Source organism: Phocoena phocoena, chromosome 16 (genome assembly GCF_963924675.1).
Source record: "Phocoena phocoena chromosome 16, mPhoPho1.1, whole genome shotgun sequence".
Taxonomy (NCBI): Eukaryota; Metazoa; Chordata; class Mammalia; order Artiodactyla; family Phocoenidae; genus Phocoena; species Phocoena phocoena.
Window position 1 is genome coordinate 19,260,220 of NC_089234.1, and position 119,950 is coordinate 19,380,169.

The following is a 119,950-nucleotide window of genomic DNA, read 5'->3' on the forward strand; positions in this document are numbered from 1 at the left end:
ATTCCATATTTTACATTTTTTAAAAAGGTGCAAAAATTATACAAACAACTTTCTATCTTGGGAAAATAATCCTAAATTTCCACAGTTCTGTGTAAAAATGCTCAGTTTAAGGGGGTTTGTTTTTGGCATTGTAGCCAAAAGGAAACAATCTAAGCACCCAATAGGAGGAGGTATTTTAAGTAAATTAGGCTACTTCTATTTGACAGAATTTTGTGGCCATTAAAATTTTGTTTCTGAAGAGGTAAAACAGAGGAATATTTTATATTGTATTACTAAGTGAAACATTCAGGATATAAAATTATATACACACTTAAAATCTACTAATACTTGGTAACAATACTAACAAAATCTCAAAGTGGAAAAATCAGGACAGGACTATCCAGCCACAGAAAAGCACTTTTTCGATTTATGAATCACTGGCTAATTCCTTTGGTGAATTTCTTTCCTTCCTCTAAGTTTCTGGGTTAGCCAAGTATGTCCAGGATTGTCACATTTTTCTATTCATTTTCATTAAGAATTAATAATTTATAGGGAATTTCCTGGCAGTCCAGTGCTTAGGACTCTGCACATCCACTGCCGGGGGCCCAGGTTCAATCCCTGGTCGGGGAGCTAAGATCCCACAAGCTGTGCAGCATGGCGCAAAAATAAAAATAAAACAATAAATTTATGACTGCGATATAACAAGGAATATGGGTTTTATATTTATATTCTATGTTTCATTATCTAGGTGCTTACTGTTACACATCCACTGGAGTCTCATTTATACTGATATTCTTGGGGAGATGCTTAAGATTATTAGGAAGTTCTAGAATGATGGCATGCAGGTAACATCCCTTGCCAAATTCTTTATTATAGAGGGTGGGTCATATCAGGGCAAAGTTATAGATCATAAACTATATACCATTTCAATCTCCACAGGTAGTGACTCATATTGATTATTCTGGGGGAGATGCTTAAGAAACATTTTAGGAATATCAGAAAGATACTGTGCTTACATAACCCTTTGAATGGGGGCTTAGAATATTTCTTATACCAAATTCTCTGTTAGGGAAGATCAGTTATATTATGGCAAAACTAGAAACAATATACTGAACGTTTAAACTCTACAGAGATTCAGCTGGTCAAAATGAAAACTCAAAGTGAATGTACATTTTAAAGTCACAATACTTCTTCCTCATTTTAGAAGTGCCTCTTTAGGGATTTCTGGCTCCCACCAATGGAGACTCCTAATAAACCAAACCTCTTGTAGATAACAACTATAAACTCTGAGGGTAAAAAAAAGTCAGCAAGAAATAAGTGGTATATATATTAAGAAGGAAGAAATAAAATTGTCTCTATTTGCATATGACATGATTATGTAGAAAATCTCAAAGAATCTACAAAAAAGACCTAGTAGAATAAGGGAGATTTCCAAGGACACAAGAGTATTCAACCCAGTATAGACTGTACTGGTGACTTGCTTCCAAAGGAGTGTCAAAGGGGGAAAAAAGTACCTATAGTGAAGAAACCTGACAAACAACCTTGGGCAGGTGATCGAGGTAAACATCACCAGTGATAAAGCATGTTAACAACAGGCACTGCTGATGTGATGTGATGAGGACATTTCACCTCTATAGTATTATATATTTAACTCCAGTTTAACCATGAGAAAAATAGCAGACAAGGGCAAATTGAGGGACATTCTACAAAACATCTGAAAAGCAGTCCTCAAAACTGTCAAGGATGAAAAACAGACTAAGAAACTGTCACAGACCAGAGGAGACATGACAAGTAAAAGTAATGTAGTATCCTCTGTGGGATCTGAGAAAAAAAGGCATTAGTGGAAAAACTGGCAAAATCTGTAGTTGAAAAACGAAATGTACCCTCGTTGGGGGAAAAATGTACCACGGTAACTGTTATGGGCTGAATTGTACCCCCCCTCCAAATGTACATGTTTAAGTCCCAAACCCACTACCTCCAAATATCACTACTGTTTTGGAGATAGGACCTTTTAAAGAGGTGATCAAGTTACAATAAGGCTGGAGAGAGTGGGCCCTAATCCAATCTGACTGGTGTCCTTAGGAGGAAATCTGGACAAACGAGCTTATTTCTTTTAAATGTTATGCTTCAAAAGATACCATTAAGAAAGTAAAAAGACAATCCAAGGGCTGGGGTATTTACAAGTCACACACCTGACAAGGGTCTTTTGCATCCAGAATAAAGAACTCTAACTTCTGTTATTAGTATTCTATAATAATGCAAACTATGATTCTATAATAAAAACACGAGTAACAGAATTTAAATATGGGCAAAAGATATGAATAGACATCTCACTGAAGAAAATACATAAATGACCAGTAAGCACATAAAAAGATGCTTAACATCATTAGTCATTAGGAAAATGCAAATTTAAACCACAATGAGGTACTACTTCACATAAGAATGGCTATACTAAAAAGACAGAAAAATAAGTATTGGTGAGGATGTGGAAAAAACATAGCCCTCATATATTACTGGTGGAAATGTAAAACGGTGCAGCCTTTGGAAATGTCTGGCAGTTCCTCAAAATGTTAAACATACCATATGACCCAACAATTCCAATCCAGGGTAAATACCCAAGAAAAATGAAAACATATTCACACACAAAAAACTTGTTCATAAATAGCATTATTTATAATAGCCAAAAGGTAGAAACAACCCAAATGTCCAACTAATGAATGGATAAACAAACCATGGTATACAGTTGACCCTTGAACAACGTATAGGTTAGTGGTGCTGACTCCCCTTTGGGGTTGAAAATTCATGTACTGTTATCTCTGCCTCAAAATCAAAGGAATTGATAAATTACTCACCCAAGGGCAGGAAGCTAAAAGTTTGGATAGAATAAGGCCTCAAACCCTAGATCTTTTGATTCCTCATATTATGAACACAATCTTCATCCTCATACTTAAAGATCAATAAAATGACAATACAGGTGCTATACGGAAAAAAACCCAAGTATAAGTGAACCTGAGCAGTTCAAACCCATGTTGTTCAAGGGTCAAATTGTATATTCATACAATGGGGTATTATTCAGCAATAAAAAGGAATCAAGTCCCGGTATGTGCTACAACATAAATGAACCCTGAAAACATGCACAAAAGGTCCCATACTGTATGATTCCATTTATATAAAATGTCCAGAATAGGCAAATCCATAGTATGAGACACAAATTAGATTTGTGGTTGCCAGAGAAATGATAAGGGGAGAGGGAGATGTAGAGTGACTGCTAATGGGTACAGTGTTACTTCTGGGGTAACAGAATGTTCTGAAATTAGATTGTAGAGATAGCTGCACAATTCTGTGAATAAACTAAAAAGCACTGAATTGCACCATTCTGATGGGTGAATGTTATGGTATGAATTAACTCAATAAAGCAATTTTAAAACACAATAAGCAGCAAAGCTCTAATCTGGGAAAGGACCAATGTTTCAATAACAAGGTTTTCCAAACTATTTATCCAGAAAAACAAGGAAATGTTATAGCTCAATTTCTTGGATACTCTCCCCAACTTCTATTGAACACACTGCCGTTTTAAATTAAAAATACTTTTTAAAGGACTGTTACATTGAGTTAAAGCAGGGGTTCTAACCCTCACTGAGGGTCAGAATCACCTTGCAGAACTTTAGAATTAACAATGAACAAGACCCTATGCCTTAAAGATTTCGATTCAAGTGGTCTAGGGAAAGATTTCAGCAATGTTACTTTTTTTTTAAATTAATTGATTAATTATTGGCTGTGTTGGGTCTTCGTTTCTGTGCGAGGGCTTTCTCTAGTTGCAGCAAGCCCCTTCATCGCAGTGTGCAGGCCTCTCACTGTCGCGACCTCTCTTGTTGTGGAGCACACACTCCAGATGCGCAGGCTCAGTAGTTGTGGCTCATGGGCCTAGTTGCTCTGTGGCATGTGGGATCTTCCCAGACCAGGGCTCGAACCCATGTCCCCTGCAGTGGCAGGCAGATTCTCGACCACTGCGCCACCAGGGAAGCCCAGCAATGTTACATTTTTAAAAGCTCCCTTATGGATTTAGAAATGCAGCCAGGATTGGGAATCACTGCTGTAATTCAACAGAATATTAAACTGTGTTTTAAAAGTCTTCTTTTAGGGGCTTCCCTTGTGGCGCAGTGGTTGAGAGTCTGCCTGCCAATGCAGGGGACACGGGTTCGTGCCCTGGTCCGGGAAGATCCCACATGCCACGGAGTGGCTGGGCCCGTGAGCCATGGCCTCTGAGCCTGCGTGTCCGGAGCCTGTGCTCCGCAACGGGAGAGGCCACGACAGTGAGAGGCCTGCGTACCGCAAAAAAAAAAAAAAATTCTTCTTTTAGGTGAAGGCAGACCTTTTCTTAAGCAAAACAAAAGGTAGATATTTAAGAAAAATTTGTTTCTAATCATAGAACCATAAATAAAAAGCCACATAAAACACAAAGTTAGTCATAAAACCAATTATTTAATTGAAGCTATAAAAAAGAGGCAATATAACAGATAAAATAATTAGGAAAGACTATTTAGCACATTTTAAAAGATTTAAAATAGGAGGACACTTTACAAAAGGTTGTGTGGGAAAAATTCTTAAACTATAAGTAGAAATGTAACATTACAGAGCATGTTATAAAATACAATGACAGAAATATAAAAGGGCTATGTATGCTCTAAGTCTGAAAACTATTAATAATGACCAGATATTTAGGTTTAAATTTACAGTTCCTGGGTATGAGGATCATATTACTATTCACATCTTCCAAACCAATGGGAAGTATTTTCCAATTAACCATGAGTGGTATCATCTTCTACAAAGTCTTTGGCCATCTCTGCTGTGATCACATCAATATGACTAACCTGAAGAATAAATGTTAAAAACAAAATCTGTTAAATCTTAAAGAAATATATCAGTGTTCCCCTGTATAGGGTAATATTTTAAAAATACACCCAATCACCTAAATATTTTACATAACAAGTCAAATGACTCTAAAACACTGACTGATAAAACCTTTATTTACAATGCTGTTTGTTCAATGCATGAGTTTAAAAATATTTGAACCATATTTTTGTTCAGTTTTTATTACTTTGCTAATTTAAAGAATCTTACGGCTGAAAGCACCAGGAAGAGTTGTGTGGTCTAACCAAATATAAATGAACTTATGTAACTGTTTAAGACTGTGAATTAAATAAGCACTAAAGAGATAGATAGGAAGATAGTGTCTCTTAATGCCAATAAAAATAAAACCAATGCAATGAATGCTACAAAAAAAACTGATAACCTTCACAGGCATTTTAAGTTTTTTTCAATAACTTTCTAAATTTTCTTTCATACTTAAGTAACATGAAACAAGAATTCAACACTATAATGGATTGAATACTACATGAACTTAAACTTAATATAAAAAAATTACCTTATTTCTGAACTTTACACCATAGAATTTGTCAGCTGACTCAAGCAATTCAGGCCTAAAAGTAGTTGTAATAAATTGAGCATGTACAGCAAGTTCCATAATCATATCTGTAAAAAGAAATAGTAATCTAATAAAACCCTTTTTTCAGTTGAAATGAAAATTTAAAAAGCAACTATCTTTTTACTCTTACCTAAAACTTAAAACTGCCTGCATGCATACATCTACAAAAAATATCAACTTGTTTCTTAAACTAGGGATAAATCTTTAACACAAATAACTTAGTTACAGAATATAAAGAAGCAACACCTTCTAACACAGCATTAGGAATAATGTCAGAGCAAAGTAAATTTTCTCACACAAAAAACCAAAAGCAACCTTTTCCTGCTACCCACACCCCCAACCTGTATACTGGATTTGTTTGCATAAACTTACTAAAGATCACATATAGATTATTTAAACACATCAACATTGTTTATGACAGGGACTATTCAAGCATTGAGAAAAAGTGTTTAAAGGAGAGACATTTGTATAAAGGTTTAACTGGAGGAGGATTTTCAATTATTACATCTATTTCTCACAGCACTAAACTTTGCAGTCTAATACTAGATTTTTGAAAACTTGTTCAAAGAGAAATTATTTTATTTACTAATACCCTGTCCAGGCTCCCTGGATATCTCAGGCAACAAGAAATATACTATAAAAGAGGTAAGCTATTGGGGCTTCCCTGGTGGCACAGTGGTTAAGAATACGCCTGCCAACGCAGGGGACATGGATTTGAGCCCTGGTCTGGGAAGATCCTACATGCCACGGAGCAACTAAGCCCGCGAGCCACAACTACTGCTGCCTGCGAGCCGCAACTACTGCTGCCCACGTGCCACAACTACTGAAGCCTGCGGGCCTAGAGCTCATGCTCCGCAACAAACCCACCTCAATGATAAGCCCACGTACTGCAACGAAGAGTAGCCCCCGCTCGCCACAACTAAAGAAAGCCTGAGCGCAGCAACAAAGACCCAATGCAGCCAAAAATAAATAAATACATTTTAAAAAAAAGAAAGTGAGGGAATTTAGTGGAGTGGGGATGAACGGAAAAAAAAAGTTAAAAAAAAAAAAAAGAGGTAAGCTATCATTTCTAGCAAGTTACTATGAAACCAAAACTGTACCTGACACAGCCTTTCTGTGCTGAGCATCCAGAGCCTGGTCAATCTCATCAAACAAGTAAAAAGGAGCTGGGTCACATTTCTGAATGGCAAAAATCAGAGCAAGAGCTACCAAGGATTTCTGTCCACCTGAAAGCTGTTGCATTTCTCTCATTTCACCTTGTTTTCCTGTAAATGACACCTAAGAAAATATTTAATGAGTTATATCTCAAAGGGGTAAAAATGTACCAATTTAGATTCGCAAAATAGTCTACAAATTCTACTATGATAATGCTCTGGGGAAAATTGAATGTAAAGGTATTTTACCCTAATTCCAACTCCAGTGAACTGGTCAACTGATGGAACACTGCTTTGTGACCCAGAGCCCCTCTCACTTTCACCACTCCCTTCTCCTTCATCCTGAGACTGACTGCCTTCCACATCTCCTTTCTTCATCACCAAAGTAGCTTTGCCACCAGGTACCAACTTTTGGAATACTTCACTGAAGTTTTTGGATACCTTAAAATAAACAGATAGATAGATAGATAGGGTGTCAACTGGAATATGTATTTTTTTAAAAAAAGATAAAATTTAAAAGCAATCAAAAATAGTTTTATTTTTTTAATCTTAAGAACAAGAATAACAGATTGGATCCCCTTTAAGAGCTGTATAAAACATTCCAGTTACTATATTTGCAACCTATATACTGGATTTGTTTGCATGTTTCAGATCCAATTATCAGTGGAAAAAAAGTTTTAAAATCTTTACAAATTGAATAATAGACTGAATAATACCTGAAGACTTTAGCTTGTGTATTTACTACAAATAGAAACGTACCTGTTTGAAAGTCAACTGAATAGCTTCATATTTTCGAAGTTCAAGTACATTCATCAGTTCCATGATTGATTTGTACCCCCTATCCAACTCTTCTTGCCGCTTTATTAACTTTTCTTTCTGCTCAGAGAAATTTACAAACTGATCTAAAGCTTTTTTGTTAACATGGCTGTACTTCTTCAATTCTGTGTTGCATTGTTCAAGTTTTCGAAACAACTATAAAGAGGGAAAAAATGTATAAATAAATCCACATACAGGGAAATTTGCAATGAGATTTCAAATTTAAAACCAATTTGATTTACCTGTTTGAGGCTCAGCGTTTGGTATTTTTCAAATGCTTCCTGGGGAAGTGATCCAAGTTCTCGAATTTTCTTCATACACTCTTCTTTCTTCTTCAGTAGCATGCCTTGTCGATTTGTCATCTTTTCTAGTTCTTTAGTGTCATGATTTATAGCATCCATGTGTTCTTTTTCCATATTTTTCCAGCGCTCCATACTTTTCTGCAACTCCTTAATTCCAGCTTCTGTTTTATCAATGGAATTGTCCAAATCTAAAATGGGGGGAAAACCAAATTAGGCCATAACACCTATTTTATTATTGTTTTGACCAAGCTGCGTGGCTTGAGGAATCTTAGTTCCATGACCAGGGATTGAACCCAGGCCCTCAGCAGTGAAAGCATAGAGTCCTAACCACTGGACCGCCAGGGATTTCCCCAAAACACCTGTTTTAAAGCCAGAGTGTTAGCTGACCAAAGATTTTCAAGGTCAAATCTATCAAAATAAATAGGTTTAAATTTTTTTTCTTTTTTTGGTTTAAATTTTACTGTGAAAACTTATGAAAAACTTCAGAACAAAATTGGGAGTGTACATGAGTCAAGGTATACAGTTTACATTTAATGTTTATTAAAAACCTAAAATAGTTTTCTTCTCAGCAACTAGTGATAAGAAACTTGATTCAGCTGTTTCGTACTTTTGTCAATGAAACTAGTAATGTTATGGTCTCTCATAAAATTGTCACAAACATTTCAACAAAACAAAGGTTATTATTTATAATCAACACCCTAAACTCTGTTCACTATAAACTGTTTATGATGATGGAAAACACATAAAAATATTGGTACATGCTTTTGCCTATTTGGATATTTCATTTTGTAGTAAACAATCCTATAAAACCAATAAGCTAAATTTAACTAAATACCAAAAATATTTTTACTAAATAAAAATTCACCTTCTGATCGTGCCATGGTATCTTTTACTCTTTTATTGATGGCTTCAAGTTCTGAGGTTGTAGCAGTGAGAACAGTACCCCCTTCTGTCTCTCTCAGTTCATTGAGTTCCTATAACACAAAAGGAACTTAAGAACATTAAACCACAAAAATATGAATTTTGTTAGTTTTAAAATGTTATAACTGCTGTTTATATAGCTGTTGATATGTCTGAATAAACACTTAAGAAAACCAAAAAACATATTTAAAATAATTGTAAATACTTAATGTATCCATTAAAGGGGAAAAAATTACTAGAAAACTTCTTAGCATCTGACTACTGATGAGAAAATATTCATAACTAATATTTACTACCTAGAATGTGCTAGATAATCATACAAAACGGGTACTACTGCTATGCTTATTTTACACAAGAGGAAACTGGAGCTTAGAAATATTAAATGACTTGCCCAGTACTGTACACTAGGTGGCAGTGCTAGAACTCCAAGCCAGGGCAGGTGGTCAGACTGCTAGGCTTTCTGTCCCCAGAGCCCATACTCTAAATCAGAGTCTCTCATATAAGCATTATCAAAAGGTTATGCTTGTCAAGGAACCCTAGAAAAAGAACATACCTGTTCTACTTGGTCCAAGCGCTTTCTTAAATTCTCGTTGAGGTAAGTCTCTACTCGAGTAATAATACCTTCTAACTTAATTCTTTCATTTAGCAACTGTCTGTTTTCCTAGAAGAAAAAACAAAATTCTTTGTCTACACAGCCATGCACATTTCACATACAGGAATGCTATCAATCTGTTGTTTTCTCCATTATTTTTGTTCAAATGAGCTGAAATAATTTTACACCTTTCCAAAAAGCCCTAAATTAAAAAAAAAAAAAAAGCCCTATATTTTCTTCATTTTCCCTCTTATCTATTCAGAATGCTGTTTCTGTGCCTGGTTCTTTTTATAAGACATGCTACCAAAAATATTTTTCTTTTCCTGCTTTTCGTTTTTTGAACTTAGTATTAATTGCTTACATCTCTGTATTTAAAAATCAAATGTTGTTAAAATGTTTAATCAAGACAATATTATTAAATATGTAAAGGTGGTCAGGTCAATAAATACAGCAAAGCTAACAAGCTCCATCTTACCAATGACAAATGGGCATTAAGTAAGATGAAAGAAAATAAAGATTTCTTACACAATCCTAACATATGGTTTGGAAAAACTTATTAAAACCTCATTTACTTTAATGGATATTAGAAGTCTAATAAGTCTTATATTTTCTCAATAATCTCTTTCACATTCCTTTATTGGCCAGAAAGACACTTTTCACAACAGCCAATTGTCAACAAAAAATTTTTTTCCTGTCAACTCTACTTGCCTGCTGAAGTTGACGAATTTCATCATTCAGTGCATCTACTCTCTTCTGATCTTCCAGACTAAGTTGAGAAAGCAAATCAGTTCCAAGTTCTGCTTTCAGCGATTCTCTGGTGGACTCCATAGCATGCAAACTTGCCTCCAAACTTTGTAAGCTACGTTGCTATACGACAGATTATCCATTTATTAATAAACGTACCAGTCAGTGTATCACTTACGATAGTGAAAAATTGGCAACTATCTAAATTTGATATTAAAGTGAGCTAAGTAATCATATTAACTCAATTAAATATTAGATATCCATTATATTTGATAATTAGAATTATGTAGCAAAAAGAAAAATATTTATGATGCAGTATTTGCAGGGTGTAACACATATTCCATGGTCAAACTATAAAAAGAAGTTGCTAGAATGTTAGGGTGGTATAATTGTGGGTGTATATATATATATTCTAAACTTTGTTGTTTTAGTACTATTGATGTACAAAATGAATAGTTTTTTGTCAAAACTACTTCATGTTTATGACACCAATGTGTATTATCATTTGTAATAGCAGTAATAGTTTACTTTCTACTCATTTTAGCACAATCTGGACAGAATGCAATCAAATAAATCCATAAATAGTACTTTATAGACAAAAATGGATACTGGCTGACTACTATCAGGCAGTGCTATTATGCCACAGCTCAAAATGCCTATTTGTTTAATGAAGCTGGAAAGTCTGAATGAGGCCTACAAAAGGAGACTCTGGGTACTCATGGGTAAAAGTGTGATAAAGATACATGTAGATTCCCAAAAGTATGGGCCTAAATGAAAATGAAACAGAATGTATATGTTATATAACTTGTATAATATATGGTCCACCCCAAATCTTTATAATTAAAACAAATCTATTAAAAAAAGCATACTTAACGAACCTTGGGCATAAAGGTTTTCTCTGACTGCTGCCTCTTCTCTTTTAACATCTTCATTTCTGATAATATGCTATCTCGAGATGCTTTAAATTTCCTTTGCTGAGTCTCTATCTGCTGCATTTGGTTCATCAGCTGATCAATTTCATTATTAATCCATATACAAGGCTAAGGAAAATTCTCTTTGGTGCCTGTTAACAAGACATTGTGTATCCCCCTTCCTTTTCTTTATCCGTAAATAAAGCTATTTCCACAAATTTATGGACCATAACAACGCTGAATTAAATACTACACTGTGTTCAGTCATAAAAGAAGCTTAAAACATTTCACCCCACTTCTCTCTCAAAATAACACACATACTGTTTTACTAATTGCTATACAAAAAAATAACTAATAAATACAATCCTGGGAAGCCCTAAAGGAAGCTAAATGAAATATAATACATATATATATTTTCATTTAACAAATATTTACTATATAATCTATTATGCTTACAGCACTATATAAGGGAGTCAGATATGAAGAGGAGGCCTTGCCTGATGTAAAAGAATAACTCCATCTAGCTGGATTATCAAATACAGGAAAGTAGTTGGTGCCTACTGTAAACCTTTTTTATTAGTATTTCCCCATGCTTCGTGCTCACGTCTTGCCAAATTTGGGCAGTTCTCAAAAGTATGCTATGCAGACCCCTGCAAAGTTAAAACTAAGATGTTTGTTTACCTTTTTCTTTGTGCTTTTGCTTGCAACTGATGACAGAAAAGCTATAAACTCACATTTTAAAAAATGCCAGTTCCAATAAAGGATATCCTAATGAAGCAGTAAAAATAATTATTTTTGCTGCTTGAGTACCTGTATTTAATATTGTGTGACACAATGCAAAATACACGTAAAGCACTTCTACCTTATACCATGGGTGCTTTAAGAAGATGCACGTGCACAAGTGTCTCACGGTTGTGAATCGAACTAGTCACCCTTCACAGAACACCATTTTTATTTGAAAGAACTAAGAGAACTATGGTTACTAAGACTTGCATTTTGATGGCCATTTCCTCCACTAATACTAAATCTGAGCCTCAAGATAATAACCTCTAATGGACATTTTTCAACCTTTATGTATTTAACTTCTATGTAGTATGTGGCATTCCTGATACTGTCCACCCTTCTTCCACTGAAATACTATCCTGGTTTTCCTCCTATAAAACTGTCTGACAAATACTCCTCAGTTCCCTCCATAACCTTAAATTTTTGTATTCCTCAGGTTCTTTTCTCTCAGAAGTAGATTTATTGCTACTAGCTATTTAACAGCTAAGCAAAGGATGTTAAAATAGTTTTTAGTTTTCCCTGTCTTCAGAATTTAAAGACATACTACATAAGCTCCTGTGCTTAAATAAAAGTCAAACACATGAGATACTTTTCCCCACGGCATATGAGAAAATACATCTAACATGCAAAAGATTCTATATTCCCAACCAAAACAGTTATTTCTCTACAGCAACACAAGACAAAAAGATATTTTCAATATTTCTGCGCAGATTTTCATTGAGCTTTGCTTCAAGCTCACCTAGTTCTTCTTCTGCTTTTCTAACATCTTTTTGTAATTCAAGTCTAGACTTCCTTGTATCATAATAGCCTCCAGTTAAAGCACCCCGATGACTAACTTGGTCACCTATAAACAAAATATAAGAAAATTAGTAATTCTGTATAACAACTTCTTTATTCAATAATAAATTGATTAATAATCAAATGACTAATCTAAAGGCTTTACTCATTTAATAAGAATGTAAAAGTTAAGAGTTTAAGTCACTCTGGAAAAAATTTTGCTTTACAATATTAACATTTGCATTTAAAAAAATATACCTTCTAGGTGAGCCTGAACATCCGCCAGAAAGGAAAGAAGTGTTAAAGACTAATAGGAACATGTCAACAGGACACAGAACCTAGCTTGAAATTCCCACTAGCCACAACTGGGAAAATCTGAAAATCAAAAATGATGATGGCAATGTGATAATACACTGAATTAAAAAAAGAAGTCCATGAATCATAGCAATACATAAAAAAGAAAAAAGGATGGGGCTCTTTACAGAAGAGTGACAGCTAATAAATATAGAAGCAATCACAGAATTTTAGAACCACCATTTAGAAACCCCCAATGTATTAACTTGAGTCAAGCAAGGGTCACCAAAGGATGCTAAACCACTGGTGAAGAAGTTTGGGGGAACCTGATATTCATGTATTCTTAAAGGATAATCCCACATATCACTTATTAATTACAAAGGGGATAAGGCATCTTTACAACCAAGATTTGTTAGTGGTCAAATCTGGCATCAGTAACAGTGGGACACATTGTGTAGTGCAATAAGAAGTACACATCACTCATGCCAAGAATGCTTAACCTAAACCTAATGAAGAGAAAGCAGTAAGATAATCCAGAACACAAGACTTTCTTTGAGAAAGTGAATTTCTTGGGGTGGGAGGAAAACGGGAGACCTGTCCTATACTGAAACTGAAAGAATCTAAAGAAAAGGCATCGAATGCATCCTTGATTGGATCCTGGATAGAAAAATATTTTTGGACAACTAAGAAAATTTGAGGACTCCCTTGAGGTGCAGTTGTTAAGAATCTGCCTGCCAATGCAGGGGACACGGCTTTGAGCCCTGGTCCAGGAAGATCCCACATGCCACGGAGCAACTAAGCCCGCGAGCCACAACTACTGAAGCCTGTGGGCCTAGAGCCCGTGCTCCACAACACGAGAAGCCACCACAATGAGAAGCACGTGCACTGCAACGCAGAGTAGCCCCCGCTCACAGCAACTACAGAAAGCCTGTGCGCAGCAACGAAGACCCAAATGAGGCCAAAAATAAATGAATAAAATATAAAAATATAACATTTTGAGAACAGGTCCAGAGGCTTCACCAAAGAACCAAAGGAAGTCCATGGTGCAAAAAAGGTTAAGAAACTCTACTATACATCAAATGATTATACTTAAGAGACATCAACTAAATATAAAGAGGTTGGCCCTTTTTACATTCTGACTTGAATAAACCAACTATTTTAAAAATGAGAATGGACATGAATTTTCAAACACTCTTAAAACTAAAATGGAATTTATGTGTTCAAAGCTAAAAATTATTATTACAAACCTTCCAGGGTAATGCAGTCCATAGTGAAAGCACGGGCCAACTGGGTTGAAACTTCCATACTACGACAAATAAGTGTTTTTCCAAACACATGTTTGAAAGCTTTGTCAAATCTGGGATTGTACCTCAATTTACTTATCATAGGAATAGCATCCTAAAAATGAATATTTTGCAAGCAAGCAAAGAGATCAAAACACAGTTAATTAAAATGTGTTAGCAGAATCATGAATTACATCTTCCTGAAATACAAACAAAATACCTTTATATTTCAAAAATGTTGGTTTTTATAATGAAAAAGGTAGAAAAATCATTCTACTGAAATATACTGGAAATTGTGCTCATGTAAATCATCCAGGTTTTCAGACTGCTCAAGTTCAAATCCCAGTTCTGCTGTTCAGATGTGTGCTCTGGACAAGTTGCTTAACTTCTCTATGTAATAGTCACTTCATCTATAAAACTGCAATAACAACAGTACCTTCCTGACAAAGTTGTTAAGTCTAGGCAAGTTATATATGTGAAACACTTAGGATAGCCTCTGTCACATAGAATGGCCAAATGTAAACTAGTAGTATTTCCTCAAAATATTTTCATTTTATTTTATCTCTCTCTATCTACAGATATATAACCTAAGTTAGATATTCAGAAAAAACATTTTTCAGATAAAATTTATTCTCCCTTTTTTCTCTCGACTGGCAACAGAATTTTTAGAATTTTTAAATTAAGAAATACGGGCTTCCCTGGTGGCGCAGTGGTTGAGAGTCCGCCTGCCGATGCAGGGGACACGGGTTCGTGCCCTGGTCTGGGAAGATCCCACATGCCGCGGAGCGGCTAGGCCCGTGAGCCATGGCCGCTGAGCCTGCGTGTCCAGAGCCTATGCTCCGCAACGGGAGAGGCCACAGCAGTGGAGGCCCGCATACCGCAAAGAAAAAAAAAAAAGAAATACATCCTACATACAGAAAAATGCAATAATATGTTAAGCTTAAATTAAAAATTATGAAGCAAACACCAATATAACCACCATGCAGGACATGAAACAAAACACTACTGACACCCAGAAGCCATGAGTGTAACCCTTTCCTAATCATAGTGGTTACCTTCAATGGTTACCTGCTGGGGATGACACTATTAAAAGTTCATTCGGGTTTTTCCATAACCTGTTAGGAAAAACCCAAACGAACTTCTTGGCCAACCCAATATAACTTTTGTGGTCACTACTTCCTTGCACTTCTAGTTATATCATCTAAGCTTATTTTGTTCAGGTAGTGTAAAGGGAACCATACTTACATGCATTCTTTTGTGTCTTGCTTCATTCACACATCACATTTATGACTCAATTTCTCCTCCCCAAAACTTCACAGATAATTCGTAGATTTAAAAGAAGAAAAAGCTAACCACTAAAATGGCTTATAAGATTCTCACTGTTCCTCTAAAATTGTAGATCATTCTCATAGGGTTTTAGCTTTAACCTTAAAAAATAGTGAAATAGTTGCTACTACCATCAATATTCTGAAGCCAAACACCTCAAAGCAATTACATTTTTTTCAAGAATGATGTCTAGGGAACATTTTTAATGTTTAAAAATATACCAGCTAATAACAAAAGCAACAGTATGCTTTCAGAGCCTGTCATCTTGCTAGGTATTTTTACTCTAATTTATAAGCCATTTAAAAAAAGTACATTCAGAAAACTTTAAAATATTTACTTTAAATGATAGTTCCTCAGGGAATTCTTCTCCAGCTACTTAATCTTAATTTTGTCTCCCTGAGATACACTCTCAAAGTATCCTGTGCTTATGTATGGTTTGGCCAAAAAGTTCGTTGGGGTTCTTCCGTAATATCTTAAGGAAAAACCCAAATGAACTTTTTGGCCAACCCAATATTTTAACACTTTGCACATTTTGCAATGGTTTGTTTTATGTCTTGGCTGTGACCTCTGTCTCCCTTCCTTTCCTCATCCAGCACTATGCTCTTCGGTAAGACAGGAATGTTTATCTCACAGACCACGTGAATCCCAATGTACAGTGCCTGTGCACTAGGATGTGCTAAACACAAGAAAAAACGTATTGAAAGGAAGACAGACCTTAACACACATCAACTCACATTGGTTTCAGGATAGGCAGTATCCCTTACATCTAATTTGTTAAGAGGCAGAAAAGTAACCTCTCCAGGTAGGTTCATTTTATTAAACTCCATCAAAATCTTCGTGCTGACTTCATCTGAATCAACAATGTGATAAAACAACCTACATGTAAAGAGAACAGATACATCTGAAGTGCTATAAACATTTAAGCAAACAATTCACTTTTTTTCTATGCAATCCAGTTTGTATGGGGAGGGCTACTTAGAAAATTTCAACGAAGGGAGAGGAAGTACAAAAAAGGGAAATTTCTAGCTTCTACAATTAGGAACAAACACTTAGCATCTACATCTTTAATTAGAAAATTAAGTAACTAAGGATAGACGATAATGGGAGACATATTGTATTAAAACTACAAAAAGTTGTTTCTTAGGTTACTCTTATTCCCTCTTTCCTTTAAAAACTCAAAATATCAAGCAAAAACATCTCACCTATTTCCAGCAGTGACTTCCACGCACGTGTAAAAAGCAGGCTCACATTCAAAGTTATTCATCACAATACCATGATAGCCATTTTGAACATGCTGGTTTATTCCCTTTCGACGGAAGTGGTCTAGCACTTTGTTTATACTATCTATTCCATTTAAAATGGCCTGTTTAGAAGTGAAAAATATTAAAATAGTGCCAATGGCACTCCTGCTGGTAAGAAATGAACCCATTACTCTAAACATTAAAAAATATACCAAATTGGGAGAATGGGATTGACATATACACACTATTATATATAAAATAGGTAACTAATAAGGACATACTGTATAGCACAGGGAACTCTACTCAATACTCTGTAATGGCCTATATGTGAAAAGAATCTAAAAAAAGACTGGATATATGTATATATATATAACTGACTCACTGTGCTGTACACCTGAAACTAACACAACATTGTAAGTCAACTATACTCCAATAAAAATTTAAAAAAATAAAAAAATAAAAAGTATACCAGAGATTAAACACTCTCTCCAAAAACAGGTCACTCCCTTGAAATATGCCAACTATGTGCAATACTTTATATCATGGATTCTGTTCTATGACAGCAACATTAAAAATGGACTCGCCATCTAAAAATCAAAAGTGCTATCTTTAATAGCATGGGTGCTTAAATGATACCCATTCTTTCGTATTTATAAGACAAGTAATTTGCCCTCTACTCTTAAAAGCTAATAAATTCTTGTGCAATAATAACTGACAATGCAAACTGAGGTAATGAAAGAACCTGCCCACCTTTCCTGTTGCAGCTCTAAGAAGTTGCTGTTTCTTTTCAAGATCTTCTCTTTTAGCAGCAAGTGCTTGCTGTTCTGCATTCTCCTCTCTCCACAAGTAACTAATCAATAAAAATTAGACTGTCTTTAATTCTAAAAATATTAATATTCTAATAGCATACAAATTTGAATAAATACTGAAATTAAACTTCAATAGTTAATTTATAACTTAAAGACTGTTTAACAGCCAGTAATTACATTACTCAAAAATATTAAGACAAATTTTAGGCTATACTAACTTTCTTTCACTTTGTAATTCATCTTTCTTATTTTTTACTTCATAGTATTTTCTGTCCAGTTCTTCAACTCGAGCTTTGACTTCATTAAGATCCTGATCCAGTTTCTATGGAAATAAAAATAATTCAAATTTAAAATCCAATTCCATACAAACGAATCCATAGGGACAGAAAGCAGATCAGTTGTTACCAGGGGATGGAGGGGGAGGACAGGAAAGGAGGGAGGGAGGAATTACTAAGGGATATGGGAAACATTTTGGGGTGATGAACAGGCTTGTTATATTAATTGTGGTGATGGTTTAACAGGCATACACATATATCAAAACAATTAATTTGTTCATTAATGTCCTTACTACTTCTATAATACACACCCTAGAATTTTAAAAGAAAGAATACATTAATAAATTCTCAAAACACTGCAGTGTATACTTTTCATACTTCCCCCTCTAAACATACACTAGAACATAAGAGATGTAGGAACAGACTAAGAAGCAAAAAGGCTGTTTTGTACAATTAATTAGCACTGTAAAATCATCTCTACCCATTATAAAGCACAGAGTTCACCCTCACAAGTGGTCATTTTGATACACTTAAGTGTGGCCGAAATACTGAAAAATAACTTCAAGCTTGAGAAAGAATGAATAAAACCTCTCACTGGAAAATCTTGGTTTATCACTAAACTTTTTCAAAAGGGCATCTGTTGAGGTCGATATTTCCATGAACTCAAGACAAAATGCCTTTTCTTTATTTCAAGACAGGACTGTAGCTATCGCAGCTGAAACTATACTAACAAATTCCCAATAACTGACTACCTCAATCAACCTGTGTTTTCCATTCCCTCCGTAAAATATCCTGAACAAAGCCCAAAGTACGCTGGACTCTCAAGGCCAGTAGGCTGTCTATTACTCCTGGTCACTTTTCCTACCAGTTGAGTTGTTTATGGTTACAGAGTCAGTTCTGTTTGCTTTCTACTATGTTTTTGTTTTGGGGTAACTGATTACATTAAATATTAGATAAACTGATGATATGAGTACAAGGAAGAGTTGTTTCTTTAAAAAAATTGATTTAGTTTTGGACAAACTCAAAGGTGAGTCACTAAAAATTGGATTAAATGGGCAAATCAACTCTAAAAGACTAGGGAAAATAATTATTTAATATATAATACATAAGTTAATAGATTCTGTGCACTTTATATCAGTAATTCAAAATGTCAAGTCGCAAAGTCAGAAAGACTGAGGAACTGATCCAGATTAAAGGAGATAACAGAAACATGACAACTAAATGCGATATATGATCTTATACTGAAACCCGAATTCTGTTCTCATCCAACTTCAAGGAGAACTGTATTTACATGTGTGGTTCATAACATGAAAGTCCCCTAGGAACTCCAATCACTACTCATATTCATAAGAAATACCTTGGGCTCTACATCAAAAGACTGGTACACACTCTGCTGGAGGAGGTTGATAAGGAGGCTATACATGTGTGGGGGCGGGGGCATATAAGAAATCTCTATACCTTCCTCTCAATTTTGCTGTGAACCCAAAGCTACTCTTAAAAAAAAAGTCTGAAAAATAAAGATTGGTACATACGCATATATTTATCTATTTAAAATTAAATACTTATAAATAGGTACATTTATATATGTGTAAAAAATACATATAAATATTATACATAAGTATACACATTTAAGATTTTATGCTTTTAGTGGCTTTTTTTGATAAACCAACCATACCAACTGGTACAGATCTCATGGGGTAAGAAGGTTCCTTCTGGGCATGTATATATATATTCTCCTCACCCTACACCTGTCCTACACACTCCCTTCTCATCACTTCCAATCATCTATATATATCCACACATATCACTTAAAGAATTTTTCTCCCTTTCTAATTTTAAATAATGTAAGATCTTTCTTGTTCTGAAAGTAATGATTTTATCTTCTACTTCATTTTAAGAAAATGCTAACTAAACATGCATAGTAAATGAAAATGTTATAAAATAGAAAATAGAAACAAAAAGTTATAAAATCACCAATGCTTTAACAAAATATATATACATTCTGCAGTAAGTTATTACATTGACAGAAAATTACATTAGAATATAAAAATGGAAAAATTTTAAGTTACTATAAAGTCATGTTTTAGTTAAGGGTAGAGTTCAGGTACATATTACCAAGTCATAAAAATATATTTTAAAATACATTCAATCTATACGGACACTCACTGACATGTAAGAACTCTTCTTCGAAAAAGAGAACTACCATATGTATCATATTAAATTGTGCTGGTCTTGCCTAATTAAGTATCTGGTCTTGTATATTTTAAGATAAACCATTTACAAATAAAACTTAAAGAAATAGATGAAACTGCACACGTTCACACTCTTCTGAAAGATTTCACAAAGCAGCTATGAAAGTTCTTACATTATACTGCTCCAGATTTTTCTCTTTATTTGCCTCAGTGTCCTCCAAATCCTTATGTATAGCAGCAATCTGTCTTTTCTTGTCATTAATAGCCTGATCTAAAGACTTGAGTTCCTTTTTAATCCACTTATCCCTTTCTTCTTTTGATGTAAACTGGCTTCCTCGACCCTGCTTTGCATAAAGATCCGTTCTTTCCTGCGTAGCTTGGGCCAATCTACACAAGATAGAAGAGAATGGTTTGAAAAGGACAACAGGAAATAACCAAGTTTAATTGCAATAGATACCTCAAGAGTACACAGAGATAATAACCATTTCTATAATTCCATAAAAGAAGGAATTAAAGAGAATTCCCTGGCAATCCAGTGGTTAGGACTTTGCTCTCTCACTGCTGAGGGCCTGGGTTTGATACCTGGTCTGGGAATTAAGATCCCACAAGCCGCATGGTGTGGTAAAAAAAGAAAAAAAAAAGAAAAAAAAGAAGGAATTAAGTATAAAAAGCAACTGTTATCTAATGGAGCTCCTGGGACTAGTTCTATATAACATTAATTTAACTGCAAAATCACAGTTACAGTCAGGTAAAACAGCCCATCCCCTAAGGATTTAAGGTCATTCCAGGTCTGGGTTAATCAGTAAACCTACACAAATCTAGTACCCCATATCTCAGGAATTTTCAAAAATGCTCCAACTATATTTAACTATTTGAACATTTTCAACTCCTTACAATAAAAGACACTATAAAGATTAAAAGGCAAGAGAAAACACTTACAACATACAGAACAAATATTAATGCCCAGATAACATAAAACCCTATAAAACGTAAGAAAAAAAATCAGAAAAAAGGGGCTTCCCTGGTGGCACAGTGGTTAAGAATCCGCCTGCCAATGCAGGGGACACGGGTTCGAGCTCTGGTCTGGGAAGATCCCACATGCCACAGAGCAACTAAGCCCATGCACCAGAACTAGTGAGCCTGTGCTCTAGAGCCCATGAGCCACAACTACTGAGCCCGCGCGCCTAGAGCCCGTGCTCCACAACAAAAGAAGCCACCGCAATGAGAAGCCCGCGCACTGCAACGAAGAGTAGCCCCCACTCGCCACAACTAGAGAAAGCCCGTGCAGAGCAACAAAGACGCAACATAGCCAAAAATAAGTAGGATAAAATAAATTATTTTAAAAAGCTGACAAAAAAAAATCAGAAAAAAATGGACACAAGATATCAACAGGCAATTCATTAAAATGAACATAAGTGGCATAAAAACATAATAATGTACTAAATTGTGAAATCAGCAAACGTTGGCAAGTCTAAATCTACGGACAGATATTAAAATGTCTAGATGTTAAAACGACATAAAGTGGGAGAATGAACACACAGCAGGATACAATTTGGGTAAAAAAAGAACAATCATCATGCATGTTTTTAAATGCCCAACATTTAGCTATGTTATCTTGGGCAAGTTATTGAACACCCCCAGAGCCTCAAGTTTGTCAAATTTACAGTGGTGATACTGTGGATCTCCTAGGGCTTTTGAATAGGCAATAAGCATACAATAATGCTTGGCCGACACTGCCTATTACTTTGAAATGGACATTTAACTTTTGCCCTTATTTACTATACCTTCTTAACCCATAACTATTTAATAAGGTTCTATAGAGGAACAATGTAGAAAATTAGAATTGTTGGTGAAAAAAAATCCCAGACCTAGCAATTCCTCGCTCTTCTTTTTCTTTTACATTGTTGAATTTAGGTTCTGTTTCTGCCAGTTCTTTCTGCTTTTCTTCTATTTTTTCAAGCAGCTTCTGCCTTTCTTTTAATAAGCGTTTCTGTAAATGAAGATAAGTAAAAATGCAATCTGTTTAAAAACTGTTGTTTAATTTATAAGTCTAGCATAAAATATTTTCTCATGAAAAAAATGAATGAGACTGATCACGCAACACAAAACTAATTTTTAAACTGATCCTGCAACACAAAACTAACTTTTAAATATAAGTAACAAAGATAGTACTCAGTTGCAACTTGAATGCAAATTATTTTAATGTGCCAAATCTTTTACAAAAATTCAAGCACCCGTGCCACAGAAAGGACTGTCCTCTGCAGTTCCCACTCACCTGAACATTTATATCTTTCATTTTTAGCACTTTAACTCACCCTCTGTTCACTATTGCCTGCCAATTCATCTTGTAAATCCTTGGCTTTAAGCTCCAACTTAGTCCTCTGCTTAATTTGTTCTTGTCTTTCAGCACTGAGCTGCTCCTTTTCTTCTTTCATAGCTGAAATCTTTGTTTTCAGTTCTCTAACTTGGCGCTCAATATCCTACTCAAAAAGTATCAAATAGAAACAAGTTAGACAACTAGAAATGCAACAGCAAAATCAGGACACCACTGATTTGTCCCTTCTTTTTCTTTCATTTAAACTTTCAGTACTACTGTCTTTCCAATACTCAATCTCGGTGACACCCCACTTGAAGTTACCATTCTATAATTCTGGTACAAAAAGTTTACTGTGGTCAAAAATATGACTAAACCTGGTTTATAACCTTACCTCCATTTTATCTCTTGCATCCTGCTGGGCATCTCTTAATTGCCTGGATTTTTCTCCACTAGTCTCTCGCTTAGCAGAAAGCTGGAAAAAAAACCAAGCTATGATTTCTAACTCATTTCGAATTTGTTCAGTATTTAAAATTTTAAAATATCTGCTAAATTTGAAAATATCTGCTAAGTATTTTTAGCAAAATTTTAAAATATCTGTTAAAATAAACATTCACTGAAAAATTTTTTTCCAAAAATAATTGTAGTGGTTTTAAATAGAAAATGCCTGTAGTTTTCAGCATTACCTAAAACAAATTTTTGTACAAAATGTCAGGAAAAAAATTCATGAAACTTTAAAGGTGGCGTCCTCTCATCCTGGTCTGCCTGACATCACCACCTAATTATATTTCAGATACAACTACAGCAAGGACTATGTGGGTCTAGGCATTTTCCTTGGAGTAAACCGATAGTGTAAATTTGCTGAGTAATGAATTCACTAAGAGGTTTTAAAATTTTGAAGTTTGTGTTTAAAAATCATTGAAAAGTATAAATATAGAATGAGTTTAATATATTCGTAAAAATAAAATTAAACTGAAGTGGCAAAGTATTTTACCTCATCAAGTTTAGCACGAGTCTCGTTAAGTTCCTGATTGTAAATGGTGTATTCCAGGGCTCGTCTCATCTTATCCCACTTCTGATACTGAGCTAGTTCTTCCTTTTCTTCCTCTAAGGTATGTAATCTCTCTTCAATGTATTTTAACAACTCATTGATTTTTTCCCGTTTGCCCTCTTAAAAATAAATGGGAGAGGGGTGAAGGAGTTCAATAAAATTTTTATGTAACATCAATTCTCAAATATACCATGAGTTAAACTTAATCTTAAGAACGTTAGCATTATTTCTTTGATATTATGTGGTAACCAAATCCAAGATGCTAAAATTGCCATTAAAATGCTTTATTATGAAAAGCATCAGAGAATAAACACATGGTGACACTGATTCTTATATTACATGTGGTAAAGGCCTCTGTTTAAACTTCCTTTAAAATCCAGCGTGCCTTCCCATGACATTAAAAAAAAAAACGTACTTAACATCACTGGTGTCACTGATTCTCAATTCTTACAACAGCATTATCTATAGCTACCATATATTGAATACCAACTATATTCCAATCATGGTGATACTTTGCTCCTCTACTCACCACTACAAACTATAAAAAAGGATTTCACAAGATAGGAAAGTTATGGACCAGGGAGGTCAAGTCTAAAGTCACAATATCACGTAATTATTAGTAAGATTTTGAACCCAAAACTGTCTGACTCTAAGCCATGAGAGGGCACAGCACGTGAAAAGGAAAGTAGGGTTTCCATAATAAATGTACTAAGGAAGACTGAAGTTCAAAATTTCATATTTACTTGCTCCTGAACAACTTAAAGCCTAATGCCAACTGATATTCCAGCAATTTTTTTTTGAGGAATACATACATTATTATCCTCACTAATAATAAAAAGGACATTAGAGGCACAAAGTAGGTGACCTAGAAAAGCACTATTATCTCACAGTAACAACTTTTTATTCAAAGAGACAAATTATTGGAACTCTCAAACCTTAAACTTCCTGAAACTAATTTTTTCTCCATTCAGTATATAGGCAAATTATCATACAATACACTTCTGAGAATAGATAACTCCTCTCAAGTATTACAACACAATGAAAAAGTAATTCACAACAAAAAGAATAATGTAGAATCATATTTATTTTACCTGTTTCCTTCATTAAAGAGATGCTTTCTTCTTTTCGTTCATCATACACTCTAGTACCAGCTACTTCTCTTAATAGTTTTAGTCTCTGAGAATCTGGTGCTGTTGCCATCTGGTTGATCTATAAGTTTTAGAAAAATAATTATTTACAGAGCTACAGAATGCTCTTTAAGAGCTCTACCTTGAAAGTTATTCACATGCTAAGCTTTAAGTATGAGTTCGCACTGGGAAAATAGCAATGAACAGAAAAGGTCTTGCCCTCGAGGAACCTACTTTCTAGTGGAAAAAAACCAGGAAGTATGCATACCATTACATTATAATTGCTATGCGGAAAAACAAAACAAAATAAGAAAATACAGCATAAAGAGTTGGAGTGACAGTAATGCTCTTGTAAAAGAGGCAGACATAGATGGCTTATATGAAATGACATATGAGCAAAAATTGAAATGATGTAAAGGGACCTACTATGTTGCACGTGTGCAGGGAAGACTCAGATAATGGCTTTCAAATCAGCCTCCTTTTATTTTATTTTTTAAAGTTTTTCTTGATGTGGACAATTTTTAAAGTCTTTATTGAATTTGTTACAATATTGCTTCTGTTTTCTGTTTTGCTTTTTGGCCCCAAGGCATGTGGGATCTTAGCTCCCCAACCAGGGAATGAACCTGCACCTCCTGAGTTGGAAGGCGAAGTCTTAACCATTGGACCGCCAGGGAAGTCCCCAGCCTCCTTTTAAAGAAATTTCTCTTATAAAGACAGTCTTTTCAAACTCTTGCTCTTAAAGTGAAACTCCATATTCTTTCTAATCACTTCTTCTGAATGCTAACTTTCCAACACATACCTAAAAAAGCCTCCAACATGAAATAAGAAGTGGACATTTTAAAAGGATTTTCCCCTAGTTCAATATAGCACAACAGAAAGCTATTAGGACACTGCAGGTATGTTCTAAGAAAAAGAAATTATTTTAGATATATATAGTTAAAACATACGAGGAAACAGTAGAACAATCAGATAAAGTATATAACTCCTAAAAACTATAAAGAATATAAATTGTATTAAGGGAAAATATATGTAGCACTATGGTAGATTTCTGGTAATTTAAGCATTCTAGCATTTTAACTCTGTGATATACTAACAGAGAGAGTATTAATTTCAGAGAGTAACTTTTTTCAAATGTGATTTTTATAAAGTTTCTACAACATTCTTAAATATGATTGTAACTTCTACAAACCAAAAATGTCTTCCAGTACAGTGCACCTTGGTAAATGATACAGATCACCAAGAAAATAAGATCCACTTAAATAATTCTACTGAAATACTTTTTTTTTTTTTTTTTTGTTGCGGTACGCGGGCCTCTCACCGCCATGGCCTCTCCCGTTGCGGAGCACAGGCTCCGGACGCGCAGGCTCAGCGGCCATGGCTCACGGGCCCAGCCGCTCCGCGGCACGTGGGATCCTCCCGGACCGGGGCACGAACCCGCATCCCCTGCATCGGCAGGCGGACTCCCAACCACTGCACCACCAGGGAAGCCCTCTACTGAAATACTTTTATCCCACTATGCAATGGATCTATTTTGTACATAAATTTATGGCCACAGAAAAGGTAATACAAACTTCAGTGCAAAATAAATCAATGAAAACAGAAGACAATAAGGTCTATTTTCACTCCAACTTAACCACTAGAATGAAATCAAACTCATCATTCAATGAATATACTCAGAAAACAAATTCCACTTATAAACATACTATTTCTTACCTTTCCTTGTTTAACAATATAGTAAGGATTGCTTCGAGAAAAACCAGCACTTTCAAGGAGATTCATCACATCATTTTTCCTGTTGATAAACAATTAAAAATTTCAAATACATAACAATCCAACTATAAGCAAAAAGAGTACACTAACTCCTGAGTTAAGGTGCATGAAGGAGTACAGAACAGTCATTTCACCCTTCTGTTCTATCAGCCTCAGAGAATCTTCTGATACTTATGTTTATGCTCTAAATTGTGATTTGTTGAACATGAGGCAAAAGTACCATATATGAGGCAAGTAAAAGAATACTTTTAGTCTTTTGTATAGAAATTACAAACGTAAAGAAAAATGCTTACGTGACCATTTTCTTGTCTAAGAAATACTGATCCTTTTTGGCACCAATAACTCTTCTAAGTGAAACTTCCTCTTTGTCGATCTAAGAAAAAAAGGAAAAGCCCAAAGTTAAATCTAATAGTAAAAGTGGAAACTTTATAGTTAATAAGGTCATTTCAGAGTCCCTCACCATAGCAATTATTTTGAAACTTCAATCATCTCACTAAAGATATGCCACGAATACTCAATACTATGACAAAGACATTTTTTCACAATGGCTTGCACATTCCCATTTGTTTACCAGAATATTCATTACAACTTTAAGACAAAATTAGTATGTAAGCTGTAGTTATTTTAGTATGAACTAAATTATAAAAGCCTAAGTACAACTATAAATAAGTGTTTCAAAGCATGAAAAAAGTTAGTTGCATCAATAAAATTCTCAATGTTACTACTGAAAAGAAAAAGCAGTTACTCACTGGCAACCGGTTGTCTGAATTGTCAAAAATAATCTCCACAAAAGCAGAAATAACACGAGGTCCTGTACCCTCCTAAAACATGAGAAAAATTAATATGTTGCACAAGTGGGATTTTCATATTCTTTAAATACATTTAAAGTTTAGTGCATGGTAACAAGCCTGATTCAATGGAGAAACATTTCTATCAGACTAATATACACCCCTCTTGCCAAAGCAGCAAATACTGGATTAGGATAATAAAACTCAACCGAACAGCTTCTGATTCTGAATTTTAAAAATGAGAACTATGCAAGAGATGTCAAAGTTAGATTTACATAGGTCTTGTTCTGCATATCACCTCATTAGAGCATAAGACCCCAAAGCCACCCAATTTTACCTATTTGCTAAAATATAAAACACTTTGAGGCTTCTCTCTTATAGATTCACCTTAATGCTAGAAAGGAACCCTAACAAGTCACATGATAAAAACTGTCTTTTTAAACATTTGAGATATTCTATATAGTTTTAAATCTGCTATGAAAACATATGCATTTAACATATGGGTCACATTCAGACAGATTTGTGACCCAACTACTTACATACCAAGCCCAGATAATTTCTAGATTGTGAAAACTGCTATTATGTAGTAGTTCAATACAATGAAGAATGATACCTAAAGAAATTATTCTTTTAATGCTAATCTGAGAAACCTAAAGAGAGATTTTTCTATAGGGAATCAATCCTGATTACTACTAAAAATTCAAATGTAAGAGGTGGGGGAGGGAATTTCCTGGCAGTCCAGTGGTTAGCACTTGGTGCTTTCACTACATGGCCCTGGTTCAATCCTTGGTTGGGGAACTAAGATCCTGCAAGCCACATGGCGCAGCCAAAAAAAAAAAAAAAAGAGTGAGGCGGAGAAAAATATAATGGTTAGAAAAAGAACTTTAAGTCTGAGAGATACTGTGGAAATATATTGAAGAATCTCACTTTCTGGTCTTAAAATTAATTATAAGCCATATTTAAACAAGACAGGGACTTCCCTGGTGGTCCAGTAGCTAAGGCTCTGTGCTCCCAGTGCAGGGGGCCCAGGTTCGATACATGGTCAGGGAACTAGATCCCGCGTGCTGCAATGAAGATCCTGCATGCCGCAACAAAGACCCAGTGTAAGTAAGTACATAAGTATGTAAGTAAATAAATAAAGTTACATCATTTTATCATAGCCTTTTATACTTTCTTATCCTAAAATCAGTTTATTATTCATAATTATCTAAAGAAAAATTCTAACAATTTTCATTACTATATACTGTCTTTCATATTGGATGTTACCGTTGTTACCAAATGATGTTACCAGTTAAGTATAAATATGGCTAAAAGTAACTTTATGTTGTTTAGTTTGTAATGGTTGCTTTTCTATGCTCCCAATTAACTTATTTATTTATTTACTATTTATGTAGGCTACACTGGGTCTTGGTTGTGGCGCATGGGCTCTAGAGTGCACGGGCTCGGTTGCTGCAGCACGCAGGCTTAGCTGCAGTATGTGGGATCTTAGCTCCCTGAGCAGGGATCAAACCTGGGCCCCCTTCACTGGGAGTGCGGAGTCTTAACCACTGGACCACCAGGAAGTCCCCACAATTAACTTCTGATTCTGAGTCTCAAAGTTTCTAATCCCCAACCTAACTTTCTTCTTTCTCAGCAAACCTGCTTCCAGACCATTACCAGGCCATACTTCTAATAAAGAATTTATATTTATATGGAAGGCATATCCATCCATAGGGAACTCACACAATTTTCTTACCATTATATAAAATTTAAGCCTTTATCCTGCATTAATATAGTAAGCTAAATTTCACAGCAGAACAACATACGTAAGAGACACACTGTGCCATGTTCACAAAGGATCTGAAACTTGAAAAAATAATTTTGTTTACCAGAATTGACAATGTATTTTTAGAAGTATTTAATATCCATAAAGCAGTCTCACTCACATGTAACAAAGCCAATCTCTGTTCTGGACGAAGATGGCTAAACTCATCACTGAGAACAAACTGAATTGCTAGAAATACAAAAACAACTATTAATAGGATCTAAAAAAGGATTTATGCCTTAGTCATAATTTCCCATACCTTCACAGAATACAGTATATCAGGTAATGAACAATGCAGATAAAGTAGATTACCTGTTTCATATAGACAAAAGGAATGCAGAAAATTTGCCTGTACTTCAGACTAATCAGCTAGGAAATGATGATATTAGAAAAACATTAAGTTTTCACTGAAATATTTAAGGTAAGAAAATAAAAACACTGAAATACACGAACAGACAAGTAGAACTAAGGTGTACCTCTTGATCAAAGTATACATGGTTAGGTTTCAAGCTATAGTTGCTTTTATCCACTAGATATAAATAATATAAATTAAAATATTTAACAAAATAGGATATATTCCTATAATATCCTTAATTGCATACTTTTTCAAAATAAATAGCACTAAGTAGGAAATGTTTCAGATTTCCACTTTCTACTGCAGTACTTACTTATCCTTTGTCTTCTGTAAGGAGCCATTCCTGCTTCCATAGGATGCCTAACTGGACCACCCTCTCCTAGAAATGGAACTCTTTACTCAACTATTCTATTCCCAGTCCACCCAAGAGAGCTTTGACACTCTAAAAGAGGGAGTATGTATATATTAATGTGTATGCTGGGGGTAGAGGTGGGGATTGGTTTTCTTTTATAATCACCTTGGAGGGGACAGGTTCAAACTGCCCTCATCCCCCCTGGAGATCAGGAAATATTAATACTTCCACTCCAATCCTACTCTTCTCACCATCCCCAAATTACAACCACTGATGGGGTAAAGAGTACCCTTTAGCTTTATAAGTAAACAAGGGATAGAACCTTTGCTATTACTACACCCTCCTTTTCCTCAAGCACTACTAAGAGGTTCAAAATTTTTTCAATCTACTCCTTGTACAGTCCAAATCTGTTAAAATATTTTTTCTCCCCAAAGAATTTAACAGAGGCATTACTATGCTTAAACGCATTTTATATTTAGAGAGAGTTTTTAAAGCTCTACTTACTATCTTCTGACAACAACTGTCTTTGTTGAGTCTAGTTTTTTACACCCCTCCATCTTTTATTAAAATAATTGATTTAGATGAAACAGATAAGCCATTTTCCATAACAATATTAACTATTCTACTGCACTTACATTCTTTGAATCTCTCTCTCTCTCTGCATTTACAACATTTATATACAGCACTCAAGTTTAGAAAGCACTTCCATACATATTATCTCATTTGATTCTCACAACCCATCTAAGGTAGGCAGGGCAAATTATCTGTTTTTAAACTGAAAGAGTACTTTGAGAAGTTAACTGTTTTGCCCAGTCTCACACGGCTAATCACTAGAGTAGAGCTCAGATTTTTATACTCTAAACCCTCTACATTAAATTGCAACCTCATTTGAAGAAGTATTTCTTGTGTTTCATGCAGACATAACCTCAGATAAACTACCATAAGATACCTAGGTCTTACTATGTTTAGAATTCAAAAAACAATACTTACCATAAAAAAAGTTACTTTTTCCAGATCCATTTCTGCCCACTACAAAATCAAAAAGTCCATGTTATTTTGTATAAAAAACAATAAAACTTTACAGAAAGTATTCAAAAAATATAAAATCCAATTTTCTAACATAACATCTTAAAAACTGAAATTAAGTACAACAGTGAACAACAAATCAATAAACAAAACAGCTTTAACTACCAGATGAGTGCAATTTTTGCAGTCTTCAGATAATTTTTTTCTTAAAGGAATTTATTTCATTGTTTATTTTTTTGCTCTTTCCCAATACTTTAAAATTAACAGGAATAACTAAATATACTACCTGGTTTTCATGATTTATAATCATTACAATGGACATGTAATTCTATTTAATTGTATATAATAAAATATTTTTAACAATTTAAAGATTCACATAATGCTAAAAATTTAAAATACTTAAACAATCATTTAAAATTTTCAAACCATTTCCATGTTAAACAGTTTCTGATCAGCCCTATACATCATGTATAGTTCTTAGAATCACAAAAATATAGACAACTATGAGGCACTTTTTTTTTACTACCTGAGTTCAGAAATAAGCAATTCTATACATAAAAGGATATCAAATGTTTTAGATTTAATGAATTCATTTGAACTTCTTTTGTTTAACAAAATTTTCATTGTTAAGAGTCATGAATAACTATGCCACTCTCTCAATCTTGACCAATATCCTGAACAAATTAGCCCCAAAGTCATCACCTTTAATCCAAGATAAATTCTAAAGAAATCAGAAATGAAGTGCTTTTAAAAAAAAAAAAAAAAAAGGCATACAACAGACACAGAGGCCAGCCTGAAGGGGGCTTCTATTAGCTAAATCTAGGACAATCTGAGCACCAAAATAATTAGATGAATTATAAATTAGTGCTGGGGCAGCGGTGGGCGGGAATAATCCATGAGCCCATACTGATGATAAAAAGATAAATATATAGCTAAGGAGTGAAGATGTTTGATTACAGTAGAATACCAAGTGGTAAATGTGAAAGGAGTGCTGGAAATGGAACATCATCATTCTGTAACCATCAGAATAAAGGCAAGAATTATCAATGAATGCTAAATCTAAGGGGGAATTTTGATAAGGAGCACAATATGTGCATAGTCCAAAAGTCTCTCCCCATCTCCATATTAGTTGCAAGGGAGAAAACACTAACTATACAGTGGAAAAATTGGACAGAATCTCTACTCAGTGATCAAAATTATCATCATCAATAAGAAGAAGATGGATATCATGTGCCTCCAGGTGGATTCACCCTGAAAAGGACACATCATTTATGTAATATTTTTCAAAAATAACATTGTAAAAGACAAAGGAAGGCTGTGGAAATTATCCAGATTAAATGAGACTAAAGAGGCATGACAACTAAATGCAACGCCTGATCCTAAATTAAATCCTGTACTAGAGGGGGAAAAATGCTACAAAGAAAATATCTGGGTCAGTCAACATAGCTAGAAAATAAAATAACATTATTGTACTGATGTTAAATTTACTGACATTGATAGTTACACTGTGATTATATAAGTAATATCCCTATTCTTAGAAAGTACACATTGAAGTCACAGGTAAAGAACCATGATGTACATAACTTACTCTAAGGAAAAATAAGTGTGAGAGCGAGTGCAAATGATAAAGCAAGTGGGGAAATGTTAACAGTAGATTTGGGGGACTTCCCTGGTGGTGCAGTGGTTAAGAATTTGCCTTCCAATGCAGGAGACATGGGTTCGAGCCCTGGTCTGGGAAGATCCCACATGCCGCGGAGGAACTAAGCCTGTGCGCCACAAGTACTGAAGCCCGTGTGCCTAGAGCCCGTGCCCCACAACAAGAGAAGCCACTGCAGTGAGAAGCCAGCGCACCACAACGAAGAGTAGCCCCTGCTCACAGCAACTAGAGAAAAAGCCCATGCGCAGCAACGAAGACCCAATGCAGCCGAAAATAAATACATTAATTAAAAAAAAACCCAAAACAGTAGATTTGGGTAAAGGATACACAAGTAGTGTCTCTGTACTGTTTTTAATTACGCAACTTTTCTGTAAATTTGAAATTATCACTAAATAAAAGTTTTAAAAGGTAATTTATCATTAAAAAATTACAGAAATAGTTCAAACCATAATCCATTCATAAATAACTGAAAAATTTATAATTTCCCTAAGAATTGCTCCTACCCACACAGTGGAGTGCTACATAGCAATTTTAAGGATGTTGAATACTTAATGATAGGGAAAGATATTTCAGTTTATTCTGAAGGAGAAAAAAATAGATTACCAAAAGATTACTACAAACCAATTTTTATTTAAAAAGGCGTACTTATATATATGTACACAAAAACTGAAGGGGTATTGAGATAGACCCAGTTTATGTGTGTCCCCAGATTCACCTGCCCTAACCCAGGCCTTGGCTGCCCGTCAATAGAAAGGCTAGTCTCCCAACACCTCAGGTTGTTTCTGCCTACCATGGGGATGCATTCAGATCTGTGAAAACCCAAAGGAGGTTGCAGTTCCCCAACCACTCCAGGGGGGCTAGTCCCCAGAGTAACACAATCCAAAAGCACAGTGTGGGGGGGGGAGAGGGGGAATCAATGCCCTATGTGGTAAACTTTGACCAAAGAGAGACAGAAGCCAGCACATAAAACCTTCTCCATACCTCTCCCACCTGAGCCTTCCAAGGTGTGGTGGGTTTACAAAGTCTGTCTGTAAGTTATCCAATGTGACCGCAAACCAGGTGTATCTTCTTTATAAAGCTATGACCACTACCCCCCACAACCCCTTGCCCTCAGACTGCTCCCTCCCATTAAAGCCTTAGCAGCTAAGCAGGCCTCGGGCTCTGTTTTCCAGGAAACCACAAGCTAGCTCTGGGGAGAAGGATTACAGTCTAAATTTTTTCCTTTTAGCTTTTATGCTCTTTATGTTCTGTAACTTCACGTATATTTCTTTTGTTAGAAGGCCAGGAAAAAGTTAAACTTAAAAAGGTTTATGGTTCTTGCACTTAAACATCAAACATTCAAGTATCAGCACATGAGGTATCTTGTGTTTTTTTAAGGGTCAAAATCATTAAACAATCAAAGTGGTAAGCTTTCAAAAGACATTTTTAGGAACAATCTCACTGTATACTATTTTTGGTCTTTCTTATATGATTAAGGGACCTATTTTTAAAATATGTTAAACAAAGGCATATTATGTTTTTTCAGTTAAAACGAAAGAACTTTAAAAAGCAGAAACTAACACACCATTGTAAAGCAATTATACCCCAATAAAGATGTTTAAAAAAAAAAAAAACGAAAGAACTTTTAGATAATGTCCTTTCTAACTGTGACTATTAACAATCTTAATGTTGCAACCAAAGCAGTAAAACAGCTGTCTGATAATAGCTAAAACAAAAATACTTGATAGGCCCTAAAGATATAATTTAATCATTCTAAGTAATAATGGCCATCATTTTACAGTTCATTTATAAAATTACAGTCAGTCCTCCAAATCCCAAATCCCTGTGCTTCACACCTGGGGATTTAACCAACTGCGGATTGAAAATATTCCGGGTGGGGGCGGTAGGGGAACTTTCCAGAAAGTTCCAAAAAGCAAAACTGGAATTTGCCACAAGCTGGCAACTATTTACACAGCAGGTATATTGTATTTACAACTATTTACAGAGCATTTACATTGTATTATAAGTAATCTAGAGATATGCTTAGGTTATATGCAAAAACACTAAGATTTTATAACAAGTTTTATACAAGCATTCAGGATACCAAGGGACAACTGTATACAATTGACATATTAAGATATTTATCCACTTTTAATTTGTAAGTTAAGGAAATAATATAAATCTAGTGATTATTCATTTTTCTCCGTTTCTAAAGATTTTTTTATTGACGAAAATCAGAAGGCACTTATAATCAAAGTGTAAGTAAAACTCTAGTACAATCAAGCTACCCTTATGGCACACCAATTCAATTAATGATTCTCCAGTAGGCAAGGCAGAGGGAAAAGTATGTTTTCTTTATTCCCAACTACAAAGTTGCAATTGATGTACCAAGGGCAGGTGTTTTCCTTGCCCTCAATTTTTAAATTGTATTATATATTCATTTATTTCAAAATAAAGTATGATTCTCCAAGTTTCTCTGGGAACATCAGTATTCATTGTTCACTCTTTGCTGATTTCTCTATGAATCTCACCTCACCCATGCTATGGACTGAATTGTGTCCCTGCCCCACCCAATTCATATGCTGAAGCCCTAACCCCCCTATGTGAAGCTTTTTGGAGAAGGGGGTCTTTGGAAGGTAATTAATGTGAGGTTAGGAGTGTGGGGCCTTTATGGTGGGATCAGTGCTCTTGTAAGAGGGTGAGGGAGAGGCTCTAACAAAGAAGGTCCTGTGAGCATGATGGAGAGGGAGGCCTACAGAGCAGTGAAAAAATAAATCCCTGTCGTTTGAGCCACCTAGTCTACGATATTTTGTTATGGTAGACCAAGCCGACTAGCATGCCAATAAACTCTGTGAGGACACTGTAGCAGAAATCTATGTCAATAGCAATCTTTGCTTTTTTGGTGTCTAGAGGCACTCATTTCACCTATCCTTTAAAAACTCAGCAGTGTCAGAAAACACTTTTGCTGTCTGTACGAGCAAAATGGAACCTTATCATCTGAAGAACCTATAGATTAACTATTATATTGAAAGGCAATCACCATTAGCCCCTTGTCCTCACACAACTGCCTTCTCATTTAATCTTCCCAACAGCCCCATGAGATGTATATCACTATTTCCTCTTTGCAAATGAGAAAACTAAGCAGCTCAGGAAGTCAAGTTTGAAGAATACACGGCAGAATTGGGATTTGAACCCCATTCTGTTACAATTCAAAGTTTATGCTCTTCCCACCAACCTGTGTAGTCTGTCCTTAGACATGAGAATAGGAAATAAAAAAAAATCTGAGAACAATCTAATTTGTGAAAAAAGAATGGTCACCTTTGAAATAAGGCAATAGTGTCCACTTTAACTAGAAAATGACACACCAAGAAGAGCTGAAACGCTAAATTTAGTGTCATTCACTATAAACTTAAATCTGTCAAAACATACACATGAGGCTACCAAATAAAAATGAGTAATTTATGGTTGTCTTATTCAAGTATCTTAACCGTATAAAGGAAGCAATTTCAGTAGTGCCGATAAAAAACAGAAAAGTAATTTCATATAGAAAAAAATACACATATATTTATGTAATATTCAGAGACAATTCCTGTCTCCTTAAGCCTAAACACAGGTAGGATTTAAACGGCTGTAGAGACATAAATTTGATCTAGTAAACCATGAACACTTACCAATAACATTATGTTTTGAACTGAAGGGATCTACAATTGTTTGATCTCTATAACTTCGAAAACCCTGGATAATAACCTAATGAATAAAAGAGAGATTTTTTTCAGAACACACCCCAAAAGAAATAACTTCTAAGCTAACATTTTCCTTCTGCACTCCTTCCCGTTCTGGTTTCTCATTTAACGCAAGACAGAAAAGCTTCCATGTCCTAGAAGAAAAACTCATTTTGGAAAGTGATTTAAAAAAACCTCTAAACAGCCCGTTTATCAGTAACCATTGCCACTGTTGCTTTCTTAAGAGTTATAATTAGTAACCTGTTAGGGAACTCTCAAAATCAAGCACCCTGTATACGGTTCGTTGGAACGCTAACCCTTAGAGGGCCGTCTAAAAGTCTATCAAGTATGCAGACCGGCCCAGCTTTCCTGGGCGCCCCTGTCAGTCACACACTCGGGCCAAAAAGAGCCGCCGTTCCAGGACAGGACTGCCTGGAGCCCAACACCTCCAGCAGAGCCACTTCTCGTAAAGAGTGTGAAGGGGCTCATCTTTGGGGTGGACTCCAGCGCGGGAAGACCATTCTGACAGAAGTAACAACGGAATGAGGCGGCGCTACACATTCAGCAGGAACGAGAAGCCCTTTCACTTCTCCGGTTAAGTCTGGAGACACCCCAGCTTGGGCCTCAGGGGCGTCCCCGGAGCCGGGGAGACCCTCTCTCCACACATCCCACGCAAAAGGCCCACGGGGGGCTAGCCGGTCCCGCAGCACACGGCCGCTTCTCACCCTCCCGGGAAGGCCCGGCTCCCTCCAAAGGGCCCCGCCCCGCCGACCCCTCCACCCCTCTCTCCGAGAACCCGCCTCCCTCAGGCGAGCGCCCTGCGGGGAGGCCTGGGCTGCAAAGCGGCGCCCCAATTCTCCGCGGCCCCTGCGCTTGCAGGCCGGGGCCGCACCCCTCCCACCCAGTCCCAGTCCAGCCCCGCGCCCACCCTGCGGGGAGAAGCGACACCCCCGCCTCAAGGAGCGGTCCTCACGGGCCCGTGAAGGGTGGGAGGGACGCACAGGCCTCACCTGCTTTATGTACATGGTTCCTCGCCCCGAGCCGGGGAGAAGGCCTCCCGCGAGAGAACCAACAACTCGGCAGCAGGATCAGGTGAGGCGCCTAGGAGACCCCTCCCCCCAAAGCGCCGCTCTCTCCCCTCTAGCCAAACAAAATGGCGGCGCCCAAGGAGGCGGAGTCCCCGCCTCGGACGGAACCACCCTCGCAGCCCCCAAGGAGCGTAGGGGGAATCAAAGTCAGATCTGCTCTTTCTTTTTGGAAGAAGGAGCCCTTCTTCAATGTCTTTAGGTGAATTTCACTTGATTCCTCAATTTTTAGATGAGTTTTTCCTGAGAATTGTCGGAAGCTTCACTCGGACAAGAGCCTTGATCGTGAGGTTGGTCCGTATTCCCTCCGAGCGTGGAGCCAATGGTTTCGACCACAAGGGGGGAAAGCTTCGGCGCCAAAGCTAAGACTGGGAGTCTAAGGGCCAGTAGCGGTGCGGGCAGGTGCCCACGTGGTCTCGGGCTGTTTGGAAATACGGTGCTGGCGCAGGTCCCCGAACACGGAACGTACTGGACGCGGGTGGGATTCGGTGTGCAGAATCCCTGCTCCTCCACCATTCTCTCTCTCGCTCTGGGAACTTATATAAATTTAGAATTTCTCCCACTGGGTATGGACCGCCCAGCCGCAAGACACCCCAAATGGACTTGACGCTCTAAAATTAGTTTTAATAATGTCATAATTATTAATACCCCGGGCGATTTTTACTGCTCTGCCAACTGCTATAAATCTAGGCAGATTGGACAACTGCAACAAAAAGAGATTTAGGTAAGATGAAAAGCTACCCTCCCCTCCCTTTTTATAACAGCCTAAAACATACGAAGTGCTAGTGGCAACCCTGGGTGTAAATGATATGTTATCAATCGTAGGGGAAAAACATATTGTTAGAAATTGGATCTCCGGGTCCCTGTAAAATTACCTGCCACTCAGCAGCCACTCAGGTTGGTTGGTCCTCGCCATCCCTCCCGCTGCGGCTGGCAGTTCTAGACCTTATTCTTTCTAGATTGAACTGTTTCTAGTAGCCTCTTAACTTCATCCCTGTCAGCGTCTCTTAGTGCTGGCAGAATTCTTTATATACCGTTTTATAGATGAAGGGAGAAGGACACTTCAGGGAAAACAAATGACTTATTTGAAGGTGAAAAGGGGGAGAGAAAGAGCACATAAGGGAAAACAAATGACTTTTAGGAAAGTCAAATGGGCCCTTAGGAGATCAGATGGGAGACCTGCTAGTTTTTGTGACTTTGTTTGGGTGTTACTCAGTGATAAGAGTCAGACTTCTCTGTGAGTTCCCGGAGAGAGGATTTATGACAGTTGAGTTACTTTGAGCTCTTTTGGGAGGCAGATAAGAGATTTCAGGAACTCAAGTACTTTAAGCTCAAAATAATTTTTATGCCACAGTAGTGGATTCTGGAGCCCTTCAAGAGGGTATTCAGAGTATACTTGCCACTTCCTCCCTCCCAGGTCTGAGGAACATGGTGTCAGTATAGTGGACCAGCATGATAATCTGCTCAATGATGAGAGAATTAAGCACTCTAGGCTATATTATGACGGAGAGCAAAGAAGTAATGTGCCGTTGAATGTGAATTGCTGCAGGCACCGTGGGAGTGCTCCACTCCTTCCAGATGAAGATGAAAAAGAATACATTTTGCCGGTTAATAACTGCCAGTCTGTGTTGATCTCTTCTAGTAAGGATTCTACCTCCAGCCCTGCAGCTGAGTTACTTCTCGCTTAAGTTCTGTTAGTCCACCGTCTGTCAGGATCAATCTGGTTTTGGCAAGGACCTAACGGGTGAATTAAATGGAGATTTAATGGGGACCACCCCCCCATCCTTTAAACCTTTGAGAGTGGCACTCATTTCCACCATTCTGTCCAAGATGTGGTACTGCTTCTAATTTATTATCTTGACTGGCCTTAAGGCAGTTTTAGGGAGTCTGACTTTTAGATGAAAACATGGGAGTAAATCTTTGTGACTATGGATTAGGCAATGGTTTCTTAAATATGATACTAAAAGTACAGTGATGAAAGAAAAAAAATATACTTTATCAAAACTTTTGTGCCTCAAAAGAAGTAAAACGACAAGAAAATGTGAGTTATATATTTGACAAGGGACTTGGATCTGAAATATATAAAGAACTCTTACAATAACTTAGCAACTCAATAACTTAACAATAAAAAGACAAATAACTCTGTTTAAAAATGGGCAAAGGGGGCTTCCCTGGTGGCACAGTGGTTGAGAGTCCGCTTGCCAATGCAGGGGACACGGGTTCGTGCCCCGGTCCGGGAAGATCCCACCATGCCGCAGAGTGGCTGGGCCCGTGAGCCATGGCCGCTGGGCCTGCGTGTCCGGAGCCTGTGCTCCGCAACAGGAGAGGCCACAACAGTGAGAGGCCTGTGTACCACAAAAAAAAAAAAAAAATGGGCAAAGGATTTGAATGCACATTTCCCCAAATGGTCAGTAAACTTATGAAAAGATGCTCACCATCATTAGCCAGTCAGATACCACTTCACACCCACTAGGATAGCTAAAATAAAAAAGACAGACAATAACAGGTGTCAGCTTGGATATGGAGAAATTGGAACTGTCTTATATTATTGCTGCTGGGAATGTAAAATGGTGCAGCCGCTTTAGCTATTCCTCAAAAAGTTAGACATAGGGTTACTATATGACCCAGCAATGTCATTCCTAGGTATATGCCCAAGAGAAATGAAAACTTCCACACAAAAATTTGTGTATGAATGTCCATAGCAGCATTATTCATAGTAGCTAAAAAGTAGAAATAACCTAGATGTCCATCAACTGATGGATGAGTAAAATGTGCTCTATCCATACAATGAAATATGAGTCAGCAATAAAAAATAATACCAATACATGCTGAGGACTGTACTGCCACATACACTCACTGCTATGGCCCGGGTTCAATCCCTGGTCCAGGAACTCTTGTGGCACAGCCAAAAAAAAAATCCACAAATAAACATGGATGAATCTTGCAAATGTTAAGCTAAGTGGAAGAATCCAGTCACAAAAGAGCACATATTGTATGATTCCATTTATATGAAAAGTCCAAAATAGACAAATTCATGGACACATAAAATAGATTAGTAGTTGCCCGGGGCTACAGATTGGGTGGGAAGGTTGGGAAATGGGTTTTGGGGAAGGATTTTGGGAAGTGTTTTCAGAATATTCTAAAATTAGATTGTAATGATGGTTGTACAACTTTTTAAACATAGTAAAAACCACTGACAACTTTGCAATTCAACTATACTTCAATTAAAAAATTTAAAAACTGTACACTTTAAACGGGTAAATTTTATTATATGTGAGATATATCCCAATAAAGCTGAAAAAAAAAACTAGAAAAATTTTCATTATGGATCTTTAAACCATACCCAGGTCTTCCCTTGGCACAGTGGTTAAGAATCCGCCTGCCAATGCAGGGGAGATGGGTTTGAGCCCTGGTCTGGGAAGATCCCACATACCACGGAGCAACTAAGCCTGTGTGCCACAACTATTAGGCCTGCGCTCTAGAGCCCGCGAGCCACAACTACTGAACCCACGTGCCACAACTACTGAGGCCTGCACACCTAGAGCCCGTGCTCAGCAACAAGAGAAGCCACCGCAATGAGAAGCCTGCGCACCTCAATGAAGAGTAGCCCCCGCTCTCTGCAACTAGAGAAAGCCCATGCGCAACGAAGACCCAACGCAGCCAAAAATAAATAAATTAATTTAAAAAAACCACACACGACCACACCCAGATTTAGGTCATGTGCAGATTTATATAATGTACAAATTATCTGGGTCATTCTAGAACCATTCCATAAAAGTCACCAGTGATATATATATATAAAATTATATATGTATATATAATTAAAATACATTATAATTTCAAATATGCTATTGAAATCTCATGTTTATATCATCTTTACTCAAAACTTTAGCTATTTAGCTTAGCGCAGAAATTCAAATTCTGGCTTGGAATCAAATATGCCATCTTCCAAATTCTTGATTTTGCATTCTGTAATAACTATCACTACAGAGTTAAGCACAAAATTACATTCTTTAACAAATAAGATGATAAAATTTCCAATTTAATTGGTATTTTAAAATGTTCTACAATTTAAAAGTTATTTAATGCAAAATCTCCAAACAGTATAAGGGTTTTTGGTGGGGGGAAAGAAGCAACACAATGCAAAAATGAGTTATTTACTAAGAAGAGGGAGGTTTACCTCCTCCCCGCACCTTTTCTAGAACCAGAGTTTTTGCTATAGGCAAGATTTAAAGACCCTAACCTCAGGACCAAGATTTTTTTCCCAAATTTTTGGCCTGTAGCCCAAAGTTAAATTTCTTTTTCCAGGTTGAAAGTCAGATGGAAAAAAAGAATTATTGATTTAAAAATCATTTAATGCAGACATTGTATCATCTGTTTTTCTGGCTAAAGAACAAACAAAACCTCATTCAATCAACTTTCCCAAAAGCAGCTTCATATTTTATACTTTTCAACATACAGACTTCAGCTGTTTGTTTGGCACCTTCCCAAAGAGACAATTCTCAAGACCCTGAAATCTCTGATCATTTTAAAACTCAGCACACTTCAGATTTGTTTTTATACCATTATACACGCATCAGAATGACTAAAATTAAAAATATTGATAACACTAAAGGTATTAGAGTGAGGTCTTAGAGGAACTGAAACTCATACATTCATGATAGAAATGTAAAGTAAGTGGTAGAACCAGTTTGCAAAAAGTTTCTTTTTTTTTTTTTCTTTTTGAGGCCAGTCAGCTGACAGCTTTATTGCATTGGGGAAGGGGATAGATCTGTCAGGAGCTCTTCGTGGGGCGGGTCCGCTTTCTCTTCACCATCACAGGCTTCGGGCTGCGCAGGATAGCGCTGGCTCGGCGGGTGACGGCCATACGCAAATCCGTATGTTCTTTCGGATCACGTGCGGGATGCTGCTGAGGGTGGCCCGCGCGTTCTTGTTGATGGTGGTCCGCACGAAGGAAGTGGCTACTTTTCGCTGGCCGGATCCTCGCTTCATGACCACCACGACCCCTTTGCCGTCCGCCGCCGGCTCCACGCCCACAGTCTTGCGGTGAATGAGTCCGTTGTAGCGAAAGGAGTTGCGGGCCTTCAGGTTATTGGGTTCAGTGCTGTACGTCTGCTGTTCCTCTCTATCAAGAAGCTGGAGCAGTTCCGCACGACCATCCGTTGCAGATGTGCGGACTTGACGGCGGCTTCTCTCGTGGCAGCGGCCGGATACGGAGTTTCTTTCTTATAAAACTAGATATACATCTACCCTAGGACCTAGCAAGTCCATCCATAGGTATTTGCCTAAGATGAAAACGTAAGTCCAACATGATTTGTATATCAACAGATGACTCAATCAATAAACTGAGGTATATATATTGACAACAAAAAGAAATGAATTACTGATACATGCAATGACCATTGATGAATCTCAACAATATTAAACTGAGTGAAAGAAGTCCTATCTACATGAATACATACTGCATACCTCTATGTATAGGAGGTTCTAGAACAGGTGAAGCAAATCCATGGTGGGAAAAAAAAATCAAAAAAGTAATGATTACTTAGGGGAGGTTCCAGGGGAAATGAGAAGGAACGTAAGGGAATTTGGGGGAAGGTTATGGTAATTATATCTTTATAGGAATTTTGGTTCCAAGGTTTCTGCGTGTATCAAAACTCCATGACTATTCACTTAAGAATTTTGCATTTAATTGTATCTTCATTTTACATCAGAAGAAAGAACATACTAAATATAGAATTCTAGGTAATGATAATGAATGCTGAAGTATTTAGGGGGAGGTGTATTGTTGTCTGCAACTTACTTGGAAATTTATCCCCCCAAAATTAGCTGTGTAGACAGATGGACAGATGTGATGAAATAAGTGTAGTTAAAACATTAATGGGAAAGTTGAGTGGAAGGTATATGGATTTCATTGTAAAAATTTTAAAACTTTTTTGTATTTGAAAATTTTCATAAAAACATTCTGGGGGGATAAAAGTCCTAGAAGTTTCCAAAAAAAAAAAACTAGCCTATTTTTGCCTCTCTGATCTCATCTCCTGCTACCACCCCTCTCTGTTCTAGCCGCATTTAAGTGTACCAGGTATCCCCTACCTCAGGACTTTTGCACTTGCCCTTCCTGATGCCTGCATTTCTCTTCCCTAACATATCTATCTGACTTTCTCCCTCACCTTCAGGCAGATTTATAAGATTTCTGTTCCCTGGTGTACATGCCCTGTATAATCTCCTCCCCTTGGGTGTAGATGGGACTTGTGGATACGATGGGACATCACTCCAGGGATTAGGTTACCATATATGGTAAAGGGACTTGAGGGGATTTTGCAGATGTAATTCAGGTCCCTAATCAGGCAATTTTGAGTTAATTTTTTGAAAAAGATGATCTTGGATGGGCCTGACCTAATCAGGTGAGCCCTTCAAAAGAGGGCATCAGAAAGGAAGTCAAGTCAGAGAGATTCCAAGCCAGAGATGCTCCCCTGCTGGTCTTTTAAGCTATGGAGAAGGCCATATGGCAGAGAATAACAGGTAGCCTCTGGGAACTGAGGGCCTCAGTCTTACAACTGCAAGTAACTGAATTATGCCCCAAACCAGTGAGTTTGGAAGAGGCCCATGAAGTTGAGATGAAATTGCAACCTGGCTGACGCCTTGATTTCAGCATGTTGAGACCCAAAGAGAGGACCCAGTTGCATTGTAAGAGTTCTTTATATATCCTGGATACTAGACCCTTATCAAATACATGATTAACAAATACTTTCTCCCTTTTCTGTGCATTGTCTTTTTACTTTCTTGATAATCTCCTTTGAAGTACGGAAGTTTTAAACGTTAATGTCACCTGATATATCTATTTTTTCTTTGGTTGCTTGTGGTTTTGTTGCCATATCTAAGAAACTATTGCCTAACTTTTAGTCCAGTTTTTTTTGTTTGTTTGGTTTTGGTTTTGGCCATGCTGCATGGCTTGTGGAATCTTAATTCCCCAACCAGGGATCAAACCTAAGCCCTCAGCAGTGAATGCACGGAGTCCTAACTGTTGGATGGCCAGGGAATTCCCTAGTCCAATTTTTATAATTGATATCTGTGAAAGGAGTCACCTGACCACTCCACACTACCTGGAAAACACTTCTACCAGACATCCCCAAGACTTACCCCCCACTTCATTTAGACCGTTACACAATTGTCACCTTATCAGCAAAGTCTTCTTTGATCACGTTATCTAAAGTAACAGTACCCTTTGGTCACTTACCATACTTTACACTGCTTTATTTTTCTTTAGAGGACTCCTTATATGACACACTCTCTCTCTGTCCCTCTCTGTCTCTCTTTTCTTCTCTTTTCCATTTTCATTTACTGCGTACCCCTGTGCCCATATTGGAATGTATGCTCCTGGAAAGAAGGAATTTTTGTTTACTTTGTTAACTGCCAATTACTCAGTGTCCAGCATAGACTCATAATAGGTGATCAATAATAATTTGATAAGTCAATGATTTCCCCCAATCCAAGTGTTATCAAACGTTTTCATCTTTGCCAATCTGAAATATGTAAAATGATATTTTAATGTCTTTATTTGCATTTTCATTTCTGTGAGTAAGGTTTAGCACCTTCTCATACATTAAAAAAATATTTCTTTCTCTGTTAGCATCATTGTTTTCAATAGATGCTGTTGTAATAAATGAAATATACACATCCCTTCAAAAGGATTATAAATGTTATAGTAGTGTTTGGTCGTTCTATTCTCTATCAGGGTTTGAAATAATGCCTTTTGTTGAATGCATGAAGAATGAACAGCTAGAAGGTGAAGACAGGCCCCATGAAACGTTTTGAAGTTTAAAAGGAGTCCTCATAATTGAAGGGTATTCTGTAGGCTAAAATATGGAGAAGACGCATTTAGCTGTGGCAAAATACACATAACATAAATTTTACGTATCTTGACCATTTTTAAGTGTACAGTTCAATGATATTAAGCACATTCACATTGCTGTGCAACCATCACCACCATCCATCTCCAGAACTCTTTCCTCTTGCAAAACTGAAACTTTACCCATTAAACAATAACTCTCCATGTCCCTCTTCCCCAGCCCCTGGCAACCACTCTACCTTCTTTCTCTATGAATTTCACCACTCTAGACAACTCATACAAGTGGAATCATACAGTGTTTGTCTTTTTGTGACTGGCTTATTTCACTTAGAATAAAGACTTCAAGGTTCATCCATGTTGGAGCATGTTGCAGAATTTTCTTCTCCATTGTGTGTGTGTGCGTTTCTCTGCAACCGGCCTTTTTTTTTTTTTTTCAGTTGAAGTATAACTGACCTACAACACTATTTAGTTCCAGCTGTACAACATAGTGATCCGATATTTCTATGCATTTCAAAATGATCACCACTCTTCTGTTGCCTTTGAATGTTTCCCCATGCTTTTGGCCCACCTGCATTTCACACTCCTTAAAGGTCAGACTATTGGCTGCTTCAAGGTGTATCATGCAGTCCCTTGGAATTACATTGTGACTTATACATTCAGGTGTTGATTGTTTTTCACTCATTCATTCATTCACTACAAAATGTGACAATCATGGTTCTGCAAAAAAGGAAGGAAGATATGCTTAAGCGCTTTGAAGTTTATACCTAGCTGACCTTGCCTCTTGTTGCCCAGGGCACTGGGTTTGCCTTCATCCCGTATTTTTATGCATCCCAGAGAAGGAAACTAATCAAGTGCCACCAGTCCTGGACCAGATATCCATGTAAACATCAACTACAGGTACCTATTGGGCTAAAGAATCGGAAGTCACAAAATAAAATCTGTGCTCTTTGCAGATCATGTCTGAAGTCACAGTTACCTTCTGTTGATTTGTGAAAGGAGTAGAGGACTGTCATTGGGATCTTGATTATGTTATCTAAGCTGGTTTTATAGTCATCACAATGACTTCCCTGGGAGGAAAGCCGGTGAATCTATTACCTGGAAGGAGACTGTGTCCCAGTGCCAAGGGCTGGCCCTGGCTGTTCTAGACAATGCCGCCAAGTACGACCATGTAGACTGCACTGCACAGCTCCTGAGGACACCATTCCTAGGCTTGTGTCATATAGAGAACTGAAGATAAAGATCTCAAATGGAAGCTCCTTCTCAAACAGGAAAGGACTGGGAAAGAGAGCATTGGTGGGTATCTGTGCTGATTGAATGGTGCCAATGAACTGACCCCTCCACGCATGACTTTGTCCTGAGGAAGAGAGTGAGGGTTAGGAATCTGGTTGGTGAGATACCAGTCTCCCTCACACAGTGAGTTGATAGTCATAGTCATAGCATCTACTCTCCTGCAGACTCTGTGCAGACACTTCATGGATAAATCTCATCCAATCCTCTCAAAAACCATTTAATGGGTGAAGAAATTGTTCATTTCCTTAGAGAGGGAAATGAAGAGGGCATTAGACTAGGAGAAAGGTGGCTCACTACTTACTTACCAGTGGACTTTGGGCAACTCACTTAGGTCTTCTGGTCAATACTCAGTTCCCTGCAGCCCACGAACTGCTTGTTGCAGCACATGAGGAGAGCAGTACAGGATGAAGAGCAGGTGTTTAGAAACTCTCATGCAATTTGACGTCCAGTGCATGATCAGGGAACTTGTTTCATTGAACAAGGGATAGAAAAGGTGCTGTCCATGAGTTAGGTGTATTGAGAGCTGTATGTATAGTAGGAAAATGTTACCATGTGTGATATTTTAAGGGTTAGTTGGTCAACTGTAAGCCAAATGCATACAAAAATCTGAGAAAATAAAAGCATTTAGGTCTTTGTATAATTTGTTATTTTTTACTTATTAAATATAACTTTTTTGTAAAAGTATGTTAAAATTTGTAGATATTAGCTAAATTAGGAAGGCAAATTTTCATAATAATATTTAACTATAACTTACAGTTGTCAAAACACTCTTCACTTGACTTCTTTTAATCAAGAAAAGACATACTTTTCCTAACACGCAATAGCAGCAGTAATAAAACAAGTGATGACTGTGAAAGTGATTCTGAAGAAATTAAAACCAAAAGAATTTGTATTAGTTTTACTTGAAAGTATAAGTCTTCATGTGTTAAGCTCACTTTTGTGGACATAACTGATACTAAACCACTAAAACTGTGATATGTTATCTGCAGAGATGTACTAGAAAATGAAGCTAATAAAGAAAGTCATCTATATAGATCAGTGGAACAGGATACAGAGCCCAGAAGTAAACTCACGCACTTATGGTCAACTAATCTACAACAAAGGAGGCAATACTTTTCAATGGAGAAAAGACAGTCTCTTCAATAAGTAGTGCCGGGAAAACTGGACAGCTACATGTAAAAGAATGAAATTAGAAATTCTCCAACACTGTATACAATAATAAACTCAAAATGGATTAAAGACCTAAATGTAAGACCAGTTACTATAAAACTCCTAGAGGAAAATATAAGCAGGACACTCTTTGACATAAATCACAATATTCTTTTTTTGATCCATCTCCTAAAGTAAGGGAAATAAAAGCAGAAATAAGTAGGACCTAATTTAACTTAAAAGCTTTGCACAGCAAAGGAAACCATTGACAAAATGAAAAGACAACCTACTGAATGGGAGAAAATATTTGCAAATTGTATGACCAATAAGGGATTAATATTCAACATATATAAACAGCTCATACAACACAATATCAAAATACAAATAACCTGATTAAAAACTGGGCAGAAGAACTGAATAGACATTTTTCCAAAGAGGAAATGCAAAGGGCCAACGGGCACATGAAAAGATGCTCAACATCACTAATCAGGGAAATGCAAATCAAAACCACAATGAGATATCACATCACACCTGTCAGAATGGCTATCATCAAAAAGAAAACAAATAACAAATGTTGGCAAGGATGCAGAGAAAAGGGAACCCTCCAACACTGTTGGTGGAAATGTAAATTGGTGCAGCCACTGTGGAAAACAGTATGGAGGTTTCTCAAAAAACTAAAAATAGAACTACCATATGACCCAGCAATTCCATTCCTGGCTATATAGCCCCCCCGCCAAATCACCAAAAACACTAATTCAAAAAGATTCATGCACCCCAACGTTCATAGCAGCATTATTTACTATAGCCAAGACATAGAAGCAACCTAAGTGTCCATCAACAGATGAATGGCTAAAGATGTATTTTATATATATATATAATGGAGTACTACTCAGCCATAAAAAAGAATGAAATTTTACCATTTGCAGCCATGTGCATGGACTTGGAGGGCATTATGCTAAGTGAAATGTTAGACAGACAAAGACAAATTATGCATGATATAACTTATGTGTGGAATCTAAAAAATACAACAAACTAGTGAATATAACAAAAAGAAGAAGACATAGATATAGAGAACAAACTAGTGGTTACCATTGGGGAAATGGGGAAGGGGTAATATAGGGGTGGGGTGGTGGGGGGTATTGGGTGTAAGATAGGCTACAAGGGTGTATCGTACAACATGAGGACTATAGCCAATATTTTGTAATAATATAAATAGAGCGTAACCTTTAAAAATTGTATAAATAAATAAATAAATAAAAACTCATCAAATTTAGGTAGCATTTACAAAGAAAACAAAAGAATAAGTTTAAAACTTAAAGAATACTTTGCAAGACTATTGAATTTTTAAAAATTGATAGAAGCAGAGGTTCAAACTTTCCCATATAAACATTGTTAATTGTGTCTAATAAAGTAGGACTTAGGGATGCTAAAATTAAAAAAAAATAGTGCAAAACTGTATCAAAAATCTTGGAAATTATGGGTGAATTTGTGGCAAAGAAGGTAGGTCAAATATCATTCTTCATAGCTGGACAAATTCAACAGCTAGCTAATGACATGGCAGATTAACTCACAAAACAAATACAGGTAGCAAAGTATTTTTATTTCTTTTCATTGCAAATTGTTGAATGCACACATACTGCTAACATGACAATTAATTTGAAATATGTATATGCAATTTGAACATTGTAGAGATATGAGGAAGAATTTTTTTTCAGCCTCATTGATGACAACACAACTAGCTCTGAACTACATAAAACTGTGAAGGATTACACTGTTAAGGAATGTGGTTTGAGTTTAAATTTGTGTAGGAATATGCTCTAATGGTGCAGCTGCGTTGACAGAAAAACATTCTGTAGTTATTACCCAAGTTAAAGAGCTTGCATGAGTATGTAAATCAGCACATGGCTTCCCTCATCAAGAAAGCTTTGCAATGAAAAAATTTACAGTGTCTAGTTACGTAGTAAAAAAAATGTGAATTGTGCAAAAGGTGATGTATTAAGTTTGAGATTTTTCCCTCTTTGTTATGTGATAACATGGAAGCTGATAACATGGAAACACCTATTATTGCATATGATATGAGGCATGAGATTCCATGCTTACTGAAGGGGAAAGTTCTATTAACAATGTCTGAAAATGAAACAAACTTTCAGTGTTCCTAGCAAGTGAAAATGCACCTCCATAAGGTCCCCACCTTTTAAATATGTGGTTTGGATGACAGACTAGTTTATTTGTGTAATATTTTTGGCATTTTTGATGATCTTACTACTTCTAAGCAACGAAAGACTGCAATATGATTTTCAATGGCAGATGGGATCGAAGAGCAAAAATAAAATTGAGAAGCTTGGAAGAACAGAGTTTCCATAGACTGTTATAACATGCTCCATAATTTAACAGCAATTATCAGTAAAGTAGGTGATGATCTTGATATTGCACATCTGGGAAGTGTTATGGCCAAATGTCTTACAGATTTCACAGAATTGTTTAAATTTTATTTCCATCAAAAGAAGATCCATGATAGGAAATTCACAGATCCAGAAACCTTTGCTTTAATCGAAAGATAATTTGATTCAACTTTATAACCTTACAGGATAAATTGGTGGAAATGGCAATGGATTGAGAATTGAAGATGGATTTTGAAAATCAGAATCATTTGCTTCACTTTGGGTAAAAGTGAAAGATGAAAATCTTGAGCTTCCTGGAATGGCTTTAAAATTTCTTCTTCCATTCCCATTAACAAACCTCTGTAATAGTGGTTTCTCCACTAGAGTGCTTATTAAAACAAAATTTTAATAGTTTAAAATAATTTTAACAGTTTCAACAGACATTGTACCTTGTGAGTAGCATTATATTCCATTCTGCCTGCATTAGATAGACTAACAAGCCATAAGCATGTGTATTTGTCCATTAAAAACACAATATTGATATAAATAATATTCATTCGAAGTGGGGAAACATATCGTACTTATAATTTTTCTTTAGTTATGACTGAAGAATGACAAAAAAGTTATTCGCATAATAGCAATTGTCTATATTAATCGGTTATTACATGCACATTTAATGAACAACACATACAGACTTTGCAATTGTTTTACTTTTTCCTTTGTTATGTTTGTTCTGACTATGTTTACTGAAACGTAGTACTGTCTGTTGAATCTGATAGTAACAATTAGGTTTTCATTTTATATGTTTGTTTTTAAACGTAATTTATCTAGTTTTTTATTTTTTATTGACTTTTTTTTTTTTTTTTTTGCGGTACGCGGGCTTCTCACTGCTGTGGCCTCTCCCGTTGCGGAGCACAGGCTCTGGACACGCAGGGTCAGCGGCCATGGCTCACGGGCCCAGGGGCTCCGCGGCATGTGGGATCTTCCCGGACCGGGGCACGAACCCGTGTCCGCTGCATCGGTAGGCAGACTCTCAACCACTGCGCCACCAGGGAAGCCCTTGATTACAATTTTGAGTGATGTGAAGTCCAGTAAGTTAGGAAAAAATGGCCAATTTTATTCCAGTAGGAAAGATGAACATTGTTCTGAGTTTCACTTTTTCATCTTTCCCACTAGAGGGCAGTCAAGAAGTACTTATAAGTGTTGGGCGTATCATAAAGCCAAAATTGCTCTTTAACTAAGAGATTGAAGTGCGGAGAAAAAATAAAACAGAGCAAGATCAATTACCCAGCGAAAGTTTACTGGTACCAATACTGTACTGTAACACACTAAGACTCGATGAAGAGCTCGAAACCCAGTGTCTATGTATTTATAGCTAAAATCCAAGATAGTAGGTAAAAATGAGACAACACAAGGCTAAAGAAAGAGTTTTGCAAGATGTTGTTTTATATTATGTGTATTTTAGAATGCATGCACATGCAGGAGAGAGAGAGAGAGAGAGGTTGATTCATTCCTCAGGCCTGAAGCCTGGGAGGGCTGAAACCATCTATATTGACAGTTCCAGTTCATAAGACGTGGAGGAGAAGTAGAGGGACACAGGCTGCACATCACAGGTGTTACTGAGCTGTTGCTCTGGGGCACACACACATACATACACTTACTTTTATTCTGATTGTCACTACAAATCTTAGACCATCTCTCTATTCCAGTTTCCTAGCTGACTTCTTTAGGGAATTGCTTTCACTAATTAGTTCATTCAACATTTGCTGAGTATCACCTTGTTCCCAGCATCTTGTAAGGCTCCGGGTACAGCTGTGAATGAGCTTCTACTCTCAAGGTGTTTAGAGAATATAGCTTTTTATGTTTGGGGCCTTGAAGGTCCTGGCAACTGTTTTTATTTCAAGTTAGCATCTCCTTCAATCGGTGACAAGTGGGCCACTTGGAGCTGCTGTCTCTCAAGTGTTCTCTTGCAAAGGTGGGAACACAAGAAAGAAAAAGAGAGAATAACTATAGGACCATAGTGTGATCCAGAGTTGCCTTGATAACAAGATTAGAGAAAACAGCCAAGCCTTTGAGGTGCCAGGGCTGGACTCAGTCTTGGCCAGCTGTCCATGGAAGCATGTCACCTTTTGACTTTAACAGAACTTCACTGAAGTGAGTCTTTGAAATCCAAAGGAAGAGGGGCCCATGCATTGAGGAACTCATGCCACGCCTACTCCAGCCTTGTTCCGATTCTGTAGGAACACAGGATATTCTCACTTTAAAGACTGTCTGGGACTGCTGGAGGCAGTATAGTGGATGGGTAAGAGTTTGACTTAAGAATCAGACAAGCTGCAGTTAGAACTCAGGCTGGACCTCATGGTAGCTGTGTAACTTCAGACATTATGTCTGAGCCCTAGTTTCCCCACTTGAAAGTGGAAATAATAATAAGAGTAGCACCTCAGAGGGTGTCGTGAGGATGGAATCACATAAGTGAAGTTCTTAGCACACTGCCTGGCATAGGATAAGCACACAGTGAGTGCTGGCTTTAAAAAATAAGCTGAGCTGGAGCTCAGAGATCATCTCATCCAACTCCATTCTATAGATGAGAGAACTGAGGCCCAGCAGCCTAGTGATAGCGGAAAGATCATGAATTTTGGAGTTAGACAGACCTGGTTTTGAATCCTGGCTCTACCAATGGACTTGAGGAAGGTCACTTAATTTCTGTAAGCTTCAGTTTCCTCATCTGTGAAATGGGACAATAAGGTAACTCTGAGGACTAAATGGTATATATTATGTAAAGCACCTGGCACAAGGGCCTGGCACATAATAGTTGCCCAATAAAACGTTCCTTTGCTTCCTTCCTCTCTTCCATTGTCCAGAGTCATACTAGGTCCTAACTTTAAAAATGTAGGCCTCAGGGAGTTCATGCTGACCCTCATGATGCAAATGTGGAAGTCAGGCTGGTCTCAAGTCAAATCCAGTTGCTGACCTTGGGCAAGTGACTTATCCTCTTTCTGTTGCATTTAACTTGTCTGTAAAATGACGTTAATAACACTACCTACCACCCAAAGCTGGTGTGAGGATCATGCTCTCTTTTGAAGTGTCCCATAAACGTTTATTTTCATGTCCTTCAAACATGGCTCTGATCTGCAGGAGACTCTCAGGTAGATTAAGTAGTCACGTCCATGTTCATTCATTCAATCAATCGTTTTTTTTTTTGTTGTTGTTCTTTTGTGTGCCAGGGTGTTATCAGAGCTGGGAGTCACAGAATTAGACAAGGCTCCTCCTCTTGAGTTGCTCACAGTGTAGAAGACTTAAACAATGGCTACGTGACTGTGGGTCAAGGGCTTTGAGAGGCTGGGTCATCAGTGGTTAAGAGTACAGAATCTACAGTCAGACAGCCGAGGTTTGACCTCAGCCTGCCACTCCGTGATCTTGTGCAAGTTACTTAACCTCTCTGTGCCTCTATAAAATAGAGATTACCACTGCACTTCGTTCATGGTGTTGCTATGAAGGTTAAATGGTTTCATAGCTGCAGAGTGCTTAGAACAGAGCCTGGAACATAGTAAACACACTCTGTGGGCTTTTCAATCAATAGGAGCATAAGCAAAAAGGACATCAGTAGAATTTAGGGGAGACGGTGGAGTCCTAGAGGAAGAAATAGGGAAACCCAGGAGGAATTCAGTGCAGTTTCTATACCTCAGCCACACTACATTTCACATTTCAAAACATTCCCAGCAGCCAAACCTGGAAGGAATCTGGAGAGCTTTTCGTCACAGACTCACAGTTTGCAGATGAGAAAACTCAGGCCAGAGAGAGAAAATGGCTTGCCCAGGTGAGGTAGACAGAATAATGACCCCCAAATATGTTCAAGTCCTGATCCCAGAACCTATGATTATATAGCCTTACACGGCAAAAGAAACTTTGCTGATGTGATTAAATTAAGGATTTTGAGTTGGGAGATTATCCCGGTGGGTGGGTCTCAAGAGAGTCCCTAAGGGAAAGAAGGAGGCAGAGTCAGAGGGGCAGACATGGCATCAGAAGAAGCGGTTGGATTGATGTGGGCCGACAAGCCAAGGACAGTGTGTGAAATGGGACTTCCGCTTCCCCCATGCCCCTCCCCCACGGAGGCCCTTCCATTGATCTGAGCCTTCACTTCCTGTTATTTGTCCCAGGAACCAAATTTGCTACTTTCAGCTCTGATAAAATGCCTGCCTCCCCAGCTCCTGGCTTTAGAGAGAAAGCCAGAGCCTCACTCTCAGAAGTGTCCACAGAAAATGAGTGATATTAGCTATCTATGGAAAACTTTTAAGGAAATAACTCACCCTAGATGAGATTTGTGAACAAGGCTGATGAGATTTGGGAAATGTAGTCAATAGCAAATAAGCAGTCATCTGATTATCAGCGGTTCTCTGTGAAGCAAGACTTGGTGGCTGTGATGGAAAACTGGCAGGAGACGACAGTCAGAGTTTGTGTCTCCAGAACTAGACAAGGTAGAAGAGGCCTTGCGAGGCTGGGAGACCAAATTTATGTATTTGGACAGAAAAATCCTTAGAACGGAGAAGAGAAAGTGATCAGGCTACTGCTGCTGGAGAGAAAAGAAGGGTTGTCGACAATCAAGATAGGGGACACTGCTGGACTTGATAGGTGGGAACATAAACTGACATGAAGTTTTTGGAAGCCTGTTTGTAAGTATGGACCAACAATTCTCCTTTAGGAAATTCATCATAGGGGAGTAATAAAGATGTTCAACTGCTAACATGTTCATTTCGGCATTGTTTACAATGGTGAAAATACTCAACAATATGGGATTGGTTGAATAAATGATGATATGACTATCTGGTAGGACACTATGCCAGACATTAAAAAAAAAATGATGCTGTAGAAGACCAGTTAAAGACATGAGATGATGCTAATACACACTCATAAGTGAAAAGAGCGGGTTGGAAGATGGAGTGGGCATAGGATCTCATCTTTGTTTTAAAAAAATTATAATACACAAAAAGCCTGGAAGGGCAAATACTAAAATACTACCAACAGTTCCCTCTCGATGATGGAGAGGTTTTGATTTTTTCCTTTTGGCTTGTTGAATATTTTCCATATTCAATAATTAGCATGTGTTACCTTTGCAAATGAAAGCTATCTATAAAAAATAATTAAAAGAAAGTGACACTGGGTGATATCTAGCTTGTACCTGGATCTTCCTGTATGTTATCTCATTTACACTTTAAAGCAGTATGAGTTAGGTGTTATTGTGCCCATTTTACTTACAGAGAAACTGACATAGAGACTTTAAGTAACTTGCTCAAGATCATACAGTTCATAAGTGCAGGACCTATGATTTCAAACCAATTGCTTCAGACTCTAAGGCCACCTTCTTTCTACGACATCACTTGCTTCCTTGTAAAGAGTTGCCAGGTCCCTCTGTGCTCTTTCTATGTTCTGAGCAACCTTCTGCTTATATAGTAGCCTCGGCTTGCCTTATCCTGTAGCAAAGAACAATACTGCTGCTGCTGGACTCAGGAATGGCCTGATAAACTAATACATTAGTTTCCTGTTTCATTATTCCCACTCTTGCTATTACTTAGAATAAATTGGTCCTTCCAGAACTTATTAGGGCTGGGGGAACAGGTGGGTCAAGTCCCAGGGTCCACGCTGGCAGGCTCTGGCTACCCCGGCTGGTTTCCTGCCCAGGCTCCTTCAGTCTAATTCCCAGGGGGTCATTTGAAATAAGCTGTGACTTCTGTAGAGACTAGAAGCTGGGTGATTCCCCAGCGTATGTTAACCCAAGGGCATTGAGATAAATGCTCAGTTTCCGTCATGTGAGTTGACCAAGGAGAGAGATGTGCCTAAATTGATTCCGTATCCACACCACGTGCTTGGCAGGAAGAAGTCACTTGGTCGATATAGAATGTATCCATGGCCACAGGAAACCACCGAGGTCACTCTCTGTGCCAGCAGCTGCCTTTCCTCTCCCCTTGGGTCAAACATTGCCCAAATGGCCGAGAACTGATCAAGCAGTTGGTATTTTCTGGAAACCTGCACTGTGTCCTATTATCTTAAATGACTAAAGGGAAGGTGACAGGAACAAACAACAATTGAGCACCTGCCTGCCATCAGCATTCTCCTCTTTCCAATATTCATTCATTCGACAAATATACAACTTGTTAAATGTGTACCGTGAACTAGACCTTGCACTGGATGCCAGAGAGAATAAACAGGTAAAAAGGATGCCATGTAAGGAGCGTCTTACTTAAAGCATAGGATTAAAATTTTTTTTGTTGTTTTAAAATTATTGTTCAGTAAAGTTGATTCTGCTGATATACAGTTCTATGCATTTTATTTCTTTTATTTTTTATAAATTTATTTATTGATTGACTTATGGCTGTGTTGGGTCTTCGTTGCTGCACGCGGGCTTTCTCTAGCTGCAGTGAGCTGGGGCTCCTCTTTGTTGCCGTGCGCAGGCTTCTCATCACGGCGGCTTCTCTTGTTGCGGAACACAGGCTGTAGGCGCACAGGCTTCAGTAGTTGTGGCACGCGGGCTCAGTAGTTGTGGCTTGATGGCTCTAGAGCACAGGCTCAGTAGTTGTAGCTCACAGGCTTAGTTGCTCGGCGGCATGTGGGATCTTCCCAAACCAGGGCTCGAACCCGTGTCCTCTTCATTGGCAGGCAGATTCTTAATCACTGTGCCACCAGGGAAGTCCAGTTCTATACATTTTAAACATGTATAGATTCATCCTGTTAGCATCACAATCAGAACACAGAACAGAGTATAGGAATTTTAATTTCCAGTTGGCTGTTGTGGAATTCAGTCCCAGAGAGTTTGAGCAATTCTCCAAGGTCAAGGTGTCCAGTGTTTACACAGATGATGGAAGGAAATGCGGGTTTCACCTTGGAGTCAGCAGGAGGTCAAGGAAGGGCTCTGTGGCCCAGCATTGGTCCTTGAAGTGGAAATCCCCTTTTTCATGGATGGTTGCAAACTTCTTGGTGTCAATGAAATCTACTCTGTAGCTTGTCTGGAATAACTGATTTAACAAAGAAGTATTTTGACTCACTTTCTTTAAAAACAACATGACTGCTAGGTAATCTTTTGCCAGTAACTCTTGGTCATCTTGGTGACTGTCATTTGCGGTACCTTATTCTGACTCCTCTCTTGGGGAAAGTGTGCTTGTTGCCCTCACCACAAGCCCGCCTTTAACCTGATGCGTTTAATGAGCTCTATCCTGGACAATAAACACTGCAGTGTGGTGAAAACTGTAAACTGAAAGTCAATAAAGTTGAGTAAAAGTTGAGAGCCCTTTCTAGGGAGTGTCACGCACCTGCAAAATCCAGTACTTCTGTTCTACTTCTTAAATCACCTGCTGTCGTTGCTGAAAGCACTTTGGAAAATTTTTAAGTCAGCATTTTTATGTTAGTTTATGTAAGTAATAAATGCACATGATAAAAATGACACTAAGTGACTGAGAGTCTCCCTCCTACCCCCAGACCTCGTCCCTTGGTCTCCCCTTCCAGGGGCAAATGTCATGGCCAGTTTACTGTGTATCCTTTTGGAAAGTCACTAAACAATCAGAAAGCATTCTATTTATTGTCTATAGAGTGTGCATTTATGTACTGCCTAAAAGAAATATGCCACCCCACTTCTCCTGACTCTATTCGTTCAATTAATTTAACTGGGGGCTGGTACCAGGTATACAAGGACCAATAAGGCAGCTGTGACTTTCAAGGAGCTCTTGTCAAGCAGAGGAGCTGGGGGCAGCATTTGTGTAAACAGGACTAAACACAGACTGCTTGGGTTAGTGGCCCAGATGCCCCTTAGTCCTGCCCGTTTGGTCCTGGCCCATCCACCACTGGCACCATCTTGTGGCAGTGGCTGGTTTTCCAGATGTACCTGCAGGGCTGGTCCCAAAGCCTCCAAGGTGGGGCTAAGCTTGCCTTCCCTGGCGGAAGGGAAATTCTTCTCCTCAAAATCCCCAACAGGACCCCAGAGGCCATCCCCACAGCTGGTGACCCCTAGCCTGGAACAGGCCTGAGGAACGCTTACTTTCCAAAGTGCTTGGAATTCCCACCCCTGCATCACCGGACTGGAAGGGACTTGAGAGGATGAGCCACCCCCTTTCCTGACTGCCGTTCCCACACAACACATCCCCATCCTGGGGACTTCTGACCTCGTGGGGGTGGGAACACACCGAGGACCAGGCACTCCTTCCCTGGGCAGCCCACTCAGTGGTCACACAACACAAATGGTGAGAAAGATCTTCCCTATATTAGACAACACATGTGGCCCAGTGACACCCATCCAACAGGCAGACCAAACCGGGCTGACAGGATCAGAAAGTGGAGGCATCTGAAAGCATAAACAAATTTTCAAGGGACATTGATATTTGATACTATTTAAAAAAAGAAAACAAAAGAAACGAACGCACTAAAGTGGTCATTATGAGAAAAATCAGAACCTTATTGGACTTCCTTATACTTGTCTTTAGGAATTAGATTGCTTAATTTTATATTACCTCTGGGAGGAGGGTGGGCAAGAAATATGATCATTAGAGGCTTAAGACTTCGAAAGATCTTAAACAATATTCCTGGATTCTGCTCTCTGCATTTACCCGGAGGAAGTGTCCCCCACCAGACAGCCTTTCAAATATCTGATGACTTCTTCCGCTCTCACACTCAACGTTCCTTGCAGTTTGTCAACCTCCAGGAAGCCCTTTCTGTGCGACTGGGAGAGGATTGGGGTTTCCCCTAGGACACACAACCCCGTTTGTGTTTGTCTTTCCACTCAGAGTCCTGACCCCTGTGCTTGGAGACAACAATATCCCCTGAGTGGGTGCCCAGGAGGCACCCACAGGGTCAGTGACTACTCCTTACTTCATGGCTAAGGCTTGAACATCCGCCTACCTGTCCCCATCAGCCTTACATCACAGGTCTGGAGGGATGGGGTCCTCGTTCTTTTCCCTCCTTACCCAGCCCTAGGACAACCAGGGTCTCCCGCCAGGCTTTCCATAGCAGGGTCGTGGAATAGGGCTGAAGTCGAGAGCTGGTGCCTCTCAACTTGGTAGGATAAGGGCACAGGAAGGGGTGACTAAGCCTCCCTGGCAGCTGGGGGTCATACGTATCATGTCTCTTATTACTAAACAGGGCATGGCAGAGTGAGGGCTCTGGAGCACAGGGGACCCTGAACGAAACAGGAAGTGGTCACTGTGATTCAACCACAGAACTTTTTCCTGTCATCTGGTGGGAGTGACACAGCTTTTGGGGAAAGTCAGTGTTGAGGTGGGGGTGTGGGTGGGTGGGTGGGTGGATGTTCAAGTTATGGGCCGGTGCTGCCGCAGAAACTGGGCAGTGAGGCCGGGAAGGAGGGCAGAGTCCTTCCTGTAGCATCGGTGTCTCCAGGGAGTCACAGCCAGCACCAGTCCCAGCCATGTGGGAAAATGCTTCTCCGTAGAGGGGACAGCTCCCAGGAGGCAGCATCTCTCTGCTTTCCTGGAGTCAGAGACCCTATTTACTAAAGCTACCATTTGTACAGGTTACTTTACTTCTCTGAGCCTCTATTTCCTTATCGATATAATGGGAATAATAATGGAGTCCACTAACAGCTTTGTTGTGAAAGTCAAATGAGATGTTATGTTTATCACTTAGAAAAGTACTTGGTATATGGTAGGTGGTAATAAACAATAGCTGTTATTATTTAGTATTTATTATAATCAGGGACTCTCAGAGATGGAAATCTTAACCTGAATAATCCATTTTAAAGAAAAGAAATCTGAGGTGTCAAGAGGGCCAGTGATGTACCCAAAGTCTCACATTGCTAACCAGAGGCACAGGTGTGCCTAGAACCGAGGTCTCCTGCTTCGCAGCCCCTTTCCCTCGTTCTCTCCCCACCCCCGTTCATCATCCACCACTAACTGGGTTCTTGTCACATGCCAACCATTTAATGTATATGATATCAGTTAATTCTCAGAGAAAGTAGGCAAAATTGTTCCATCTTTCAGATGCCATGTCATTCAGCATGCTTTCAGCCACCTTCTCATCAATTCCTTTAAAACTTGCTGCCCAGCCACCCACTCCAGGAAGTCCTCTTGCATTAAACCTTCCCCAGGATTCTAGTCCCTCCCAAACACCCTGCCCTCTCAGCTATTAGCCGACAGCCTGATCTAGCAGATACATCTTGCAACCATCAACAATCAACATAAACATGAGGAAGGACAAACATATGAAGGACAACATCCTTCAAACATGGGTCTTTCAAATCATAACTTTAGAAATTGTTTAAAATACTTTTATAATAAACATAAAGTAACAGCCATCATTTTTTGAGTATTTATTTTATGCCAGGCTCTCTTCTGATTCACATGGAATATCTTTAAATATGCATTTCTAATATTCTCAACAAGTGAGGAGAATTCCATGGCGGCTCCCATTCTTCCAAGGTGTTCCCTGGCTTCTAGCAGCTCACTTGAGGCTGTAGCAGCTTGTGGGCATCTTCTGCCCTTAGGAGAGGTCCAGGCACAGATGAGGCCACAGAGCCCCAGGATGGCAGACAAGGACTAGAGGGGGGCAAATACCCCAGGCACATCTAGGGACAGCCAGCCAAACATATTCATGATGGTGTGAACGTATTTCTGAGGGAAGATCTGCCCTCTCTGGTTTGTGTCTTATTCTCCTGTTTCAGTGTCAGCCTGAGCGTTGTTTGCCAGCCTGTGATGTAAGGTCCAAAATCCTTAGAGGACGTTCTCAGCCTGGTGGGCCCTGCGTTACTCTGTCCTCTCCTTAATCTCTGAGACCTGCTTACCTACCACTCCTTCCCCTGCCTCATGACCTTGTCTCTCCTACACCAAAGAACTTTGCTGTCATTCCCCCTAATAACCCCAGCTGGAATACAGCTAGACTTCTGCACATTTCCTTCCCTGCCCTGGCACTCCCCCTCACCTCTTGCTTGCTTCCTGGGGACATTCATGCAGAAGTAAATAAATACTCCATTTGGGCTTCTCTGCCCTGATGAAACTGGTGGGCTCCTCCAAACAGGGACTGGGATTTAATCTTAACAAAACTTTATTTACAAAAATAGGCTGAAGGCCTATGGGCCTTAGTTTGCCATGTGATTTTTAAAAAATATTGCATTAAAGTATTATTTTGGGGCACTCCACCCCTCCCTTAGGTTTTGTACTCAGAGCAAGTACTCAACTCTTCTCACACTATTCCCCGTCCTGTTTGTATCCTCAGCCCAGCACAGTACCTGGAGGTGTGTCAGCTCAGTTCTCACAGTTGGATGAATGAATGAAGTGGAAAGGACACCAGAGTGGGGATCGAGAACTCTGAGGTCCAGGCTCTGCCACTAATTATGGGACCCAGGCATATTTGTTAATGCTGCAGACCTCAGTTTTCTCATCTGTAAAATGCACAGACTGTGTTAGGATTCTTTCTGCAAACACTCAACAAACATTCATAGACAAAGTTATGGCTCAGACATAAAAAGAGGGACATGACCGAGTTCGTTGCCCTGGAGGTCCTCACAGTTGAATGCATTTAGTAAATCTCTGAGCCTTAGGTTTTTCCTCTGGAAAATGGGATGATGTTTGCCTAGGGCTGTCGGTGAGGCTCAAATGAGAGAAGGCAGGCATTCTGCACTGTATTACCCCAAGTCCTCTCAAATCTTGAGCCCCAGGACTTGTTTAATGCTCTTCTATAAACCAGTCAACAAAAATACTAACATCACACCCTTGTACTGGCTATGGGGAGCAGCTGAGTGCCAGGATTTCAACTCTGGGTACTTACTGTGTGTCCTTGGGCAAGTTACTGAACTCCTCAGGGCCTCCATTTGCTCATCTAATGAATGGGAATGACAGTTAAGTGTTCTCCCACCTCACAGCATTGTTGCCAAGGTGACTGGAAATTGCCATTGCAAGTGTATTGAAAACTGAAAACACCATATTTGGGAAGTCATCAGAGGACTCCTCCTGGCACAGTGAAGTTTTATGTCCGTCCCTCCCCGATCACACCTGCTCTCAGAAAAGGAACAGAAACTACTGCTTACTGACATGGAAAGTGATCCCCGCCAGGGGAAGCTTAACTTTTACTGGGCATCAAAGCCTTACAGAAGTGAAGTGGAATTTCAGGTGTTGGGGAGTTGGGGGGTTGGAAAGCCTTTCTGAGCCACTGAAATCGCACGCAATAAGCAATGTCGTGGACAGCGCTTCCGAAAGCTCCTGACACTCTCATTTGGTCATTTCTGATCGAAACTTCAAGTAGACCAACTCACTTCTGCTTGGGCCTCAGTTTCCAACTGCATGAAAGGAGAGAGTTGGGCAAGGACAGCTCTGAGCCTCCTGCATCTTTTAGGTTTTAATGGTGTTTCAGAAAGCCGGGAGGTGTGGTTGGGAGGGGAAAGGACGATTTCACTTCCCTTTGCCCTCCTCAGTTACCCTTTCCGGTCACTTCATTCCCACACCGGTGACCAGGGCATTGCCAGGGCGTATTTGCGCCCAGGTAGGCTGGGGCGCATCCTCTGCCCGCCCGCGGCACCCTTGGATTCCCTGCCGGCTGGGCGCGGGTGCCCATTGCGCAAGCGCTTTTGGGGAATGTGGCCGGGGCAGTTCCCACGGAGCTCCCATCTCAGGGTGGGACCCTCTCCTCCGCCGGGCAATCAGAATCTCACTCTGCAAAACACTAATTATTGTTGTTTCCAAAGCTCCACCGCTGGCGTTGCCGGGCCCTGCCCAGGAAGTCCAAATAATCTGCACCTATGGCATTTTAGTCACCCCTGGTGGGGAGCCGGGTCACGTGATCCCTGGGTGCTCCGTAGGCGGGAGCCACTTCCTGGAGCCCAGCCTGGGACCGGCAGGTGCCGGGAGGCTGGAAGGCGCTGGGGCCGAGTCCGGGTGTGTGTTCGTGGGGGATGTAAGGTGAAGAAGGGAAGAATATGAAACTCTCCAGGAAGAAGGAAGAAGCACTGTCTAAGTGAATTTATACACGATTCTCTTCGTTTTCCAGAAGAGGTTGAGAGATGTAAGAAAATCGCCCCAAGTCCCAAGCTGCCAAAAGGAAGAGCCAGGGCACTTCCTACTACACTAAAGGCAGGTAATTTCACAGGCAGGATAAACCACCCCAGTCTAAACAGTGGTTGAGCATATTGGGAACGTGAGAAAGCAGTGGGCAGGCCTGCCCTGTCCAGGTGACTATGGGGCTGTGGGACTCATACTCTTTGTGGCGGTGAAAATGCCCTGTCAAAATTCAATGAAGGGGACTTCCCTGCTGGCGCAGTGGTTGGGAGTCCACCTACCAATGCAGGGGACAAGGGTTCGAGCCCTGGTCCGGGAAGTTCCCACATGCCATGGAACAGTTAAGCTCTTGAGCCACAACTACTGAGCCCGTGTGACACAACTAGTGAAGCCCGTGCACCTAGACCCCGTGCTCCGCAACAAGAGGAGCCACCGCAATGAGAAGCCCACGCACCACAAGGAAGAGTAGCCCCCGCTCACCGCAACTAGAGAAAGCCCGCGCAGAGCAATGAAGACCCAACACAGCCAAAAAGAAAAAAAGAAAAACTTCAATGATGTGGTATGCATCCAGTAGGGTCCTGTCCCCTGACCTGCATCAGATTTGTGGGAATTTTAGGAAACAGTCTCTTGAAAGTTTCTTGAACAAATTGCTTAATTGATGTCAATTAAGCATCAGTTGGTATTCCAAAGAAGCATTCCAGAATCAGAAACAGTTTTTGAAAAAACACTCATAATTTGTAAATGCATACCACCCCTCTTTGCCGCCACCCCTCCAAACAGTGGAAACAATACTTGGGGAATGAGTCTATCCACTCCACTAGGTATTTTGCAGCTCCTAAGAATGTTGATTACAAAGAGTCTTTAATAACATGAGGAAGTGCGGAGGCTATAAGGTAGGATACACGCCTGTACACACAGGATGATCACAGCTGTTTGAAAGAAAAAAAGAAAGAACGAAAGAACCCAAACCAATACATAGAAAACAGGTTGGCAGGAAACAGCAAAATGTTGACAGTGGTTTTCTGTGGGTGGTAGGAGATTTCATTTTCTTCTTTCAACTTTTCAGTATTTTTTAACTTTTCTATCTATGGCATATATTACTTTATAGTGAAAACTAGCCATGTTTTTTACTTTAAAAGACAGAAAGTGGATTATAAGAGTAATAATAATAATACTAATAATTACAACAACAATAATAGTAAACTAACATCTACTGAGCGTTTACTGGGTATCTGGCACTGTGCTAGGCACTTTACTTCTTTAAAAGAAAAAAAATCCTCATGGCAATCCTGTGAGGTGGACATTATAAATGTCTCTATCTTATTTTATATTTTTATTTTTTTGGCCACGCGGCTTGTGGGATCCTAGCTCCCCAACCAGGGATTGAATCCGTGCCCCACCCACAATGGAAGCGCTGAGTCCCAACCACTGGACCACTAGGGAATTCCCTTAATGTCTCTATTTTACAAAAGCTCTGAGATGTTAGGCATTTCCGGGACATTGAGTTTTTTGGTATCCAGGCTCCAAAGCCCCCTGACGTATGCAGGACTTGCCCTTGTGTGTCGGCTTGGAGGAAGGAAGCACCCTACCTCCTACCACTGAGGACCAAGGGCAAATCCTCCCCCTTCCAGCTTCCTGGCAATGCGTGTGGGCACATGACCTGAGGCTTGGGCCCTGAGCCCTGGCGTGCTAGAGAGTTAGAACTCTGTTCGCTGTGGTGTCTGGTTGCGGTGACATCGGCGTCCTCAGTAGATGCTTCCCGGCCAAAGGGTGGTTTGTGCCTTCTGCTGCTCTGGGCCTTGAGCACTGCCTTAATTTCTGCTCCTTTTCCAAGACTACCCCTGTTGAATCCCTGCCAGTTCTACTGCATTGGATTCCCCCTTTTTTTTTTTTTTTTAAGATCGTCCAGGTCCATCTCTGTGGCTTGTTACTAAGAGTTCTGACTGATACTGGTGATTTTCCAGCAATCTCAGAGCAAATGGTGGAAACAGGACTGTAACCCAGATCTGTCCATCCAGAGCCCAAGCATTTAACTAATCCTTTTGTGTTGTCCACTCTTCCCCAGAGTATGATAAACATTTCCTGAACTCCTAGAAAACAAACCGGAAACATCAGCTTGAAATTTTTCTCAGAAATTGGCGGCCCACCACCCACTCGACTGCCGTGGGAGCCTGGCAACCCAATCGGTGAAGGGCAGGAAGCCAGAGACAAAAGCCAGGTCAGGGTGGAGCCAACTCCTGCCTCCGGTGACTGGGGCGCATGGGATTGGGGAGGAGAGGAAGCAGAGGCATCTCAGGCCTCACTGGCACTTCCTGGCTGGTGCCAGAGGACTGACTCAGCGTACAGTGTCCTCATCCTGGAGGCCTTCTTTGACCTTTGGAGAATGGGAGAGGAACCCCTAGTTTGACCCTTATGGCACCTTGCATCTTCCTCTCCCACACCAGGTTGATGACTTATTTACATGTCTACCCCCATGCAACTGTGACCTTCTAGAGAGCCTTCTAGAGAGCAAGGACAGGGTCTTTCCCACCCTGAACTCCTCTTGCCTGGCACATCAGTGTTATTGGAATGAATGAGAGAATAAGTGAATGAAGGGCTCTCCCCACCCCTATGCTAAGCAATGGGAAATCTTGAACCCTGGGACTTTTCCAAGTCATCTTGGTGAAAGAGAACAGCCATGGGCTTTGGAGTTGACAAATCTTGTTTTAAAACCTGACTCTCGGGCTTCCCTGGTGGCGCAGTGGTTGAGAGTCCGCCTGCCAATTTAGGGGACACAGGTTTGTGCCCCGGTATGGGAAGATCCTGCAGATGCTGCAGAGTGGCTGGGCCCGTGAGCCATGGCCGCTGAGCCTGTGCTTCCAGAGCCTGTGCTCCGCAACGGGAGAGGCCACAGCAGTGAGAGGCCCGCGTACCGCAAAAAAAGAAAACAAAAATAAACCCTGACTCTCTTACCTATAAGCAGATTCTTCCTTAACCTTTCTGGACCTCAGTTGCCTCATCTGCAGGATGGGAACAGTGCCTAAATTCTCACATTGAATGATTGGGCAGATAGGAAAAGCGGTTGGCACACATTAAGTCCTCAGTCTCAGCTAGCTCGCTTCCTCCTCCCAACGCTTCATTCTGACTTGCTTCTTTCTCCCTGCCCCTCACTTGAGTAAATGCCCAACGATAGGCAAAAGGTTAAATAAACTATGGCATACCAAAAATATAAAATGTTAGGCAGTCGATAAAAACGTTGTTTAACCAATAATTTTTAACGGAATAGAAAATGCTCATGTATTCATGTGAAGTGAAGATAAGGCTAAATTATTCAATACCGTGTGACCTCAGCCATGTAAAATGAACGTGCATATACACGCTGGGACATGCAATAGGCAATTTCTGGAAGGATACTCAAGAAACTCTTAACAGTAGTTTCCTCTTGGGTAGGAATAGAAAGTTAGGATAGACTTCAACTTTTTACTTTATAACCTCTGTCTTATTTTTTATATATAAAATAATATATATGCAATATATAATTTTATGTATATATATTTGCCATGATTATATATTAATTTTTAGATAAAAGCCAGAAAACCTAGAAAGAATAGAAAGGAAGTATAACAAGATTTCAGCAGTGGTTATTTGGGGAGTTGTGGAATTAGGGATTACTAAAATAATTCTCCCTTTTATATTTTTCTATATTTTCCAAGTGTTCTTTGATGAGCATACAGTTCCTCTATAATCAGAATTAAGGCAAACATCAATTGGAGTAGCTCCCCTGGGGTAGGGGGAAGAGGCAGGACGAGCAGGTGACTGTGTCCAAAGGGCCAAGGGAGCGTGAGGTGTATCTGGGCAGAGGTAGTTGCAGTTTTGGAGCCATGTGGTTCCTGCTGAGTCAGCTAGCTAGTTGTTTGGCCCCAGCTTGCTGGTGGAGGCAGGAAATCCTCCCACTCCAGCCCTGGTTTACACTTAGTCATCCTCTGGGAAAGCAGGGTAGGGGTGGGAGCAGGAGGTTAGTTGGGAGCCTCCATCTGCTCTGGGAGCCTTCCAGGCAGAGAAATCCCCCAAAGACGTCTAAGACCTAGGCATCCTATCCACCTCACAATTGCCACCTTGGGGTAGGCAGCAGCTGGGAGCGAGCAGGGAGGGTTGAGGGAGGGGTACTCGGACTATGGCCCTCTGGCCTTTGGCAGGCAGACTGCATCCTCCTGTGAATATTAATTACCATTTGTCCAGGGCTTTTAGATTCCCCAGATGAAAGACGCAGCAGAAGGTGTGTCACGATGAATATGTATTTACGGTATTGACTTTCATCCCAAACATCCATCATGACAGTCATGTGTCTCTCTCCTAACCTCCCACTGCCCTGACATCATAGCCTCAAAGCACAGAAGTTGAGCATCAGTATCAAATGATGCTGAAGGGGAGGAGGGAAGGGCAGGGGCAGCTGATCCCCCACAATCCTGCATTTCAGATGGGTAAACTGAGGTTCTCCATTCCCCCACAGGTTAAAGGGAAGAAATTATGATGAAGCCTATGAAACTGAGGAAGGAAGCCTTGGAGAGAGGGGCTATGGATTCCCCTGGACCAGAGTCCAGGATTCTGCCTCTCTTGTGGATTGAGGAATGGGAGGAATCCCAGAACTCTCTGGCTCAGAGCATGCAACGCCAAGCAGCTTCATCCCTAGATGCACAAAGTAGATGGAGTTTATTCCAACTTCTAATTCCTCTAGTAAACTGATTCACTTCTTTTTTGATTGCTTCTGAACACTTGACCACAGCTTAATTCTGTCATCTTCTGGCTCTGTGAATTTTGGAGGGGGAAACTCTTTGGTTTTCTGGACTCTTCTCATTCTGTCTTTCCTTCTTTATTTTATACAAGATGATTGATCTGTAAAGCTACTTAATGTGTTTCCGGGCAGGTGTACAGAGCAAATCCAATGGAGAGAGGATCATGAAGGGGCCAGCCCCTCCCTCAAGGAGACACATTCTTGTAGGAGAGTCAGTCCTTTGCTTATGAGACATTTAAACAATCTAAGAGAGCAGGCAGGCAGAGAAAAGGCCTGAGCCCTGAGAAGAGCAGGATAGTTGTGGACAAGAGAACTCAGGAGACTTTCCCAGGACCCAAGTATGGAGGTGCAAAGGGACACAGCCTAAGTGGAGACAATGAAGAGCCCACTGAGGCCAGAATGGAAGGTTCATGTGAGGATGTGGGCAGGCAGATGCGCAGGCTGGGGGAGATTGTGAAGGCCCTTGAACGTCAAGCTAAAGAATTAGGATTTTGTCCACAGGGCAGTGGGAACCCACTGAATGTTTCTGAGCCAGAGAATGATACAAGGCAGAGTTTAATAAAAGGTTAAACATTTTCACCAGGAGGAGAATCTTAACATCTGAGTCAGCAGCCCTACCGTGAAATCCACCATCTCTCTCCTCAGTCCAGTCCCTGAATTCTATTTCAGCTAATGACACACAAGCACAAATGTCACCTCCCCTGGTTGCTCTCTGACACACTACCCAGTGTTATTTTCTTCATAGCACTTATCACCCTTGGAAATGATCTTGTTTATATACTTGTTTACTTCCTTTCTCTCTGTTGTTCATGGAATGTACAAAATGGGGTAGATGGGCGATTGTTATCTGTTTTGTTTGCTGCTTCATTTCTATCAACTATGACAGTACCAGGCTGGTGTCAGAGGCTCAATGTGTATTTGTGGAATGAATGAGTAGATGGATTGACAAATACATTAATGGCACACTATTTTCTCAGTCACCCCGTCCCCACACCCCATGGTGATTCTTGACTCAGCCTTCTTCGTCCTCTGCAGAATCCAGTCATTCATTCCCATGTCTATGAATATTATCTCTGCATCCCTCCCTGCCCTACCCCTACCCCTCTGCATTTACGCCTGGACCCTCCCAGACAATTCTAAGCTTCTTCAGGACAGAGGCTCCTCCCCCTCATTTCCTCCATGGGGGTAAGCACAGGGCCTGGGCAATGACAGTTCCCACTGGTCCAGTCTTTATAGTTTTCCAAGGGTTTTTCGCATGATCCTGGTATACCTCAGGCAGGTTCAGACTCAAACCTCAGCCCTCAACTCTAAACCACACACTTATTCAGTTATTCTGATTTACGCATAATTTATGATGAGTGAATGAATGAATGAACAAACGAGTGAATGAAAGCTGGAAGTGCTCAAGATCAGTTGTAGAGGGAGAAACTAAAATTGGGAAGACCTGTTGAGGAAAATGTTGGTCCCCAACATACTGACACAAAAGGAGAGAGACTGGAGGTTGGGGATAGCCAAAAGCTGGGGCTAGAAAGGGCTTACTCCCCAGAGGTTAGATGACTTGGTCCCATGTGTCAAGAATCCCCTCCTCCATCGTCTTGTTTTTTAAAACGGAAAGACATGTAGCCAACCTGGGAGAAGACACCAGAGAAGAAGTTAAAGGAGCAGGGGATTCTGAGTCCAAAGGAGATATAACTTATTGGTTTGTGAGCTACTGTGTTTGTAAGTAATAAGTATTAAAAATATAAGCAATTCCATTGGACAAAAATATATAAAGAAAAAATAAACTGAAAATCACCAGTTATTTCACCATCCAGAAAAAGTCATCCTAAATTTTGATACACATCTGTTCAGACTATATAAATGGAAATATCAATATAAATATTACATTTATATAAATCTATTATATATACTTATAATTTTATCATATATATTGTATATATATTTTACACATACAAGTATATACACACTTTAAAAAAAATAAAATGGGATACATACAGTTGTGTAAACCTGCTTTTTGTTCATTTAATAATATGTAGTGAACACAAAAGAGATTTTATAAGCCCAAAGGGCAGTTTGATAACCTTTGGGATAAACAGGAAACCAGAGAAGATAAAAGAGCATGAAGTGAGTAGTTAAGCTCTGGGTTTTGATAAATATTATTAAAGTAAATAAATCTTAGATGTCCTGCCAGGTTAAGTAAATTATTAGCTCTCTATCAGCAAGGCCACTAAGTCATAGACTCATAGGATGTTGGTACTTGAAGGAGCCTTTGAGTTGATCTAATTCAACCCCCTTCCCTTAGGTATTGAGAAACTCCAAGCCCTGGGACATTAACTAATGTGCCTAAAGAGACATGACTGGTGAGCCACAGAGCAGGAGTGAGAACGGAGTGCCCTGACTCCCAGTCCAGTGCTCTGGCCATTAAACCACACAGGTCAACAGTGTGCATGCTCAGGCACTGATGTGCAGAATGGGACAGGGGAGATGAGGCCCCAAACCCAGTAGTTCTCCAGGTGTATAACACCAATGGAGGGGTGTGTGTGTGTGTGTGTGTGTGTGTGTGTGTGTGTGTTAAGAGGGCAGCAAAGTGTCCCCAGGCAGGTCAGCAGCTTTGATGAAATAAACAAATTATTGGAAAGACATAAACAACCGAAGTTCACTCAAGAAGAAATAAGTGGGGCTTCCCTGGTGGCACAGTGGTTGAGAGTCCGCCTGCCGATGCAGGGGATACGGGTTCGTCCCCCGGTCCGGGAGGATCCCACATGCCATGGAGCGGCTGGGCCTGTGAGCCATGGCCGCTGAGGCTGTGCGTCCGGAGTCTGTGCTCCACAACGGGAGAGGCCACAACAGTGAGAGGCCTGTGTACAGCAAAAAAAAAAAGAAAAAAAAAAATACAGGCGGCATACAACCTGCCCATATTAAGTGCTTTTTTAAAGGTCTTTTTAAAGGCCCTAAGCAGGCTTCCCTGGTGGCACAATGGTTAAGAATCCCCCTGCCAACGCAGGGGAAACGGGTTCGATCCCTGGTCCAGGAAGATCCCACATGCCGCAGAGCAACTAAGCCCGTGTGCCACAACTACTGAAGCCTGCGTGTCTAGAGCCCGAGCTCTGCAACAAGAGAAGCCACTGCAATGAGAAGCCCACGCACGATAACGAGTGCAATGAGAAGCATTCGCCGCAACTAGAGAAAGTCCACGCGCAGCAAGGAAGACCCAACGCAGCTAAAGATAAATAAATAAATAAATCTATAAAAAAATAAATAAAGGTCCTAAGCAGTTAGATTACCAAGGGTCTGGCAGCTATGCTTCCTGATTCTAAGTCTACTATTCTTTTCCTCGTGGGCTGGAGATCAACTGTTTTCGCCTTCCTACCTTAGAGATATATTTGAGGCTTCACTCTCTGGGAGGTTTAGTCCTCTCAAGCAGCACATTTTCTCCTAGCTGCTGGAGAAGCCCAGGATGAAAAGCGTAGGGATGCTTCAAGGGTCTATTTTAAACTACCACCTAGTGGCTTCTAGGTTTCTATAAACTTTGTAAGTGAATGGGGGTGGATGTGTGTGGCAGGAAGGGATCTGACCTGCTACTATAAATAAATACTACCATGATTTTAAATTTAGGTACCCTAATTGATAATGTGAGGGCACTCACCGGAGGTGGGACAAGAAGGGTAGGGTTGAGTTTTCCTGTGCCCAGGCTATCTGGTCATCTCCAGGGCCGCCTTATTGAATACTCAGTCTTTGGGCATTAATTAAATTCTTTAGTGGCAAGTTAGTCCAGTGTGTGGCAGGATCTCCACCCCTTCTAGCTGAAACTGCTTCATCCACAGTCCTTGCTCAGGGATTCTGAGCTAGGCAGCTCTCTGGAGTTAGAGGAAACTGATTGGTGCCAGGGTGGACACCTGACCCAAGGGTGTCCATAGGCTGACCAGTGACCAATGAGGTGATGTGGTGACATGGGCTCTGACCAATATGGTAGCAGTAATTAAATCTAGGAAACCTGCTTCCTTTAGGACTGGGGAGGGATTCAAAAGTGGGACCTGGGGTTAACAGGCTTATGAGCTTATGTGCAGAGGACAGCATGGGCTTTGAGAGAGATGGAAAGAGCAGCTTCTGGTTCTGACAGCTTTTCATTCCTAACTTGTCATTCATTCACTCCTTCACTCAACCAATACTTATTGAACACCTACTATAAATCAGGCCCTGTGCTAGATTCCTCTTGAAATTCAATATAATCTTTGCTCTCCTGCTGCTTCTAGTCTGATGACAAACATTAATAAAATAATCACAGGTAAATGAATAATTCTTAAACTTTGGTGAAATGTGAAGAAAAGATATAGATAGGGAGCTTTGAAAGATTGAACAGGGACGTCTGACCTAGTCTGGGAGCCTGAGAAGGCTTCCCTGGAGAGGTGAATTTTGAGCTGAGAAGTGAAGAACAAATAGGAGTTATTTAGTTGAAGGGTGAATTTAGGGGAGAAATGTGCTCCAGGCAGAGGAGCCAGAATGTGAAAAGAGGCAGGAGGGAGCATGGCTTGTTGAAAGGAGCTTGTCATAAATCCACTGTAACTGGAGTGGAGTGTAACTGGGCATTAAATGCCATTCATGTCTATACACAAAAGGTTGTGGTTTTTTTGGTTTTTTTTTTTTTTGCTGTACACGGGCCTCTCACTGTTGTGGCCTGTCCCGCTGCGGAGCACAGGCTCCGGACGCGCAGGCTCAGCGGCCATGGCTCACGGGCCCAGCCGCTCGGCGGCATGTGGGATCTTCCCAGACCGGGGCACGAACCCGTGTCCCCTTTATCAGCAGGTGGACTCTCAACCACTGCACCACCAGGGAAGCCCAAGGTTGTGTTTTTTCTAATGTGGCCTGAGGAGACTCTCTTCCTTGAAGACAAAAGCCCAATGGACAAAAGTACCTACTCTATACCCCAGGTGCTCAGAGGGGTACAGGATCAATGAAATAGTTTCATCCCAGGCTCCACCATTTACTAGCTGTGTGATCTTGGGCAAGTTACCTAATATCTCTGAGGCTCAGTTTATGCATCTGGAAATGGAGACAATAAAATCATTTGTACTGTGTTGTGTTGAGGATTAAAGAGATGATGCCTGTGTGCATGCCTAGTTTGACTTGGGGCACATAGTAGGTGCTTAACGCACACTTTTGATATTAGCCAAATGACTGAGAAAGGACCATGGCTCAATAAGAACTCACTTCTTTTTTTTTTTTAATTTATATATATTTTTTATTTTTATTTTTTACGGTATGCGGGCCTCTCACTGTCGCGGCCTCTCCCGTTGCGGAGCACAGGCTCCGGACGTGCAGGCCCAGCAGCCATGGCCCACGGGCCCAGCCGCTCCATGGCATGTGGGATCCCCCTGGACCGGGGCACGAACCCGTATCCCCTGCACCAGCAGGCGGACTCTCAACCACTGCGCCACCAGGGAAGCCAGAACTCACTTCTTTTTGCACACTGGTGGGGGGGTGGAGGTGGGGCAAGACTAATACAGTGTTCAAGACAAGGTAGTAAACAATGCAAGAGAACCTGAGGGATGAGCCAAGGCAGGGGTCAGATGGTTAGCACAGGGAAACACAGCCATGTCCACAGGCTGGCATATCTGGGAGCTTGGGCATGAAGCATCCTGGGGCCAGAAGGGAGAGGATGGAGCTGGAGCCAAGAAGAGGGGAGCTGGGGAAGGGGATTGTGTGGGGCTGGGGACATGGGTCCACCCTGGGAGGCCAGCTCCACTCTAGGACAGAAAGTCCAGTGGACAGTCATCAGTACTTATGAAGCTCTCTTTCCCCACTGAATCCCAGGTTCTAGCAGGCGCTCAGTGTTAAATGGATGGACGGATGACGGTTATCTAGGCACAGAGTCACATCCATCACATGCAGTGTGTGAGGGTTGGGAGCATCTGTGCTGTGGCTTTGAGCAATCTGTCCATCTGGTCCAGGGCTCCCCCCATAGAAAGTCACCAGCAGCAGAATATAGGGTCTCACTGCCAGAGATTCTAAGACATGGAGCCAGGCCCTAGTCATGGGGTTTGGGTTCTGGACAGGGTTTATTCCAGAAAGAATACAAAACTTGGTAGATTTACTGAGAAGGTGAAGATTTATACAGTCCCATGGATAAATCCTTCAGAGTGAGATGGAGAGTAGCAACACCGAGGATGTACTGGCTTCTCTCTACGTTCATATCACCTCATTCTATAAATGCACTGTGGTATGTTTAATATTTATTACCCAAGTGTTGTTCTTTTTTAAAAGTCACTGTGGAAATGGAAGTAAAGAAAAATAAAGTTGGGAAATTTTAATGGAAACCAGGTAGAGTTGATACCCAAAATATATGCCGTAAGGTCCTATAAAATTGCCAGAGGTAGGCTAAAAATTTGGTTCTGAGCTGTCTCCTTGCCTGAGCAAAGAGGGAGACAGGGGTGGTCACCAACTTTGCGGTGTTCAGAAGAGAAACCACCAGCAACTCAGTGAGAGGCAGCCTTTCAGGGTATTGAGATCTGGGGTGCTTTCTCCCTGGGTCCTCACACAAAGGAGAGCCATGGGTACACAGGGCTCCTGCGAGCACATTGGTGTGAGCTGCTTTTACATTTCCTACCCCTAGGTCAGGCCTAGCTCAGGAGCTAGGGTAGACCTGAGGAGCTCACCCACAGACTCTGCTGGGGAACAGAATAGAGAATTAACATTTCTATTCTCCCAGACACATCTCTGCCTGAAGCATTGCTGGAGACCAAGAGAGGTGTTCCTTCAAAACCTGGGGATGAAGGAACTGGATAACACCAGCTTTAATTCTCCACCTGGCACTGGAAGCCAATGTAAAGTTGGTCTTGGCAAAAATGGAGGTGTAATTAATAAGAAGACTGTTAAGGGAGTGAGAGTTGCAGAGCCATCCCCAGCTGTGGGGCTTCACTTGGCTTTACCCTCCAGTGACTCACTGGCTTATGAGCAATCCTCACATGCCTGATTTAGAGGACTTACTCACCCTTCAGAGAAAGACTTTAAGGCAATAAAGCAAATGTCAGCAAGTGGGATGCGGCTTAGCACGTCACCCCAGCCTGCACCCAGCTTCCCCCTCCCTGGCTCTCCCTGCTTGCGGCCCCTCCAGCCACTCAGCACCTGGACAGGCCCACACAATGGGACACATTCCAAGGCAGAGCGGAGACTCAAGAGATATGAAACCAGGGAGGGACCTCAGGTAGACCAAGCCCTGAAGTTTGGTCCAGCAAGATTAGAGATTAGCTCTAAAGCACTAGAGTCAGGGGCAGGGTGAGGGCTAGAACCCAGGACTTTTTCCTCCTATACAGTGCCCTTCACTCCACTTTCTTCCCCGGGAAACCCTGCTTGGATTATGCAGATGAGGGGTGCAGGCTGAAGTAAACGCAGCTTCCCCAGTCTGGGTGACATTCTTATCTGAGGACTCTCCAAGGACCAGTGGGGAAGGAAAGGTGTGTGGGGAGCAAAGTCTCAAGCAAAGTCTTTGAGGTGAGACGTTTAGAAAGAGCTGGGCTACCCTGGGCTCGGCCGCCATCTTGCTATTTGTTGACATGGTTCTTGCTGTGGGGGAGCTGGAGGCCTCTCTGGACCCCCCCCCCCATAATCAGGGGGTATGGATTGGAATCCCTGTGTCAGGCAACTATGGTATCATTCCCAGCCAATTTCCCGTTCCCCTTGATTAGGAAACGGGCCCCAAGAGTTAGGCTGGAGCAGAGGCATAAGCCATGGGAACACGCAAATATTGCCCCTTCCTTCCTCCACCACACAGAGGAAATTACTCAGAAGGCAAGTTGATTCAGCCTTGGATTTAAATCAACTCATTGAGGGATTTACCTAGGAACTCCTGAGGGAATTATCTGGAAGAATTAATTCCAAGGGTAAAAGAGGGAGAACAGGCATTTAAGGTAAACCTTTACCTAGTTCACTTATCTGTCCCTTGGTCATTTTTCCAAACTTTTCTGAGAGTCTGCCACATGCCAGGCACTGGAGGGAGGGGGCTGACCACAAACTAGCCACTCAGGTTTGCTGGAATCAAGGGTCTTGAGCTCTAAGGGGCTTTTGGGATCAACTAGCTTAGTTCACTCACTTCATGGATGAAGAAGTGGAGGTTCAAGTTGAACTCTGCCTGGGGCTCACAAAGAGCCCAGGGTGGGTGGATGCTCTGACCACGTCTCCATGTGGCCTGAGCCTAAGGAGTTCTCTTGCAAGTGAGCCAAGGGAAACCTCCCAACTGGAAAGCATTATTCTGTACTGTTAAGATCACCAGCTCGTGAGCAGACGCAGAGCCTCATGCCTCCAACTGCACACCCACCACCATCACCTTAGCGTTCATTGGGAAATAAAACCCAGTGAGGCAGGCTGGGCCCCGCCTCAGTGTATCCCTGCCTTACCCCAACTCACCAACATGAAGAAGCGTTTTTGTTCTTACTATTTTTATTTTGCGCTATAAAAAGCAACAACATCAACAACCAGTAACATACTGCTTTTCTTCACATTCATATGGATTTTAGGAAATTATTGCCTTTTCCCCTGGAGAGATAACCTACAGACAAAAAAGAAGTAGTACCACATTGAGAAATCTGCAAATCCCAGAAGTCAACAGCTTGAAGACAACGCCAAGGGGCAGGGAAGAAAACAAGTGTCACCAGAGACCAGACAAGCACATGTAAGGACAGCAAGCTGGGGTGACAACCGTTTCAATGCCACTGACTCAGACAGTGGGTACCCTTTCTCTCCTGGCACCCAGTGCCACCACCTCAAAGGGGTGATTGTTGGTCTATGGTCTAAAGAACTCTTTTCAAATGACGTCAGAGTTGCTTTGAGGAGAGGTGCAACGAGAAAGGTTCAAGTATGAGTAAGAATCATGCCAAAGTCCAAAGTCAGGGTAAAACCCACAGTGAAGAGGAAACCAGAAGTGTTACTGTCTCACTACTTCACCCAAATGACTCCACCTGACCCAAGACAGAGTCTCAAAAACATCTGAGCGTTCAAACAAGCATATACATCCTGTCCCTAAAACCCTGTAGGGTTACTTTCCTGACTAGGTGGTGATCAGCTTATGCCCTGAAGCGACACAGACAGATACGGAGACTGCCAAAGTTAAAAAAATAAGGTGGAAATTGTGCTTCCTTCAAAATGAATTGGCTTTGCTACTGCCTTTTCTCCTGGTCCAGCAACTGCTTTCTCTCATGTTGCTGCAGGTATTTATTGCCTTATGCTTGAAATGAAAAGGCAAACTTTGAGGTGCAAAGACTGGGCAGTCCTGAGGGCAGGGGGTCTGGAAATACAGTAGTCAGCACGTGCTGTGCTCTCATAATGGCTTGGCCTTCCTTCAGTCCCAAGAACCTATCCCCGAGGTCAGTCTGAAGTTTGTTTGCAAACCTGGTGACCCTTCACTGTCCCACCAGGACAGCGGGACAGAGTGAGGTCTTCAGTATTGCACAGGTATGAAATGTCCACGAGTTAAAATACAAAATCACAGTTGTTCTTGGAGCTGGGCTGGTTTTCCCACTCTGGTCTTAGCAGGATGTGGCTGCGGCCATGGGGCTCTGGCTGAGCTCTGAGACCGTTGAGTGGGTGGGCAATGGTGCCAGCACCGAGGTAGGGAACGTGCAGTAGGAACCCTGCACGTCAGGGCTCAGTGTCTGTAAATGGGCTACGAACGAAGGGCCGGCTGCCTCCCCTTGGGAGGAGGGAGCCTGGGGGCTAGGAGCGCAAGGCAGGATCTCGGACTCATACTGTAGGAGCTGGCCCATGAAGCTGAAGTTGGGCGAGACCACACTCCTCCTCTGCTTGATGTAATCAAAGGCGTCCTTTAGGTGGAACTGCTTGGTCTTCATGAGGTAAGCCATGCAGATGGTGGGTGAGCGGGAGATCCCAGCCTCACAGTGAACCAGGACCTTGCCTCCCTTTTCCCTGACACAGTCTGGAAGAAAGAAAAGACAGTGGAAATGAGTTGGGATTGGAACTCAAAGGCAACTGGATTTAATTAAAGAATTAAAAAAAAAAGTGACCTAGTAATCAAATCATCATCCCTGCTCAACGTCTGTGGTCCCACACCAGGCTTTTGCCAGTCTTTAACCTCCACTGCTGAGGATAGACTTTAGGGTCCCACCATGATGTCTATCTCTGCGTAGGACCTTCTCAATCCTTAGTTCTCCAGGATGCTTTCACAGGTTCTGCCACTGGAGGTGCTAGACCTGGAGTAACTCCTTCCTGGGGATGCCATCTTAACTCGGGTTCCATGGTTGCGTTTCGAGAAGACTTTGGAAAATCTCTGAAGCTGCATGCAAGTTTTCATTGCACATTCACATTTCCGAGAGGGTCCCAGGCTCAAAGACTGACTTGGAGAAGCAATTCCTGCCTCTCGGGGTCTGATTCTAATGGTGATGACCTAGCCCTCATCCTGATTGAGGCCTTCCATCCTCCCCGGGATCCCTGTTTGGCTGTGCCAGGGCGGGATGCTTGGCTCAGCACCGAGGGTTCCCAACCAACCAAACATACAATAAATAGTGCACAGCCACTAATTATAGCCTTGGCTAAGTAACGCTTACTAGACGGAGGATATAAATGGCTTTGGCAAACTCCATCTTGCACAACAATGGGAGTCACTGCTATAAAGCTACCACCTTCAGTTAGCATTCATTAGCTCAATATGACAAAAGCGGGGTGCCCTCCTTTTCTGTTCTACTCCTCCCCCCAAAAGAGCTCCAACTGTTAAAAATGAGCAGGGGTAAAAGGTTAAACATATATACACATCAAATAAAAAGCACAAAAAAGAGTCTTTCCAATTCCCTCTCTTGCTAGTGAGGAAACAATTACATCACAGGAAGTTAGATGTCCATGGCACTATGTAAGGCCACAGTATGCAAAAACATTTAAGATTTTGAAGGGCAAATAAAAAGTCAGTCCCCTTACCCACCTCCCTCCTCAAGTTCAAGAAATTTGCAAATGCATCTCTAAGATCTGAAAGATCCAGTTTCTGAGGAGTCAGGGAGGAACCTGGAGTCTCCCCAACAGAATGAAAATCCCAAAGGACACCCCAGGGTTCCTCATTAGAAGTGCCCCAGTCTCTGATTCAAAAGAAAAAAAAAAGTTCCTGTAAATTAGTTCAAAAGGGACTCCAAGTTCCTAGGATTATAGGGTTGTGACTCCAACCTTCTTTTGCTCCTCCACCAGCAAAAAGCTGGTAGTCTAGCTTTTAATTGGCCCAGAGCCAAATCCCAGAAAGCAAAGGGCCTACAGTGTGTTGCTTCTGGATCCCACTTCACCCCTGGGGGCTTGCCTTCTATGTGGCCCTCGGAAGCGGTCAATGCATGATTCGGCCTCAGTCCCTCCTTCCTTCAGGAGGGCAAGGAGTCTGGGGAAAAGCATCTCGTGTGCCTTCAGAATGCTGTGGGTTTGTGCGGTTGTGTATCCAGACACAATGCACACACAGGATGGGGAGGGAGGCTTCTGAGAAGTGATGGGGGCGGGTTTCATGACCTCACTGAGAAGCTATCTAGATAATTAAATAACAGGCTGAGAAGGGCAAGGCATTCCCAGGGACAGGGAGAACAAGTCAAGGGTTTCCCACCCTGACCCCATCATCTTGACTGTCTCTCAGAGACTCCAAAGGAACCATCGCAGCCCAGAGGCTCAGGGAACAGGGAGGCAGGCTCGGCCTTTTGCCTCTGGTGAGTTTCTCTGCAGACTTCTGTGGAGTAGAGATTGTGTGTGCTGAGCAGAGGGCTCACCACGTGGTGGAAGGGGGGCCTTTAATGGCTCCCTGCACTAAGTAATCATTGCTGCACCCAGCACCGGCCTTTCTCCCTCCAACATCCCTCAGAGCACGAGGCAGGAAGATCACTGCTCAGCTTCAACAGCTATGCATGTTAAAGGGAAAGAAGGACTCTGGAAAGGGAGGCAAGCCCACAAGGATGGAGAGTGGTGGGTGCTTGCAAATCTGAGACACAAAAAAGTCAGTCCAGCCCCCAGGGGAGATGGTTGAGGGAAACAGAGATGTCCAATGAAAGAACAATCCAGCCTGCTCGAGGAGTTGGAATCCCAAGGCCCAAAGCCCTTTCTAGGCAGAGGGACCAGAGGTTTCCAGGCCTACACGATGGAGTAAATGATAACTGCCTCACGGAACGTACAAAGGATGCAAAAAGATGCCAACTTCTCTGTGCATAAAGCACAGAGCTTGAGACAAGCGCTATCTTTAGTCCCAAATCAGCTGAAAATGCAAAACAATTGCCCCCAAAGCAGTTTGCCAAAAACCGTGGAAAGCTGCCAGGGCCCTGGGGGCTCAGTGCGTAAGGAGTGCTCTCTCAGTCCTTCTGTTTGTTTTCAAAAATATCCCAACCTACGTAGAAGCAGTTTGGGTGGTTCTTTCCCTCTCCTGCTTCCCTGGCATGGAGCATCACACACGGATGCACCCTGCTTCGCGCCCAGCCAGAAACACTAACAAGAGTGACAGAGTATTGCTATAAAATTGTAGTAATTCATTTATCTTGCAAATTAAAGCTCCTATTTTTTTTTTTTTTTTTTTGCAGTATGCGGGCCTCTCCCTGTTGTGGCCTCTCCCGTTGCAGAGCACAGGCTCCGGACGTGCAGGCTCAGCGGCCATGGCTCACGGGCCCAGCCGCTCCACGGCATGTGGGATCTTCCCGGACTGGGGCACGAACCCGTGTCCCCTGCATCGGCAGGTGGACTCTCAACCACTGCGCCACCAGGGAAGCCCTAAAGCTCCTATTAATAGCAACTCAAATCCTCCCCTCTGTCATTTTGGTCAGTGCATCCAACCAGCCAAGTTGGCTCTACAACAAGATGCTTTTCTTCTCAGTGAAGGGAACCCCCATCAGTACATCAAAATCCAAGAACACGCTCCCCTAGGGGGCCCCCAAAACAACTGAGGGGGAATGGCTGCACCTACCAATGAAATCTATTGCTTCTTGAAAGTGGGAGCTGATGTTAGCCGCATGGCTGTCTTCCACGGGGATCCATTTGTAGTGTAGGTGGGTCGTGCAGGCCTCAGAGGTCCGTCGTGAGACATTCAGCAGAGCTGTGATGTGCAGGTTGGCGAGGAACTCGCACTTGGATGCATGGTAGGCACTTCCAAGGTACAGGAACGGAAGGATTTCGACCGGGCCGCCCTGGAAGGAGGGGCAAAGGAGGACAACCAGGAAATGTTGGATTAGCTTGCTCTTTGGGGAGAAGAAACAAAACAATGCTGACCTATTTGTTTTCAGGTGGGAGGTTCCCTTTCTGGTTTCCAGGTAGAGAGCTCAGAGTCAGCGCAGTTCACCCAAGAGTGTGTGGGTGGAGCTTCCGTCCTGGTAAACTCTCTACCCTACATTACTGCCTTGTGACTCAGTGACAGCAAATCCCACACAGCTAAGATTTTCATTTTCATATATTGAGGTGGTAGGAAATGCCGGCAGCCTTCCTATACTGACAAGGATGAGAAGAGAGTGGTGTGATGGAAGACTTGAGAGGCCCGTGCTGTAGTTCTAGCTGCCCTGAGAGTGCCAGAGTGAGCCCTTTAACCTTGAGGGCAGCCTCGGTTTCCTTCTAGATAAAATGGAAAATGGTTCAACAAGGTAAGCCCCCTCCTTTACAATCCTGACATTGTATATAATGTGTTTCATCAAACCTAGGACACTGTTGATCCTAAGATGCATTTGGAGCTCAGAGATGTTAAAATATGCTTCCCCCCGCCCCCCAAAAAGGTATACTTCTCAGAAGTGAAAATGACCACTATCTATCCAAAATCCTCAGATAATGAAAAGCTGTTAGGCCATGAGCAGGGCCTGATCCTTTTTTTTTTTTTTTGGCTGTGCTGTGCTGCGTGGCATGCAGGCTGCAGGATCTTAGTTCCCCAACCAGGGATCAAACCCGTACCCCCTGCAATGGAAGCGTGGAGTCTTAACCACTTGACTGCCAGGGAAGTCCCAGGCCTGATCTTCTTGTGGGGCTGAGTTTTGGTAAGAGACGCGGACATCTTCACCCTTTTGGGAGACCACCTATACCTGAGGTTTCTAGTTAAGAAGGATCCCCAAAGAACCAGAGACCATCTACCCTGAGGAAAAGCTAAAAAGAACAGCTAGCTAGTCAGACTCTGGCAGCCTCAGCATTTCCAGGGTGGCAAGAAAAGCCATTGTTCCATACTTGGAACAATGGGAGCCCCTGGAGATTTAGAGGGAAAACACTGAGCTGGGGTGACAGTGGCTGTGTCTTTGGCAGTCTTTCCCATATCATCCATCCGCTTCCTGTGTTTCCATTTCCTGTCCTGGAATAAGAGTAGAATGGAAACTCTCTGCCAGACCCACAATAGGGAAAGGGGCACGGGACGAGGGCCAGGAGAAGGCAGTTCTCAAATTACCCTGCATGGGTGTTTGCTTTTTCTTTCCTGAGAAGTCAGGTGTTTAAGGCAAAGGCCAGTTTGGCCACTTGAAAGAAAGTTATAGAGATTTTACAAAAGGTAGTAATAGTAACCAGTATTTTTATCAGCTGGCCCCTGGGCTTAACACGTTAGGTGTACCTACATAGATCTCTCCCTCTCTTTAGAGCCTGGAAAATGCTGACACACCAGGCCTGGGATCCTACTCAATTTCTCCTGGAGCTTAGCCCAACACCCCTGAAACCATGTTTCTTTCCTTTTTTGAATCTTCTTTTTAGACTCAAGAGGAAGAAACCAAAGGCCTTCAGAAACCCCAAAGGTTAACACAACCTCACCCGGCTTCTCTCAAGGCAGAAGCACTACTAAGAGTAGCACTAGGGGGTTCCCCAGATGAACCGTGGAAACACACCAGGGCCTCCCTGGTCCTTGCTTGGCCAAAGGTCTGCTGTGCTTTCACAACATCCTGCAAATTCTCGTTTCTCTTTCACTTTCTGAGAAAGGAGGGGGAAAACACCACCCAAACAAACAAACAAAAATAGAAATTCAGCTAAGCCGGATGCCCATGGCTTGAAAGCCCAAGGTTCATCATACACTGCAATTTTAATAAAAGAAAACAAACAAAGTAATAACCCTGGCACCTCACCAAGCTAACAGGTTTCCATTCAAGGAAAAGCCACCTGGCTGTATTTGGAAGTTTATCCCCAGGGGCAGAGCTCTGCTCTTGGCAGGCAGCTGGCATCTTACGCAGTATCTAGAAATCTTCCTTCTTATGATTTGGGTATGTTCTTATTTTGTGCAAAGAGCTTTTTGTGCAAAAAGCTCCTCCTACCAAGTCAGATGCCTAGAATGGCCCTCTTCCAAAAGAAGGCATGTGGAAAACAGAACAGGGTCCTGAAAAGAACCAGAACAAGGAGTTAAGAGAAGGGAGTTCTGGGCCTAGTGCGGCCATGAACCCAGCTGCAGGATTCTTGGCAAAATCAATCATCCCACCAGCTGTGACAGTTTTTCCCTCTGTAAAATGGGAAGGTAGGTTTTGATCTCTGTTTTCTGCAGATTTGGGTCCTTGCTGGCTTTTTCCACATCCTCCTGCATTGTATAGGTAACCCCTGCCTGAGCCGTCCACTTTTTCTTCCTCTAATGAGTTGCCAGAAAGTACAGTTCTTTGAAGGGAAAAAACCCACATGTTTGTAGACACATGAAATCCTCTAGTGTGTCTTGATCTCTGGTTTCAGGATTTATGGAAATATAAGCATCAGAAACCCCTAGGGGAGGCTGCTTAGCCATCCAAATAGTAATTTCTCTACAACCCTCCCCCAATCTTCCTCCTTCAGTTAAAAATACCAAGACACGCCTTTACAGGTACTGGGTTGGTTTGCAGAAACTGCAGAGCATGAACAGTTACGAAGAAGATCAACACAGGAAGCCTGAAAGTCAGCTCTGAAACGTCTTCAGGGAAACCTAAACCGATATTTCAAAGCTTCTCTGCACCTCCCAGGCCAGCTAACAATAATGTATATTTCGCTTCCACTTTTTGCCAGAAGCCACCGTGTGTCCTGAAGCACATTTGCTCTTGTCAGCTTATTTGCTGGAAGGAAGCCCATTTACTCTTAGATGGAAACTCAAGTTGGCAAGCAACAGAGGCTCTCTAAAGCTAGAGGCCTCTGCCAACTCCCTGATCCGCAAACGAACCAACCAAGGTTGCTGAGCAGGGAGTGGAAGAGCCAGGGTGCTGTGCAAGGAACAGAGCCAGGAGCCGGGACGGTACTTCCACACCGTGTACCTGGTCGTAAGCCGGCCTGTAGCTGATGTTGAGCACTGACTTCCCACACTGACTGATGAGGGCTGTCTCGGTTTCAACCTTCTCTGGTGAAATGGGTTTTACGTCCACGCAACACTCAGGATATTCCGAGTGGAAAGTCTCATAACCCCCTAAAAGAGAAAAAAAAAAAAGCAAGAAAGATGTAAGCATCGATTTTTCTCAGGCTGTCAGAAAATGCCCAGAATTGATCAATACCCTGAGTGTGGAATAGTAAAAAAATATTCAGCTACTATACATTTTGGTCATATTAAAAAATTGAGCCAAAACAAGTAATAGTTTTAGAATAGAAACGGGCTCCACAGACACACACACACATACATACACACACTCTCTCTCTCCTAAAAAGCTATAATTCAGAAAGGCAATGATTAACTTTCTATGCCTATCAGAAGAAGCTTAAACTGTGAAAGGAAACATATCTGACATCTGCCAAATATTAACCAAATCCCTCCAGAAAACAAAAGTTATTTTCTCTCATTTATCTAAAATGCAGGTGTGATTATGCAGAATTTCATTAATTTGTGAATGAGACTCCTAAACTGGTCTGTTTCATCCCTAGTCCCTTAGCTCTAAACTGGATTATAGACAAAACCTCCTCTATTCATAAGGGAATGGGGGCTAACACGAGGTTTAAACTCAGGGCAATAAAACAGCCCTGCCCTTTCTCTTTGCCAAGGTGCTAAGAACACCGTTAGCAATCCTCTCCATAGGTCCAATGTAATCAATCAAGTTAATTACCTTTCAAACCAGAGCAATGAGGCCTTCTGAACTTAATTCTTACCTCCTTAAGTAAAAACTCCTTCTTTCTCCTTGATGACCACCTACTCTCCCTTTATCTTATTACCCTCCCCTCCTGAACTTTCTCCCCAGCTACACACACACACACCCTCATACCTGGCAGGTATGATTCTATAAAAATCCTAACTATATTTAAACTTCTCCAAATGGATCAGATCACTTAAGGTAAAAACTACTCTCTGACCAAGTCACAGAAACTTGAGTAGCTAAGTTCTCAGGCCCACACACGAGGTAGGGAAGAACCAAATGAAACACTGGCCTCGAAGCCTCAGAATGCCAAATGCTGCTGGGTGCACAGGCCAGACTTGTGTGGGGAAACACTTTGCTTCCAATCCAAAGGGACCTAAGACACTTCCAAGAGCCTCCAGAAAACCTGCTTCTTTTTCTGGCCCAGAGAATTCACTTGGGGGTCAAATCATCAATTTTTTTTTTTTTTTTTTTTGTCCATGCTGCGCAGCTTGTGAGATCCTAATTCCCAGCTTATGGGATCTTAGTTCCCTGACCAGGGATTGAACCTGGGCCCTGGCAGTGAAAGTGCTGCCAGGAATTAGGAATTCCCTAAACCATACATTAAATAAGCATTCTGAGACCATGTATTTTTTCAAAAAGGCCCCCCTTTTTTTTCTTCTGTCTTTTGGTGTTGTAATAGCCCCACAGTGGAGCACATGGTGGTTTTTTAAACCCCTGCAGTAGGCAAATGGTTAATGGATTACACGGCAGTCTCCAGCTCTCTCCCAGAAGCTACAGCCAATTCCTAGAATGAGTCATCTAGCTATTACTCCTTCCTCTCAGCTTGCTGGAACTGCCCCCAACCCCATTTAGCACACCCAAATCTCCCCTGTGGTCACTTCAACAAATAGCCACTTGGGCCTTCCCAAATGAGCTTCTGGACCTCCACAATGACCACGTTCCCGGTCATGATGACAGGCCATGCTGGAGGGAGGCGGAGGTGGAAAGTTTGAAGGTGTCTGTGGCTTAGTTTTCCCTCCCTCCCCACCATTGCCCCCACCCCCTTCCTTCCCAGAAGGCAGAAAGAAACCACACTTACACTGACCCTCAGCTTCCTCCAAAGAGGTGTCCCTAGTTAGCAAATCACTTCCTGTGCCTGGGCCTCAACATTTTGAGTCCCAGGAGACAAACTGAGTGATAGGGGATGGGAATCTGAAGTAAGAGTGGCCCAGGCCCTCTCAAACTTCAGAATGAAGCTTGGGAAAGAGAAGCCTTCGGGCCACCCCATCTCTTGGCTTTAAACAGATCACTTAAGAGTTGGCTGTTGGGCTTCCCTGGTGGTACAGTGGTTAAGAATCCGCCTGCCAATGCAGGCGACACGGGTTCGAGCCCTGGTATGGGAAGATCCCACATGCCCTGGAGCAACTAAGCCCGTGTGCCACAACGACTGAGCCTGCACTCTAGAGTTCATTGAGCCACAACTACTGAGCCTGCGTGCCACAACTACTGAAGCCCGTGTGCCTAGAGCCCGTGCTCTGCAATGAGAAGCCACCACAATGAGAAGCCCGTGCACCGTAACGAAGAGTAGCCCTCGCTCGCTGCAACTAGAAAGCCCGCGGGCAGCCACGAAGACCCAACGCAGCCAAAAATAAAATAAATTAAAATAATAATAATAATAAAAAGAGTTGGCTGTTAGGAGGACAGACAGGAGGTGCAGGTGTGGACTGGGTCCTGCCTGCCTGTTGACAAAATAAGGCAGGCAGACAAAGTCTCAGTGTAGTTGAGGGACAGATAAACAGGGTCCTGCCTCTTCCAGCTGGGGTCAGGAGTCCTATAGATTAGACGGTCTGTCTTTCACCCACTCCCATCAGAGGCGTGGAGAGACAGAACATTCCTCTCTGGTGCCTCACTTGAACTCCAAGAGCCGTGGCAATTCTTTTGGCAGCTTCGCTCCTCTTCAGAGTGATTCTGTTTTTGATCACCACTACATTACCAGGGGAGCTGAGCAGAGAAAGCACACGGACACTATATATAAATACGCACTGACAATGCCGTTCGGTCATCTCATTTTAGTGGGTTTTTTTGGGAGGGGTGGGCATTGAGGGAAGTGTAAAAGGCATTGCAGGACTTCCCTGGCAGTCCTGTGGTTAAGACTCCGTGCTTCCAGTGCAGGGGGCGTGGGTTTGATCCTTGGTTGGGGAACTTAGATTCCACATGCTGCGTGGCCAAAAAAAAAATGGTTTGCCCCACGATCTGGGATGTCACTAGATTAAAAACCTGAACTCTTATCTGGATGTGAGATAGGTAAAGAAAAAATTTTCTTTGGCAACAACTTAAAGTTTAGTACTGTTATAAGGGTAAGTATTAAGCAATTTCTACTGAAATTTAAAACGGACATAACTTTCGACGTGGCAATTCTCATAATTTTACTGAAAGATAGTGCACATGCAAAAGCATTTGGACAAAGGTATACTCTCCCACACTGCTTCAAATACTAAGGCTGGAAGCAACCTACTTACTGGTTATCACCAGGGGATGGGTTTAAAAAGTGAATAGGACACGTATGCTCTGATATGGACAAATCTCTCAAAATCTAGTTAGATGAAAGAGGCAGGAACAGGAAATATACAAAATCATTCTATTTTTACTCATGGAAAATTAATTTATCTAAAGATGAACAAGAAATAGTTGACTGTTGTCTCTGGGGAGTAGAACTGAGTTCTAGGGTGTGCAGAAGATCCACTTTTCATTGTATAGCCTTTGTGCTGTATGTTACTTATATTAAAACATTTTTTTTAAACATTAATTTTTCTGAGATGTGAGTCTACAGAGCTGCCTACTTCCTGTGGCAATAACTTCCAAACTGCTAGCATGGCCCCCTGCAGAGGGGTAGGGAGCAGAGGTAGGACCCGGAAGGGTTTTCTGGACTGTATCTTTCGTGCTACTGGAGAGGCAGAAGCTTCTTCTGTACTCACTGCTAAGAAGTGGAGACAAAAAGCATATCAAAAAGAAATCAGGGACTATGTGTGAAAAACCTCTGCAGAGCTTGGAGGGCACTCTCCACCTCCTGGGGGCTGAGGCTGGGTAAAAGAGAAATATCATCATCTTATGCCTCTGTTGTTTCCCTAACAGGAATCAACAGGGGACCGTCTGTAAGAGGTGCGAACAGAGGTGGGAGCTGCCCGTGTGCCTCTGGAATCTCCTGGCCTGGAATGTGTAAAACTCCACAAGTCGCACGGTTTTAAGACAGCGCTCTCACTCTCTCAGCTCACTGCACCTGAGCTCTGAACCACATCAGTGTTACATCTCCACGTGTCCCCGTCAGAGTCTGGCCGGCGCAGCCTAGGCTGAGTCCTCATGTCTGCCCTACAGGCTATGCCTTCAATACATTTGAGGTTACAAAGGACTCAAATACAAGGCGGCAGCAGTTATAGGAAGTGACACAGAAATCAATATTCTGGAGTCTGAGAGTAAATCACCCACCCACCACCAACGTCATCTCCCCCAGCAGGTGTAATGGGCAGACTGGTGAAGCAGCTTCTGGGGATCTCAAACCAAATGCGACGCAATCCCCTTCACAGCCACCCTGTGGCACCTCTCATGTGTCCTGGCTCGCTGGCCAGCCTGCCTCCCACCCCTGGCAGACAGCGTTAGGCCCGCCGGGTTTGGCCCACGACCAGTATAGATGATCCCGGGGTGGGGAGAGGAGGTGAAAAGGGTGTCAGCTCCAAACGGAGCGAGAGAAAGGCCTGGGAGGGGAGAAGGGGAAGCCAAGGAACAATAAAAAGCAATAAAATGAAATGGAAAGGAAGGGGAGGGGAGGAGAGGGACTCGCCAGGGTCAAAAAGGCAAGAGGGGTCGAAGAAGACACAGCCTAACATACGTTAATCGTGCAGGAGGGAGGAAAGGGGACACCGCGGCGCCACACTTCGGGGGTGAGGGTGTTGCGACCTGCTGATCCCTCCAGATCTGTCCATCAGGACGGCTCCAGAGCGCAGGCCCCAGCGAGAGCGGTGAAGCCGGCGCCAGGAAAGCCGGCCCGCGCCCAGCACTAGGCGACCGACCCCCAGCTGAGAAGCAGCGCCCCCGGCTGCGTAAGCAACCCCATCCCACCCACCCGGGCCTAAAGGCCGATCGTCAAGCGCTTTCGAGGAACTCGAGTGGGGAAGCTGTGAGCGCTGACACTGGTAGTGCCCTCCCTAGCGCACGTCAAGCCCCAAGGTGCAGACTCCCGCCAGCGGAGAACTGCTCGGGTTCTAGCGTCAAGGAAGGCGCCTGGCGCCAGCAGGGGACCCCAGAGCCCGGGGCCGTCCCGGCGCGTACGGTGACAGGGGACCGGCGTCCCCGACGCGCTCACCTTTGAGGAAGTAGACCCGCGGGCCGGCGGGCAGGCAGGCGAGCAGCGAGGTGAGCACAACGCGCGCGGCGCTCTCCTCGCGCAGCTTCTGCCAGTGGCGGCTGCCCTGGTCCAGCACGACCACGGCCGCCACGCCGCCGCCACCCTCCTGCAGCAGCCGCGCGCGCGCCGCCTCGTCCGGCAGCACGTAGCGCGCCGACACCGCGCCTCCGCGGGCCCGCCGCAACACCACCGAGTTGAGGTTGACGTTGAGCGAGCCGCGCACGCTCGAGGCGGCGAAGGCCAGGTAGGGCCGGCAGTCGAGCACCACACAGCGCGCCGCAGCCTCCTTGCGGAGCATCTTGCGCAGCTGGCGCCCGTCGAGCGACGTGACCTTCATGCCGCCGCCGCCCAGCGGCCCCGCGCAGTGCGCCCCGCAGGTGCCCACAGCCAGGGTGCCCGCCGGCGAGGCCCGGGAGGGCGACCCGCGGGGCTGCGGCCGGCCGACCGAGCCCTGCGCCGGAGCGACCGCTCAACTCTTCTTTCCCGCCCTGCACGCTCGGCTCCCGGCCCGGCCACTCGCCGCCCCAGAAGCCGGGGATTCCGCCGGCAGCTCAGCGTTTTATGTGAATGGGTGTACAGCCTGTGACGTGGCTGCCCATATAAGGCCGAATAAGGGTATTTCCCCGCCCCTTCGGGCTGTGGCCACGCCCCCGGGAGCCGGACGTGCTGGGCGGGCGCCGAGCGTTAGTCAGCCTGAGAAAGAGGAAGTGGCAGGCAACTTGCCGTGCCTTCTGTGGCGCTGCGCGGAGACACTCACTTGCGCATCACCGGGGACTGCTGGTGGGGTGTCAGGAACGCTACGAGGCCGAGGTGACCCACGCTGTGCGGGAAGAGGAGGAAGCGGGGGAGGCGGAGCTGGCGTCGAGACACGGGTTTAAAGTTTCATAGACGTAGGTTCAGAACCCACTGGGGGCCGGGCCAGGTACTGCGGTAGGCAGAGCTAGGGGCGCCCTCGGCCAGAGCCCCCAGATGGATCTGACGTAGATTTCGATCCTTACCCGTCTTTACGCGGGAAATGAGATGATAGCTGGAATTTGCTTCGAAGGCTGGGTTATCGACTCAAGATTGGGCTTGTGTTGGTATGGTTGAAGCTTGGTGACGGGTACCTGGAGGTTCATTATACTGTTTTCTCTACTTTTCTTTATATTTTGAAATTTTCCATAATAAAAGCACCTCAAAGTAAAAGTGGAGAGAGAAGAGCCAGCAACTAATCTCCCCAAATGGGTTCTGCCCTCAAAGGATTGATGGTCGTTTTCTTTGTCACACTCCCAGTAAAAATTAGAATAATTGTTTTTTGAGGAACCGTTTTCTGAGCCCCAGAAAAATCTGTCCTGAAATCAGCTGCAGCATCAACACGCACCGTTGATGGAGCTCAGCCCAGCCAACTGTACAGGTGGCTTCTGGATTTGGGGGATTATCTGTGGCTCAAGTATAATCCCAGGCTGTCTGCACCCGCCAGTCCCAGCAGCTTCAGGCTTCCCATCCCCAATCTTGGGGAACTGGACACGATTCACCCATTCAGCAAGTATTTACTGAGGGTCAGCTTTGTGCCCTGGTAGCTGCAGGGACATGCTTCTACCCCCAAACTCAGGACAAACCATTTTATTGTGAGCCTGAGGCAGGAGGGGACTGCCTGATGGAAAACAGCCTGCCTCCACTAGGGTGGGGCTTGTTTACTACCGACAGAAGGGAGTGAGGTTTTTAGAAGGAAGCAGAAGTCCAATTCTGAAATCAAACGCAGTCAAACCAGACAACAGCCAGCTGTGGCCATTGCCTCTGGGTCTCAGATGCCTTGAGTCAGAGGCGCTGTCCTCAGCCTGCCAGTGGAATCCCAATGAAGATGTGATGCCGGGGCGGGGTGGGGGTGGTGTTTCTTTCTCTTTGGGATTATACGTGCCAGCCTTCCCTGCAATCTGCTCCTCCTCTAGTGTCACCGGAATCACCCAGCCTCAGACGTTTCAACCTACACCGACATGGCCAGGCTGTGTATTGGTTGCTTGACACCAAAGTGAGCAGTCCTCACTCTGCTCCAGCTGCCCCCAGCTAGGAGACGACGCTTGGTCCAGCCCACAGGCCTCTTTTTTTTTTTTAATTAATTAGTTAATTAATTTGCTGCACTGTGGCGTGTGGGATCTTAGTTCCCCGACCAGGGGACCAGGGATCGAACCCCTGCAGTGGAAGCGTGGAGTCTTAACCACTTGACCACCAGGGAAGTCGCCACAGGCCTAAGGTCCTGTAGTCAGTGTGGAAGAGCATCCACGGTGTGCGAGGTGGGGTAGGGATGTGGCCCTGGAGAAGGCCACCCAGCGCAGAGGAGAGCTGAGGTGAGCTTAACGAGAGAGAATCCAGGTGAGCCAGGCCATGGAGTGGGAGAGTGGAGGACATTCCAGGCAGAGAAAACTGCTTGTGGTAAAGGGAAAAAAACCAAGGACCCAGCAAGGTATGTGCTGGAGGTACGTGGGAGACTAAGGCATTTCTGGCATTTCTTAGAAAGTTAAGCAGGCTCAGGTGACAGAGGGACTTGTGTGCCATTTAAGGCATTTGGATCTTATCGTTTGGCTGGAGCAGCCACCGATGAGGGTGTTACTCAGTGACTTGGTCAGGTGAGCATTTGGGGACCTCACTGAGGTGGCACTGTGGAGGATGGATGTTTTATTTGCAAGTGGAGATGGGGTCCAGACCGGCGTCAGGGAGACAGATAGGCGGCTTTTGTGGGTAATCCAGGCCTGAGCTGATAAGGGCCTGCCGGAACTTGGCAGTGATAGCAGCAATTGAAGAGGCCACACAGATGGGAGAGACATTTAGGAAGTAAATTGCTGGAAGGGATGGGATGGCGGGAGAGAGGAGTAGAGGGTGACTGAGTAAATGGTGACACCTTTAGATAGGGACCCTACAGGAACAGGTCCAGGTGTGTAGCAGGAGAGGGGTCGGGGTGAAGTTTAGACTTATTTATAAGTAGGAGTGGATCCTGGGCCACCCAAGGGGGTGGTGGAAAGGTGGCCTGGCAAACAGTGCAGGAAGGTCATCCATCAGTGGATTGCTCTGTCACTACCCACCCCAACAGATCACTAAGTCCCTGGCTTCCAAAGACTCGGCCTTCCAGATCTCATTCCTAACCTGCCCTTTCTAGTCCCATGGCCAGGGCCAGCTTCCTGGGTGTGTGACCTGTGTAGCTGCACAAGGCCATCCTTAGAAGGGCATGATGCTTGGTTTGATGCTCTGCTGTCACTCTCTTGAAATTCTTGATAATTTTTGGACAAGGGACCCTGAATTTTCCTGTTGCACTGGGCCCCGCAAATTATGTATCCCGTGCTAGCCATAGCTGTAGTTAAAGGGCCCATTATCCCCTGCACTGGACCCTACAGTAGCATCCTGCCTCCCAATCGCCAAGCCCTCTCCTTTCTCTCTTGTCTTCTGCAACGTGATCTTCTTAAGCTTAGATCAGAGCACAGAGCCCACCTGCTCTGCTCGAAAACCCTCAGTGGCACCTATGCACTGTCTGATAAAATCCAAATTCATTAGTGGAACATCAAGGTCCTTGTTCTAGCCAGTTGGCCGTAACCCACCTCCAGCCTCATTTGTCTCCTTCCTTCCCCCTTCCCCCTTCCCCCAGCCCCAGGCTCCAGTCACACAAAACTACCTATTTCCTAAACTTGCCCAGTATTTTGCTGCCTCCACACTTTCCTACAGGACTTGAGCACCTCCCCCATTCCTTTGTTAGGAATCCTTCCCTGCCTTCACACACCAGCTCCAGAGCTACCGTTGCACCTCCAAGAAGGCCCCCCTTAATCCCCCAGCCTGTTAATCAGTCTCCCTCCTGGGTGTTCTCACATCGTGCAGTTTCCCCCTCCCCCAACAGAGTGTTATCTGTCCTGCCATTAGTTTGAAGGCTCCCAGGCCATACTCAGGACTTATCCCACCATCTGTGACCCAGTCATAACACCCAGCACATGGTAGGAGCTCAGGCAATGTTGGTGGAATGGAATCCAGTGCTTGCTGAGGCTTGAAAGCAGCAGGCTTTTTAGGAGGCACGCAGGGGAAAAGTTGGCCACAGCATAAATCAGGGCCTTAGACCCTGGGTCAGGAGTCAAGATAGGAAGCTGTGGACGCACAGGCCCTAGGATCAGGAACTAGAATTCATAGGCCACAGGCCTAGGAGGAGGAGGAGTGTGTCTGAGACTGGAACTGTTTAAATAATCATGCCTTTCTCCACCCCGCCCCACCCCCTGCCCACTGCTTTGGAATGGGAGTGAGGGGGGTTCAGGGAAGAAAGCAGAATTTAAATTAACATGAGCGTATGAGGCAAGACCTTGTTCTATTTGTCATTCGCTCTCCCCTGCCAGTTCTACTCAGTCGGGTAAGGAGATTTTTATGTTTCTTGACCCTCCTTGACCGGTCATCTTAGTCCTCAGGTCCCGGTTCATCGCTGCGATCTGGTGTTCTTACCCTTTGAAGGGTCATAGTGCCCCTTTTAAAAAAGTGTGGGCCCGTTCCTTGGAAGAGTGCACACACAGCTTTCAGCTTCCAATGTCAGGGAGTTTCACGGACCTGGGAACTCCTGTGATGGTCCCTGCTTCCTTCCTCTGCCCAAAAAGTGGGGCCAGGTGGCCTGTGGGGATGGATCAGAGGGTGCCCCAGAGTGCCACCCCGAAGCCAACCCAAGGGTCCTCTAGCAGCTCCAGCCCTCAGACGATACATTTTGCCAGCTCTCTTCATTTGCTTTTTTCTCATCATGAAAGTAGCACGCATGCTCGTTGTTTTTTCAAGAGCACTACTTTCTTTGGTGTTAACATCCCCAATCAAGACTGCTGTTGGGTCTGGACCCAACACTTGCTTCCCACCATCTTGGTCAAAGGAAAGAGCACTGGACTAGGAGTCAAAGATCTGGATTCCTGTCCAGCCTCTGCTGTGACCGGCTTCTGTTGTTTCCCTAATATTTGTAGAATGCTTTTTGTGTGTGTAGGTGTTTTTCTCCCCATGGCCCTCCCATCTCCCTTACCCCCAGGATCTTAGAGTGGAGTGAATACAATGTTCACTCAAGGGTACAGGCAGCACTTGCTGTGTGACTGTTGAGAATCACTCACCCTTTTGTTTTCCTGTCATGGTTTCCTCTTCTATAAAATAGGGACATTAGCGCCTATCTGCTAATGGTGAGTGACAGTGACATAACATACATAAAGCTATAGCCTGACGCAGCATAAGGTATTTGTATGGTTGTTGCTGCTATTGATAATATCCATCAGCAAAGCATTTAGTCAGTCAAATCCTGATGCACTGATACATCAGTTTCCTCTTCTGTAAAATGGGAGTGAAAATAGGACTTAGCTCATAGGTTACTATCAGGATTCAGTGGGTTAATCCACGAAAGGTACTTAGAACAGTGCCTGGTGCATATTAAGAACTCAATAAACGTTAACTAGTTGAACAGACTGTAGTATTTTTTCCAGCCAAGAAAAGACTTTTCTAATGGCACAGGAAAAAAAAGACGGGGGTAGGCATGACAGGGAAGAAGGAGTTACTTGCTGTCTAATTCAGCTGTCAGTGAAAGAAAGAATTACTAGAAGCCTGTGAACTTGTTCTGAAGGCTTACTGAGTACAAAAGGATATTTAAAGAGTGAAAATCCCCAGACCCACTTACAGTAAACTAGGAAGGACAAGAAGCCATTCACACGATAATAAGTGCTAAGTTAGGTGGTTTTGATATTGAGACCTGAAGAAACTTTACAGAAGACAGATCAATAAAGCCTGGAGCATTAGAGCAGGCAAGTCTGGGAGAGGGGTTTAGCTTTGATAAATAACCCCTCCAGTTGTAAGAGCAAGGACTTTGGAGTGTGACGTTTAAGTCCCTGGTTTGCCGCTTACTACTGATTGTGTGACCTTGGACAAGTTACTTCACCTCTCAAAGCCACAGTTGTCTCATCTGAAAGAAAAACGGGGCAGGGGCGGGGAGAGATAATAATAGTACCTACCTCATAGGGCTGATGAGAAGATTAAATGAAGTACCTACAAAAAGCCCTTCTCTGCCTGCCTGGAGCATGGTGAGGGCTCCGTGTGAGCCAGTATTTTTCTTTATGAAAAGTCACAGGCAGCACGGAAGCACAGAATCTTGGCAGTAAGGAATTGTAATTCTATTTTGAAATTTTCCAGGGAGGGAGCTTACTGCCTCATGAGGCATTTTTGAATGAGGCCAAAAAAGGAAACAAGCATATTCTGGGATTTTTATGAGATGGCAGGTATGTCCTGAGCCCTTCACTTAATCCTCACAACCTCCCTGTGATGTAAGCACTATTGCCCCCATCTTACAGTTGACCAAGGACAAAGAGCTGAAGCTGGCTTCCCTGTATTATTCACTCTTTGCTTCCAGGTCTGGAGAAATACTGTCTAAACCTAGACCTTCTTTGAAATATTTGAAGATGGTCATCTTGTCCCTTTCCCACCTTATCTTTTCTAAGATAACAGTCCTTGTTCCTTACTATAACTGTTTTCTGAATTCCTAGAAGATTTTTGTTTATTTGCCAGAACTCTTTACTTGTGATCCCTGAATGAAACGGAGGTGCAGCAAAGAATGTCCATTTACTCAAAGTTCAAAGGTCTGACCAAAAAACAGTGGCTGTTAAGGGCCCTGGACATGGTTAGAGTAAGGAAAATATGGAAGAGAGCAAACACTTGAAAGCAAAGATGCAGTTCTTCCCCTCCACTGGGGAGCCACAGACTATTTCTGAAGGATGCGAGGGGGATTTTTACCCCCCACTCCTAGCCTACCCTCTGCAGCATTTCAAGTCTGGCCTGGATGGGCATGGGGCATCCTTGAAAGCTACAGGAAGTGGGCTGGGTGTGGGAGGATGTTAGAAGGAGCAAGTTTGTGGTCCCTCCAGCTTCACCATAGAGATTCTGGCTAGAAAGATAAATGGCTGGTAAAACTTGGTCTTTTTTTTAAAAATAGGGAGTGTGTGCCCTTAAGTGAGCATCGTATTTGCTCCATACTAAGACTCTGGGGGCAATGAGGATGGGAAAGCCATGGGGAGAAAACCACCTATATGTGAAAAATCTACAGTCTCTGAGTAGAGATCTCTCTGGCTGCTGGTTTTCCTCTCCCCACTTCCCCCCACCCCCGCTGTGTGGTGCCTGGAGCTGTTTCCCACACTCCAGTCTTTTACCACCTTCATGGACTTTGCAATGTCTGAGTACCACCTCCTCTATCATTCCTGAAATTGATTTTTCGGAGACTCATTAAACAAACAAACAAAAAAACCAACCCATATTTTGTCTTAAACAGTAGTCTCTGAGGTTTAATAATCTAATTGTGTTTTTTTGTAGTAGAAATTAAAATATATGGCAATTCAAATAGGAGACTTTCGTCTGTACTGCACCTACAGTCACTTCTCCTGCCACTGGGATGCCACTCTGTGCTTGGAGAAACAGTGACTGGGTTCTAGAGTAAAGGAGACAAGCGTCGGGCCCAGACTCTGGAAGTGGCCAGCAGTGCAGTCTTGTACAAATGGCTTAGACTCTTCCAAGGGACAGTTTCTTCTTAGTAAAGTTGGGATAATTAACAAGTTGTAAAGTAAAAACAAAATAATATACTTGAACGTACCTTGTAAAATGCTTGGGATATTCCTTTTATCAGTAACTTCCTTGCTCCTGGGGAAGGTGGGGTCTGGAATCCTACCTCCTCTGGCCTAGAACTAGTGGGAAAACATTCCTAAACCTCAAGACTTCAGAGCCAGGGCACTGCCCAAGGTTCCACCAGCCAGGGCTCCGTCCCTGACCTGCTGCGGGACACTGTGGGAGTCACTCTCCGGCTCCATGCTTCGTTTCCTGTCTTTAAAGTGGGAAGAGTTTTGGCGGTGCTTCTCAAACTTGATTGTGCCTAAGATCACCTGGAAGCCTGCTGAAATGCAGATCCTCCTCCTGGGGCGGGAGGGTCTGCATTTCCAACCAACTTCCAGGTGATACTGTTGCTGCTGGCCACAGACCACACTTGGACTAGCAAGGAGTTATTTTACTTAACTCCTAGAGGTGTTGAAAGGCTTAAATTAGACAATACATCCTAAACATTTAGCCCCGTGCTTCCTTCAGGAGCTTATCCAATAGATGGTATGACTATTATCAGTATTATAGTGATTGGTATATATGGGGGTAAGGGTGGGTTGAGAGGTAACCCCAGATAGAGCAGAGGTTGATGAGAATTCTTGTAACTGGGGGGTTTGGAAAGAGCAAGTCCTAGCTTTATAACCCATGCCATAGCTGTGTGAGTTTGGCCAGATCTCTTGACCTTTCTGAGCCTCAGTTTCCCCCTCTACAAAGGGGAGGGTGGTTGAATTAGATGGTGTCTACGGATTCTCTCAGCTTTAAATCCAAACTTGAGGCCAGTGATCTCTGCACCACCCCCACCACTAAAGGACACATAACAGGCCTGACCTTGGCCATAACCTTGAGCCACATCTGTTGCGGGGATGGGCCTGCTCAGAGCCCGCCTTGACTGCAGGGAGGATGAATAACTGGAGAGCCCAGTTTGGTGCCCTTGGTGTTCCTTGAGCTCTGAGTGACATCACTCCCGGAAGCCTCTGTTCCTTGGGCCTCATGCAAGGTTCTGCCTGCTAGAGGGGAGGATTTGCAGCCGGGATGGGAGCAGGCTTGCCACGAGTTCAGAAAATGGATGTAAAAGGAGGCATTTCAACATTCCATCCCACTGCTGCACTGCACTGGAGGCAAAGGTGATTCACGAGTAAACTCTTTGTAAGCATGATTCCAGCCTTTCCACATACCCCTCCAGACTCTGGTGTGGAGACCCAGGTGGCCAGAACCTGCAAGAAACTCGCCCGTCAGTGGAAGAAATAGGCATCCAGCAACCTAGTCCCCAAGCGAGAAGAACAGGCCTGCTGAGATGCTTGAGTCCCATGGCTGCAGGCACCCTGCCAGTGCAGCCCCTTTGTTAATCCACAAGTCTGTATTGAGCCCTCACCAGGAGCAAACATTTATTGAGCACCTGCTGCATACCTCTGGCTAAGCAAGTTCACCTGAATAACTGATTTAACCTCACTACATCCCAGTGAAGAGAGCCTGGTACAGAAGGGGGCATCCAGGTTCAGAGAGGTTAAATGACTTGTTCAGGGTCACACGGCAAGACATCCAACAAGGTTCACAGCCTGAGCAGAGCCCACCAGGTTGAACTGACACCCTCCCTTCTCTCTCCTCTGTTATGAACTTGTATCAAAACCCCTGTCCTTCATGGTTACACTCGATTATTTATGTTTCCCTCTCCCCGCCCCGAGTGAGGAGCCAGCACCTAAGGTCCCTGCAGCCATAGTGCCTAGCCTGGACCACAGCTGACCCTAGGAAGACATCTTGCCCAATGGGAACTCAAATCCTAGCACTTGCTCACTCCAGGGCTGAGAGGGGAAGGAAGAAGAGCCCAGGGCTTCATTCCTGACCTCAGGAGCTTACTGTCTGGGTGTTATGGACTCAGATCTGAATCTCGAAAGGGAAGGAGTGTCCATGAGTCAGGCTGGACTTGGTTATAGATTCAAGGGGCTGGGAAACCCAGAGAAAGGGGAGATGGTCGAGGGCCCAGCAGTCAGGGTGGGCCAGGGAGAGGTATAAGAACTGAAAGCAGGGAGGATTTACATGGGCAGAGGGGAGAAGCTCGGCCACTGAAGGAGGCAAGGGAGGTGGCGGCAGCCAGGCGTCCTCTCCGGGGAGCAGAAGGCCATCCTGGTGGGGGGCAGGGAGGCTCTGGGGATGGTAAGGAGGTGGGGGAGTTTAGGTCTAGGAAATAAGGCCCAATTTGTGCAATCAGGCCTTGTGCAGATGAAGGCTGAAAATGGTGATTACCCTTTGGCCTAGTAATTCCACTTCTGGGAAATGATCTTAAGGAAAATCTTCAAAACATGGGGGACGTAAAGCTCTATTCACAATAGTGTTCATCACAGAGCTATTTATACGAAGGTAAAAATGGAAGCAGCCAAAACATTTCTCATAAGAGAATGGTGAAGAAATCGGTACATTCAGCAGCCATCACGTGTGACGTTTTCAAAGATTCTGAATAATGTTCAAAATCAATTATGTTAAAATATTGAGGGAAATGGCAGGTTACAAATAACAATGACAGCTGCATGTTTTGAGTGCTGTTTGCTAGGCACTCAGTGCTTTACATATTTGGCCTCATTTAATCAATACAACCATCCCAAAAGGTGGAATGACTTCCACAGAACAGATTCGCACGCAGAGTGAGGCTCTCCCAGGTAGGGGTGGAAGAGTTGGGATTTGAGCTCTGGTCACACTCCAGTGTGTGCTGACCACCACCTGATGTGACGCGACCACTTCTAGCCAGGAGACCTGAGAGAAATATATCAAATATTAACAAGGGTTCTTTTTTTCAGGGTGGGAGGTCTGTGCAGGGGGGTGTGATCCCCCCTACTTTTCTGTATTTTCCAAATTTTTCCTTATGAAGTTGTGATACTCTTTTTGTATATTTTCAGTTATGTATTCTGCTTATCATTCTGCAACTTGGTTTTTTCCATTTACTAGTAAGTCTCAGTGCTCTTATCTTCCAGATGCCCTTTATTCTTTTGGGGGGGTGGCTCAGAGCATTCCATGGTACGGATTTGGCATAATTTATTTATCTGGATCTCCTATGGAAGGACATCCTAGTCTACACCTCTTTGGGCAGAGCGTTTTGTTTGCTTTTAACAGAAAAGAATAAACTGGGGGGAGAAGTACTTCTAGGTGGCTATATGTGTGGTTTTGGCAGATTGGGGTGGAGGGATTTAATTAGGGGTTCCAGATTCAAGGATGGTCCCTGTTGGTAAAAATGGCCAGCTGGAGTGAGTGGGTCTATTTGAAGAATGAGTTTCTGGTGTCTTAGGTTTCCAGTAATAACATCCCCACACCCCATACTCCCCCTCGGAGCAGCTCTATCAGCTGACCCCCCTTGGCAGGTGTAGGACTTTTCTCTTTGGAGGAAGTTATAGATTACGATCCCTCCTGCCCTGGCTTCATATTGACACATGGCTTAATTTTGTTTTGCTGTGGGCAAATCCTCTTCAGGAAGTCAGTTACTCCAATGCCTCTGGGCTACCAGGATGCAGAACTGACTCTACTCCATTCAGTTCTACCAACTTCCCTGGAGGTCTTTTATAACAAATAGAGTCTGAAAAACCTGAACCTCAGTCAGTTCCTTACACCTGCTGTGTGGCCTGCAGCCAACTTTGTTAGGGCCCTGGGCTGTGTGCTTCATTTATAAGGAAGGAGGGGCCAGAGTTAGGAGATTTCAATCATCTCCAACCTTCTGCTGCGATTCTTTGAAGCCTTAGTGAGAAAGACACAGCACTGCCTCTTACTCGCTGTGCGATCCTGGGTAGGTTATTAACTTCTCTGAGTATCAGTTTCTGTTTTTTTATTTTATTTTTTATTTTTTGCTGTACGCGGGCCTCTCACTGTCGTGGCCTCTCCCGTTGCGGAGCACAGGCTCTGGACGGGCAGGCTCAGCGGCCATGGCTCACGGGCCCAGCTGCTCCCCGGCATGTGGAATCTTCCCGGACCGGGGCACGAACCCGTGTCCCCTGCATCGGCAGGTGGACTCTCAACCACTGCGCCACCAGGGAAGCCCTAGTTTCTCATTTGTAAGGTGGGGGCAGTGAAATACCTGGTAGGGTTTTGCAGATTAAATGAACTACTGCCAGGAGTTTGGTGGCTAGCACAGTAGCTATGCCTGGAAGCTGAGTGATGAGTTATGGGCGTAATACTTAAGGATCCTTAGAATGGAAGCCCCTCGGCTCCCTTGAGCCCAGTCTCCAAGAGGTTACCTGGGGCTGCCCAGGACAGCTTGGCTTTGAGATCCTCTGATACAGGCAGGGAAGCCTATTCATTTCTCAGCCAACAGGATGGTACCCTGAACTACCTAAGCTAAAAAGCAAGAACAACAACAAACAAGCCCCCCTTTCTAAAGGCAGCTCCTAAGCCTGTTAAGAGTCCAAACTCGCTCAGCTGCGATCTGGCCAGCATGTTATGTGCCTCCTCTTGCTTCATCCATAGATTTGTCTTCATCACATCACTTCATCCTTAGCCTCGGCAGCCAGAACATCAACCTACAGCTTCGAAGAGGGGAGGCATCACTTATTGAAGTTCAAAGATCTGGTCCAAAATGTACTATTAGAGAGTGAAAAAACTAAGTGAAACAAAAGGTCTGGAACTACTATTGTAGGAAAAGAAAAAACCCACTTAACTAGATGGGTGTGTGTTTTTATAGACATATAGACCTTCTTATTCTTACCTATATTCTGCTGGTATAAGAAATTCCCTAGTATAAAAGCATTATCAGCTAACAGCAGCCTCTTTGGGGGATTGAGGGGAGCGCCCCCTGTTTACTTCCTTTTTTAAAAAATTTATTTTAAAAAGATTTTTGGCTGTGCCACACGGGATCTTAGTTCCCTGACCAGGGATCGAACCCGTGCCCCCTGCCCTGGAAGCACAGAGTCTTAACCACTGGACCACCAGGGAATCCCCCTGTTTACTTTCTTTATTGTTTGACTTTCTGATAATGAGCACACCTTTTTTTTTTTTTTTTTTTGCGGTACGCGGGCCTCTCACTGTTGTGGCCTCTCCCATTGCGGAGCACAGGCTCCGGACGCGCAGGCTCAGCGGCCATGGCTCACAGGCCCAGCCGCTCCGCGGCATGTGGGATCTTCCCGGACCGGGGCACGAACCCGCGTTCCCTGCATCAGCAGGGAACTGTGCCACCAGGGAAGCCCTGAGCACACCTTCTGAGAGAGGCAGTCATTGTGGCTGTTAGGAATGAGAGGTATGTTGGAGTCAGACCATCTTGTTTGCCTTCAAACTCAGATATGTGTCTCTGGATCAGACACTGAAGCTCTTGCAGCCCATCTGTGAAGTGGGATGACAGTAATAACACAACTGACCTCATGGGGTTGTTTAGAGGGTTAAACAAGGAGATGCATATGCTTAGCACAATGCCTGGCACTCAGTAAACACTCTGTGAAGTTCAGCTGTTATTATTACTTGTATAACTAAAAATAACATGTATGTAAATATTTCTTTGTTTATATATGTAAACATAGGACAGGGGTATCTTGAGGCTGCACATGCCTTCCTGTGATACACTCAGCCCCATAAAAAGGAATGTGAGAGAGGAAGACAGAAAAGGGAATGACTGCCTGTTAACTAGCCAGCTCTGAAAGCCCCTGCCCCATGCGATGTTCTCTATTCTCACAAGAGGGTCAATTAAAGAAAACATTGGCGTGGGAGAGGGGAAAAGTTTTAAAGGCCCAGAATAGAGGCCACCCGACCCCCAACACTGCCCCAAGGATTAGCTGGTGACAAGGCTGGAGAAGGGACACAGGTTTGTACTGTCTCTTGAACTGGGAGCTTCTGGGACAGGAAGGAATTAGAGCTGTCCAACTCATTCGCTCATTCAATGAATATTTATTGAGGGCCTGTGGTGTGCCAGCCAGCAGTTCCAAGCCCAAGGATACAGCGTGGACAAAGAAGACCAAAACAGAACAAAACAGCCAATAAACAAACAAAAGCTTATAATCAGAGAGCTTACATTCTAATGGAGGTAGATAGACACTAAACACAATGAGTGAGACTAGCCGCCTGTGGAATAGTCATAAATGCCACGGAGAAAAATTAAACAAGGAACGGTTTAGGGGTCACAGGGATAGGTTGCAAAGGAGCTCAGGAGGTAGAATTATGGAGGGGCCCCAAACAGAAGGCAGAGTGAGCTGGTGTTCCCCGCAGCTCAAGTCTCTGTAGATTTCTGAACCGCATCCTTATTCAGAAGGTCTCCTTGAGTCCCAGCCCTCAGAGATCCACAAACCAGGTGTGTCTCTGACTGCACATGGAAGGCCCCAGCTCTGGGAAACTGAAGGCAGGGTTAAGGCACTCAGCTTCCATGAGAAAGTCATCCAAACACTGCTTTGAAAGGCAAAAACCAGGGGAGTCTGTCCCGAGCGTGGCTCTGCTGAAGCAATGGTTCTTGGCCTTGAGTGGCCTGACGTCACTGGGTGGGGAGGCGGGGTTGTTAAACTTCCGATTTCTGGATCCTGCCACAGACCCTTTGCCTCACGGGTCTCTTGGGGTGGCCTGCCGGGCACCCCACCGGGAGAAACACAGGTTGGTGGATTATATATGACCCAGACATTCATCTCTAGGTACACTAACCTGCCCTCTCACCCCTGGAATCTCAAAAACACTAAGAGATCCCCGCCCAGTGAACAACCTACTTATTTTAATAATAATGGCTGCCTTTTCCTGAGCATTTAAACTGTGCGCAGGGCTCTCTGCTGAGCACTTCAGATTTATTATCTTCCTTTAAGCCTCACAACAACCTGGTGAAGGAGGTAAAATCCTCATAAGGAAGCTGAGGCACGGCGGTCAGTGGCAGAAGTGGGACGCAGACCTAGGCTTGCCTGACCCCAAACTAAGTTCCGAAGCCGTTCCCTGCACTGCATCCCTCCAGTGCTCTGCTGGGCACTTCTGGTACTCCTCTCCACAGCTGGATTGCAAACGGCTTGGAGCCAAAGTTGGCTCTTAGGCTGTTTATATTCCTCAGACAGAATTTTCTTGAATTAACCACACTTGCCTTCTCAGAAAGAGCTAAGAGAGCGTTCGCTTTCTCCCCAGCTCTCGGAACCCCAGCCCCTGAAATCGCATCTCTTCCTCCTCCTTCCTAAGTGGACGGAGCCAGTCCTCGCTGAGCTCCTGGGACTCTACTCACTCTGCTTGGACATTTACTAGAGGGCCTTGTATTTGAGTTCTAAGCCTTCCCTGCCCTCCCCTCCCCTCCCCTCCCCTCCCCTCCCCTCCCCTCCCCTCCCCTCCCCTCCCCTCCCTACCCCTCCCCTCCCCTTCCCTTCCCTTCCATGAGTTCCTCCTGGGCTGTGAGCTCCTGGCTGGCTTCTCCCCATCTGCCTCCCAGGAAATAGTATATAATAGGCTCAGTGAATTCAAGGGGAGCTGGTTGATAGCATTCAGACTCTAGATTTCTGTGGACATAAACCAAGGACTATCTTTTTTTTTCTTCTCTAAATCACATTCATTATTTATTTAAAAATTAAAGTACAGTTGACTTACAATATGATATTAGTTGCAGGTGGACAACATAGTGATTCAATATTTTTATAGATTATACTCCATTTAAAGTTATTATAAAATATGGTCTATATTCCCTGTGCTGTACAATATATCCTTGCTGTTTATTCATTTTATACATAGTAGTTTGTGTCTCTTAACCCCCTACCCCTATCTTGCCTCCCTCCCAGTCATCTCCCCGTGGTAACCACTATTTTGTTCTCTATATCTGAGTCTGTTTCTGTTTTGTTATCTTCATTTGTTTGTTTTATATTTTAGATTCTACATATAAGTAATAACATACCATATTTGTCTTTGACTGATTTCACTAAGCATAATACCTTCCAGGTCCATCCATGTTGTAGCAAATGGCAAAATTTCACTTTTTTTTTAAAACATCTTTATGGAGTATAATTGCTTTACAATGGTGTGTTAGTTTCTGCTTAAAATTTCACTTTTTTTTTGTGGTACACGGGCCTCTCACTGTTGCGGAGCACAGGCTCCGGACGCGCAGGCTCAGCCGCTCCGCGGCATGTGGGATCTTCCCAGACCGGGGCACGAACCCGTGTCCCCTGCATCGGCAGGCAGACTCTCAACCACTGCGCCACCAGGGAAGCCCAAAATTTCACTTTTTTTAATAGCTGAGTTTTAAATATATATGCCACATCTTCTTTATCCATTCATCTGTTGACGAACACTTGGGTTGCTTCCATATTTGGCCATTGTAAATAATACTGCTGTGGACACTGGGGTGCATGTATCTTTCCAAATTAGTATTTTCATTTTCATTGGGTATATACCCAGGATTGTGGGATTGCTGAATCATATGGTAGTTCTATTTTTATTTTTTTGAGGAACATCCATACTGTTTTCCATAGTGTCTGCACCAATTTACATGCCCACCAACAGTGTATGAGGTTTCCCTTTTCTCCACATTCTCGCCAACATTTATTGTTTGTTGTGTTTTTAACATTCATTTTTATTTAATTTATTGAGTACCTACTACATGCCAGGCACTGGCTCAGGTACTAGGAATTCAGTGGTAAACAAGGTAAATGAATTCCCTGCCATCATGGATCTTCTTTCTAGTGGGGAAGACAGGTAATACACAAATAAACTCAGCAAAGCCAGCCTGTGTGGTAGGAGCTGGGGAGAAGGGAGAGCGATTATAGCTGGAGGCCAGAAAGGCCTTGCTGTGGCGGCATCATTTGAAGTAATGATGGAATGATCAAAAAGAGCCAGACATGTATGAATCATGGAAAGAATGTTCCAGGTCCTGAGGCTAGGATCAGTGTGGCCTGTTTGAGGATTCATGAATGCTACTGGGACTGGAACTTAGTGGGTGAGAGAGAGAGAGGTAGGAGAGAACTTGGTCAGAAGTCCAAAATGGGTCTTACTGGGCTAAAAGCAAGGTGTCAGCAGGAAAGTGTTCCTTCTGGAGGCCCTAGGGGAGAAGCCATTTCCTTACCTTTTTCAGCTGCTGCAGGCTGTCTCATTTCTTGACTTAAAGTTTCCTTCCTCCATCTTCAAAGCCAGCAAAGGTGGGTTGAGTCCTTCTCACACTGAATAGCTCTGACTCTCCTGCCTCCCTCTTCTGCTTATAAGGCCCCTTGTGTTGACACTGGGCCCACCAAAATAATTCAAGTTAATCTCCCCATCTCGAAATTCTCGACTTAATCATATCTGCAAAGTCCCTTTGCCATGTAAGGTCACACATTCACAGGTTCCATCATTAGGGGGGCATTACTCAGCTACCACCACCAACACAAGCATGCCAGAACTCTTGGTTTTGTCTCCCAAACCTGCTCTTCCTCTACCTTCCCCATCTAAGAATATGGCACCCCCATTTACCTACCCAAAACCTGAGGTCCTCCTTGATTCATCTTTCCCTTGTGCCCCACCACTGCCGCATTTCACACATCCAAAATTCATGTGTGTTCACCAAGACATTTCCTCTTTTACTACCCTCATCCAAGCCTCCACTGTCCCTCACCTGGACCTTGGCAGTAGCCTTCTAACTAGTCTCTGTTTCTACCCTATCCTCCCAACAGTTCATTTTTCAAGCAGCCGGTGATCTTTCATCATCACCCTGCTTAAAAGCCTCCAATGGCTTCCCATCTCAGAATTAAATCCATTCTCCTCACCATGGTCTGTAAGGCCCCACATAATCTGAGGCTCCCAGACCATCTCTTACCTTTCCCTCTTGCCCATTAAGGTAGATGAGCTGGGACTACTGAGAGTGTTTTCTACCCAAAACAGCAACAATGCCTTCCATTAATTGACCTCTCCTCCTTTGTCCAAGTTAAGCATTTAATCCTCACAGCAACCCAAGAGAAACAGTTGGGATTGGATTCCAGAACAAAGATTTCACTCAAAATAACATTACTACTACTAAGTGTCCCTCTGACTCTCCACCCTCATTCCTCCTACCCCCACACCTTCCCTGCAGACCCTGGTCAAGGTGCTTTGAACTGTGGGAACTGTGCCTGATACACCACGTCCTTAGCATTGGCCACTGGGAGTGAGGCTCTATAGAGAAAATCCAAGTCTTCAACAGACTTATCTTAGGTGATTTCAACAATAAGGAAGGTGATGCCAATGAAGCCTCTTACAGGAAGCCCTCTCTGATTGCTTTAGTCCCCAGAGCTCTTACCTTTCTCTCCACACTTACAGTTTATTTCATTTACTTCCCAGCAGACCTTGCAGGGGCCATTATCACTTCACCTGTACATTTCACCCACAAAATATAAGCTCCTTGGGGGAAAGGGATTTTTGTTTGGTTTTACACTGCTGCATCTTTAGTGCCCACAAAGGGCCTGGCACATGGTAGGCACAGAAGTATTGGGTGGGTGAATATATCCTTTTTTGCAACCCACAGAGACTGGAGTCAATCTGGGCCAGCCCCTGTCTGGGCTTCCAGGGGTGCAGAAATGACCCAAGTAACTGTTCACCCTCTGAGCTTGTGGGGGAGACAGACCGACCTGCGTGCTCACAACAGACTTTGCCAAAGGATGGAGGTAGCCATCATCAGGGGGACTGGACCTGCTCGTTGGAAGGGTGCCGATGGAACTTAGAGAGACAAGTGTTGCCGAGTCTCTGCTGGGGCAGGCGGTGGGCCTGTGGGAATGGAGAGGTACCATTGGACAAAAGTTAGGAGCACAGGCTCTGGAGCCCGAATGCCTGGGTCTGGTCCTCCTCCACCACTCACTAGTTATGCGATCTTGCCCCACTTATTTACTCTAAAGAAAAGTGCCGACTCCAAAACTTGCTGCAGAGAGATTCCGATCTAGCAGGTCCAGGCTGGCTAGGAGCCTGTGTAGTTCCCCCCACCCCAACAAGCAGCTCATGATTTGTTACAGATGGGCCATAGACCAAGCCTTGCAAAACACTGACATGCAGGGAGAGAAGCTCATGCTGGTCAGCAAACCGGAGTGTCAGGCTTGTAGCTCAGTGACATTTTTCAGCATGAAATCATAAATTGTCATTCAGTGTTAAACATTTAGGCATGATACTACCCAGTAGGTGCCATGGAAAAGGCTTCAGGATAGCGGCCAAGGAGGATATCCAACAGGCCTTGTCTCCCCAGGTCAACCCAGGACACTTCCCAAAGGCAGGTAGCGAGGGACTCTGCAAATATTTATTGATAGACTGATGGATGTTCTAGCTAAGCTCCAACTGGCCAGCCCCAGCCCCACACAGAGGTTCTGGGTGAACCACATGAACCCCAGGGAAGACCAGGTTGCTAGGGGGGTTCAGGAGTTGGTGCCCGGCTCTGGTGTCTCCATGGCTTGACTTGAACCAGGGCCTCACAGCCAGGAGCTCTGAGAAGCCAGATGTAAATAAGGCCATGGGAGATGTAAGGGAACCTCTCTGAGCCTTAGTTGAAATGCATGGCCTGAGTGTTACCAGGGCAGTCTTCATTTATTCATTCCACAAATATGTAAGCACCAGTCAATGTGCCATGCTAGGCTAGGGATACAGTGGTGAAACAGGTGTCTGTACTCAGTGACCTTATATTCCAGAGGGGAATCAGATTATAAACAAATAAAATACATAAGTTAATATAAGAGGGTAATAATGAAAGGAAGATCATAAATGAGAGTAATTGGATGGAGAGCAGGGAGTTTACTTTTTTTAGTTAGGGTGATCAGAGAAGGTTTCTTTGAGGAGATGACATTTATCCTAAACCTGGATGAGAAGGAGCCAGCTATGTAGGATCCGAAGGAAGCGTCTTCCAAGTGTCGGGGCATGGCATAAGCTAAGGCCCAGGGGTGGGGAAGTGCTTCAAATGGACTGTACAGCGCCTTCTAAAGTGTCCTCAGGACGGGGTCATTTAGCCTCTGTGTGGCTGTCTGCACTGTTGGGGGCCCACAACTCTCATCTCAGGGATTCTAAATTAGGAAGTCATGTTATAACCATGGCAAATACTGATGCAGAACCTCACGCCAACGATAACCTTTTCTCACCTGAACCTCACAGTCGGCCCTTCGGGTAGGTATGACACTGTGTTCTGGGCCTTTTTTCCTGATTGGAAAGCTGGGACTCAGAGAGTGAAGCATGCGGCCCAGGTCACATATTCGTCAAGTGTCGTAACAGGGATTTGAATCCAGGGCAAACGCTAGAGCCCGGGACACATAATAGATCTGCGGCATGCGTGGCATTGTTGAGTTGACGTGCTTTCGGACCCGCCCCCCACCCCCGCTTCTCTCTGAAGCTGGGACTCTTTGGGCCTGGAGGCCCCGCCTCTCCTGAGGCCAGTAACATGGCTGCCCGGCCAGCTGCGCCCTGGTGCCCACACCGAGGGCCACCCCTCTGGCGCAATTGGCGTGGGATTCCTGAGGGCTGCGGCCTGGTGACGGTGAACCAGACCGGCCGGGCTGGAAACCATTCTTCTAGGCAACTCCTTCTAGAGGGAAGCGCTCCTGGCCCTGAGCGGTGCTCTGTTCCCAGCTGCCTCCAACCTGCCCCCTCCACAGCCCCAGACGTCCGCTTGACTCAGCCCGACCCCTGTGTGTGGGCGTCCTCTGGGCTTCCGCAACATCCTGTGTTCTGCCTTCTGCTTACCTTTTTTCCATTCCCAGGGAATCCCTCCCATCAGGGTTTGTTTTTACACCCTGGAGCCGACCAGCCCACAGAACAATTAAAACGGCTCCCCCAGGATCACCCAGAGCCATTCCTGCGTTACACAGTCAGCCTCCAGCCTCCAGGGTCTGGCAGGAGCCTCCCTCCCTCCCTAAGGCGTCAAGTTCTGCCCTTTCTTCAGCCTACACGTTAGGACCTTCTCTTCCAAAGAGCCTCACTGTGTTCCCCGCTCCCCGACTCTTATCCCCTTTGCTGTCTGAGCCTTGGGAGTGGACATCTATCACGTTTGTCTGTCCTGTCATCCTTTCAGCTGCTCCCTCTGACGATAGGACTCCCTTTTCTCTGAGTCGCCCACCCCTCGTCCGGTCCCTGAGATTTGATGAGGCCTCCCATCGCATAATACCCTTTCTTCTGGCCACTGTGATTGGCCCAGGGATGGACCTGTGACCCAAACCAGGCCAATTGGAATCCTTGCCTGGGATTTTGTGAATGGAACATAGGGAGAAAAACCCCTCTCTCCTTCCTTTGGGTTTGCCAAACTGACGTGGTGCATGATGCAAGCCAGGCTGGCAGTATCTGCATCCCTTATTCTCCTTCCCTCACCAGAAGGAAGGTCCCCAAGCTACCCATCCAAAGTGGGAGAAAATGAGGCCAACAGAGAGAAGCAAAGAGAGTGAGGAAGTGAGTCGCTCATTATTCAAGTTTTTAGAGTTCCTGGTCCTGGCCTCACCTCAATTAACAAGCCAGACTTGCTTACTTACTTATTATTTACTTATGAATTACTTTTGCTTGAAATAGTTTGAATTTGGTTTCAGTCACTTGCGATGAGTCCAAACAAGTATGGTCATTCATAAGGTTCTTTCTTGTACTATGACATACGAAATGCCTTTTTTGGGGGTCTGTGTTTCTATTTTCTCGTATAAATGGCAGTCTCCTTCAGACCAGGAGTTATTGCCGTGAAACTGTTTACTATGTATTTCTGATATCAAAGAATATATGCAATGAATAAAATATAATAATAAAACAAACACTTGATACCTCCTATGTGGCCCAAGAACTAGATCATTGGCCCTACCAGTGGGATCCTCCCCTGTCCCATAACCTGTCTGCCCCCAGGGGTAACAACTATCCGAAATTTTATGCTCAGTATTCCTGGCTCTAAAAAAATTTTAAGATACATTTGTTTGATTTCCTTAGAAAATGTTATTTAGCTTTGCTTGTTTTTAAGCTTTAGAAAAATTTGATACAGTATGTGTAGTTTTCTGAAACTTGCTTTTAAAATTCTTTTTAAAAAATTTATTTTATTGAAGTATAGTCGATTTACAAAGTTGTGTTAATTTGAAACTCGCTTTTTAAAAACTCATCACTTTACAACAAGAAAGGCACGATGCATGAAAGAAATAATTGATAAGCTGATCTTCATTAAAAATTAAAATTGCTCTACAAAAGAGAGAGAAGACAAGCCACAGACTGAGAGAAAATATTTGTAAAGAAATACCCAAGAAAGGACTGTTTTTAAAAATACACAAAGAACAGTTAAAACTCAACAATAAGAAAGTAACCTGAAAAATTAAAAATGGGCAAAAGATCTGAACAGATACCTCATTATGTGTCATTAGGGAATTGCAAATTAAAACAATGAGCTACAACTACACACCTATTAGAATAGCCAAAATCCAAAGCACAGACGAGACAAAGTCTTGCGGAGGGTGTGGAGCCCCAGGAACTCTCATTCAAAGAGAGGAAATGCAAAAATGGTACTGCCACTTTGAGAGACAATTCAGCAGTTTCTTAGAAAACTAGGCATACTGGGTAACTCACCAGTCCTACTAACTGGTATTTACTCAAATGAATTGAAAATTTATGTCCACAGAAAAATCTGCACATGAAGGTTTACAGATACTCTATAACTTACAAGTGACCAAGATATTTTTCAGTAGGTAAATGGATAAATAAACGGTGGTACACTGGGGAATCTAATATACAGCGTAGAGGCTACAGTTACAATACTGTGTTATACACTTGAAAGTTGCTAAGAGAGTAGATCTTAAATTTTCTTACCCGCCAACACACAATTGTAGTTATGTGAGGTGATGTATGTGTTAACTAACTTTATCTTGATAATCATTTTGCAATATATATGTGTATTAAGTCACCATGTTGTACGCCTTAAATTTACAAAATGTCATATGTCAATTATATTTCAGTAAAGCTGGAAAAATTGTTAGTGATAAAATAATAAAAAAAAGCCCCACAACAACAAAAAAACCAGAAACGCATCATTTGTTTCTAAGAGGCATTCATCTTATTGCATATAACTATAGTTCATTCAGTTTCACTGCTGCATAATAGTACATTGTGGAACAGACCATAATTCACAAGTGTTCCTTCTCCTGGTAATAGACATCTGGGTTTTTCATAATTTTACTATTTTGAACAATGCTTCTTTGAACATCCTTATACATGTCTTTCACACAGCTGCAAGAGTTTGAGGGGTATATAGCTAGGAGAGGAATTAATTGCTAGGTTATTGGTGTGCGAGTTCAACTTTGCAAATTGTGCCAAATTGTTTTCCAAAGTGATTACACCTACCTATACTCCCCATGACCTCGTATCAGAGTCCCCACTGCCAACATTCCACCACCATTTGTGCCCTACTCTGTATCCCACATGGTGCCTACTAGCATGGTCTTTGATTTGTCATAGGCTCAAAAAATGTTTTTTTTTACGGACTGCTTGAGACAGTGGAATGGATGGGATGGATGGATAGGCAGTATGGAATACCATGGAAATTTCCAGAAAATTGGAGAAGGAGTAGAGACCATCTTCACTGAGAAGGATGAACAACTGGAAATTCCAGTATCTCAGACAGTCATTGCCAGCCACAGACCACACCCTGGGCTTCTCTGGGCTGATACCCTAGGACCCCCTTGAAGGCCTTTATGGTTGCCTGATCCTGACCTTCAGAGCTCAGCAAGTGCTCTCCTTATGGACGCAAGCTTCCAGGATGAGCCTGCTTTGGGAGTCTTGGCTTGCCCACCTTGGAACATTCCATGTTTTCAAATTGCTGCTCAGGCTTGTGCCATGAGTCTGGGAGGGGGTCTTTGGAAACCCACTCCTTTGGGCATCCTATCTCTGAATAATACCCCCTATACCTGGATGGGCCCTAATGTCAGTTTCAAAAGTCAGGTTTCCCTGCCCTCCTGACTCTAAATTTTTTTAAAGTTTTTGTTTGTTTGTTTAATAGGCCAGCCTTAGTAACATGTTAGGACTTTCTGGTTTCAGTCACGCCCGAAATTCATAATCTTACACACACATACACATACACCCTCTCAAAGCACACATTCCTTACTTCAAGTCCAAGGCGTACGAGAGGAGTCTTCTGTTGGAGGTCAGCAGCTCTGATTGCATTTCTTTATTTAGAACATTGTTTTCTCTGAAGCTGATGCCATTACCTTGAGTTCACGGAAGTGGAGGCCATTAGAAAAGTCAAGAGGCTCCCGAACAGGCTTAGAGTGTGATGCTAAACTTAGGTTCATTTGGCAACTGTGGTTTATTGACAGGGACCTTTCTCTCTCAATTTTAATGGAGACTGCATTTTCCTGCTTTGCAACCGCCAAGCTGTTCATGGTAGGAAGAAAGGAAACTTGGGGCTTTAGTCCCAGATGTCAACATCCACTCTCATCTCTGCTCCTAAATTTGCTACTCCTCCAGCAAGTGACAGACCTATTTCCCTTAGCCCTAATATGGCTCATTGATGCCCACATCCGGGGCTCAGGCTGGCCCAGGCATGAGCGCAGAAGAGGTAGCACTCTATCCCTGGTCCTGGTGGAGCGGGTTTATAGACCTGATCATTGACTGGTCTCTTGGCTTCTGACCTGTATGTCCCCTTCCCCCATCTTGATTGGCCAGAGCCTGAGTGTCTGCTTAGGTAACCACACCCTTGCCTGGCCTCAGCTTCCCCACTCCTGGCCTTGCCTATTCTGTTCCCAGCCGTGCTTTCTGTCATCTCTGTGGTTCACAGCAGTGCTGGGACACTGGCTTTGTCCTGGGGTGAGTGAAATAAGCTCTCCGAACTGCAGAATGAGGGTGATAACAGCCACCACACCAATGAAGGTGGGCTTACACTTAACACATGCAAGTTGTCAGGTGTGGTGAGATTGGCAAAATGAAACATTTGGACAATGACTTGTATTGACATTGTGAAAGGGATGCTCTCAGGGTCAGCAGGATCAGCAGTGGGAGAGAGAGAGGAGTGAGTTAGTCCAACTGCTCTAAACAGCAATTTGTCAATACTTATTCAAACAGAAAAATATGTAATTGTCCTTTGAGCTAGAAATTCCGTTTCTAGGAATTTATCCAGTGGAAATGCCAAAGACCTCCATATGAAGATGTTTGTTGCTACATTGCTTATATTAGCCAAACCTGGAAATCATCTAAATACCTACTTTCCTATATGATACAGCTCTGTAATGGTGTGCAGCCACCAAAAAAGAATGAAACTGTGATTCATGGACTAATATGAAATGATCTTTAAGAAATATGGCTTGGTGTAAAAAGATACAAAACACTATACTATGCTATTTCCATGTTTAATGTGTAATATATATGTGTGTATGTGCTGAGAATATTTCTGGAAAAATTAAAAAGAATAGATAACAGAATATGTTCTAGGGACGAGGATGGGGTGGAGGGAGAGTTATCTCTTGCTATATGCTCTTGTACTCTGAAATTTTTATCACGTGTATGTACAAGTTAAACAAAATTTTGAAATACAAAACTGAATATAGTAAGCTGTTTTTTATTCTAATTGCTTCCAGGTTTTTATTTCTGCAACACTGATATGTCACAAACAGTGCCTCTGACAATGGCCTTTTAAGAAGAGAAAGACATCATACACATTAGGGAACTGAAAGGAGGATGTGGGATCCCCAGAGTTTGTCCCTGCAGGGTCCCACCCCGGGCTGCTGGCCTCCTGTGGCCTTAAGCCCAGGAAAGGCAGGCCCCCAACTCCTTGTCACTGCCCCCGCTTCTCCTAAGCCTGGCCACACATCTAGCCACAAGCACCCCTTTTTCTTGGGCCCCCAACTCTATGTTGAGTATCCCTTGATGCATGCCGGGCCAGTGCTCAGTGCTTCCCTCCATCCCCACAGCTGGCCTGGTGGTCCAGGCCACCAAAGCTTCCTCACAGCTCCTTGCCCCCCTTCCATCCATTCTTCACACAGCCACCTGAGTGATCTTTGTACACGACACATCATAACGGTCATTGCCGTGCTTAGTAAACCTCCCGTTGCCATTAGAATAAATGCAGGCTCATTACCATGGCAATGAGGCCCCTTGCCTCCCTCTCCTGGTCTCCTCCACTGCCCATCACTCTTGCTGCTCCAGCCACACTGGCCTTCTTCCTGTTCCTGGAAGAGCCCGAGCATACTCCTGCCCCAGGGCCTTTGCATTTGCCATCTTTCTAGCTGGAGGCCTCTTCCTCCAGCTCTTCACATACCTGTGTCTCATCTTTCAGTCTCTGCTCAATGTCACTTTTCAGAGGCCTTCCTGACTACAGTAGGTAAAGAGGGCGCCCCCTCCCCTAAATCCACCCACCACTCCATCCGGCACCCAGATTTATTTTCTTCATAGCATTTATCAGTCTCAGCAGGGACTTTTTGGACTTGTGTGGGGTCTGATCCCTCTCCATAGAATGTCTATGCCATTCCCGGTTCCTACCTCTCCAGTGCTCTGACCAGAGCTGGGAGCATGGCATGGATGCCATGGGTGTATATGACGTGGATGGATACAGAACCTACCGTGGTGGATACAGTACCTACCATGTTGTAGGTGCTCAGTGTTGGTGGAATCTCTGCTGCTTACTTGCTGTGTGGCCTTGGGAAATATCACAACTTCTGCAGCTGTGAAATGGGGCAGGTCGGGAGAACCCTGGGCAAAATAGCTTGCTGCTCTCTAAGTGGAGCTTTTTGTTTTTTTCTACAAGTCTATTATTCTGAAGGAGTTGTGTGGAAATGCAAACTCTTGATTTTTCCAGCTGGGGCTGTTTTCTGCCCACCTTCCTGCTCTGGGAAGCAGCATATGTGCCTCTCCTCTAGAGAGGATTAGCCTGGAAAATAACCCAGTGCCCAGGGAGAGGGAGGCGCGCCTCCGTGGGCATTGAACTGTCTCTTGAAGAAGTGTGGGAAGAAAGACTGGGGTGAAAGAACACAGACTTATGGGAGGCAAATCCTCAGACAGTGTCTGACACTCATTGCGTCGACACAGAAAAGTGCTAAATGAATAATGAATGCGACTATGATTAATTTTTACTATTAGCAGACTGTGTACACTTTGGAAGGAACCAGACTAACTATCTCAGATTGTGTATTTTCACAATTCTCTGCCTCATTAAACCTTCACAGCTGCCCTTTGGGTCAGATACTCACGTTATCCCCTACTTGGAGTTGAAGCAACCGAGGCACAGAGAGGGTAGGTATCTTGCTCAAGTTTACACGTGGCTGCAGAGCCAGAAGTTAAACACATTCATACTCTTCCTGCTACAAGTTTGAGGTTTCTTGGAGCTTTCCAGGATTCTTAACTTTTGCTAGGCCTGATCCTTTTCCTTGTGGCTACCAGCAGTAGAACAACCACTACGAAATGAAAGGAGGCTGTAGCTTGTTTGGGAGGGAACAGGGCTGGGAAAAGAAGACAGGGCACCATTGCTTGGTTCTGTAAGAGAATCCCGAGACAGACTCCAGGGGGCCGCCAGGTAAGGGAGGGAATGAGGGCCAAATCCCGAGGACTCCGTTCAGCTTTGGGGCGAGGTGGCTAAATCTCCACGCAGCTTACGTGAGCCTTGGAGGAGGCTGGACCCTCTGGAAGGAGGCTCAGCAAGAGTGAGTGGAGACAGATGCCCCAAGCAGGCTCCTGCGGGCTGGGAACTCAGGTCTTCCGGGGCTGGATCCTCCACCCCTATCCTCAACCCCGGGCTGGGGCTGGGCCTCAAATCCCGGTCTTCCAGCTGTGGGGCAGGCCCAGCCTCCAGGTTTTTTCCTCCACAGCCAAGTTCCAGGGGCCAAGCCCCTTTGAGGGAAAAGAACACGCACGTAAAGAGCTCCTGACTCAGAAGCAGACCTGGAGCCACCTTCCCAAGATGCGCAGGGCGAGGACCAGCCCCTTGTCCTGCCGCTGGTAGGGGTGACATTCTCCACCCTCACTTACTCCTTCCCGAGAATGATGCCTACGGTCTCACCATTACCGCCCTTCCTTTGGGATAAACACTGGGATCAAGCTCTTTGCTCAAGTCTGCAGGGAGGTGACAGGAAATCTCTAATCCCTTCGCGGGAATTTATCCACCCAAGGGCGCATGGGGTGAATATGCTGTTCCAAGGGCTGCAAGGGGCTGGGGGTGGCACATGAGGTGAGGGTGAAATACACAAGTGAAACAGGTCCCAGTTGGGCCCAGGGTCAGGGCCTGAAGAACAGCTGGTGGAACTGGAGGAAAAAAAGGAACCGAATTAGGCGCATTTTAACGAGACTATTACGTTTTAGGCAACACCTCTGCTGGAGAGTCATCTGCTTGAAGAACCGGATGAAGGCAGTGTGGTCAGGGTTTGGTGCTCAGGGAAAGGCCACCTGGGGTTTGCACGTGTCTTTCCCCCCAGCCCTCCCCTCCCCACCAACCCCGGGCCCCCTTCCCAGCACCTCCCTCCCCACCAGGGTTCCGGCACGGCCACCCACAGAGCAGCCTCAGGGCTGGGCGCTGAGTCACAGGCTGTGGTGCCTGCCGGGGGGCGAGGGTGGCAGATGGCTTTATGTGGGCGTGAGTGAGGAGGGGAGGGCAAGTGGGCGGGGGCAGTGACCCTGGGCCCAGCAGGGAGGGGTTCAAGGAAGTGACCTGGGAGGGAGGCTACGTCCTGCGATGAACCGCCGATGAGCCGCCATTCTTCCTTTCTTGTGTCTACCCTCCCAGTTTCCAGGGATGACATTCCAGTAGGGGCAACCGGCCGTGGCCAGCCTGGGGTAGAAAGTGACCCTGAGGGGACCTGAGGCCCAGGGCTCCTGCATGGCCCGCCAGGTCCGGCTGGTCCGGCAGTGAGAGGCAGAGCCCGGCTGTGTTTACCCAGGCCGGGCATTTCCGGAGCAGATGGGCGCCTGTCAGCGCTGCCAGCCAGGGGCTGGGCTGACGTCTCTCACTGCCAAGTGGCAGGTGACGCGGGGCCTGGAGGGGAACATGTGTTTGGTTTTGCTGTTTACTAGGGGAAATCTCTCCAGGCTGAGAGCTGCCTGCACACCTGAGAGAGCACAGCCCCAGCTAGGGTAGGACATGGTGCAGACTCTTTGACCCAGAGCGGTCTGGTCCTTTCAGTTACTGACAGCCGGGGACTCTGGTTGCAGGGCGGGGGGCGGCTTCAGGGTCTCCCCAGAACCCATTGTTGAGCTCTGCTTTTTGCCACCCTGTCTTGGTGTGTTCGGGCCCTAGGGCTGCTATAATAAAGTACCATGAACTGGGTGCCTTAAACAACAGAAATGCATTCTCTCACAGTTCTGGAGGCTAGAATTCCCAAATCAAGGTGCTGGCAGGGTTGGTCCCTGAGGCTGTCTCCTGCCTCTTTCCTAGCTTCAGGTGCCTGCCAGCAGCCCTGTGGGTCCCTGGCTTGCAGATACATCACTCCAACCCCTGCCTCCACTGTCACGTGGCGTCTGTCCCCTCTTCGACCTCTGTGTTGGTTCTCTTATCTTTGTATGAGGACACCAGTCATGTTGAATTAAGGGCCCACCCACTCCAGTATGACCTCATCTTAACTTAATTACTACAAAACTACAGTCATGAAGAGTAAACAGCTACAAAAACCCTATCTAATAAGGTTACATCCTGAGGTTCCGGGAAGGACATGGATTTTGGGGGGACACTTGGGTTGCTCACTTGCTTCACTCCTCATCTTATCTTTAACTTTTCCTCTCCCTCACTCCTTTCCTCCCTCTTCTCTGTCCCCAGCCCCAAGCTTGGGGAGAGGGTGAGGCCACCATATTCCCAAGCAGAACTCCGGAGCCTGCGACTGTACATTAGAAAGTGCTCTAGAAAGAACTGAATTATTTTGACTACTATGCTCTTTCCCATTAAGAAATAATCAATTTACAGCTGCGGTTTTAATCTTTTAGGGTTTTGGAAGCCTTTGGGACTGAGGGAAGACTTTGGACTCCCACTCAGGATAAAGGTACAAATGCACACAACTCTTTCAGTGGTGACACCGCCTTCCAGTGCCCATCCCCGCTCTGGTTCCAGGGAGGGCCTTCTGGGGGCCAAGGAATGCCTGCCCTGGAGCCAAAGGAGGCCCCAGATCCTCGGCACCCTAGTGCTTGGGAGTTCAGGGGTTGCCACGCAGGTCAAGAGCTGGAGAGGTTTCCTCAATTCAGACCACTGTCAGAGTGTGTGTGTCAGGGTAGGGCGGGCATGACTGGGATGGGGCGTGTGGAGGGCCCAAGGAAAGGAAGATGCTCTTATGTGTTGTGAACGTGTTTCTTTCTCTTGCCACAAGAGCCACCACAGCAGAGATGCTGTTGAGAAGAGTCCCAGAGCCTGTGATGGGTTGCTAAGATGAGCTGTTAAATGGGGGTGCGGTGGGGGAGGTGAGGGGTGGGAAGTTGAAGTGTAAAATACCCGTTATCCCGTTTATGTAAAAACTCCCCAGCCGTGTACTTCTGTGTGTACATACACATGTACAGAGAGTTCTCGAAGGACAAACCCCAAACAGATCACAGTGGCTGCTTCTAGGGAGGGGTCTAGCACTGTGGGGCGTCAGGGGAGGACTTTTCTTGGTTGCGCCCTGTGTTTTGGTATGGTCTGACTTTTTCTGGTGAGAATGTATTCAAATATTAATTGTGTATTAAATAAATTAAAAGCTTTTCAGAGAAAGGCTCCAGTATCGTGGGGTTTCACATTCCTCTGAACAGCTTATGAAAACCATGGGCCAGCTCTCCCCCTGGCCTGCCCACCATAAGCATCCCCAGCCCAGAGGGAGGGCCAGACCCCTGACCCTGGAGTTGGCCCAGCTCCTTCCCGTGGAGAAGCCCACCTGCTGCTGCCAGCCAGGCCACTGGGATGTCCTCTCCCTTGTCTCCACTCCACACCCAGTCCCCCCACAAACTCTAGCCTAAGTCTTCCCTGGGTCAGTGGTTCTCAAACTAGTGGCATCAGAATAAACTCCTGCTATACTTTGAGCCACTGCTCTAGGTAAAGGGCATTAATTGTGCCTTTCAGTCTTCACCTGGATCCAGAGAGGGGCCCCGATCTGGAACGAAGGCTTGTCTCCCCTCCAGTACCCCTGGGAATCACTTGGGAGCAGGGAGAAGGGGAAAATCTTCTCCTCTTATGTGTCAGGAGGATGAGGTAGGTGGCACTGATGACTGTGATGGTCTCAGCTGGAAGAGACCCCGAGGATGATCCCACCCCACCCAGGGACTGAGGATCCAGAGGCGAGGCGAGGGCGGCTTTTCCCAAGTCTCCCACTGTCCTCTGAGCCCTTTCCCTCAGATGTGCCTCTCCTCCTCGCTGAGACAGGGTGGGCTACAAGGGAGAGGGTGGGAGGGGTAAAAGGTAGGGGAGGGACCCTTACTCTCTTCCAGGCTCTGCGGGTCTCACCTCACTCTCACCTCAAGGGACTTGATTGAACAAACTGGGTGTCCCTGTCACCGGATCCAGCAGCTGGCAAAGAGTCTGGAAGGGAAGAAAGGCGAGAGGGAGCTCAGCCCCACCCCACTTAAGGAGGCAACGTTGTGAAGGAGGGAAAGGTTTGCTGAGGTCCTTTTCCACTCCTTCCCTTTCTTCATCATCCCTTCCAGCAAGTCCCGTGTTCTCCCTGTGTCCACAGGGCCACAGCTGAGGGGTTTGTTTTTATTCCCTACAGTGATGGTGTCCCACCCTGGAGGTATTTTCGTCTTAAAGGAGGACTCACAACAACCCCAAGGATGGAATGCAGGGCCGCAGGGCCAGTGAAGTTGTGCAAAGTAGGGATTCAGGAGTAGAAGGTTCTTCTAGGGCCTCTGCCCCAGCCCACATCAGATTAACCCTCCCGCATCACTCCTGGGTCTCAGCAGATATCATCAAGATGCAG

General features: G+C 43.2%; 2 protein-coding genes and 1 pseudogene across 2 annotated transcripts; all 3 read right to left on the reverse strand.

Moving 5' to 3' along the window:
• Positions 1–4,778: 4,778 nt before the first annotated feature.
• On the reverse strand, positions 4,779–36,854 carry SMC3 (structural maintenance of chromosomes 3). The gene is made up of 29 exons (XM_065893756.1): positions 36,840–36,854; positions 35,779–35,854; positions 30,436–30,474; positions 28,860–28,927; positions 26,896–26,967; positions 26,440–26,519; positions 26,090–26,168; positions 24,341–24,458; positions 23,193–23,368; positions 22,593–22,673; positions 22,200–22,364; positions 21,753–21,874; positions 20,058–20,271; positions 17,636–17,739; positions 17,359–17,458; positions 16,570–16,730; positions 16,102–16,243; positions 14,006–14,156; positions 12,379–12,531; positions 10,872–11,023; positions 9,958–10,116; positions 9,211–9,318; positions 8,602–8,710; positions 7,677–7,924; positions 7,378–7,590; positions 6,868–7,059; positions 6,565–6,742; positions 5,405–5,511; positions 4,779–4,850 (listed from the first exon to the last, which is right to left on the reverse strand). The coding sequence occupies exons 1-29, from the start codon at positions 36,852–36,854 to the stop codon at positions 4,779–4,781; spliced, it is 3,654 nt and encodes a 1,217-aa protein (XP_065749828.1).
• Positions 36,855–41,688: 4,834 nt separating this feature from the next.
• Positions 41,689–62,123, reverse strand: LOC136135981 (large ribosomal subunit protein eL28-like; annotated as a pseudogene).
• Positions 62,124–75,758: 13,635 nt separating this feature from the next.
• On the reverse strand, positions 75,759–89,183 carry DUSP5 (dual specificity phosphatase 5). The gene is made up of 4 exons (XM_065894323.1): positions 88,638–89,183; positions 83,495–83,643; positions 80,248–80,467; positions 75,759–77,259 (listed from the first exon to the last, which is right to left on the reverse strand). The coding sequence occupies exons 1-4, from the start codon at positions 89,014–89,016 to the stop codon at positions 76,853–76,855; spliced, it is 1,155 nt and encodes a 384-aa protein (XP_065750395.1). The 5' UTR covers positions 89,017–89,183; the 3' UTR covers positions 75,759–76,852.
• Between the last annotated feature and the right edge of the window lie 30,767 nt (positions 89,184–119,950).

Excerpts from the sequence above, each read along its gene's own strand:
- SMC3 (XM_065893756.1), bottom strand. Across the intron at positions 26,968-28,859 it reads AGAGATTGGCTTTGTTACAT|GAGGGTACAGGACCTCGTGT; the intron begins GTGAGTGAGACT and ends CTCATGTTTTAG. Across the intron at positions 26,520-26,895 it reads ATTCAGACAACCGGTTGCCA|ATCGACAAAGAGGAAGTTTC; the intron begins GTGAGTAACTGC and ends TTTTTTTCTTAG.
- DUSP5 (XM_065894323.1), bottom strand. The coding sequence starts at position 89,016 with ATGAAGGTCACGTCGCTCGACGGGCGCCAGCTGCGCAAGATGCTCCGC. Across the intron at positions 83,644-88,637 it reads GCGGGTCTACTTCCTCAAAG|GGGGTTATGAGACTTTCCAC; the intron begins GTGAGCGCGTCG and ends TTTCTCTTTTAG. Across the intron at positions 77,260-80,247 it reads AGAAGCAATAGATTTCATTG|ACTGTGTCAGGGAAAAGGGA; the intron begins GTAGGTGCAGCC and ends TCTTTCTTCCAG.